This window comes from Strix uralensis, chromosome 3, assembly GCF_047716275.1.
Source record: "Strix uralensis isolate ZFMK-TIS-50842 chromosome 3, bStrUra1, whole genome shotgun sequence".
NCBI classification, from domain to species: Eukaryota; Metazoa; Chordata; class Aves; order Strigiformes; family Strigidae; genus Strix; species Strix uralensis.
In genome coordinates, this window is record NC_133974.1 from 71089365 (window position 1) to 71233543 (window position 144179).

General features: G+C 40.8%; 2 protein-coding genes across 3 annotated transcripts; one reads left to right on the top strand and one right to left on the bottom strand.

Moving 5' to 3' along the window:
* Positions 1 to 7275: 7275 nt before the first annotated feature.
* Positions 7276 to 72250, top strand: IPCEF1 (interaction protein for cytohesin exchange factors 1). 2 transcript variants are annotated; one of them, XM_074862803.1, is made up of 11 exons: positions 7276 to 7415; positions 23086 to 23136; positions 29143 to 29179; positions 29853 to 30022; positions 37874 to 37947; positions 39594 to 39665; positions 42637 to 42698; positions 46483 to 46571; positions 51948 to 52314; positions 62728 to 62918; positions 66427 to 72250. In XM_074862803.1, exons 2-11 carry the CDS (start codon positions 23113 to 23115, stop codon positions 66625 to 66627), a joined length of 1287 nt encoding a protein of 428 aa, XP_074718904.1. In that variant the 5' UTR covers positions 7276 to 7415; positions 23086 to 23112; the 3' UTR covers positions 66628 to 72250. The 2 variants fall into 2 exon arrangements, with proteins under 2 accessions (XP_074718904.1, XP_074718905.1); XM_074862804.1 differs by lacking the exons at positions 7276 to 7415; positions 23086 to 23136; positions 29143 to 29179 and adding an exon at positions 29265 to 29373.
* Positions 72251 to 87487: 15237 nt separating this feature from the next.
* On the bottom strand, positions 87488 to 112544 carry OPRM1 (opioid receptor mu 1). The gene is made up of 4 exons (XM_074862806.1): positions 112210 to 112544; positions 97566 to 97918; positions 96122 to 96642; positions 87488 to 89901 (listed from the first exon to the last, which is right to left on the bottom strand). The coding sequence occupies exons 1-4, from the start codon at positions 112542 to 112544 to the stop codon at positions 89863 to 89865; spliced, it is 1248 nt and encodes a 415-aa protein (XP_074718907.1). The 3' UTR covers positions 87488 to 89862.
* Positions 112545 to 144179: the final 31635 nt, after the last annotated feature.

Here is a 144179-nt window from a genome sequence, read left to right on the forward strand (position 1 = left end):
TGGGTTTAACACCGAGCTATCTTCCTTAAGATGTTCAGAGATTTCCAGACTTAAGTCTTTACCAAGGTGAAGTGTTCTGTTGAGGCACATGTGAACCTAGAAGAAAAATGACTTGGTAAAAATGGAACAGCGAGTCCCAATTACATTTCTTGAAGCCTAGTGCTTAGGATCCTATTCAAAATAGAGAGATTTTAACCACTAGACCACAATGAGTCAAATGTTTACTAAGATGTATCAGAAAATGCTTATGTTCCCTTCTCTTACCTTGTTATGACTGACTGTTGATGATGAAAAATGCAAATAAGCTCGGGGAGTGGAGGAAGGGTAAAAATCATGGCTGGGCAGAAAGAGTGACTGGAGAGTACCCTTCACCCTCTTCATCCTGGTAGGTTCATTGCTGTGCTGGGAACGAATGCTGTGGGGGAGGAAGAGGGAGAGAGAGGAAGTAGCAGTCACAGAGGCTTTGCAACCTCAGCAGAAAATACTGCTGAGAAGCAACAAACACACAGCTAAGGTTGGTGTTCTTCCTGGTGATTGTGTCAGTGTGGCTGCATGACCTGGTTTGGTCCTCAGAGGTGTGAAAGCTCAGCAGTCAGATTCCCTCAGCCCAAGGATGTGCGAAGGGACGGAATCTCATTTGGAGAAATTAATTGAATCCAGATGAATGCAGATCATGTGTATATACCTAATGATAGTACCATTTGAAAACCCATTATTTGATAAATAGCTGTGCAAACAAAAAGACCATAGTATGTCAGCCTTTTCTTACCAATGGTTCAAAACCTGACCTTTTGCAAGTTAAAGATTTTTGAAGGCTCTGCATTTTAGATGGCTGTATCATGACAGCATTTGAATTTAAATGCAGCTCATGTGACCCTAAAGTATGATTGAATTCAATGCACATTCGGTGACTTACATACAAAGTGAATAAAGTTTATTGATGAATTGTTAAATTTGATGACACAAGTCAATGGCTGCGTTGGCTTTTTATCTATTTATCTTACAGCTGGAATGGGACATCCCTCTTTTGGGTTCTTTACAAGTAATTAGATGGCTTAGCCTTAGGAAGCTTAGAGCATAGCTCTAGAGTTACTTGAAAAAATAAATTTGAGATATAGGAAAATAATGGTTTTTTTCAGAAGACTTTCAAACCCTTTAAAATATTTTCATTTTCAAGACATGTACTAGTTTTTTCCTTTTTAATTTTTGCTGTTGTGAAATGATCCTGTTTGGAATTTAAACGGTTGAGTGAGAATGCAAAAGATGTGTGTGTATATATTGTTGGTTTATTTTTCCTATTTAATTTTTTTCTTCTTAGGAAAAGCATTACATCCAGTAAACTCCCCTCTTTTCTTAAATACTTTTAAAAACATGAAATAGTTGAATAAAAGTCTTACTCCTTTTTCTGTCTGTGAAAAACCATGCTTTAAAACTTGAAGTTCGGATGACTTGGCAGGACAGCTGAAAAGTATGAATGAAGGAGAAGGATGTGTTGGCTTAGTGAGAAAAGAAAACTTCTGAAGGAGTGTATTTTTGAAGGTGTATAGTCTCAGTTCATTACCATATGCCTAACAGTGATATTTTGTAGTTGGATTTTAACATAGATTTTTACAAACGTGCACAAGTATAAAGGTCCTCCTAAATTTGTATTTGTACTCATATGTATCCTGCTTTTTGAAAATATAGCATCTTCTACTTCTGGTAAGACTTTTTAATATCTTCACTACAGGTTTGTGGATGATCTGCTAGTCAGAGGTAGGTTTGGATCTAACAGGGAACGACAGGCTTATTGCACCACCCAGGCTGGAGGGAAGCTCAGGAAGTCTTGGTCAAACCTCCTGCTCACAGCAGGCCCAGCTGTGAGCTCGGCCCAGCTCGCTCAGGGCTTTACCCTGAGTCTTGAAAGGATGGAGACTGCACAACCTCTCTGGGTGACTGGTCCCACTGTCCTCATGGGGAAAGAGGTTTTCTCTATAACCAGACTGAAGCTTTCCTGTTTCAACTTCTGCCTGTTGTGTTTCATCTTTCTGCTGTACTCCACAGGGAAGAGCTCATCTTTATCGTCTTGCTGACCCCCTCATACAGGGTGGAGGGCTGCTGTTAGATGGTCCCTGAAGCTGTCCTCCAAGCAGGAAATGTCCCTATTCCTCAGCTTCTCCTCGCAGGATGAGTGCTCCAGCTCCAACCATCTTGGTGTCCCCTACTGAGTTTGTTCCAGTTTGTCACCATCTTTTCTATATTGGGGGCATCCCAAACTGGATACAATATTTAGATGTGGTTCAAACCAAGCAAAGGGGGATAATTATGTTCCTCAATCTCCTGGCTATGCTCCCATCAATATAGCCCAGGATGCTGCTGACTGCTGGCCTTCTTGCAAGCCCACCACACTCCCAGGGTATCTGGAAGATCCAGTTTCTGTCACAGGGTTAGTGATGAAATTGTCCACATGAATATTTACAATGGGAAGCTGTTGCAGGCTCTCTGGCAGGTCAATGCATTTTGAACATATACAGCCACAACAAGCAGCAGTAGTGTTAACACGACTGGAACTGCTGAAGGCTTTTTATCAGAGATGAAAGGAAAGCAGTGGCATAAGGTTGCGCAAGAAATGACTTTGAAGCTAAGAGTGGGATTTAGGATTCTGTACATATGTTAAACTCCTTGATTAGTATAGTGCTGCAATAAAACCAGTGTCTAATGTTTAACTTTGGCAACCATTTGTTTTCAAGACATTTAAGCAATTTTCTGGTCGCATTAAAGATGTTCTGTTTTTCTTTTCTGATAATGCTGTCATTATAAAGATAGCTAATATACTTCCCTCTTGTGAAACAGTTAATTCAGAGAACTCCAAACACTTTAGGGGTATTAATTAGCAAATTTTCATAACATTCCTCCAATGTAAGTAATTACTATGTACTTCCTTTAAAAGTGTGGAGGTAAAGCTGTGGAAGTGGTTGGTTCAAAGTCAAGTGGTAAGTCAGTGCCAAAGTCAGGGCTGGAGCCTCCAAGTGCTTGTACTCTGCTCAAAGGCTGCCAGTCCCATGTTGTCCATCAGTATTTTATTCTCAGTGTCTCACAGTGGGATTTAGCCAAGTGGTAGAAGTAAATATACAGCCAATTTCCTCTCCCTTGATTTTACAAATAATGAGCCCACAAAGTTGACTTGATCTAAGGGAGAGAGAAATGCAAAACTGAAGCGATGTGTATAAAATCCCACCATTCTCTCAACACTGGAATGTTCAAGGGCTGATTAGTGCTCTCAGTTTCAAATTCACTTCATTATGTGAAAAAAAAATTAAAATAGAAACCTCACAGAGGAAGCTGGAACATCTTTACTACTTAGAAGGAAAACTTTATGGTAGTGGGAGTTGGTAGCTTTCAATCATAAATGTTAAGTGCCAGCAGCAACTGGTTTGCATGTAACAGATGGGTATGGCAAATATGAATCATATTGGTTGATAGAGACTCATCTCATCCCACTTGTGGTCTCTGCAGCCTGTGGCAGAAGTCATGCAACCAACAGGGTTTGTTGATAAGTGATAAGTAATCTGCTTTCTGTGGCTTTCCCATACCTTTTGGTATGTTCATCAGTTACTTAGTTGGCTGAATAGGCAAAGGAAGGCTCAGATGATACCTTACTTTCCTGTCAGGTAAGAAACAAACACTTGCAGAGAATTTTTGAATAAAAAAGACACAGTGTGTAATGGGATTTCATTGCAAATAAGCTGCGAACTACGTCACTTTTTTTCTGATTCCTGTGACAAATGCTGGTTGGCTCAAGGAGAGAATACAGATTCTATGTCTTGAATTTTTAACCAGGCAGATGTGTTTTCCCCTATGCAATGCCCAGATCCAATGGATTTGAAATCTGCTGTAGGAACACAATGGAAAAGTAGTTTAACCTGCCTGCTTTCACCAAGCCTTACTTCTGTCTGTGAGCTGCTCTCATGTTCCTGTACATATTATTTTGGTTATTCTACTTCCACAATCCTTTGCTTCCTCACAGGGAGCTTGACAGATAAACAGGAATAAGGAATTCCTAAATTTTTGTGGTTTCCCCCCACCAAGTTTTCTTGTGTCCTTGTAGTCACATTGGCAAGCTGACAAGGACTTGGAAATTCCTTCAGAAATCTCTCACCTGCTCCAGCCTCCCAACTGCCCTGAATGGAAGTCTAGTGATTCCCACAGCTTGTAACTGCACAATTTTATGCATCGTTTTTTAACTCTCTGCATCACTCATCCTACTGAAATTTTTATTCTTGTGATGTGCAGCATCTACCTCAAAAGTTAGTGAAGGTCTTTTACTCTTTGCCACTGCTGTGGCCGTAAGAAACTAGTGAAACTGAGAGAATAATTTTCTTATGCTGGAAATTACCTCATTTACTGCTCTATGCACACAGTGAGTCACTGTTTGCCTGCTTCAAAGACTGATATTTTTAATTCTGCACCAAATTCCATGCTCAGGTCACTGCAGCAGTGAGTTCCAAATACTGCGCTCAAACCCACTTCCTTCTGTCCATTTTGTTTATCACCTTTAATTGTTTTTTCCTTCCTTTTTTGTTTTATATGACCAAGAAAGATTTGTATTTTCCCTATACACATCATAATTTAATATATTTATGTTGAATCCCTTATTAGTTACGCCACACTACAAAGCATTGTTTGTATTAAAATCCATCTTCCTACAAAAGCTTTTTTTTCTTGGCTCTTGCTCATTCTTTTCACTCTTTCCTATTTAGTCTTACAGAATTTTTTCTATTGTTTGTTGGTGATGTTTATTTTACATAATATTCTACACGAAACTGCCACTGATTTAAACAAAAGCGCTCTTAAATCTGTTATAATATTCACCATTCCCTTCCTCAGTTGTCTGAACATTTTGTTCGCTTTTGACCACAGCTCAACATTAAGCAGAAGATGCCTTTAACATGTCGTACACCTCCTTTTAAGTTTGTTTGTAGCAACAGAGCTATTAAGTTAATCAGCTGAGTATTTTCACTTCAAATGTTATTAATGGAAATTTAACAATAAAGGTGCATATACTTACCTTTGTCTTACTGTGTACCTTCAAATGATACATTGGAGAGAAGTCTTTACAGACATCACCTTAGCTATGGGTTGGAAGAGTGGAAAATGACACTTGATGGTAAAGGGGGAAAAAAAAAGAGAAAGCAACACAAAATAGTTAATTAGTATATTCTGAAGGATATACAACTGCTTCCAAATGCAGATGCAAAGTACCATGCGCATGCAATGCGAATACCAGTCATTGAAGTGTGATGCATTGAGTTACATAGTCAATAGCTAAAAAGTAAATTAAAAGTGGAAAAGTTAATAAATAAGGAAAAAGGAAAAAAAAAATTAAAAAATGTGTGCAGCCATAATGGAAACTTTCCTTAGATTTATCTCTTTGAGGGTGATGTCTGTCTTTGGAAATGATTGAGGATGTGACAGTTCTCTCCTGCTTACAGTGGTAAGCTCTAAGGTGGATGGACTATGAATGCATGGTACAGTCACATCCCCTTCCAACAAGAGATTCATCTTAGTAGCAAAATATCCTCTTCTGGGTGTGCTGAGGTACATAAAACAAAACATGCTGCTCAGTGTAAGAAAGGCTTTCAAGTTACTCCCTGTAGACTGACATGAGTCATCTGGTTTTTATGTTCTTATGCTTCTGCCAAGACTACTATAAAGCCCTATAATTATAACAACTGGCATTCATGGAATCAGCAAGGCCCAAATTAAATTTCTTCTGGGTGTCCTACAGGTGGCACTGTAATTTCAGTGTCATGAATAATAAAGCATTCAGATCTCTGGATGTCTCCTTTACCAGCCTTTGGAATCTGGAATTTCCCTGCCACAGCGGAGAGAGGTCTGAGGAAACACAGGAGAATCCTTAGGCAGGAGCATCCCTCTGTCCTGCTTTGAAGAAACTGGTCTGTAATATTCCAGTGAGTCAAAAAGGAAAAATTCATTTCAAAGCATGTAATGATCTATCTTATTTTTAGCAATGCTTATCACTTTGAAGAAGGATAAGATTTAACAGAGTGCATATGCTCTGTCTTTTCTAGACTAATGTGATATATGAAGTAAAGAGTAGCGTAGAGAGAGCAATGAAAATTAGTTAGATGTTTGTGCTATAGATGTTTATTCATTCTTGAAGTCCACATACTTGTGGCTGAAACTGTTGACTACGCCAGCTAGAAAAGTACCCAATACTACAACGTCCTGATTTTTATTTTTCTTTGTTCCCCAAGCCTAGTAAAAGTGTAACTTACAGAGCATAATATCATAGAATGGTTTGGATTGGAAGGGACCTCAAAGATCATCCAGTTCCAACCCCCCTGCCATGGGCAGGGACACCTTCCACTAGACCAGGTTGCTCAAAGCCCCGTCCAACCTGGCCTGGAACACTTCCAGGGAGGGGGCATTCACAGCTTCTCTGGGCAACCTGTTCCAGTGCCTCACCACATCACAGTAAAGAATTTCTTCCTTATATCTACTCTAAATCTACCCTCTTTCAGTTTAAAACTGTTACCCGTTGTCCTACCGCTACCCTCTCTGATAAAGAGTCCCTCCCCATCTTTCCTGTAGGCCCTCTTTTAGCATCTGTCTCATATTTTTAATAGGGCTATTAATTTTGGCTTGCCATTGCATCAGCTAGTCAAAAAGGGAAAAATGGGAAATAAAGATTGTTGATTTGAATCTATTAGACCCATGTGCTCTTCCACAGATCTTACTGTCAGCTCCATCCCTGCTTGGATGGTACTTCCTGGAACACACCTTGCAGGTGACCCAGAAAAACCAAACCGGTAGCGCTTCATGCCCCGTCTTTCCTTTTGTCCCGAGGGCTTCCTGGCCTCTGCGTGGCTGGGCTCAGACTGCGCTGAGCTCTCCTGCACCTCAGGGTGCAGGGTTGGACCCTGGAGGGCCCCTGGGAAGCTGAGGCTGAAGGGGGTCTCTGGAGAATGGGTTAGCAACAGAGGCTGTGCTGAGGCTTGGATAGTGCCATTTGTTACAGGGCATCCATAATATGCTTTCTCCTGTCTCCCACAATACACTCTGACCCTCTTCTCAGAAATATTTGATAACACAGTTTTTAAACCAATTTCCGTTTGTGAAACAAAAAATTTAAAAGACTTGTTATCTGGGAATATTTCTAATTTTTTAGTCCAGCCCCTTCCCCATTTCAACCTAGCTTGATTCTAGTATTAATAGATCTGGCAGGCATGGCTTTTAGCACTTGCTTTGATGCCTGGCTTGTGGTTTGCATAGTCATGACTTGTAAAAGAGACACCAGTTTCCTCTTGGGCAATGTCATCATTGCAACCAATTTCTGTAAGAATTTCCTCTCTGCTTTGCGAGGTGTGGGAGTTGACACGACAAGTGTGTCTGTTCATCAGAATTCCTTGCTGGTAAGGTTGTGGCTTCTTTCTTTCCTCTTAAATGACAAATGTTATTTGTTTCTGTCTAAGGACATCTACCTTTTTTTTTTTTTTTTAAATATGGTTTTAGCTGATGAGAAACAATGATTAATTGGTACAATAAAGGAAGTTCACACTGGCAAGTAATTGCCCTTTTTTTAAGGGCTGTGTAAGAGATCTTATGCTTCTCTTTCCCCACCCCCACCCCCTTTTGGTTAAAAAATGCAAATGCATTGCTTAAAAATAATGAAATCATTAGAAATAATGGAGTTTGTGGAGTGAGGACAAGTGACAGCGTGTATATGTGAATGATTCCTATTTTGGACAAGTTTAATTTAGTTATGTTTTAAGATCCATCAAAAGCCAGGGTGACAGTCTACTCATGACTTTCATGTAAATTGGATATTTGTGAAGACAAGTGTATAATATGGAAATGGAAACAATTCCTTTATTGATTTCAGTTTCCTAGAGAAACATGTGCAAATCTAGTATTGTGTAAAGAGTATTTACGGTGTAAGATGGAAGTAGACTCTGATGTGCTGTGGTGACAGCACTGAGCAGATTGACTTCTGGTTTTAATGTGAAAATAATTTTAGAATACATTAATTTTAATGTTTTTCTCATAGAGATGAAATTGTGTGAGTAAAGGCACAGAAAAGTACTGTGTGAATGGGCTTACCCATACCATGAGAAAAAAAGACAGCTGGAATTAAAATCTCTTGTCCTTTGCACTGAAACAGAAAACCCAAAACCCTGACTGCATCTCAAGTTTTCCTCAACAAAATGTGCCTCTGGTGGAAGCTGAGGTTAACAGCTTGTTTAATCATTCACTTACCTACTTGCTTCCAACAAGTCCTTTTTGGGGTGTAGGGTAGTAACTTTCTTTACTGGGCTCAATTGTATTAATTGGATTTCTTGGAAGGTTTTTTATCCCTGCTTGGGAACTGCAGTTCAGTTCAGCAGGATTTTCCCATCTGCAGTTACACCAACATTTAATGGTTTGTGACAGTGCACAAAGGAAAGAGAAATTGTTTGGTAACTTCTCATGAAATGGCTTTTCTGTACCTTCCCCTGTGGTGAAATTTTTACTTTCTAGAGGTAAAAAGTGCCTCCCTGGGAAGGAAAGACTGGCACCATGCCCCTCTCTTGGCGTTGACTCTGATGACACAGCTGCACACGATTTGATCAGGTGGAAGTCCTGTGGCATGGCAGAGGCTGTGTGCTGCGGGTCAGGGATGCTGAACCTCTCTGCTTTCAAATGCTGCATCACTTTGACTTTGCCCAGAGTGCTGCCTCACCACCGTCCCTGAGAGAGCAATCTGTTTGCAGACCGTGCTCGAACACCTGCTTTCCATTGGAAAGTCATACTGGTTTCATAGGTGGGAAAGGTGAAAGAACACATTAAGATGCATATGTCTACAAAAGTATGTTTCATGAGAGCATCTGTACCACAGTCAGGAAGAAACAGGGTGATAGAAAGCTCCGTTTCACTCTCTAAATGGCAAGGGCCCTTAATGCCAAGCTGCTAATGTTCATGTGAACTTTTCGTGCAAGCTGCTTGCTACTGTCCCCATGCGTACTGGGAGACCTGATTTCTTGTGGGGCTGTCCAGTGGGCAGAAAGCAGCATTTATTTCTCACTTTTTTGAGTGTGTTTCCCTGGGTGGGTGCAGCAGCTGGGTGCTACACACTCAGCACAGCATGCTCTCCACCGGTGTCTGTGCAGTCTCTACAAGGTGACTGGGGAAGGCATCGAGCCAACATGGGCTGAAAAGCTTCCACAGTTGTTAAGATGCTCTCTGTTTTGTCCTTGTTAATTCCAGATGTTCCCCCTTGCCCACCAAATTCATCCCTTCCACATTCCCGCGTGATCTAGCTAAACTAATAGCGACTTCATTGTGGGTGAATAGGATGAGGACTAGTTTGAATAAAGACTCATCAGAAGGACACTGTACAGACAACAATATTGTGCACTTGCTTGATTAAATGGTACAGATGTGCAGCCTGCTGCTAATCAACGTGTCATGTGGAGATCCTAGCAGATTCTCAGTTGGTGTTGGATCCTGAGGTAGGAGCAGGAACCCAGAGAGAGGGCTGTGTTGCTAAATGACATGTTGAATATCACTATTTTGTGTGCAGAACTGTCTCCAAAGGATCACTCAACCATCTGCTAACACACCTAGTAGTATTTGTGGGCCAATGTAGTTAGTACTGTTTATGGGCCTGGAGAAAGGGTCCCACCTGATGCATCACTTATTGCTGATGAAATTGTGCTGAGTGTGGTTACACAATCACTAAATGGGGAGATGAGTACTGAAGTAATGTTGCATGTGAAACTATACCTGTTACCCACTTCTGCATCTCAGTTTCCCTCTCAGTTGAAGCAGAGACACATTTCTGTCTCTTAAGGATTTTTCTGAAAAGCAATACATGCAGTTAAAGGCATAGCTCATCAAAGTGTCTATGTGTGTGTACTGTGTTTATGCCTTAGTGACATATATTTCTAAAAATATTTCCCTTCTGCAGCCTTCTCTACCCTCTAATTGTTCACTTCTCTTTCCTATCATCAAGTTACAGGCTGGCTTCCCTCCAGTGTCTGCTTCTTTTGCTTTTGCTATGGGGCATGTCTGGCATAGGTTCCATGAATAGACTGAATTCTTCTGCCACGATGAGTGTGTCTGTCCTCCTCAAGCTCTATCTCCTGCCTCTGGCTGAGCTGAGTCACACTTTCTCTGTGCATACACTTTCAGTTGTCCCCATGTTCTTGCCTCTTTCCTCTCCAAACAGGTCTTGCCGATTGCTTCCAAGGCCAAGGGGCGGGAATCAACATAATAACATGGCCTTACCTCACCTACTACTACTTTAACTGCTTTTTCTGCAGATATGGCTTCCTCATCTGGGTAGAGCTCATCTTCCTTTGACTTCCTTACTTGTTTTTCCCCATAACCTCCTCTAGCTGTTCTCCCTTTTGTCAACTAGTATGTTTTTATTTCTTCTATTAAATACAGTCAACCAACAAAACATTCTGTTCTCTGCCATCATTTTATCCTGGAACTTCCCTTTGATTTTATCTGAAAAATCTCTTCTTAAAACCTACCATCTGTGATTCTATCTGCCAGTGGTTCTCAAGCTGTTTTCACCTACAAACTTCCTTTCAGAAGGCCCTGGTACACCCCAAAATACTGTCTATGGTCTGCTGAAAGATTTTATCATCTGATCCATTTTCCCTCTGAATCTTATACCTGGATAATTTTATTCACAAACATCAGTATGGCTTCTCCTATGAAGGGCAGATCTACTCCTATAACACAGAGGTTTGGGGTTTGGGTTTTTTTTGATCAAATGTAGAGTTTGGCCTGTCTCTCTGATATGTTATGGCTCAGTCTTTAGTTGGATCCAGCACAATCAACTTCTGTCTTTCCTAAATCATCTTTCCTCATTACTGACAATGACATTATGGTCTAAGTGCTGCCTTCAATTCTCTGTGCCCTCATTTCCAAGCCATGTTTAAATTTTGCACATACTTTCAAATGTCTTGACTCTTCATATAGCAAAATAAACTGTCATCCAAATTGTCATTATCTCATGTCATATTTGCTGAAGTCTCCTATTCTCTGGCCTTGACAAAAGTAATTTCACCACCTTGTATCAATTCAGAAACTCAGAATCAATTCAGAAAAAGGATGATTTTCTCACTCTGCTGCTTTGTTGAATCTCCCAGCCTATTTATTTACACTTCTGGGCAGCATCAAACATATTGAGCTTTAACTCTCATTTTGAACTCCCTGGGATCCCTCCCTCCCTGGGATCCCTCTCTTAGTTTTGCAAACATTTGAAAACATTATATCTCGTTATTTTTCAAAGCCACTTGCTACTGCACTAACACAAACCTTGACAATGTCTGTCTTCAGGCACGCTGAGACCCAACATATGATCCTGATGACTGTTGTCTCACTATTATCTTGGACTCCCTCTAATTCCTGTCTACATCTTCCTGTTGTATCCTGTCTTAAACTGGAAGCTGCCAGGAGCAGAGTTACCTTCTCTTTTCTTCTATTTTCCTACAGTACCTGCCACGTGGTCCATCATAATGGCAATAAGCATACTGTGATCTTTATTGCTAATACTTCAGAAAAGTTTCTTGAACAATATTTTGGGTGTTAATGCTGTAAATCATTTTACATAGTTCTCTGCTTTGTTACATTATGTAGCTGCCTCGTTATCCTTGTTCCTTCTTGCAGCTTCTGGGTACAAGTACCATCAAAATACTGTACCAGCTCAGTCATATTAATTATGCTTATTTTCTCTTAATCTAAACCAAATGCAACTGCTAGGTAATTACAGAATCATCTAGGTTGGAAAAGACCTTGAAGATCATCTAGTCCAACCATTAACCTAACACTGACAGTTCCCAACTACACCATATCCCTCAGTGCTATGTCAACCCGACTCTTAAACGCCTCCAGGGATGGGGACTCCACCACTGCCCTGGGCAGCCCATTCCAATGCCTAACAACCCTTACATCCAGTCTAAACCTTCCCTGTCGCAACTTGAGGCCATTACCTCTTGTCCTATCGCTTGTTACTTGGTTAGAGACACATCCCCAGCTCTCTGCAACCTCCTTTCAGACAGCTGTAGAGGGCGATGAGGTCTCCTCTCAGCCTCCTCTTCTCCAGACTAAACAACCCCAGTTCCCTCAGCCGCTCCTCGTACGACATGTGCTCCAGACCCTTCACCAGCCTTGTTGCCCTTCTTTGGATACGCTTGAGTAATTCAATGTCCTTTTTGTAGTGAGGGGCCCAAAACTGAACACAGTAATCGAAGTGCGGCCTCACCAGTGCCAAGTACAGGGGTAAGATCCCTTCCCTGTCCCTGCTGGCCACGCTATTTCTGATGGAAGCCAGGATACCATTGGCCTTCTTGGCCACCTGGGCACACTGCTGGCTCATGTTCAGCTGGCAGTTCAGTTTAGCTTAAATCTCTTCTGTAGTTAATATGTCTCAGCTGACACATAGCAACTTGCTTATGTGTCTGAACTTTCTGTAGCTCCCTAATACAGACTTTAAATGATTTGTGTGGATCTCACAAAGTGCAAGGAGAATGGAGATGATGTCAAATAGTCAAATTTTCTCAGAAAGCAACAGTGTGAAGATGTTTGTAGTAAGTAGGAAGTAGCACTTCTCAAGTTTGCTGTTGAACATCTCTTCAGTTAAGAGCAAAACAGGGAATTGGGAGAGGAGGGAAGGGAGGTGGAATGGAGAAACAGAAGTTATTAATTTTTTATTTTATTTATTTTTTTTTTTTACTAGCAATTTAGTGCACTGGAGAGGTTCTTCTCAGATGTGATTTTTGTCTTGTGTCTCTATCTGGAGTCTTGTGGGTTGCACCCAAGTGCACTACCAGCGCACTTAAAGCACTTTTCCTCCTGCTGAAATGAAGATTGAAGCTGTACTCTAAAGTGCTGTGTAGTACATGCCATTGCAGGGGTAAGCAAGATCCTCCAGCAGTTTTCTGTCTTCTGGATGATTTGTCTGTGGCCAGCATAAACTGTATTTCCAGTAAAGATGTGTTGTGGAGATATGATCCTAGAAACACAGTGAATCACAGAACTTTAACCCCTGTCTTTGGTTCCTGCAACCACAGAAGAGACATCTTGGTCTTGTATTGGTTAATTGCTGAGTCCGTAGGGCTTTCTCCAGTTCCTCCGCTTTGATGATTTCTGAGGAGATGTACTTTCAGGTGGTGGTTGCGTTCCAGCCTGTTTGTCTCCTGATGGAAACCTTTGGACATCTTTAGAGACAGCTACTCAGCATGCTTAACTATTTTGCCTCTACTTTTGGGCCATAATATTGCATTATACTATATCACATGATGTTATATTTGGGTCCTATATTGCTGCCTCTGGATATACAAGGACATTGGGTGCTCAGTTAAAGTTTGTATTATTTCTCCACTGCTGCTTCCTCTTCTTTCACTTCTGCTGAAGTGATAGAGCAGGAACATATTGGTTGCACATGCAGCACATTATGAAATGTGCTGAAAACTTGACTGATGTCCAGTTTGAAGAGCTGTTCAAACTTCTGACCTGACCTACAAAACCCTGTGGAGTTTCAGCACTGGCTACCTTGAATTCAACATTTCAGCATTCTTTTATCCTAATATTTGTGGTCAGCTCACTTTCTCATGCTAAGAATTGGGGCTTAAAGTCTGGAGTGGCAGATGTTTAAAAAAAGCATCAACAAACCATTTTGAGAGTGGGTCCTCTGAAGTAGTTTGATTTTCTTGTTTTGGAGTAGTTTGGATTTTTTCTTTCTCATTGATCTCAACAAATTACAGATTGATGGTCAAAAGTCTGTCCACCTCATGAGAAGTGGATTTCTTGTGCCAACCTTCTCATGAATTTGGGTGCATTTTATATTATTGCTCAAATGTAAGTAAGTTATAAAATTGAAATTTAAGGACTGTAATAGAATTTGAAAAATATATATTTGAAAATCAGGACATAATGAACTTTAGACATGATATTGTGGCTAGATTCCACTTAATGTTTTTGTCATCCTATGTTAGGCTATAGGTTTCAGCAAAAGGAAAGATTAATGAAAAAAAGGAAATAATATTGTGAAAAAATACAACAAAAATTATTTTTGTCTAAATAGTCATTTAGTTGTTGGACTGCTTATCTAATTTGTGGTTTTAGATAAAAAACATTTCTCAGAGCTCTGTGTGCTCACTGAGGTGTTTCTGGTCATGCCTGTGTGTCTAGAAAGCACCATCACCCATCATGAGGTAATAATTCAGTTGTGTTCTGCCAGTGATGTGCCTAGAGGAGTTGTAGCCAAATTTTCCAATGACCTTTCAATCTTTCCAAACATTTCCATGACTTTAACAAGATGGGAATATTACAACCTTGTTGTGCTTGACAGTGCTTGTAAAATAGATGTGCTCATTTATAATATCTGGTCAGAAGGCAGGAGAAGCTATCCAGCTGCCAACAGAAAAAGGATGTGTTGTGGCATGCACTTGAGTAAAGCCTGAGACATCAGCTAGGAAGACAAATACGCCATTCCTTCCCATGTCAGAAAGTGTGTGTTGAAAGTTGTCATGAAGTCAGTTGATTTAAACTGAGGTAATATAGATTATGGGTGTTTCAAATCCTTGTTAGCCTCAGATTTATACCTTATAGATATAGCTAGCCTATAGATTTATACCTTAACTGGTAGAAATCATAGCTCTGCTGCAGTGGGAATTACCAAGCATGGGGTTGTTTTTCTCCGAGCATTTACTTCTTGTTAATTATTTGTACTACCATGGACTTTTTGTTGCCAAAATTGCACGTGCCATGAGAGGGAAAACTGAAGCAACAAATTAGAATAAATTATTTAAAGATGATCATAAAAGTAAGAGTAACTATTGAGGCTGCAAATACTGTGAGCTATACATTGCCATTAAATAGCTGATAATACTAAATTTATTTTGTCTTCATTAATATTTTTTCTCACTGGGAAGTCTAAAACTTATTATGTCTATTTGCTTTTCTTATGTAAAACTTGAAAGATATTAACAATTAAGTTAAAAAATGGAGATACTCTATATTGGAATATACTCATCTAAATATAAAACGACATAAACAGCTGGAGACTGGTTTAGAAGAAAAACAGAGGAGAGAGAGTGTCTCTTTAGAATAAAAAAGTGAGAGACAGAGACAAACTTAACTTTGTATGAAGTGCTGTAAGAGTCATGATATGGCGGAATTTAAGGGAAAATGTTTGGTGAAATACAGATTATGGTATCAAAAAAGTCCAGATCTTCTGAGAAAACCTGAAAATCGTTCCTGTCAAAGAACAAGCTCAGTTTTAAGTTTTATGTAAACAGTTTCACCATATTACCTTCTCCTTTAGAAAAATGCTCACTGATTTCCTTTCAGATTTTACTATGGTGAGGACAACCACACAGAAAAAGAGTAAGGAAAAGTGCTCATTTCTAAGATTCAAGAAACAAGCATCCAATGTAGTCAGATCTGCATTTGCAGGAGTAGCAAATAGTCACATTTAATGATTTATTTTTGAGTGCAGATGTTCTGGCAGAGGCTATAGTGTTTAAGAAGCAAGAATCATAGTAAACCCTGAATACCTAGAGGGGCTGATGACTGCAGAAAAGTATTGCAGCAATCTTTTGCAACCAGTAATAGTTTTTTTTCCAAGTTTTATTTCAGCTCTCAGGGCCAACCAGCTTGTTATGCTACCCATCTCAGGCAAGACACCCTTTTCACACTGGTGGGAGGCTATGTTCTAGCAGGTATTTCTTACTACTCTCTTTTTGTGTGGTGAAGTAGGCTTTCTTCTCTTGTTCATTGCAAACATAAGCCAAAGTAAAGATGTCTGGTAGCAATTTGAACAGATAATGAGAATTAATGTGATTAAAAGAAAAGCAAATCTACTGCTGAAATAGTCTAGAAGCAGGGAAGCCACTGATGATTAAACTGGATTCCCAGGGCAAAGTGTTTCTAAGAGCACCTTCACATCATATCTCCGAGCATTTATCCTAGAGGTGATTTTTTTGCCTCTCACCAGACTATATCTAACTCAGATGTACTGAGACCATCACTGGGCTTCCAGTTGCCTGCCCAGCTTGCTGGCCTGCCTGTCCTGGACCTTGGAGAAACTCTATGTTATATATTAGCATGTGGAGCTGGATGTTGAATTGAGGAGTAGGTGTTGGTTAAACTTCTCTGTAGAAGCTCTGATGTTAGCAGTCTGGTTTTCTCCATTCTCTTGTTCTTAGGGAAATGCCTTTCACCTGTGGGGAAAAGAAGACCACATGCAAATCTCTATGGCTGACCAGACTACACTGTAGTGCAGGATCAGTTTCACCTTCCTCTGGTGCAACCTGCCAGGGCAGTTTGCTGTCCCTATACCTTGCCTCACTGAGATTGCTCTACTGCAGAGTGACATTTGAGTATAGTGCATGTATTTTGTATACGGTGAAGGTTGAAAGGAAGATAAGCACTTCAATGCTCCTGATCTTTTCATGAAGAATCAAACAGGACTTTCAAGACTTCTGTTTCTTGTGGACTTTGTGAAAGTGGAGTGGAAGTCTCTGATGGAAGAAACAGCAAGTCCCCCAGCTATTTCTTCCTTACTTCGTCCTCATAATCATCAGCATAACAATTTTGTTTTACTTTTTAAAACCTGTTCTCTTGACTTTTCTCTGAAGTGTGAACGCTGGCCTTTTGTATAGTGCTGTCGATATAATGAACACTGCCTGAGTGGAAGAAAGGAGGAGAGGATTTGCATCTAAGCTTCAGAGAGTGCAAACAGTAGCAATTTTTTGTGGCCTTTTGTTCTGAAATGCAAGAGCCAAAAGTGTGCTCCTGTTATTGATGTATTATTTATGATGATGTAATGATGATGTATTATGATGATATGATGATGATGTATTGATTATTGATGTATTGATGTATTACAGTGCAGTTGTAATGGGACTGAATTTCCTTGTGACATCTCTTGTCAGGGTGGCAGCTCAGGAAATATTGGTCAGGTAACTGTTGTTCTGGACATAGGGAAAACTGCATCCACAGTGCTCTGGAGAGTGTCTGTAAACATAGAAAGGACCGGTCAGCTTCTGCTCTAGCCTTGGCTTCACTGCCTTAAATTGAATTATTGCTGCCCAGGAGATGCCTCTAGCAACGTGTGGGTGGGGACTGAGCCTCTCCGTGCAGCCTGGCAGCACTGTGGGGAGACAATTCCCTGCCTCGGGGACTCCTGCCTCTGAGGTGGGTTTTCATGCTGATGGCTGCTGGAAGGGAAATGTAAAAATTTTCCAAAAGGAAAATGCCACTGTGTTGTGCTAGGCGAAGGGCCCCAAAGTCAGTTTGTTCTTGAAATGGCATGGAGCAGAGCTGGAAGATAGGGTGTACTAAGCAGTCTCACCATGTCAGCAATATATAGCAGGATTTTTTTTTATTAGTCTTATTTTCCCTATTAGAAAATCTCGTTCATTTTGATGGCAATACCTTTTCTCTTTCTTTTTCATTCTGAACCCTGTCCTTCAAATTTGCAAAATGTTTTGCAGTGGCTTATTGCTGTGACTAATTTTTTCAATTTTTACCTTCCATTGGATGCACAAAACTTTCTGCTTTTCCTTACAGCAAATGTTTGTCAGAACAGCCTTCCAGTGAGGATGTCTCATCTTCCTGTCACTGCTATGATCTACATTTATGATTAGGGCAGCAGTTCTGTGCCTCTGTGCTGGGGAAAAACATCCCTGTCGTTCTCTCTTTAGGTGCTGGACCTTGGGGTGTTCCCTCAAAACTGTTTGCTGAATGGCTGATCTGAAAAAATAGAGGAGGGAACGATGCTCCCTCTCCCTTCATCTATATCTTTTTGCAAGGGACTTGCTTCAAGAGAAAACCCTTAGATTGTCGTCTCAGGAGGGGCTATAGGCTTTGGGTTTTTCTTCCAGCCTCCCCTCTCTGTTTCATCTTTTGGGATAACAAAGAACCATGCATCTTTGGAAGAGAGCAGAACACCAGGGAAGTGCTTCTTTAGCCCTGGAGTGTTTCCTTATCCCCTAACTGCACTAACTCTTCATCCATTTTTGCAGCCAACTTAACTTTGCCAGTTTTTATTGCCCGCCACAGCAAAAGAGCCAGCTAGGAGGCAGTAGTAATTGCAGTATTGCACTTAATGTTTCTGCAAACCCTTCCTTGGCCTTCAAACATAACAGCACTAGGAATCAGCTCAAGACTATAGGGAGTCTGCATGCAAACTCACACTTGGGGCAGACACACTTCACTAAGCATGTCATTTTGATTTCTTATTTTTGTCTGTGAGGCCACAGAGGCAGCTGGAACATCTCTCTACTTGTTGAACCTCTTCTTTCTTTACAGCCCCTCTCCCCCCAAAGGCAGTGAGTGTGGGCTCCTGCAACTGCTTGCTCAGAGCTGTCAATGCCTGTAACCTGCCGCTCTTGGGCTTCCCAGCTGGACTGACAGGGCCTGGCTGTGATCCAAGCAGGGCGATGTCTCCAGACCTTTTCTGTCTCTGAGACAGGAGCAGTGAACTTTGTGTTTCCTGGCCCTCTCCCAAATGGAGTCAAAGTTGTCTTTTTGAATTGCTTGCAGGTGAGGGGATTGAGAAATTTCAAATACATTTGAAAATAAGGTTATAACTACTGGTATTATAATGTGACAAATGCAGTTTCTTGCTGCTAAGCCTGTAATTTAAATAAAAATTACAAGAAACAAATTTATCCATTGTGGTCAAAGCTGAAGGTATGCTTTAACTGACTTGTTGTTACCAATGTTAATGGTGAATCTGTAGTTTCATTTGCAGTTGGAAACATGAAGTCATGGGGACCAAGGTGGGTAGGACACCACTTAACCGGGGTGGGACAGCCCACCAACTTTTGTGAAAAATGCCTTAATACTTCTTTGTCATTGCCCCGTGGCAAAGCACCAGCTTAATATCCAACGTTCCTGGTGAGCCAGTAAATGAGAGAAAATCTGAAGATGAAGAAACTCCTTGTACAAATAAGATAGCCAGTTTAGATAGCTAATTAACCAGTTAAGTAACCAACTAGATCTGATTAATTAGTAGCTAATGGTAAGGTTCTGACATATTAAATTGATCTCTAGTAACCCAAAGGACAATTATGAGTTTACAATCACTCTGATTATTTTTCCCCTGCATTGTTGCAAGAACCCCAGTTAGAGGTAATGTGGTAGTTTAGGACTATTATGTAAGGCTGTCTCCTTGACACAGGACAGTGCTCCAAGCACTGCTATAATTTGGGGCAATGATATTCCTAATTCTTGTTAAGTGAGATATGTGATTAAATAATCATTGATTTTTTTTTTTAAGGGAAATTTTTGTAGCACTATCATTAGTTTCATATCGCCTGTCAATTCACTGTCCACTGAAGTGCAGATTGTTGCAGGCAGCCAAATAAGCAGAAAGCAAGTAGAGAGGTTAAAGCTGGTGACCAGTGTGAGAAATGTAAACAGAAGGCAAAAAGTTTATTTTCCAGGTTGTCCTAGAGCCCTGACTAGGTGCTTGGTAAAGCAGAATTCTTTTCTTTTTCTGAGTAGTCTGTGTCAATGCCATCTGAACAGGAACTGAGCTATGCATATTTTGGGTGCCTCTACAACACAAATAGTTCTAGTCATGTTACAAATCTCAAATATTTTTGCTCAGAAGCAGGAAGGCATATGCCCACTCTGGATGTCATCTGAGGCATGCCTGGAAGGCATGTCTGGCAGGCATATACCAATATCATTGCAGATCAGCATTCTCACTGTAGCTTGTAACTGGTAAGAGACAGTGTCAGACCTTGTGAATTTTGACTTCCACAAGAGGAATATTACTAATGAATTAAGATTGCTTTTTGCAATTAGAATCATTGGAACCTTAGTGGTTTCTTTTCCTTTTTCCACCTTTAATATTGCCTTTGATCTTTAACAGAGATATTTCTATTTCTTTCAGAAGAGATGATGTAGTCAAATGGAAATGATTGCAAGATATTTCTGATAAGTCACTTGCTGTGTTTCCACATTTGTTGCATCAGCTATTACTCATGTACCTACTTGTTTATTACTCTTCTTGAAAGAGCAGGAGTGAAATGGGACTAATAAAGCTATGTAAACTGATATTTATAGTTCAGTTGTTGAATCAAAATAAAAAACCCTCAGAAACTTGAATTAGAAATCTTTTAGCTGAAAACCACTTTTGACATATTATATTCAATTCAGACTGAAATGAAATTAGTTGTTTTGGGCACCTCTAAGAAAAGTCAAAGAAATGTAGGTAACGTTTACAAACTGATAATGTAAATCCATCCCCTTTTGCTTTTACCTAGTAGGTCTAGTACGTTTTATCCTCCAGGAAGTGAGGCATTCAAGTCTGTTTTCTCCTTTATAAAGCCATTTGAAGTGGGAGAGGCTTCACTGTCCCTTGTTTTATTTTCTCTCTTTGGTTTGTTCCACTTTGCAGTTTTAGTGAATTGAACGTTCATTGCAGCAGACTGCAATCCTGGTACGTTTTCAATGTGGGTGTCTTAATCTGTAGGCTGGAGGGTTTTCCTCTCCTTCTGTTCCTAGGTATTACCTCATTGCAAATGGAGAGACTTAGGAAGAGGGCTGGAATCCCTCACTTTGGTGCTTAGGGTACACCTTTGGGAGTGACACCCCGCTTCAAATTCAATGTCCACCTAAATCAGGACAAGGATACACACATGGGTGTCTCTAGTCTGTAATATAGCACCCTGAGTGCTATGAAATGAGGTGGTCTGGGCCAAGGCTTCTCCTGCTGCAGCTGTTCCAGTTAGGAATCAGGACACTTTCCTGGTGGTATGAACTCAAACGTTGTCCCCTACTAACCTCTTGCTGGCTTGCCAAGTTCCCAAGTTCAGGTGTAGCTTTTGTGGGCTGGGAAGCTCTTCTGCCGGAAAAAAATGCCAGTCCTGGGCTGCCCTGGTGTGACCACCTACCGTCACACACGAGGGGCAAAGCTTAGCAGGGGATTCTAACTGGAGCCTGTGGGAGGGCAATACTGGGGGTTGGAGGGCTACGGGTCCCAGAGACAGACCCTGCAGATTTATGCTGGACCATCCAGTAAGGTGGGTATAGACTAGCTCTGCTTGAGTGGCCATATTTATCCAGCTCCTTCTCCTGGTTCACCTGTCTGTTTAGAAACGATAGATGGTTTTCCCACAGTGCACCTGCAGAAAATTGAAAGGAAACACTTATTTTACTGTAGTGCAGAGATAAACAGGTTATGCCCTTCTGAAATGTTGGGTTTGCAACAGTTGAGTACACTTGAGCGGACATAAAAATCCTAATGCTATTTCACAGTGTAACTAATCTCACTCAGGTTGGGTTTACTTAGGAGAAATAAACTCAGGTTATGTTGTAGGAGAGTTCTTTCTGCAGTGAACATGCAATTTTTAAAAAATATCTTTACACATGGAATAATAAATTATACTCTTAACTAGAATGAGACAGAAGTCAATGCTGCTTTTGAAAATTGGATGCTGGCTCAAAGATTCTTATCCAGTTTCTGGAAACTAAACAAAAGTCTGAGTTAAAGTCACTGAGAAGGTTCTGCTGAAATCCATTTCAACTCCTTTGGCACAAAGCACACAGGCGGAAATGTTTCCTTGCCAGTTAACTAACATTCTCCTCTTGCTCCTGGTACCATGGCTGATTCAAATCTGTGCAGTTCATATAATTACACCCCACCCTCCCCAAACCCAAAGCACGCATGAAATGAAGAAATGACAGGAAAAAGGCCACATGTCACACTAATGACTGTAATTTGGTCTGTTATTCTCTTGTTTTCTGGCTCAGTATTTAAGGCTCAATGTTAATTTGGTTGTATAACTAAAGGTGTTTCCTCTGCTTGTTTATACTAGCTATGATTTCCAAACATCCTTGAAATTATTTGCCATAACATCTCTCCTCATCATGATATTACTTCAATTTGAGCCACTTATAGAAAATGCTTCTTTCTATTTTTGAACAGAAACAGTTGGGAGCCAGAAAAGTATGTATTTGTTTGACTTTCTATTTTTGGTTTGAAATTGCTGGAAGCCAGTAGGTGGGTTTTTATTTTCTGTTTTAAGATTTTATTTTCAAATTAAAACAAATATTATGTATGAGAAATGGCACATATCTTAAATTACTGGTTCTAGTAACAGGAAAAAGTTCTTGTTAGAAATTATTCTGAAGTGTTGCTCTATTTCTGGAAATCCTTTCTTGCTCACTTCAGCAGAGTCTTGTATCGTCTCCCATTTCACTCAATGATTTTTTTCATAGGCAGAGGGGTGAGTTTTGTAGGAACTTTGCTGACACTAAAAAGTTGGTATGTTCTCCTTCATCTTGTATACTGCACTGATTATTTTGTCATGTGTCCATTCTACCAGACTAAGGAAAATCACGCAAAGAGTTGACTATTGGTTGTGTATACCAAATGAAATCACCTGAATTGACACCTAAATGGGTAACTACTTTGTGTATCTTTCTTTGGAAAATAAACCCTAGTGTCTACTGTTGGACTGCACAGATTTTGTTCTCCAGAATGGAAAATTGCAATTCATTATAAAATGGATAGTCCAATATGAGATCTCATCCTGTTCAAGAGAGCCAGCAGATTACCTAATTAGAATTCCCAGGAAACATAGGAATTACTCAGCAAAGCGGAAATCAAAATCTTATAGACTTCTTTCAAAGTAAAAAACAAAATGAACAAAAAAACCCAATCTCAAACCACCCCCGGTTTTACTTATTTATTCACTAAACATTTCCTAAAAAAAGCAAACACCACCCCCCCCCCCAACCCCAAAACCAAACCCAACCAAACAATAAGCAACCCTCTGACTATATCCACGTGCTTTATTCTGTTTATTTCATTGAAACGCTTGGACAGCTTTCAGTTAGTGTTCCTTATTACTGGTTGTCTTCTAAATCAGTAAAATCAGTTCACATAACATAGCATTATCTTTGGAAAAGTTTTGGGTTTTTTTTTTTGAGGGGATGCGTGGAGTGGGGAGGGTAAAGTTGGCAGGTCAAAGCATATTAACACATTTTTTTACTCTACTGCCAAGACTCATGTTATATGAAAATATAATACAGAACTTAAGTAACAAAAACTTTCTCTTTTTACAGCTTTCCCGCTAAGCTTTGAAACCATTCATGGAAGCTGATGGCAATGCTCTTGTAAGTATAATTGAAGTTATGCCAGAGTTACTGATCAGCTGAAAAGGTGGTGTGTTGGGGTTCTCTCCTTGTAATCATAGAAGACTGTGGACAACATCAATACCCAAACAAAATCTTGCTTACAGGCCAGGTCAAGTGGTGAGACTGCCACAGGCCTGCCCTAGTTTTGCTCTAAGGATGAAATGATTCTATTGTATGGGCCTAATGCCAGGTGTGCCCTCACTTCCAAGTCCTATCCCTCAATAGATGAAAAAGCAGTAACTTAGGCTACATGAGCTTAGCAAAGGATTTTGTTAGCCACACATCTCTCTAACCCTTGAGAAGCCTAAGGAAAGTACAGCTCTGTAGAAGATGAACTGTCAGTCACAGTTTCCTTTGGTACCTTTTCAGACTCATCCATTGTGAGTTGAACTTCATGAGACATGAAGTCTGGTCTTCAGTATTATCCCAATGCCCCTGCTTTTTCTTGTAGAACAGTTTTTTTCTTTCCCCTAAAACAGCCTCATACACCTATTTCACCCCATTTTTTTCTCCTGGGGAGTTTGCAGGCTGCAAGCCCCTCAGTATCTGGGCAGAAACATCCTTTGGTGTGATCCTTGACTGTTCCTAGCAGCTCCCCAGGGGGATGCTGCCTACCCGAGTTTGGTTCACATAGATGATTTCTCAAAACCACCTATTTGGAAGGGAAGTTGGAAACATGTAGCCCCCATGCTATATATCTGCAAATCCTTGCTGTCAGGTAAGAACAAGGTAAGGGGAGCCACAAGAGTGTGGGCTGAGGAAGCTCTAGCAGCTTTTAATGATTGTGATCAGCTGCCCCTGACCCAGGGTGCCTGGAGCCTCTGATTAGGGAGGGTCAAGCACCCTTTTAACTGGTGCTCAGGAGGAACCTGTCTAAGAGCCAGGCCCAGAGGGTAGCCAACAGACCCAGCAGTTTGTGGAGCAGGATGTTAAGAAGGAGCAAAGTAAGGGGGTTACAGTTGAAATTGTGCTGCTGTAACAGTCTTAGATGTGGGGGTAACGGCAGTTTTGCCAATAGATGTGGGAGCAGCTGTCCCTTCTAGGGCAGATGATTCCACACAGACTCAGTTTCAGGTGGCAGACAGAGCCCTCAGAGTCCCAGAATGCAGGAAGTGCCTGGGACCTCTCTCTGAGGCCAGGAGAGATGACCCTCTGCCCTTTAGGAGGTGCCCCATCTTGGAGAAGCTGTGCTAGCAAGTGGAGAAGACATGGGAGGAAGTGAGCAGGCTGCACAGCATCAGAGAAAATGAAAGGGAGATAGGTAAGGTCTTCTCTGACACACAACAGCTTTAAAAACCTCAGTCCCCACCTGCAGTGGAGAAGCAGGCAGTGTCTACCACCACTATCAAAGTAAGCAAAACCTCTGGAGAAGGGGAAGGATGGAAGCTGATGACCTCTAGTACCAAGAGGAAGGCTCCTGCTCCACCTAAGAACTTGCATCTGCGATATAGGTTGACTGCCCTCAAAGTAAAGAGGAGCCAGATATACCTACTAGCAAAGGACCTGGTTCATCTAACCATAAACCATACAAGGCTACCAGGAGCAAATAGTGAGTAAACACAAGGGGTGACTCCCTGCTGTGGGGGTCAGAGTCATCCATCTGTAGGCCTGACCAACCATCTAGAGAGGTTTGCTGCCTGGCAGGGGCCAGGATCCAGGATGTTGTGGAGGGACTGACAAAACTTGTCCAGCCATCTGACTTCTACCCCCTACTGTTATTCCATGTGAGCACAAATGATATTGACAGGGGAAACCAGTATTTGCTGGGGGCCACCCAGATGGAAAGCAGCTTTGCAGGAAAGGACTTGGGATTCTTGGTGGACATCAAGTTGAACATGAGCTAGCAACATGCCCTTGCTGCAGAGAAGGCAAATGGTATCCTTGGAAGCATTAGACACAGTATTGCCAGCAGGTCAAGGCAGGTGATCTTTCCCCTTTATTCAGCGCTGGTGATGAGACACGTGGAGCGCTGTGTCCAGTTCTGGGCTCCCCAGTACAAGAGAGACATGGACATAATGAAGAGAGTCCAGTGAAGGGCCACAAGGATGATTAAGGAACTGGAACATCTAATATATGAGGAAAGGGTGAGTGATCTGGGACTGTTTAGCTTGGAGAACAGTCTCAGGGGGATCTTATTAATGCATGTAAATACCTGAAGAGAGGGTGCAAAGAAGACAGAGCCAGGTTCTCTTCAGTGGTGTCCAGTGACAGGACCAGAGGCAGTGCACAGAAACTGAAACACAGGAGGTTCCCTCTGAACATCGGGGAACATTTTTTTACTGTGAGGGTGACTGAGCACTGGCACAGGTTGCCCGGAGAGGCTGTGGAGTCTCCATCCCTGGAGATATTCAAAAGCTGTCTGGACATGGTAGGTGTCTTTGCTTGCATTGGGGGGTTGAACTATATAACCTCCAAAAGTCCCTTCCAAGCTCAACTATACTGTCAGTCTGTGAAAAAAATAGGATCTCTAAACTGACAGAAGTCTCTTACTGAAGTTATCACTTCTCTCATATGTTTTTGCTCATTGGTGGAGTCTGCCTGGCACAGCAGTCATTGTGAACAATGCTCAGTTGTACAGCTCCCTTTGCAATTGGCTCATGGGGGTATTTGCCAAGTGGAGGAGTAATGGATAGCAAACTTGAAGCCTACATTGTCCTGCAGGATCACTATCTCATCCTGTTCAGGTCTCAGTAAACTGATGAGTAAACCAAAACCTACCTAAAAAGATTAAAATCTATCCTCTATTGCCAGCCTTGCGCAAAAATGATGACCCTCCTAAAGTTGCAAATAACTGTAATGTTTTGCATTAATTTCAGAGCTTTCTGAGGTTTATTGCTCTTGGATTTTCCCTGGTAACAAGAGATAGAAATAGGTCTGATTTTTTTGGTTTATTTTTCAGTTGATCGTGTGATAATGAAATAAATCATTTGCCATCAGGAAATTGAGATTTATAGAGAAACATCCACCATTATCAGAAGCATAGTAAAATCAGGATATTTGATTCAGTTTCAGATAGTTTCAGTGACTATGTCTGGTAGTTACAGTACCTTGACATCTGAAACGGCTGTTATGCCACTGGTTGGTACCATTGGCTTTACTGGTAATAACTCTGTCTTCCACTGTTTTCTCTTTGTTTTGCACTAGTGTTAATGTCACCGTTAGAGGTGAAACTTGAAAGTATCTCTTAATCAGTTTTCACTCAGGTTCACTGAAATGAAAGATTGTGGACTCTAAGCCAGTTTTCGAAGGAGGAAACTTTAATTTACTTCTTGAGGAAAGGTTTGCCACTGGAGACTTGCTAGTGTGTTGTATTCTCACGGAAAACTGAATCCAAATCCTGTTGGTGAAGCATTTTATGACTTCTGTGATAGATTTGTTTAAATATAGGTTTTCTATTGGTTTAAGATGGAAACAGTTTTACTGAAAACTGTTTGCTTATTTCATAAAATATTTGACTTCAAACACTGGTGCTTTGGAGAAAGAGGTTGTTTTTGCTTCTCTACATCAGCAAAATTTGGGAAGGCAGTTTTGTGAATAACACCGGATTTCATTGTTACAGTCTAGGATTAGAAGTTTCTCTTGCACAGAGCAAACCAGATATTTTTAATAAGATGATGCTGGGCTTCTGAACAGCACTAAAAACTACTTAAATTGTTGAATTCCAGGTTTAAGATTAATTTATTGAAAATTTAATTCAGCTTTCAGGAATACTGGGAATGAAAACCAGAAATGTATCTTAATTCACAAAATCTCACTCACCAATGATCTTATTAAGGATTTATCATTGATTTTATCCAGGCAAACTAAATGCAGTGCTGGCTGGGTAAACTGCCCTTCCTTCCCCCATTAATTTCCCAACTCCTCCCACAAAATATGAAGAGATGGGGATTCATCACCCCTGTCAAATTGCAGCAAGATACTATCATTACTGTGGAATAATAAATGCACATTTGTAAATTCTTTTTGTTACCCCGAGCTCTCACTAGGTAATCAGTTTTTTCATCAGTCTGTATACAAAACAGGCTCTTACAGATGATTTACATAATATGGATATTAACCCTTTCTTGACAGATAAGCCATAGACCATATTATTTTGCTTTAGATCATCAATAAGGTTAGTGGAAAGATCTACTTCTTCCTCGGTTGTTTAGAGAGCCACATCCTGTCTCAGTAGTGCTGCTCTTGTTGTACTACTTTATGTTGGTTAAAGATGAAATGACCCCACTGTAGTGTCATGGCAAAGATGTGACATTGCCCCACTACATAGTTTTTGTGGAAGGACAGCTGATTCATATTTGTTTTTCTTAATATCACTTTGGGTAACTCTAAAGGAAAGTAATTAGTGTGACTCTGTGACCCATTGATTCACTGAGGCCATATATTATTTCCACGTGTCCTAAATAGGGCATTACTTCCTTTGCAATCAAGACACAAAAGGTGGCCCATATAGGATGGCGAAATAGCGAAGCCTCCAATAGAGCTGATGTGTTTTCTCATTGCTTTTCTTTGTCTGTTGTCATGGAGAATAGGCTGAGAGAAGGCAGTGGTAGAATTAAAAAAAAAAAAAAAAAAAAAAAAAAAAGGAAAAAAGGAAAAGGGAAAAAGAATATGTGATGATTAAGCAGGAGTCTGGGATTATTCATTCCTGGTAAGGCCTCCCACAAGTGTATTTCTCAGGTCATCTCAAAGAGGCATCAGATAAGCGATATGCAGTTCTACACACTGTGATACATGCTGCAAAGATCACTGGTTAAAGAAAGTTCTAGCTTTCGTAAATACTGGTGGCAGTGGTCTCTTCTATCTATTTCCAGATGGTGCAGCTTTACTCGCCTTTAATTCGCCTATGAGAAAAGTCATCAAATCCTTCAAGAATAAGATGAAGTGGGGTTTTGTTTTCCTGAAAAGCTGGCTGGCTAGGCAGAGGGGCTGCATTAGGGATGTTCATAGCGTAGCTCTGCAGCGGATCAGGTAGCTACCAGCTTTGCATAGCAACGTTGTGGCCAGCATATTAAATCATATGTCACCTTATCCAGCATTTGTCATCTGGAGGCTTCAAAACCTTCCTAAAAAATAGAAAAAGGTGAATGCTTTTGTTCCCATGCTAGAGATGGAAAGGTTGAGGCGAAGAGAAGTCAGGTGCTTTGTTCACAATTGCGTGACCAAACAGCCTGTCTGGGGAGAATTTACTTCAAAAGCCAGACTTTACATTTCTAATGATCTCTTTTTTAGCCTGTGGTCTTCTGTTTTAGTTTCGTTTTCTATGTGTTTATGTGGGATCAAATATACAGACTGCAAATGAGTAAATATACTTCAATTGTGTTATTTTTGCGGTGACTAAAACTGTCATATATGGCATGGCAAACTTCTGGCATTTTTATGTTTTATGGTTTGGATAATCTGCCTGGTTTGTATGGTTATTATTTTTTTGTTAAAAAAAATATTATAAAACTCTTATACAGAGGGAAATATATTCTCGGCACTAAATAAAAAAAGAGGAAGGCAAAATCAATTATTTTTCTTTTTCAGAATTTCTTAGAATGAGCTAAAGGACAATCAGACACGTGGCATGTATTTTTCATCTCCCCACATTTGTAAATCCCCCTCGTGGAGTCTAATGAAGCATTAAAATGTTGGAGTTATAACTTATATTTTTTAACTTCTGAACACAGAATACAATTCAGGCAAACACGTAGCAAAGTAGAAGCTGCCTGTGGGTGTGAAACAGGAAGCACTAGTAGACACACACATGTATAATATAGTTACGTTTGCTCTTGCTCAACTAGATATACATCAGTTTTAATTAACACGTTTTATGCTTCAGCTACTAACGTCCCTTCAGCACTGAGTGGGTTATGCGTTTCCATCCTGCATATACCACCAGCATCACCACCACGTCCTTCTCTAACTTCCCCCTCCCCTTTCTACACAAATGTTGCAACACAATCTGAAATTTCCTCTTTTCTTTCCTTCCTGCATTTCTTACAGGTTCCCTTGCGTCAGAAGACAAAAAAGAAAAGTCAAGGTAATGAGAGATTGTTTTTTCTTTTCTCTTCTGGGTTCCTCTTTTGTTATTTTCTTAGTATGTCTTATTCTTGGGAGGGTGAGGATTTTACACTGCTACTCAGCTGGTGGAAGGCTGCTTTTTAACTCCACTGATTCTTGCACTGATTCTGAGAAAAATGACAACGGGCTGCTCCTTTGGACTAAATCCTTGTGGTATGTTAATTGAATCGAAGCTGGAAATCGGTGAGGCGGAATCAGCTGCCTGCACATACACACACACACACACTAGCGGTTTTCATGTACTTGGCATAATAGTTTTCTCTAGCTGACTTAAATAGATGTATTCTTTTCAGTGCATTTGTGTCAAGGGAGATATATGCATGCTTCTCTTAAAAGGATCAAAGGATATATTTTTAATTTACAAAAACTTCTATATGGTTATCTTAGCAATAATCAGTGTCTACATTATCTATAGCTTACTATTTTGTTTCTGCACATCAGAATGCCTTTCAAATGAATGTGTGTTACTGCCACAGCCATTATAAAACTGAATGACTTCTAAGTATATTTTAAAATATGCTTGGATGACTTGCTGAGATTGCTAAGTAAGGTTAATATCTTTAATTGGCAGGAACATCTTTCTTGGTAATGCACTTTTAAACAAGCAGAACACTGTATTTTTAATGGCACAGGGTTCTTTATAATGAGCCGACGGAGGATATCGTGTAAAGAGCTGGGGCAAGCCGATTGTCAAGGATGGCTCTACAAAAAGAAGGAAAAAGGAGCTTTCATTGGCAACAAATGGAAAAAGTTCTGGTGTGTGCTGAAGGAGTCATCGCTGTATTGGTACAGCAGTCAGCTGGTGAGTACAGTGTCCAAACAGCATCTGCTGGGACTGAGAGAAGGGGAGCTGGGGTCACAATTTAAATGCACCCTGGAGACCTACAAATGACTGGGTTTATTTCTCAGCCCTGACATTTCTGGTAATCTGGGAAATGTCTATATGAATGTGAAACATGCAGCAAACTATGTGTTTTCTAGTTTAGTAAGTGCTTGTAAAATGTTAACTTGCTGTCTGTTCTGCTCTTTAAAGAGCTGCTCTTTGCAGGCACTGGTGGCATTTGAATTTGGGAAAGGTTTTCCTGGGATGGGCAGTTTGCAGACACTCGCTATCAAGACGCAAAACAGGAACACTTTTTCACTTCTAATTCGTTTAATTTTCAGAAGTCTCTCCTGCTTCTTTCTTCATCCTCTTCCTCACTGAGATTAAGCTGTTTATTTGTTTGCTTTTTGGGCTTTTTTAAATTTTTGTTTTTTATTATTATTTTTTTTTTCTCAGTTTGCACTGGTAGGGTTGCAGGTATGAGAACTGCCAGTTGGTGATGTTTTTGCTCCTGGTCTTGCTGATGTCTCATCCAGAGCACTGTAATTAAAGGTTCTCACGTTCTGCTGATTATTAACTTCCTGCTCTGATGAGTCAATGCTAGCAGTCAAATCTGCAAGAGAACACAGTGTTTTGAATTCAAGGTCCAGCTTTCTGTTCAGAGGATGAGCTCTCAGAACAACTAATATAGATAGTGTTTCTCTTCCAGCCAGTCAAGCCCAAGTAGCCTACTCCACTTACAGTGTGAGTGGGAAACAGAGACAAAGAACAGCAGGCCTTGAATTTCTGTGATCGGCTGAAGAACTAGGAATTAAAAACTGAACAAGTAGTGGTGGGGGAAGACATGGTGAGAAATCCAGAGTAATCCTTTTAATGAAAGGTTATGGCTGAGTGCAAAGCAGCAGTGAGTCCTAGGGAACAGCCAGCTTTACTCTAGGCTGTTTGCTACAGCTGGGCTTGATTGGACAAAGAGGGAGTCTTGTCCATCATCGGAAGATTCAGACATAATTACTACCTTCACTTTGCTCTCTTGCACTGCTGCCTCTAAGAAAACTCCTATCATGTTCAAGTGCTGGAGCGACAGAGCCCAGAACTGGGGTGTGCAGAGGATTAGGGGATGCTAGCAACAACATAGGTTGAAACTCAGCAGCTTTAGTGTCAAATTGTGAACAGGCATCAAGTTTCCTAAATGCAAACAAACTGCTCTGGAAATCAGCATGTCCCACACCTGGGAAAAGATGAGAGATTAAAGGAACTCTTATTAATTCTTAGAACACTTTAAGAAATCAAATGCAACCTAGGTTGTTTCCACTTGTTTATTTCCATTGCAGTAATCCCCATTAAAAATATTGCTAACTATTTCAAGGTACAAATAAAATAGTTGAAACCATAAAAAAACCCCTAATCCCAAACAAAAACTTTACTCATATGAAGAGTATTTCATATTCTCCCTTCAGTTGCAGGTTTTTTAACAGAATAAAAACTTTGGCATTTAAATATGGTATTAACTATTCTTTTTTTTCGGGGAAAAGTGAAAACAACTCTGCTGGTCTTGGGTAGTTGTTTTTTGTGGTGTTGTGGTAGTCTGATTTAGCTTCCTTTCAAGACCAAGTCAAATACATGCATGAGAGAAAAAGAAAAGAGAAAGAAATAGGATATGTAGAAAAAAAAAAGATAAAAGGCTTTGTTTTCCCAGTGCTTACAATATCTCTGCGGGAAAGACATGGCCTGACAGATGTAGTCATCAGTGGCATAAATACCCTGCAAACCCTTATTAACATTAGCTGTTCTAAATCACTGATTGCAGTTGTACTTCTGGCAAAGCAGTGTTAAGAAAGGTGAGCTAGATGGCTGATGTGCCTTTTAGACATGGGAAGTATCAGAAAGGAATTATTCTGAGGAGTAAGTAAAAATAACAGTGACATGTTCACTTGTTTACTTGATATTTCTTTTTACTATCTGGCCTGGCTTTAATACTGCCTGCACTTCCACTGCCTTCAGTGGAGTTAATCCTTGGTCCCAACGGGGCATCCAAGATGACAATTTTAAGTTCACAGCTGTGTGAGGCTTCCCATGATGAGCCCTCTTATAGAGGCTGAAGCACAAGGTGGTGGTGGAGGAGCAGGGCTGAGGCCAAAGGAACTGGGGCATGCTTGCTGGCTGCCTGTAGCTCTGTCTGACCAGTTTCGTTCTCGTGAGAAACAAGTGTGTTTTGTTCATGGCTGTGTGGAAACTGCAGTCAACCAGACGACTGGCAACTGTAGCATAGCAACAGGGTGCTGGACCTAACCTTTCTTTCTAATGGAGATGGAGAAAATAGGGAGTGGGTGGAATTTGTACAGGAACGTGCATTGTCCCAGATTTGGGTAGGTAATCTCAGCTGACATCGTGTTCTCAGTGAAGTCTGTCTTCAGGCACCTCCGAAGCTCTGGATGTTTCTGTTGCTCTGATTTCATTTACTTTCAAGCCACTCTGGTTCTGGGTCTTTCACATGAGGCAGGTTGGGGGAGGCGATATAGGACCCTTCTGGTGACATTTGCAGACAGTAGTTCCTTCAATTTAACATAAAATATGATGTGAAAGCTACAGCTCAAAAGAGAAAAAAATAAAAAAATGCTGGGAAGGGTCAGCAAGGGCAGATCCAGACACCCCAAGTCAAGCTTCTCCTTCACTGAAAGCAAACCAGAGCACACAGTCAAATCCAAATTAGCTTTCAACCGGTTAGCTGAGGTACTGGGAGTGGTGAAATTAGGGCCCCAGTAGTCTCAGCAGGCTTGGGTAGGCTGCCCTCAAACCTTTTCCCATGTATGCTTGCTCTTTTTATAAAACATGGATATCACATGAGACACGTAAACATTTGTTTGCAGCATGGACGCGACCCAGTCTGGGGAGGGGAAGCTGTTTGGACTAGGAAGAAACACAGAAGGGTTGGTTTTGCAAAGGAAACACAGAAAATGGATCTGAGCAGTCAGATCTGAGCATTCACCAGACTCCTTGGACAACTGCTCTTTGTTAACCTTTGGTTCCCTCTTTCAAGTACTGCTCTCTGTAGGGAGCTGCCTTGAAGATAACTGTTTAAAGAGGACAGTGTATGGTGCTGCCTGCTCCTTTAGCAGTTTTAGTTCTCATACTGAAACCCTGGAGGGAATCAGTACTCCTGTGTAGGAAAATCATCACGTGTAATCCCAGGCTCCTGGCTCCTTGCGCTTGTTGCGACTGTGTTGGATAGTGTTGGCTGGAAAGTGACAGAGGACTAAACGCCTCTGTCTTGTGGGCCTTTAGGATAGCTCATCTGGTTTTCCAAGTAGAGTTGAAGCAAGATGTGTTAACGATGGTTGTCATGGGGATTCAGCTGAAAAGAAATATAAATATAAAATCAAAGGGTTGCAGGCTGTGATCTACTGTCACTATTTATCTTTGGGGTTTTTTCCCCATTGACTGCATTTAAATTGTTCCTCACTCCAACAGCTTTGCCAGAGCTGTATAATTGCCGTCTTTTAAAATGGAAACCTTTCACCTTTGAGTTATAGTAGCTGCTTACATGAATGATAAAAAGCCACTGATGTCGGCTGATTATGCTGAAGGCTTTGGGGACCTCTGGTCTGATATCTTACACAAATTATTCACAGTTCTGTAGGTTGCCTCGCTGGTATACTTGGCAGAGAGAAAAAAGACTAAAAATGCTTGAGGACCGAACTGCTCCTCCAGCATCCACAGGGTCTTCTGGGGGCAGCGCTGAAACACTGTGGTGAAGCCATGAGGAGTATCCTGAATTGCAGATTGGAGCTGTTCCACAATAACTAGATATTTTGACTTTACAGCACTATTTTAAAAAAAAAAGTCCTTCTGCCCCACTATGTTCATTTTAAATACTGAAAAAGATCTATTAAATGATTTACTAAATCTCCTAAAGACACAACATTTAGAGAATGTATTGAGGCAAAGTAAAAAGGACCTTAACCTCTTTCATTGTATTCATGCATTACGTTTCCTAAATATGTTTGAATTTTTTTTGAGTGAAAAGCATTTTCTGTGAAAAAGTGGTTACTTTTTGTCCCAAGCATTTGCAGAGACTGTTGTTACTTTTGAAAATTATTTTCCTACAATTTCGCATTGCAAAATGTGTAAAGTTATATGTTAGGTTAACCTGCATAAAAAGCACAAAAGATAACAGCTTATTCTTTTAAATGTCCTGATTAAATAGGAAACAGGTCAAGGTTCTTTTAATCAGAGTCTTTTAGGGCTATTTTACAGCATTGCAATAAAATCTGAAGGAAGTTTAAGTGAAATGTGTGAGTTAAATAATAGCATGATTGAAGTCACATTAAAGATAACATTTAAGAGAAAAGAAAACACTTAGGACTTCTATACACTTTTAATGTTTTAAAATGACATTTTTATTCCAAGAATGACTGAAAAGATGACTTCCACATGTGTTGTTCCTAGAGTTTATTTGGAATTCTATTTGCTGACTGTAATAACGCTCATAAGGTTTTACTGTTATGATTTGGTTTCTTTTTTTTTCCTTTTTTTCTGATAATTATGGAACTACGTACCCATCAATCCCTTATTTTCTGTTATACAGATGACACATCTGAGATGTGTACCAATAGTGCATTAAAATAATCACACCATTATCCTCCTTACTTTCACTCATACATAAAATGAAACATTAAACTTTTTTCTTATAAATGAACAAATGTGAAATCACTGACAGAATGAATATAGAACCTGAATGCATTGAACATAATTTTTACCAACTGGAACTTACCAAATACTGCATAAGAAATCTGGAAATTTCTCTGCTGTAAAACTAGTAAATGTAAATTACTTAAAGAACTATTGTCATTAGCAGTATAGAGAGTACTCCTCTAATTTAGACACTGATTGAATATGTCAGTGGTACAAGCCCAAGTTCCATCTCTGTATGGATGGGAGCACCCCAGGTGAGTGTTCCCACACTGGCTTACAGAGTCCTGATAATTCACTAGTACAATACAAAATCCAAATGCTCAAATATCTGTATACATTGACAGTAGAGACAGTGACTTATCTAATGGCATTGTATGGACTTAATCTCCTCATGAGTGCTTGTGCAGCACCCTAAGCAATTTATAGGATGCAGTCTAGACCAATGGCTACTGCACCAATAGATAAAACTGGTGGAGCTGTGATTGTAACATGTAAGCTCAACCTGCCCCAGACCCTAGTCACCCACTCACTCACCTGATGGCTTATCTAGCTCAAGGATTGGATTTATCGGTGTATGTGTGAGAAGGTACCTGGGTATATCCTTTCACACAGCGTCTTTTGGATCTCTTTTTTTAAAAATTGAGTTTCTTGATTCATACTGCAGAGAAATAACTGGCATTGTATATGTTTCTCATCCAGAAATGTGTGTAATGATGGCTTTGATGCCTCATGAACTGCTTTTCTGAAGCTGGTTTCTGGCATTCTTAGACTGGTCTTGGCAATCAAACAGGAATTTCAGTGTTCTTGCTGCACGTCGTCTAATAAGTGACTACTCTTTCTGGTACAGAAATACAGGATAGTAAATTCTGTATCTTTAGTACAATGCAGCCCATGAATAGAGCTCCTCCTTTATTCGACCCTACTCATTTGTTCATCCTTATATATTTGGTGCACTATGGATTTGAGATGAAAATACTTGCACAAGGTCTAAATGAATGAAATATACATTTAAAATAAACCTTTAAAAAATCTTGTAACATCTTTTTCTTGTTATCTTATGCCAATAAGTTTAGTCTCACTGAATTTCAACCTGTGGAAGGGAAACAAAAGCTCCCCAAGCTAGACTTTAAACAAGTTTGACCGATACAAATATGATCAGTGAAAGTTAAAAACCCACAACACCAAATAGGCACTTTTTGGTACAAATTAAGCCACGTTGCAAAATAAATTTATTTTTCAGCCCAGATGCTGATGAACATTATTGTTTCTTCTGTACTGAAAGAAAATAACAAAAAATACCCCTTCCACTGCTGTGGGTTTTGGGGGTTTTTTGTTTGTTTCTTTTTGTCCTGGAGCAGGCAAAACCATTTACTGGTGAAGATGCAAAATATAAACCTCTACTATGAATAACTGCAGGAATGGTGGTTATGCCATGATTTATTGTTTCCCAAAGATCAGATATGCAGAGATACGGGGAAGCCACCCACTGAAATATCCATTCTGTATCCATATTTCTGTTCTCAGAGATTCATGCTTCCAGGGATTAAAGCATTAAAACTCAAAGGCTTGTCTCAATGAACATCTTTGTATAGTCTTTTCATATTCATGAATAATGTGACTTGAGATGCTGTCAGTCATCTTCATTTATCCTCTGTCTCTGTAATTGTTGTGTATATTTTACCTGCTTTAACTCCGTACTTTTTCAGAATTTTAATATGCCCAGGGATAAGAGCTGGGAGCAGCAAAAAAAGTGATCCAGGAATGAACACTTTCTGTATTTTGGAAAGTACAGTTTTTCCTGATGTTACATGCTACAGACTTTTGTCTACATTATTGCTCCTCTTAGGAGGAGTCCTAGTCTTATTGTGGCTGATTGGGTGAATGTAGATAGATGTAGTGATAGGTGTTTCAGCTGCAGCCATCAGAAAGAACAGGGATTTGAGGCTAACTGGTAAATTCAGTTTTGCTGGAGCCACTCTGTGACACAGAGTGCAGCTGACCCAAAACAGAGATGCCAATGGTCAGTAAACCCTCTCCTGTCCAGAAAGGAGTGACTACATCTAAACAGTGCACTTTAAATGTCTGCCTGGCATTTGCTACCTCCTGAACCATGCCCGCAAATTTCTGGGGGGAGTGATAGCTGGGTGGCCGAAGCTATTGAGGGCTGGTTCACAGTGTTTAACAACAGAGCTCAGCTGTGTGGGACCATCCCCTTGCACCATTTCACCTCCTGGCATGGGAGCAGCTGGTCTCGCCTCTGCCTTGCTCATGTACATAGGTGACCCTGCAAAATGATCCATGTTACAATTACCCAGGGGACAGTCCTCCATCTCTACCTTGGATCATTTTGGGTCACTTTTCAATTCCCATCGCTATATTAATGTATTTTTCAAATATGCATATATCAAGCATGTTGCTGTTATGCATCTGTGTAACATGCATGCTGTATAATGGAATAAATGCTCCTTTGAGATTGTATGTAACATCCAGACAGATGTAACAGATGATATAACCCTTATTCATCCTCTCTTATGTTATCTGTCTCTTTTGAGAGGCTTCTGTTTTTAGAGCTGAGAATCAGTAGTTTCATTTTTTGTGGTCTATGCACAATGTGTGGCTGGTCAATTTGTTCAGAGAAGTTGTATGATCACTGATGGCTGCAGAGGGACTGGTTCCTCCACCTTCCTGCTGTTTTTAGTCCTGGTTTGATCCAAAGGTAAATTTTGCCCTTGACAGTTTCAGACTCCGGACTATACTTATGAAATCCTGAAATGCTTTGAGATAAGAAGGAGGAAGAATGTTGTAGGAGTTAGGGAACCTTCCTCTTTCAGGTGCTTTGATATTTGGAAGTGTATAACAAATCCTATGCTCACACTCTGCCACTTGCACAGACAGGAGTGATGGCTTTCTAGCATCCAGGACTTGCACAAGTAGTAGCTGGTATAGGAATATTTCTTGTTTCCAAATATCATCCGAAACATTGGGTGTTAATCTGTCCCCATGGTGATGAGAATATATTTTCACACTATAAAAAGCTGTCAAAAACAAGCACTTGCATGTTAAACATCTTTGAACATTGGAGTCTGGTAGTTTACCAACTGGTTGATGTGGTGATTTTTCTTTTTTTTTTTATTGTAGGCTGAAAAAGCAGAAGGATTTATCAGACTTCCAGACTTCAGTGTGGACCGAGCAATTGAATGCAAAAAAAAGCAGTAAGTTTATCTCTTGCCTCTAGTTTTGCGTGATTTTTACAATGTTGCAAGGAATTCAGTCTCAGTAGAGCCTGACAATGAAACTGTGGGGAGCTCTTCTGTGTTGTGTAAATAATGAGATATTAATTGAGCTATTGAAAGAAAACCATATTGCAAAAATATTTTTGAAATTTCTCTGCCAGATGTGCTCTGCTAAAGCTACAAATAAAAAAGTAAATCAGTATGCCAAATGATTTTTTTTCCCTTTGTTCACTGATTATAAGTTGTAGTCTATCTTAGCTACCTTCTCTTAGGTGGGGAGGTCAGTAATGGTGCAGGTAATGCTGCTTCACTCCGAGTCGGGACTATTCTTTAGGCCACTGTATTGCAACTGATCTTCAGCTGTACTTGAAGCCTCTGATTGTGCAGGGAATAAAAACTTTGTTTAGCCGGGTATACATTTCAAAATATTCTCTCCAAACTCTATACGCAGCACTGGCTTCCAACTGCTTCTGAGTACACTTCAAAGGTTTGGAGGGGTGTTGCTGCTGTTCAAAATTATAAAGCTCAGCATGGTTTTTTTCTGTCCCTTAAGAGAAAGCCTTCGTTCTTCTGTTGGGATCTCACGCTGACATTGGCTGTAGGTGTTCTTGAGACTAACTGTGGGCTTGACTCCTCCAAACAAAGGGAACAGCTCTTTTGAATATGGGGAGTTCCATTTTGTTTTCTCAGAGGAAAGGTTGAGTCACATAGTACAGGACCACAAGAAAATGTTGCCCTTCTCAGCTGTTGGCTGCCAGTGACTGGGAGGAAAACACTTGCTCATCACTTATTTGGGATGGGGTAAGTTAGGAGAACTGAGAGAAGTGATGGGGGCTGCTGGGACCCAGTCAAACAGTGTGTGTGCTTCCATGGGACAGAGTCACCTAACGAGGAACAAAAGAGGGAAGCCACACAGTCTCAGGATCTGAGACTATGTTTTAGGAAAAAAAAGACTCTGGAAAGTGGTAGATATTCAACTAAAGCATAGTCTGGGGCTGAGACCAACAGATTAACTATTGGGGGTAGTCAGGGGCCTACCTCCATTTTGTTTGTTTCAAACCTGCCACCTAGTTGCCTCTTTGGTGCCTCCTAAAACTTGTCTTGGAAAAGAGTGAAGAGTCAGTCCCTATTCACCTACTGTGTGCTGCTTGTGATTTTATTGTATCATATCATACCTCCTTTCCCTCAACCATCATTTTTCCATGCTGTGGGTCTTAGCCTGATTAATCAGTCATGGAATCTGTTCCATACCTTGGGTCACCTGCGGTGCTTTCTCTGAACATTTTACAGGCTTACTATGCTTTTCTGAGCTGGGGGAAGTAAAGCTGCACACAGTATTCAAGATGTGGGCACACAACTGAATTATGTAATGACATAATGAAGGTCTTTGTTTTATTCTTCCTTCCTTCCTTTTTAGTTCCTGTAGTTTATACCCTCTGAATAATGTGTGGCCTAGCAAATGAGCTAAAAATAACAGGAGTTTTAAGGAAAGGCTATATGGATGGATAAACTGATCTGGATTAATATAGTGGAGGAAATAAATATTTTTAAATAGTTCATCCAGCTATTTTTTTCTTATGTAAACTTGTTTTCTTCATATTTCTTTTATTTTTCTTTTCTTAAAGTGCTATTAAGATCAGCCACCCACAGATCAAGACATTTTATTTCGCAGCAGAAAATGTTCTGGAAATGAACACGTAAGTAGAAGCGACTGGCCATGTTTCATCCTGTCTCACGCCTGAGAACACCATTTGAAAGTTCATTCTCTCACTGTCAAGTGGTTGTTGACAAAGTTATCTGGGGGATTACTGAATCTGTTTTGTTTTCTGGTGATTGTACAGAAGGAAAATACTGCTATTTGTTCACTAATGACAGTTGAAATCAGAATCACATTATTAGCCTGATTCTGATACTAATCTTCCTGACATTTGCTGGTATAAATCCCTTTCTGTTAGAGAGGTGCAAAGATTTGATAGCATGCTCATCACCTTGGGAGAAGTGAGGGAAGAAAAGAAAGAGAGGGAAAAGCTTAATATAGTTTAGTCCCAGAAGTGATCTAGGTCTAGAATATAATAATGTCTGCTTTCATAGTAGCATGTCATTTAACAAGGAAGGTTAAAGGGATAGAAGGGGCTGTTTCTTTAATGTAAGTAAGTGTTTACATCACCACCAAACTATGTTGCAGTTAAACGATCCTCACAACAGACCAGAAATTTTATGTGCACAAATGTCCGTAAGAACAACAATTCATTCATGTGGTTTTTAATTCAAGAATTAAAAATTGATATGAATACTGTCATTTTAGAAACCACTGAGCTATCAGAAACAGGTATTATTTTCTATTGATCTAGTTTTTGCTGATTGAGATACATGTCATATCTTCTTTGTCTTTTTTTTTACTTCAGATTGCAGTCTGTTTACAATGCTATTGCATTAAATGGCCAAATACTGGATACAAAGTACAATTTAATTGGGAAGAGAGCTTCTATGGTAGTCAGGTCAGGATTTTAATCATGGCTCTGCTGGTGATCCTTGTGAGATTCTTCATAGGGCACTGACTGTTCTTTCCTTCTATAAACAGAAGACCTCATACATATTTACCACAACAGAAAAGGATAGAGGTTGAGAGAATGTGTGTGACCTTACAAAAGGGCTGCAGACACAGAAATGTACGATACTACAGTAGTGTATGTACATAGATACATATTCATAAATCTGTACTCTATAGATGCATACAAGTAAGCATAGATGGAAAGAACATTTTGCCCTTTGCAACTTGGAGCAGCACAGAGCATACTGATGGGGCGATAACCCTTCATTTTTGTATTGTTGCATTTCCTATTGGAGCTCCTGATGGGAGAGAGAAGTTCTTAAGGCAGATGGGCTGAGGATGACTGAGAATGAGGGACTGCTGGACAGGAATATTTCTGTTGAGAGAGAAGAGAGGGAAGGATGGAGGGAGAAAGGAAAGGAAAAATAGATCTAATGGAGGACATTAGTGAGTGCTAACAGCCAGTTTGGAGCCCAGCTGGAAATTCTCAGTGTCTTAATGACACTTTTGAAATGTTTAGTCTCATGTGAGCTAATGATTGAAATCTATGCAGGTGTCCCAGCTTTTATGCCCCCAGAATGGTTTTCTTCAAACTCCACTTCTCAAGTAAATTTCATCTTGGCTTAAATTTAGGTAGCCTAGCATTAGAGCAGCTTGTACTGTACTGCACTAATACCAATTCCTCACTGTTGTAACTGATGATGTTTTCCTTGGCAAAGTATAAAATACATGTATTTAATGCATAACGTACACGCATACTCATGCGTATGTCAAAATAGACTAAAAGACATCTGTCCTCTTGGCTCCAGTCCCACAAATACATATGCGTGTAAGTGGTTCCACTGAACTCACTGGGGCATTCGCCTGTGTCGAGTTACTGGTGTGCATAAATGCTTGATGGATCATGACCTTTTGTAACTCTTCATGCATATATATATATCTATTAAATCAACGGTGGATTTATTAATACAGTAATCTGCTTCATTAATTTAGCATGTATTTGCTATTGTCATGCACACATGCAAAGTAAATGTGTGCTGGCTAGCTGTGTGCATTTACCTGACCAGTTGCACATGGTTACTAGAGATCTGTCTGACCTTGTGGTTAAATGAATTCCTAGGTATTTTAACAAACCTTTGCTTTTGTTAAGTTTTTCTTTTTTTTTAATCATTCTGTTATCATTAGCTGTTAGAAGAAAGTCAATAATTCACTCTTAGAGAAATGACATTTTGTCTTCTTGAATTATGTGGCTCTGTTCATACTGCAGTCTAAAAATCCAGTTACTTTGACACTGATCTTACTAACAAATTTCCCACTGCTTCAGAAGAATCAAGATCAGAGACAATGTTGTTTCAGAGTTATGAATCTTAATTCTGGCCCTTCATATATTCCTTATTTCAGCCTTGAGTTTTAATCTGAAAGGCTTGAGCTTTTTAAGTGGCTAGTTTCTTAAAACCTGGATAGATCTGAATGGTCTACAGGCAAACAAAATATACAAAAAGTTTATCTAGGGATTGTTTCTAGCATTAGAAAAATGCAGCCACCTAGGAAGAGAAATGAAAAAAACCCAACTGCAAATAGTTTAAAGCAACACAGGAAGTGAGACTTACTAAAACCAAAAGTCATAGGGAGTTGAAGAAAGCAGTATATAATGGTCAGAAAGTCTGGTTTTAAATGGCTTAGATACTTAGACTGTGCTGCGATAGCTTTGGCCAGCACAGCTGACACTATCTTCCATGGCTCCTATGCCTTTTACTCCATCTCTGGTGAAAGATGGCACCTCAACAGCAAGGCTAAGCCACTGGCATTGTGTTATAGCACGCATACTTTTCCTTTAGCTTCCACGAATGCAACTCCTTGGTCATCAGTAGTGCTTTTTTCAGGATCAGGGAAAGAAGATGTCCCAGGCAACTAGTTCTGCTCACCACAGGGAATATTAGTATTCAGGTAACTGGTGCCTTTCTAGGAGATGATCTAAGAAATAGAAACTTTCACGTTTATTCTTCAGGTTAATGAAAATAGATGCGATGATGTAGAACACATCTGAAAGGGCCAAAACTCTGTCTGAACAACATGCAAGTATCCCTAATTCTATATTCCCTCTGTTTCAAACACAGGTGGCTAAGTAAGCTGGGGATGGCTGTAGACCCTCAGGCACCCAACGGGAAGAATGAGGAAGGTATGTTCCTAATGGTGCTTTCAGTGTGTAACTACATCATGTTCCTCACAGTTTTTGCTTGGCCAAATTTTTGTCAGCTCTTTTCTTTCTTTTAAATTGTCAACTGGGGTCTGTCTACCAGCTGAGCTCAGAGAAACCACACTGACACAGCACAGAGTAATCAGAGGAAAAGAAACAATGGTGAGAAACAGTGCCACTGAGAGACAGTTGGTGATCTTGAGTGGTGTGTAACTACTTTCTGGCAGTTTGATGGCTTGCTAAGCCTACCAAGTGTGAAGAGAAACAACTATGCTACTCTGGGTTTTGAGCTGGTAAGGTATATTACAGGAGTTGTGCTGTGACCCAGGAACTGGCTAGTTTGGGAACATTTTGTGCAATGTAGACCTGTCCCTAGTGTCTCCTTAATTCCTGGGGGTTTCAACAACAGCAACTTTGGCAGGGGCAGTAGTGATGTACTGAAGCCTACAATTTCCTTCAGAGCTCAACCCAAGAGTTCATTGTGGAATGAGTAATTTTAAAAGTTCCCTAGCAATTTATTTATTTATTGTCTTAATTTGCATATTGACCTAATAGAATTTTATAACGGAGAATACCTGCACTCGAATCACAAATCTGGGCAGAGGACAAAGCAAGTCACCTGTCCGAGTGCTTGGAAAAGCTGCTGGTGAGGACACACGTGCTGGGAGCTGGTTTAGAATGAGAAGTGCTGTCGGTAGTATTATGTTAGCAAACCAGAGATGGACTCTGGCCTGAGGAACATATATCATCTTCTGGGTTTTTGACCCTTCATTTTAGAGTATTGGTATCCAGTGCCTTTTTTAGAACTGCTCAGGTTGAGAAGGAGCTGTCATTATGAATAAGAAACTGATATTTGTGGTAGTATGAACACTTACATGATGCAGCCTATTTTGTCTAAGCACTGAAAGGCTCCTCTCTACATCCCTTCTGCTGTTTTCCAGAATAAGGTTGTGGTTTATATCCAGGCTTTGGACATGTAATTCTATTATTGATTAGTCTGATCTGGCTCTGTTTATACTCTGACTTCATTTATACCCTGCCACTAAAAGCAGCTTTGGGGCTGGTAAACATAGATACCACTGATTTCTGGAGATTCAGCAGGTCCCATCAATTTGTTTTCAGTTCATGGTTCCTCTTTACTTCTTGTAAGGAAACTTGTTAATTTCCATACCCCCAAATTCCTCCAAAATGCCTGTGTCCTCTTTGAACCCAATTTTGTATCAAAATCTGGGAACTGTCAGTGCTAGGTCAACGGTTGGACTAGATGATCTTCAAGGTCCTTTCCAACCTAGATGATTCTGTGATTCTGTGAAAACAGTCTGAGATAATTCAGATAAAGTGCTATATGGAGTATTAGGCTGTGTAGCAAGAACTGCATGGTAATTGTACTTGGGGAGGAAGTGTCCAAACATGTTGTACACAAAGGAGGACTTTGATGGAAGATGAGGATGGCCAAAATTCTACACATGAAAGCAAATTATTTTTTTAAAGCCTCAGAAAAAGTAGTATTTGTTGTGTTGGCCAAGTCAAGAATTATAGAACAACTCAAAATGAGTCAGCACACCAATCTTAATTAAAAAAAAAAAAAAAAGGTACAAAATAATCCACTCAATAACCTCTGCAGCAGGTTTTCTAATTACCCTGCAGTAAACATAACATAGCCAAGATTTCTTCAGCTGTTGAAGTTGGTGGCCCATTTTCCGCTTCAGAAAAAGGCACTCTGATTTAGGTGTCAAACACCTCCTTGTCTTTCCACACATGTTTTGTCAGAGGTGCTTCAGCAGCTGCCCTGAGTGTGGGTTCAGCACCCCACCAATGCGCCTGGGTGGATGAGCCCTTGCAGAAGCATTGCTACATTTCAGAAAAATGCTGTCATTACCCACAGTCACTTATGTTCCTGCTGACCTGGTTCTCCCCTCTGTATCACACACCATAACTCTTCAGGAGGGTCTTGGCTCTTGTTATGACAGTTCTTGTGTATTCATGTACTTTCTATGCATTTTAACACCCCCTCCAACCCCATTTGCCTATTTAGAGTATCAGAAACAGCTGTTGATTCTTTTTTGGTTCTTCTGTGTACCTAAAAGGGGAGCTGTAGAAACAATAAGCTTTTTACTAAGAGTTATTCAAGAAGGCATTAATAGAGCCTTAGAATTTGATATAAGCCTTATTGCAGCCAGTCGCAGTCTTTTACGCTAAGATGTACCAGCACATATTTCCAGTAAACAGAATAGCAGCTATGCTATTAAAAATCCTATAATTCTGCAGAGTATGGGGAGAAAAAGTAATGAATCTCTTTAAGTTTTACTTTGTTAACATCTTAGGAACCTCTCTCTTGTGTATAAATTTTTTTTCTCTTAAAATTTTGTTCCCCTCACTGTGGTTACTAAAATCCCCCAAATGACATGCACAAGAAGAAAGTGTGTGGGTATTAATTTAATTAAAAGATGAGATAATCACAGGTGATTTCCCAGAGACAGTGCTAACATACTGCTTTCTAGTGGTGTGAACCCATGAAGTCCAGCTCTTGCAAAGTACGCCCAGAACATAAACAACCCTTCCCTAGTTGGGAAGAGAGCGGGATGGTTGTTTCCACTGGAGAGACCCAGCTGCTCTTGGACAGCACAAGCTGCTGCGTGCAGCCGGTGGAGGGAGAGGCAGTGCAGAGTGCCAGCTCCTGTGGAGGCCACAGGGACAGCCTCTGCTCTTGTGACACTTGACACTTACTCATGTCGTTCTCATTAAGCTCTGATTATGTCTTTGCAACCTCTCATGTCCTCAGCTCAGTCAGGTGGGGTGAGCACTGTTGTACTTGACACGTGGCACAGGGCAGGATGCACGCGTTTGCTCCTATAAGGGTTGGATGTGAAAGGCTGATGCGTGCTGGGAGATTTAGCAGAAGGAAGTGATCTTGCCCGGTGGTACAGCCAGGCCCTGGGAATAGGAACCAGCAACTTACTGCCTCCCTTTGTCTCATTTTATCAATGACTATCACTTCATTTAATCCACTTTTAAAAAAACACCTGAGAAAATGGTTTCACTTGCTACACAGGTATTTGAAAGAAATAAGAAGGTGACTGCCTCTCTGACACATGTCAAGAGATACTGAGGCTCTATCAGCTTGTTTTTTATTTAAAAAAAAAAAAAAAAAAAAAAAGAGTGGGCTGTATAGTCCTAGAGTACTGTGTTTACTTTTAGTACTAGCTCGGGACATGTACTGTCATTCTTCATGGCATGTCTATGTGAGATACCATGTGGTGACAGAAGGCTCTCATGAGGCTGCTCTGTGGTTTCTAAAGCACCATGCAAGCAACCTGTGTTCTCCAAAATTGCAACCAAAACACTAATGCCTGTTGCTAGCTCCACGAAAACGTATTGGTTACAGAGATTAAGGGACAGCATCTATTACTTGCAACAGGTCTCCCTAATTTAATACTGGAAATGATGCAGCCTTTTGAAGGCTGCAAAGGGAGGAAAAAACCCCACCCCAAACCTATTTGTGAAGTTATCTAGAGCAGTGCCACCTAGTGTTTCCTGTCGTAGCAAATTGACAATTTTTTTTACTTAAAGAAAAAATGTTGCCATGAAATAGTGCAACATTACCACAAGTGGGTTAATTTTCACTGTAGGAGATACTGACCTCTTACAGCATGGTCCTCAGTCCAGAACATCCTACTCGGTGATCTTTTGTTACCACAGCACTGCAAGGAATAAATGAGTGTCCATCTAACACTTTGGTTTTTTTCATTTTTCATGTCTGCCTCAGAATGCTACAGTGAAAGTGAACACGACGATCCAGAAATAACAGACACACCACCTCCCCCCTACACAGTCCAGCCACCACCTCCTCCTTCGGTAAGTGTTACAGTAATTAGCTTGTTTCTTGTTGCTAGCCAGTTGGAACAAAACTTTCTTGAGGTGGTGGACCTTTGAGGAATAACCTAAAACAGTGGCTGGAAATGTTCACACTGTATTCCTGTGAAATGAGGATGCACTGATGGTCCCTGCCCTGTGGCAGAGCATGCAGTGATTGCAGCCTGCACCGCCGGGAACCTCACACTGCAAAAGAACAGCTCTTTCAAATGGAGGCATATTGATCTTGCTGGAGAAAGGAAGGTGTCACTCTACCTTATACACATGCTGTGTCTTTTCTTTACAAGGTTTTTAACACACTGCCGTAACCTAATTTTTCATACTACTCTTTTTCTTTAATCAGACCCAAATCTTCTTTCTTTTTGTGATCCTGGTAGCATCATCCAACAGATTTGTATTTGAGTGAGTTGTTCTTAAGACTGCTGAATTTGAAGCTGCTTTTGTGGCTGTGAAGAGAAGTGAGGGGAAAGAGGCCTCTTCTTACGGTGATAAAATGGGTTCTTTACTTCTGAAAAATAGACTATAAAAAAAAGAGGCATCCTCCCAAAATCTATGCCATTTTTCTCTCTTGCTGTAGAGTATTTGCCCAGAATATTTCTTCTTGCATCGCTTCATTTCATAAATTATAATAAGCACTATGCACCCCCACGTGTCTAATCAAATTGACTTGCCTAATTATTAGCCACTTATCACCCTATTAATCTTGTTTCTATATTGTTGCTTTTCCCAGTGATCTCATCTCCCCTAACATGTGCTTTAAGATACGAGGTTTACTTAATTCTGTGTTTAGAAATGAGTAATCTGGTTTGGGGTGGTAATGCAGGTGAAATCAGGAATCCTCAGTTCAAGCCTTTCCCTTCCCCAGCTGAAAGTTGACACTGAGGGGTACACAGTAACATGCTTAGTACTAAATCATTGCATCTCATGGAAGGGAAGTGTCTGCTGCTTCACTGGTGTGGTACAAGTTCCTGTATGGCGTGCTGAAATGACATCCAGTAGCTGGGGCTGGTACAGAGACAGTGAAGCAGGAACAAATTTGAAATATACAGATGAGCTGTAGAAGCTTGTGCAGTCACAGGCAATAATAAAAGGAGATGTCATGCCCAGGGTTGCCTGTCTGGCTATCTTTAATTAACTTGCATAAAGCTGGGAGCGTATGTCACACTGTCACCCACTTGCCCCCTTCTGTTTCAGTCAGATAAGTTAGTCTTCACTTCCTCTTCTGAAACAGTTGTGTAACGTTAGTCATGGCAAACCAGTCTGCCTGGCACTCAGGAGGTGCGTGGTGTTCGCTGCTGTGTAAAACGTGATTCTTTATTGCCTGTATTAACTGCAAGTTAAATGTGGCTGAGTGGCTATAAATATCAGAGAAAATAAGAACCTTGGCAGTACGTCTCCAAGAGTTATTCTGGGCTGAGGGCCGATAATGAAGCGTCTTGAATTTTATACCTCAGTGGCTTGCCTTTAAGAAGCTGTAGATGTCTTTTCCATCTGCTCACCTCTGAGTGAATGCCTGCATTTTTCCAGATGATGAGGTATAAACAGGTGCTGGATTTTAGTTTTCTGTTTTTCTGGCTTCCTGCTGCTTGTCAAATTGTTGCTGCAGAGGCGATGTCCAGTTGTCTCCTTCCCATATGATCTTCTTGAGTGCTGGCCTCCACGTGTGAGCAGGGGACACGTGGGAGGTAGGCAATGCTGCAGGTGCCAAGAGGTCCTGCTTCCTTGGCCTTTCCCTTAAAGGTTATCTTCTCTTCAGCCTTTAACTCTCTGATTTCCCTTCTCCTCATCCCCAGCTTAAAGTCCTTTCTCCAATGGATAAAGTTTAGTATCTCCTGAGCAAAGTTGTCATCTTTTCACCCCAGAAGTGGCCACTGGAATAAGTTCCAGCTGCCATGGGCTGCCCTATGCTCAGCTTGCTTACGTGATGGGTAGGAACAGTTAGGTACCAATGCAGCTGTGTTTAACTGCAAGTCAGGGTCGTCTTTTAAATACCCAATTTAATGCTCCTTTCTCTTCCGGACAAGTACTGGAGCAAGAAAACCACTGGAAGGATTGGGAAAGCACAGTTTCTAGTGGAAAGTCAATTCTAGGAGTGGAGCTCTTGATTGTCTCAGGGAAGGGTGATTAAACATTGCTTACTGCCTGTTTATTTGCTGCGGAGTTTTTGAACCAAGCTGTGAGGTCCCAAACATGTGATGGATTTAGGTTGATACTCTGTGGGTACACCACTTTTGGAAGGCCTGCTTGAATCTTCTCAGATTACTACTGGGAGAGATACTCATCCTGGAAACCCAGCCCAGCATCAGGAATGCCACAGACATTGACTGGGGTTCATTTCTTTTTATTATTTTTATATTTTTTAGAAGTTGCACTTCTTCCTCCTGAGTGCTAAAGGGATTTTGCAAAATATGAATTAGGAGCTATGGACATTCTGGAAAATCAAACCGATGCTGTCTTAAGAAGAAAGTCCTCCAAACCTCTTGAGACCAACTCCAGACTGAAAACTATTAGTCTGGAAACTAATAACCACCCAGGTGCAGGCTCTGTTACATGTTAGAGTAGCAAACATTTTACTGTACTTCTAGCACAAAGTTTTAATTTGCTGTTCTGTTCTCTGTTGACCCAAACCATTTTGAAACTTGAAAAAAGTAGTAGTCATGAGCTTTCTATGTTTTTCCATGCTTTTGGGTACTGTGGAAGAAAACAGCAAGTGAGGAACAAGTAAATTTTAACATCTGTAGGACAAAAGTTAAAATGACTGTCTACATTAATTTCTTCACATGTGAATGGATTTACAGTTCAAAAACCATCAGCTATGTTGAGACAATAAATCACAGCAGTCTCAAAAGAGCAGCTGAAGTGTTTTGTGGTGATAATTTTTCTCTAAAAAATGCCTAGAGACTCATTGATCTGCAGTGGAATCCTTATGATGGCTCAAGCATCTGCTTTAGAAATGTCCCTAAAATGGAGATTTATTATTATGTGGATCATTGCAAAACTTCCAAAGGAACCACTCGAGTAAGTTAGGTAAACATTTGTCATGCCAAAGAAAAAAATCCCACAACACATATGTAGAGAAAAAGAAACACATTCTGGCAGTCATCTTGATTCTCACCCACATTTTTTTTATTTAACACACAATGAAAATGAAAACAAAAATATATTCCACTCAGTGAGGCACAGTTTTCATTTCAATGGCACTTTCTTTTGCATGGACAAATGCCAAAAAAATAGAGGTGACATCTAACATCTTCCTTTTCTATCTTTGAACAATTGAAATTAGACCATCCACACTATGGGAGGAAGAGCTTTTACTGTTTGGTTGTTCTGTTTGACTGTACAAATGCTTCAACAATTTGTCTTTTCATTAGGAGCTCTTAGATTAAATGCTTCAGGTCACCTGTGATCCCAAGGGCGTTTTTATCACTCATACATGTAGTTTATGACAGCATCACCTTGTCCTTTGCTTTAGGATGCTTTTGTGAAAGTTTCCTTTTTAAAAACAAAAATGCACTTGAAACACAATTTTGTATTTCTTGTAATAGGAATATAAATTAAGTCTGGTCTCACAGTGTTTGGGACAGTCTTGGAGGAATGGCAATACAAAGAAGTGATACAAAGAAGTGGTGACTCACAATCTGATATTGGTGGTCCTCATCTTCTGAATTGGTTAGTAGCTACATGATACAGCTAGATTAGAAGCACAGGAAGGCAAATCTACTTTGCTTTTTTTAACATGAAAAGGAAATAGTAACACTGAATTGCAGAAGTTTATATATCATAATCCAAAAAAATTTTCATCCTTGGTTTGGTTTATATGAATACATTTTATTTCTAGTTTACCAGGTTAGAAATAAGTAGTACAAGCTAGTCCCTTTATTGTGTTTGCAGCTTGCCCAGGTTTCCCTAGCAACACCTTCTCAGTAATTTTCAATACTCCCAGTCTAGTTATCATCTGTTTTAATCCTTACACAGATTTATTCTACATATGTATTGAGAACATAAACTTGCCAGAACTCTGGCCCATCAAGTCAGAATTCTGGCCAATGCCAGAATCAGATGATTTGCAGAAGGAGTAAATTTTGGCAGTAGCAGATACAAGAAATCTGGCTTTCATATCATGACAATCTCATCACGATTTCTGATAGTTTCTGCTAAGAGCTTCACCATAAGTCTTTGTCTCCCCTTGTCTTCCATTACTTTATTACTGTCAATTAATCCTCTTCTGGGTATTTGTATGTATATTTGTGTGTTTGTGTATGTATTACTTGTGTATTTGACTTTCTTGGCTCATCTTTTCAGTGATGTTTGGTGGCTAAGAAGTAGACTAGTGTTAGTTCTTCTTGTGTGAGTTGCTTTTGGTGACCAGATAATAGTACAACTCAATCAGTGTAAATGCCTACTGTAGACAAAGACCTGGGCATCTATTTGTTTGTCTGGGAAGATAAATACTTTTCAAAACTTTGTTCTTTCTCTCAACTTTTCTTTACATGAAATTGTGCATCTATCATACCCTCTCTCATTCAACTCCTAGCTCCTAACGATGACTGTAAGATGTTTCCAAGACCTCTCTGGTTGTATGCACTCTTGTTGAGTCAGGGTGACAAGTACAGTATGGAGGACCTTAAGATGTCTTAATGATTTCTGATGTGTTTCTAAGTGAAGTTTGGACCCTTTTCCAGATTTATGTGCTGAAGGATAAATCTTAGCAGGTGAATGAGCAGCACAAATCTTGTACCCTTCCCCTTTTCCTGCCCTCTGTCCCATGAGTTTTTCTTTCTATTGTTAACTTGCCATCATATTACCTGTCAGCCTTCCTGTCTTGGTGAATAATTAGTCCCTTGAATGGACCAGGTAAAATGGTTCTGTGTGATGAGAAGGTCAAGACACATCAGTGCTTGGGCCCATTTCTGTCTATCCATGGTTATGGCATTGAATGCTTCAAGGCAACTTCATGTTCAATGGCTACTTCAGTTTTTCTTCTGCACTCTTGATAAGACCAAGAAAGTGAAGATAAACTAAAGAGTGAATGTGAGTGTGAGACCTAGCATGGAAGTCTACATTCAATGCAATATTTTTCCTTGGCCTATTGTTTTTAGGCATTGCCCAGTTTTTATCTGTTTTACCTCTGGCTTCCTTGTGGCTTAGTTTCTGAAGTTACTGCTCTGTAGGAGATTGGCTACCATACCTCAGGCTTGTTTGGATGGATAATTAATCAGATTACATCAATTTTCAGTCAGTTAGCATTTCAACTGCATATCTATAACATGCAGAACCTAGGAACAGGAATAATGTGGAAATAATTTTTCTTCTACCCCCCCCCCCCCCTTTTTTTTTTTTTCTTTTTCTGGAATGCAGGATCAGCAGAAGTCTTCTTTCACCTCGACTCTGTCAAGTGAAGCATCTTGTTCTCTCTCCTCTCCTGAAAGCACATTCAGCTCCCAAGAGTCATCATCTTCCTTAATGTCCAAAGTGGTTTATTCCGAGAGGCAGTCCTGCCGTGACCTAGTTAACAGCTCTGCCACAGAAGAGGGTGATCAGCCTTTAACTTTCTGCGTACAGATTCACTCTGATGAACCGCCAGAAGTAGACTGTGGAGAAGCAGCAGAAAGCCAGGAGGTCCAGCTTTCCAGACCCAGTGGTGTATCCCAAAACTTTTTTTTAAGTCCGGATACACATTGTCTAGCTGTGCCAGATGCAACAGGACAGAGATCACTAACCAGAGGTGAGCTAATGAGAGAGGAGATTTTTGTCTGCAGAGCCATACAATGTAGGAGTTCAGGGGTTTTCCCCAGTTTCCTTTCCTCTTCCTTCCTTTATGCTCTTCACTGAAGTTTTCCAGTGGCACATAATTTATAACAAACATTTGGTTTATTGCACATTAAATATATAACCTAGTATCTAATTGGTAAGTACCTTTACAGTTTTTCTCAGTTTTTACCTATATGTTTAAGAATATAGCCTTTGTATAAAATCCTAACATAGGCATATTTTTATTAGCTTGCTTTATGTCAGTACAGCTGTCTTTTACTAGTTAGGAATGAATCAAAATTTTAAGAAAGTGTGTCACAGAACTCACACCCTAAGCAAAATGGCATATGTAGGAAGTGGTGAACATGGGGTTAGGCCGATCCAATTTTAAAAATAAAAGTTGCATTTACTTCCAGTACATATTTCCTATTTGTTTCATTGAGCTTCATTGTAATCAAGGGGGAACAACTGCAATCCTGAATCAAAGTCCTTCAAGACCCTTTAAGCAAATGGGTATCTGCACAGGTATCCTCCTTCTGTAATGTGCTGCTAAATTAAAAAGGTGGTATAGTTCTAGAATTTGGTCATCGTTACTGTTAATAACTCTCCTGCCATAGTGAGGCAATATGTCTTGCCTTTTGAGCAAAGCTGCTTCTTTCTGCATTGAAAGCAGTTGAAGCACAAGAGGAGTTTCTGGCATACAATATGCTGAAATGAGAAGATCCTCAGTGTGCTGCCTAGAGAGGTAATACATAAGGAAACAACGATATTCTTGTGCATCAGCTCTACCCGTGATTCTAAATCCTTGTAAAGATTTGAAGTGAGTACTTTGTTGCTGAAAGAGCAGTGTTGTCACAGTACAATGCAAAACAAAGGTGCATCCAAAAGCTTAGGCTGAAGGTAGTGCAAAGGTGGAAAGAAACAGCACTGGACTCATTGGGAAATTAGGTTACTTCTCTGTAGGTGAACTTGGCACTGATTGAAAAATGATAGTATAAGGCACATTAGTTACATTGTCAGTCTCCCAGTTGTTTTACAAATATCAACAGTTAGCACGCCTTTAGTTTGTCATATGTTTTTCTGATTTTACAAAAAAAAAAAAAGGAAATTGAGCGAAGTACAGTTTTTAGCAAAAGTGAAAATTAATTCAGTGTGTTTTGCACTCAGCTTCATTATCAATCTTCTAGGCTGCTCTGCTAGAGACTTCTGTAGCAATGAAGATCAGTAAGAATTAAAAGCAAAACCAAGCATATGTACTATTTCTATGTAGCAGAAAAGAGTGGATATTTTGGGAAAGTTACTGTGGAATCTAATTCCCATAAACTCTGGCTTTGCAAACAGTGAAAAGGCTGGGACTGACAGAAATGGGGTCCCTAATGAAAATTTCACAAAGACTTAGTAAATTAGTCTTCTGTAATTTCACCTTCTGGGTTAAACTTGACTAACTAATGCCTTTGGGAAACATTACTAGGTACATTCAGGTTGATTGATAGAGTATAGGTCATATATGGCATGGTGGCTTATAGATCCTGCTGAACAAGATTCAGTGGTTGCTCTTCAGAAATCTAAACTTTTGCTTGGAATATGTTACTCCGGTATTGTCACCAATCCTGCAGTAATGCATAAGTTAATGCTTTCCATTGTAATGGTAAGGGGGACAAGTACTTTTACAGATAGTCATAGAATTAGCATGACACATTCATAATCATTTAAAGCATAATTTGATAGGCTGATAGGCTAAATAATAGTAACCAATTAAAATGGGATTAAAATGTAAATTGAGATACATCTTGGTATATTTCTGCCATTTGCAAGGTGGTTTAATTTTCTCAAAAATATTCCTGGGGAAATGAATTCTTCTGTTGCTTACTGCTTAGATGATGACCAACCCTGATCGCAGAACACTTCCATCCTAACCACACTGGTGATCTCTGATGGAATTCCAGAAATAGATAATTCCAATGAGACAGTCACTATGGAAACTATATAACCTCACTAGATACTGTCTGCATCATAACCAGTTGCTGAACAAGTAAGACTTACACCATACACATATTTTTTCTTTCCTTTATCAGTCTGCATAATATGGGGAGGGGATGGAGAGTGTTGGTGTGTGGGGCCTTCCCTTGCAATGGCCACTGAAAAAAATAAATGAAATAATTTGCGAGGAGATTAGTGAAGCCACTTTAATTTGAGAATGAGGTGGAAAATAAAGACTAACGTAAAATAGCAATTCAGTTCCAAATGAAAGTTATGAAAAAGGATGCAATTCTGGTTCTGTGGCTTATCCCCCAAGAATTTCCCCCTCCAGCTAGTTGATAAGGATGTGCACAAATACTGTGAGATGAATTCAAATTATGGGGTAAAAGCTAGCTGCAAAACTTCATGATTTACAATAACTAGTAAGAATACCTCTGTTATCTGATGCCAAACAAGAATGCATACCTCAGTGCAGTCCTTATTATTTGTTTTACAATGCTTCAGAATAGTGCATTTCTGACAGCTCATCATGTTTCAGAGTAATGAGACTGTGTCTAGGACGATACGGGTCCATCTTGCATCGGCATCTGTCCTGAAAGTGCGTGTCCCGTGTACATAAAGCCAGCCCTGCTGTTGTCAGAACAGCTATGTGGTCTTTTGAACCCACTCCCCACAGAGCCTTCATGTGTGTCCATGCTCTCTCCTTCTACTTGTGAGGATAGAAAAAAACCTGTCACACACTCTGCTTTGTGGACACATTCTGCGTAGTGAAACCCCATGAGGAATTTTTGGTTGTAGCTGATAGCGGTGTAGAGCTGAGGTGAATGTTTTCAAGAATTGAAGAGCACTTTTGTTGGCAAAAGTCAGAAATGGAGGCCAATGTGAGAAAAGTTAGTACCTAGAAGGAAGAAAGAGTAGCTGTGGCTTTATGAGAAGAGTTTATCATGAAAATACAAAAGTATTGGAGAAACGTCAGTGATGAGTTAAACAATGAAATAAAAGTTTCTCAGAGATAAATGGATGAATCTCTGTAAGAGAAACTACAGATTCAACTAAATGATCATGGATTATTTTCTCAATTAAAATTATTTCATTAAATCTGCTAAGCAGTTGTGTTTTGTGCAAGGAGCTGTACCATACGATATTTTTAATGACACCACTCTTAGTGGTGTTATGACCATTCTCAGGCTTAATTTTCAGCACTTGATTACTGGGGAGAGGTTACATACCAGAGAGTAATACAAAGGTACAAAAAAAGAGTTTAACAGTTTTCTCTTTTGAAAGATCAGCATTATGTTTCCATTTACTTTGTGGGATTATTTAATATTTCCGTGTTGTAGCTTGCTATATGCACAGTGACAAAGGATTCAAAGCTGCCCGTGACACAAAGAAACCAAAAGGTAAACAAGAAACACTTGAGAATACAAACATCTATCTGACTACGTGCTCTGCATCCAGAAGCTGGCCTTGCCCTGTCCGGGACAGCTAGACACGCCCTACAGTCAAACTCTATCCTTTGTATTTCTCTGGCAACCACTGGAACAAAAAGTATCTGACTATGACCCACCACCATCATCATCAAAAACTATGATAAAAAAAGGAAGCTGTAGAAACTGAGAGATTAATATAAGAGAACAAGAATGTGTGTTTGTATTTATTTGGAGATCATTTACTATAGCAATAACATCCTTCTTCCTTGCATTTTTCTGAGGGTTTTATGATAATGTGAAGTTAATACATCTTGGCAAGGAATTCTTATGCTATGACTTCTGGTTTATTTATTTTACCTTAGCTCACAGTAACTGGTAGAAGATCTGGTGTGTGCTGATATTTTGAAAAAAACAGAAAGCTTTTCAAATGCCAGTTCAATTTTATTTGGGTTAGTTTTGTGGGAATGAGTTGGTTAAATAGGAGCTGGATGCATTCAATTCCTTCTTTTCTCAGAACTGACATCCTCTTCCCCTCTGGAGTCTGCCTGTGCCAGTAATAGCCAGAACAGATCCTCTGGTGTGCTCTGGCCCCTTTGTTCCTTCTGCAAAAGTTACAGAAAACGGTTAGATCGTGGCTGAGACTAGCCAAGAAGTGTGCCTATGGTGAGAACAACTGTGTAGAGAAAAAACTGTGTGTGATTATATTGTTTCTCATCAAAAAGGCTTTATAAATCACAGCGAAAACTATGGTGTTACAGTTTTCTGAAACCTCTGAAAAAGAGATACCTATTTGTGGTGTTTGTAGTTCAGTTGGTTTGTTAAAATGCCATCCTTCACTGTTGAGTCCAGTATACTGTTATAGTCAAGAGCATCTAACTGTTGGTGGTAACATATTTTTCCTGTTATTTTCTCCCACTGTCTCCTACCTTTAGTTCTGCATTTGTCAGTGAGGAGTTTGCCTAAGCTATGCCTACCTAATTGAAATATTTCCTGTCTTTTCTGTTCTGTAGTTATGTGGAAAATGTGATTTCCTCAAGGTGTCATCATATTCCCATTGAAAAGTCTACTACCACAATGGAGAAGGGATGGGGAGGAGGGGGATGAGTAGGTAGGTAAGGGCAAAAGCAGATTATGCTTTTTTTCCTCTGCTCTCTCCAGCCTGGGCATATATGTTGTCCCATTGGTATCAAAAGTTTTGGCAGAATCAGAAATGGAAGTGCTGGCACAGCTACAAGAAGTTCATAAGAGTAGCAAAGATGGGAGGAAGAAGCAGATTTTTTTTTCCTGGGATTAATACACAGTTGGAGAGCTGTGACGTCTCAGAGAAGGGGAGAACAAGTATTTACCTTTCATCTTAGATTTAGCAAGATACATTCTGTTGGTGGTGGTTTTCAATGCAAAATGCTTTTTCTGCCAAACATTGGCAATTTCTATATCTTTACTGCTGGGAAACAATCAGCATGATTTTTCACAGCTGCTTTTTGAAAAGTTCTGGATAATTTCACTTTTGTAGGCTTAAAGAGCATTAAAGTTGAGATTTCAGGGAGGCTCCTGTAGGGCTGCTGCAAGGTGGGGAGTCTCAATACCTTAATGTCTCCCACCTGTGGCAAGTTGGCTGACAGGAAAGTGGAAGCTGAAAATTGAGGAGGTGAAGAGCTGGCGTGTTGAACCTTTGGCAGCTTGCTCTTGTCTGTGATATGTCCTGTTAGTTAGAGGGAAATTCCAGATAAGTGGCACTGAGCCACAAAATTGTGTTTTACTTCTCCTGAAACAGAATTTGTCAGAAGTTCTGACTTGCCTGAAATATTACTTTATTTTCCTCACCCCAACCTAGAGGTATCTTTCTCTTGAATATTAAAATATCTCAGGGCAGAACTTCCCTTTCCCTTAGTTCAACATTGGTTCTTTTCCACTTTCCCCACTGTGGAGTCTGACAAAGTCGAAAGAGCTATACAATGCTACAGAATTTTTCCAGAAGTGCTATGAAGCTTTAGCAGGCTGCAAGGCTTGTGAGTGAAGGGCATGGTGCAGGATCCCAGGAAGACTGATCCTTCCAGTGACATCACTCAACAGAATTGCTTGTAGTTACTACTGTCAAGGGAAGGGAAAAGAGCACAATGCACGTGTTCCCCTCTGTGCACGTACACGCTCATAAATGCACATAATATGTAATATCCTTGCACTGTTGCTGTTTGTCCTTACCACTAATCGTTCAGTAGGTTCTGAGAGAAAAATGTATGTATTTTATCTTTAAAATAGGATGAGGTAAAGAAGTGCTGTAGTAGCATTTCAGTTTCGTAACTTGCATGCCTGAGACAGAAAGTGCTTAGCTTGAAGGGTACTGGTGGAAGAGATAACTTGCAATATTATGTTTTGAAGTGGTTTTGACTGTGCCTGATGTTAGCTGTGTGACCCGACTGGAAGGACTCACTCCCAACGGCTCGTGGGGCCTAACCTGTCCGTGTTAAGAATTTTTTTCAGCGAAATATATCCATCATTATAAACCTTCAGAGGCTAACAAAGCTCAGAGTAGGGATGGTACATTTATCTTTGGGAGGCTGATACAGACAATCTTTTCATTTTTATGTCAGGGCCTGAGCTTATATACTATATGCTTTCTCCATAAATTTTTACTTTGTGATGGAAAGCAAATATTTCGTAACAATTCTGTAGTATGGTCTAGACAGCCCGGGTTTCATAGGAGGAATCCAAATCACTGAAGCCTGATAATACAGAACTGCTGAATGCCTGTGCTTCTGTTGGAGACTTGCTCATCTGCAGGTCAGTGCTCTGACTCCGGATGCAAGGGAATTAAGCAATACCAAGTTCTGGGAAAATGTGCTGTGAATGTTTGAATCTAGAGAAAAAGTCCAGTCTGTGCTTAAGCCTTGAGTCATGTTGCTTTATCTCTATTATTCAACCTTAATTTTCTCTCAGGTGTTTTGTGGGAAAAACAAGCAAGCAAACTTCAGGTAGTGCTTTCTTTGTTTACTTTTGTGGCATTAAGAGGCTTGTGAAATAACATAATGCACCGTTGTGTGAGTGAAGAAAAATCTATTTTCTTATCACAGATCATTTTATTGGGCTTGTTAATTGATTGCTAGACTTAATGCCTCTTCCCTTCCTCCATTACCTCTCCCCCTTTCAGATTTACAGCATCAAGCTAGTATGTTGAGTGGCAGCTTCAAGCCTGCAAAACATGGGCTTTTGTTTTCTGAGCTTGGCTCAGGGGAACTCAGGACATTGAAGGTAAAAGTCCAGATAGGTATCAGTCTGGCCTCAATTTATAGACATTTATTGGCAGACATACTCTTTGTCAACAGCAACAGTATCTGATTCTATACAAAAGCACAGTATTAAGATATTGTTTTGTTATTTTTTAACTGTTGTAGAAGTTCACTGTTCATTAGTGTAAACAAAGATGGAGGCAAGTACTGTATATAACTCATACCTGGCTCTACACAGCCTTGTTTTCCAACTGTTTCCTGAAATTCCATTTAGATAGTGCACTGTCACTCCCCTTATCTACCCGATCTGAAGAATCTGGCATGCTCCTTTCCCTCTGGAATTAGCTGACCCTGATCAATCCTTTGGGGGTGGGAGTGGTAAAAGAATAAGAAATAAGAGAGGAGTTTAAGGTTGCAAACTTGAAAGAATACGGGAGCTGAATGCACACTGCTGGTCAAGTGTATCATCTGGGAGCCTTTTGCTGGACTTTTCTGACTTTGGCTCCATCTTTTCCTGTGCTGAGTATTACTGTCCTCCTTACATTCACCCACAAGTGCATGGAAGATACTAGAGTACTTAGCATGGAAGAGTGTTCAGTGAGGGTGTTTTCTCATGCTTGTTGTTTTGTGACCTTTTTAGGACACTGAAGAGCATCATGAGTTAGCTTGAAAAAATATCTGGAGCAGGCACCTTATGTCCCCCATGGCTTGACTATTTTTTAAAGTTGCTGGACAGGATCAATGCAATTTTTTTTCTTCTTATATACTCTTTCTTGGATATCTGATGAAGGTCAACTTATCGCTCAAAGCGATACTGTGCACAGTCCTGATGGATGATTTGGTCCCGACAGATTGGAAACTGGCCAATGTGACGCCCATCTATAAGAAGGGTCGGAAGGATGATCCGGGAAATTACAGGCCTGTCAGCTTGACTTCGATACCCGGGAAGCTGATGGAGCAGCTCATCCAGAGTACCATCTTACAACACATGCGGGACAACCAGGGGATCAGGCCCAGTCAGCATGGGTTTATGAAAGGCAGGTCCTGCTTGACAAACCTGATCTCCTTCTACGACAAAGTAACCTCCTTATTGGATGAGGGAAAGGCTGTGGATGTAGTTTACCTTGATTTTAGTAAGGCCTTTGACACCGTTTCCCACAACATTCTTCTGGTGAAACTGGCTGCTCGAGGCTTAGATGATCACACACTTTGCTGGGTAAGAAACTGGCTGGATGGCCGGGCCCAGAGAGTTGTGGTGAACGGAGTTAAATCCGGTTGGAGGCTGGTCACGAGTGGTGTCCTCCAGGGCTCGGTTTTGGGGCCACTCCTGTTCAACATCTTTATTGATGACCTAGACGAGGGGATCGAATGCACCCTCAGTAAGTTTGCAGACGACACCAAGCTGGGTGGGAGTGTTGATCTGCTTGAGGGTAGGGAGGCTCTGCAGAGAGATCTGGACAGGCTGGAGCGATGGGCCCAGGCCAACTGTATGAAGTTCAATAAGGCCAAATGCCGGGTGCTGCACTTGGGTCACAACAACCCCCAGCAGCGCTACAGGCTTGGGGAGGAGTGGCTGGAGAGCTGCCAGTCAGAGAGGGACCTGGGGGTGTTGATTGACGGCCAGCTGAACATGAGCCAGCAGTGTGCCCAGGTGGCCAAGAAGGCCAGTGGCATCCTGGCTTGCATCAGAAATAGCGTGGCCAGCAGAGACAGGGAAGTGATCTTACCCCTGTACTCGGCACTGGTGAGGCCGCACCTCGATTACTGTGCTCAGTTTTGGGCCCCTCACTACAAAAAGGACACTGAATTACTCGAGCGTGTCCAGAGAAGGGCAACGAAGCTGGTGAAGGGTCTGGAGCACAGGTCATACGAGGAGCGGCTGAGGAACTGGGGTTGTTTAGTCTGGAGAAGAGGAGGCTGAGGGGAGACCTCATCGCCCTCTACAACTACCTGAAAGGAGGTTGCAGAGAGCTGGGGATGAGTCTCTTTAACCAAGTAACAAGTGATAGGACAAGAGGGCATGGCCTCAAATTGCACCAGGGAAGGTTTAGACTAGATGTCAGGAAGTATTTCTTTACAGAACGGGTTATTAGGCAGTGGAATGGATTGCCCAGGGAGGTGGTGGAATCCCCATCCCTGGAGGTGTTTAAGAGTAGGGTCGATATAGCGCTGGGTGATATGGTGTAGATGGGAACTGGCAGTGCTAGGTTAATGGTTGGACTAGATGATCTTCAAGGTCCTTTCCAACCTAGTTGATTCTGTGATTCTGTGATTCTGTCTACAGTAGAGCTGACCCAGTCCTGTGCAGGAGCTGGCTAATGAAACAACCAGCTGCTTCATCCCAAGAAAGGAGGCAGGAAGCTAGTTATGATTACAAGCCTCATGGCATAAGCCGACATTTTTCAGGAAATACTACTGCCGTGTATTATGCCTTACACTTCCATTTTTTTCTATTTCCCACAGCTTGTTAAATATACAACAGTTCTCCTTTTCCTCCCCCAGCAGTGTACTAATGTTGGAAGCTATATTTAGTTCTTGTCAAGTTACAGCAGGCTTCTTATAATCACAAAGTAGTGAAAAAAAGGCCAGCAACACAGTGAAGGCAAATATTTGTAGCATATCATAAACCTTTCTTGTAACCTATATATTTAGAAAGAACAGCATTGTAGGAGGATGTTGTACTTTTTAAAACATGTAAAAGATAAGGAGCAGCCTCATAAGTGTGCTGACATGTTTTGGCTGCAGCATGAGTGAGCAAAAGAACTTCCTCCTTTTGTTCAGAAAATGTTTGTGGACTGAAGATGATTTAGAAAAGTCAATGTTTAACTTTTCATTAAAAGAAAAAAGTGCCCATCCAGTTCGACAGGCACATGGAGTACAGCATTTGAGAAGAACTACCACTGCTGTCCCCAGTGAAATAAACACAGATGTTATCCCAGTGGATCTTGAGGGACTCATTAACACCCTGAAAGCAGCAGTAGCTTTAAGATTTTCCTTTAGCAAACACTGAAGTAGAAAAGCTTGTAGTGTAGACTGAGGGACAAAAAGCGAGTTGCACAGTCTGTTGCTGAAAATGGCCTTCTGCCAAAATGCCCCTATATATGCCTGATACAGTTTTTGTTTTATTCTGAAAAATGTCTTTGCTTCAATTTTTATCTTGTTTTATGCTATTTCATTCTTAGATGTTTACTAGCTTTTCCTTTCATGTCATGTCATGGAAGATGGTGCTGCAGCTTGGGAGCCATCAGAATAATTAAGGTGGAGATAATCAAGGCTTTATTGTGAGGCACCACAAGCAAATTCTGTGCTGCAGTCTGTGAACTGGTACATCAAATAGAATTTGACCTGTGAGTTGCCAGGTAGAACTGTATTTCACTGTGTGCGGCATGCAGGGAAGGGTGAATGGCTGTAGGTGCTATCAAAGTTGTTTTCATTCAAATGTAGCATTACTGACAGTTGTTCAATGTCTGTGATATATTCGGAGCATTAAAGCAGCACTCTATCTGTGGAAATACATGCTTGTATCAGTTTGGATCATGACCTGATTCTTACTACCAAACTCAAATGTTTTTATGTCTTTCTCATGTGCACTATTACCCTATAAATTACCCTAAAAATTGCCCTTGGTTTTAACTCTAATACCATTACTTTTTGACTTGGCTAAGAACGTTCCTGATGGTTGAAATTAACGTTTCTGCTATCTGCTGCCACATTCATGTTCTCATACCCAATTTATTCTTTTCTTTGCAGATCAGGAAAAATGTGATGATGATGAGATGGAGCGACTTTACAAGTCATTAGAACAAGCAAGCCTGTCTCCCATTGGTGATCGTCGGCTGTCAACGAAGAAGGAGCTTAGAAAGTCATTTATCAAACGCAGCAAAAACCCCTCCATTAATGAGAAACTCCACAAAATTCGAATGCTGAACAGCACGTTAAAGGTGAGGTCACAGAGCTAGCCAAGGGAAAGCCTGAGAGAAAGAAACAACTTGACTGGAAAAAAGAAGTAAGCCTAGACTTCATCCACACTGTAATTACATATTTACTTAAAGCCCCAGAGAATTTGGTTAAGTTTTTGAAATTGTTTTCTGCTTCATTCTGAATACTCATCTGTGTTTTGTTGTTCAATTTGAACTGTAAGCAGAGGCAATAGTTCAGAAGGGACTCTTCTTGCAGAAGTTCCAGCCCATTTGGAAAATTTAATAAAGAAAGCTTCTCTTAGCTGGAAAACTTGCAAACTCAGCTGAATGCACTAAACAGAGTAGCCTTAAAAAAGGAAAAGCAGGCAAAATAAGTTGATGATAAAGGACATGAAAATGACCCTGAGCCAAAAAAAGTTTTCCTTATGTGATTATTGGAGAATGTACAGGATATGCCAAAGCTATTGTAAAGACCTCCTGTAACTAAAATATTTTTAATAACAAAAGCATCCTGCTTTTATGTTGGAAATGTATCATGAACTGGAGGGGTGGAGGGGTTCAGAGGACATTCTGTGAAAGGGCCAGTAAATCTGTCTGGAATATGAGGATTTATGAGGCTGTTTACTCACCAGCATCAGGTGTCATGGGATTTCAAAGCCTGCTTCTGACTGGTACTGAGGGAAACAGAAGCTTAACCATAGCATTTAAACTGTAAGGATAAGAAAGAATAAATGTAAACCTGGGGCTTCATTTGTTTCTTTTTGTATGCATTAGAAGCAGGAATTAAGTATTTTGTTTCAAGTGCGTGTATTTGGCTTCAGGCATTGTGAGCTGGAGAAATGCATGTAAAAACTTCTCCTACCAGCACAGTCATTGATTTGATTATTAGTTGCAATGGGAGGCTTGGCTTTGACACCTGGGCCTGTGTTAAAATTCCTGAAGATACAGTTGAGAAGACAAGTGGGAATATAGGCATTCTCCGTGGCTCCATATGGGACCTGGTGGAGTCTCTCCTCAGTATCAAAGAGTTTTCAGTGATGTGGTACTGACTACAGCAGTATTCATCTGCATCAGCGATAAAGTAAGCCCACCACTAACAAGAAAGTTAGTTTAAAACGTATGCCTATTTCACGGGACAGGAAGCTAAATATAGAAACATACTGCAAAGTTTTCCATGATAGGAGCCTCCCTGATAAATCTAAGAACCAGTTAGTACAAAATAGGGTTGTATCTTGTGGACAATCAATTTCATTAGTACGGAGCTGATGGAAGCCTTACTGCCAGACATGAGCAAGGAGGACAGCTTTGCATTGATTTAGTATGGGTGTATTGTATAAATTGTGATTAACAGTGTTTATAACTGTAGGCTTGTCTAACACTTGTATTTAATATGGAAAAATCATTTTTGGAGTGTTCATAATGTATAAAATGTGTTGATCTCTTTTTGCTTTCTTCAATCTAAGAAATTGGAGTATTGACAAGACAAATACAGCACAGACATTTTCTCACAGACACAAACAGAGCTCTATACACAGCAGTGTTTAAGTTAGCCTGTCTGAAAGGCAAATGCCTGCAGTGGGAAAGTGCTATATTCTTTGCATCAGTGGGATTATGTGCTTTTAAAGTCAATTTTCTTAACGTATAACATGAGACATGAGATAATTGGAAATGGTCTATTGAAAATTTAAAAATCAGGAAAGTCTTGCATCTGATCCATATTTACTCTGTTTTAATTAAACCCTTATAAGTTTGAGAAGTTATTTGAGCAAGATTCAGTGCAATTTTAATTTTAGACTTTTGACTCCACATCTTTAAAATGGATTAATGTTGTTGCCACAATATATCATTAACAAAACATGCTTTGGATAGTTTGGAAGAGAAGAAAGCTGTGCGCAAATGCATCATAGGCTTAATGGATGTGGGAAATAAATTTAGTGGTACAGGAAAAATTCCATGGCATGGCTTTTTGCCACCAAGGTCTTCCACTGCAAAACTTTTCTATCCCTTCTACGTCCCTATCTGCTCTTCTTCTCTTAAGCTAACTGCGCATATCTCTGCATCGAAGTCAGAAGCCTTCTTCCAAGGACTGATGCTAGCTAGGTCTTGAAGGTAGGACCTGTGTAAGCCAACAGTTGAACAAGCTTTTGTGTTTAAAAAGCAGCTCAGGCATCACAGGGATTAGAGTAGTTAATAGTTCATTATAGTAGTAGTGGGATATGGATGTGTAAGCAGTCAATTGCTGCTATCAGGAAGTGTTGTGAATGTGTGGGAGTATTTTCAAGGTGTTTTCAAGGCAGCCGCTAGCACAGAGTGTCCTCAGGCATGATGAAACTGGTGGCAGCAGGAGAAGATGCTTAGAACTATTCCATTGCTTTTACACACAGACTGGAGGGGAAATGGAGCCAGGCAAAAGCAGTAAAGTTTTGTTAGCGCAGCATGGTGCCTCCATTAAGACATTGTAGATGCTAACTAGGGCTTCTCTATCCTGTGGTCCACTGCATGGATAGGCAATAAGGGCTGGAAAAGCAAAGTGGTTCGTTGTGTCAGAAAATGTGAGGACATCAATGAACATAAATATCTGAAAGGAGGGTGTAAAGAAGACAGAGCCAGGCTGTTCTCAGTGATGCCAAGTGGCAGAACCAGAAGCAGTGGACAGAAACTGAAACACGGGAGGTTCCCTCTGAACATCAAGAAACACTTTTTTACTGTGAGGGCTGACTGAGCACTGGCACAGGTTGCCCAGAGAGGCTGTGGAGTCTCCATCCTTGGAGATATTCAAAAGCTGTCTGGATAAGGTCCTAGACAGCTGTCTCTAGGTGGCTCTGCTTGAGGAAGGGGATTGGATCAGATGACTTCCAAAGGTTGCTTTCAACCTCAAGCATTCTATGATTCCTGTGACTTAAAGGGTCTCAGCATCCCTATATCTGTGGCTGTTCATACCTTACAATTGAACAAGAGTGCCTGCAACATACGGTCTGAGCTACTCTCATCTAAAAGTAGAGACCAGATTTGGTGGTAGTAGCTGGCAGTAGATGTATTAGCAGTCACATGTACTCTAGCCACTCTACTGCCAGTGTACAGATTATATCCAAAATGATTTTCTGTCTAGCTTCTAGAGAAGAGACCTTTATAATGTGGCCCAGGAATAAGTATTTTTTGAGAAAGTTGGAACTGGTGTGAATTACAGAAATAAATGCTGTTGTGTCTAGTTTCATGCACATACTAACTTGTTGTGAGACAGCATAATAATGTCTAATTTTCACATGAATCCTCTCTCATCAAGTTTTGCTAAGAAACCTACGAAATATAAAATCTATATGAAATCATAACCTTGCCTTCAACTGGGATGAATTTCTGCTGTGGACTTAACTTTGATGATCTCCTTTCTAAAAATGGAAACATGTTGCCAGGAGGATGGATAATTGGCCATCTCCTTGTGACATGGTTCTCTAATGTTCCCAGAGTGTTTTTGTTATGGACAATGAGCTTGACAGTTTCTGTGGGAAATAACCACTTGTTCTCTTCCTAGTGTAAGGAACATGACCTGGCTACAATTAACCAGTTGCTAGAGGACCCAAAACTGACGGCAATGAAGTACAGAGAGTGGAGAAACACAAACATCATGTTGGTCCAAGACATTTATCAGCAGCAGGGCGTCCAGGACATGTCCACAGAGAATAGCGAGGAGCAAGAGATGACTCCACAGCCTATCACTGAAAGTGCTATCTGAGGCCATGGTTCAGTGGATCATGGCAAGATTTTTCCCCATGGGTCTTCACATACAGGCACTTTAAACTGCTGCATTTTGAGGATTGCTTTTGTTCAAGTGTTCTTCAAAAGGAAAACAACCCCTTCTCCAAAGTTTTAATTCCTCTTGCAAAACTCATTTCATGTCAAAATGGCGAATCCCACAAATTAAAAAAACATGCCTGAACCTGGGCTGCATACCTAAGAAGATTATTTTATGAAGCAGTGAAGAAATGTTTTTCCATCTCTGGAGAAGTAAATTAAATATGTCTAGCTCTTGGAAGTCACAGAACTGTATAATATGTACTGTATAAATGTGAGATCATTGAAGTTGTTTTAACCATGTAACTTACCGTTAAAGGAAGCTAAAACAATGTTGACAGGATGTAGTCTACCTTTTTACCCTGTAAGGTAACCTGCTGTATGCATTTTCATCTCTACATTCATTCACTTTCACCATTCTACCAGTTTAAACTGAGACAAATAGTAATTATGCATGAGTTTATACTACAGACAGCTGTCAGGCACCTGGTTTGTGCTCTGCCTGATGCTATTTGAGTTTCAAATTTATTTATGGACCAGACCAAGGTACTGTCTTTCTACATGAAGAGAAGGTATCTTAATGTTTGTTAACATGTAATTTTCTGTGAGGCAGCTAATGCTTCAACAAGTATCAGCTTTTCTTATTGATTTGGTAGAATTCCTTGGAAGATTATTTTCTTTCTTATTTTTGACAGCTCTGAATATATAAGGTACAAGTTCATCCCAGATTCCTACTTAGGAAGGTGATCAAGTTCACAAGGCAGAAGCTAAATAATTAAATTCCTGATGTGGACCTGAGTGTAAAACATAGCTGCAAATATTTTTGTAAATATATGTAATTTTACGGCTTATATGAATGTGACTACTGTATATATGTTTTATTTATATATTTATATATGCTGAATTTCCTAATGTAGATAGGCACATATGGACCAGACCTGCCCCAATGAGAATGCTTACAGGTTGACTTGAAATGCCTCTTTGTTTTTTGTTCCATTATGAATCACAATAATAGCTCTGCAACTGAGACTACACTGGAATATCTGCTGTAACTTTTTCTTCTGTCATTCTAGCTTTGAGTTTTAGATGAAGAAAGTCTTCAGGGCAGGAAAATAAGTTTTCTAGAAAGTTTCAAGATTTCCCTTTGGGCAAATAAAAATAAGTATGTTAGGGGTTTTGCTGGAGGATCATAACTTCTTGCCTTCGTTGTCCTCAGTACAAGGTTTGGTTTTTTTGCCTTCCCATCTTTTGCATACGTACAAGTATGAGGAACCCTGCAAAGTGCTGAATTTTGAAAAGAAAGAATTAGCCCACCATTCTCAAATTAATGCCACTTCAGGAACTGTGGCAATCTGTCCTTCTGTTGGCTATTTCATAACGATATTCTTTGTCATTAGTTTTCAACACAGTTTATCTTTTAAAGGAAAATACAATTTACAGATGCACCTGTCTTTATACATTATGTGTTTTATCATAGCTTGACTGAGAAAACAAAAGTTAATAGTGTAGTGGGAACATGTGAAATCTTTTCCACCTGTGTAGTGATAAGTTTGTTGATACTGCATTTTTAACATTCAGCAGCTTTCCTTTTAAAATTGAGACATGGAATTATGTCCCAATGCATCCAAAAATGTCAATTAAGGCTGTGTTGAGTGTGAGAACTGAGGAGCAGATGGTAAGCTATAAGAAAGGGGAAATAGAAGGAAGAATGTAGGCCCCTTTGATATAAGCTTTAATGGGAGAGGGTCAGGGGAAATGGTGGCTGGTTGAATGCTATACTTGGGGATAGTGTTACTGCCTCAGGTATAAAAGGGTTTAGGAGTGTGAGGGTAAGGACTGATATTGGGTCAGGACTTTATAATTGGGGCTAGTCTGCTGGTGCTAAATAACTGATAAATAATGGAGGTCAAATTGCATGTACATTTTTCTCTCCCAAGTGCAAGTTTCTCATAAAACAGTGTGTAAACACCAAACACCATTTTTCTTCAAAAGCATCTTAGATCTTAAAAAAGCACATGCTTAAGTGGTCTGTTGAACTGGGCCAGATGAGTCAGTGCCTTGCAGTTCTCAGCAAAATTCTAGTCAACTCCATTTGCTGAAGTAGATTTGCACTATACAAAGGAAAGCACTGTGTGGCCTGCACATGCTCTGTTGGCTCTTTTCACACTGTGCTTGTATAAGCATATACAAAACAGGTTTCCCAAATATAGACAAATGTCCTTGGACTGCTCAAACTCTACTATTGGTTTTGATAGATTACATAGCCTCAAATAGCTTTTAAATTACATTCAGATGGTCAGTAGATACTTACTGTTGAACAACTGAGGTTTTGGAAACCTGCTGAGGATGGTCTGTATCACCCTCTTAGAAAAGAACAGAAAATTCTTGAACGGTGTTCTTTAATGCAGTCATTATTTTAACAAATTTCTGTGTGTTCAAGAAAACAAATGTATGGGTTTTATGCAAGTGCAGCGCTGGGGGTCTATCTCCATTCTCTTCAGCTATTATTTAGACAAATGGAAAACATGAGAAATGTGAAGCGAAAATTGTAGTAAAATAGGATTAATTTTCCAATATTGCTAATTAATGTGACAGTTTTCACTTGGTGGTGGATTCATCACAATGGGCTGCACAGCCACAATCTGAGACAGAAGTGTGCACAAGCAGACAGCTACAGCTAGTGAACACAGCGGGGAGCCACCTCGGCCGGAGAAACTTGGACAGCTCTCTGCTCCATTCAGTGATACTTGGGGTAAACAGTATCTTGTCGGTCTGAATTTGGAAGGCCTGCACTATTGACTCATAGCACAGGAAAACTGTGCATCTCTAGTGAGCGTCCAAAAGTCTTTAGCTATCTGCCTCATGGGACTTTTTCATGAGAAAATGTGTGTGCATGGATGTGTGCATGTGCGCAATTATTCCTTTGTCCGTAAAGCGTTTTGGTATTGGTGCAGCCAGTCCAGCTTTGCAGATTTTGGAGTAACTAATAACAATATCTAATTTCAGCTGTTTCTGCAGCCTGTTTCTGGTGGCTTTTCTGGAAATCGAATCCCTCTGTTTTGGTGGTGTAGATCTCATGAGTTACCAGAATGAGGTGTGGTCACATTTCCTTTCCTAAGATGGGAGAGGTTTCATGTGGGGACTGTGAATTGTTTCTGCATCTAGTTCTGATTATTTACTCAATACTGGGTTTCACCTGAAGCACGAATAAACAGGAATAAATAATGTGCTACAACTTTTTTTTTTTTTTTTTCCCCAAATAATTTTATTTTTGGAGGAAACCTTCATATTGAGAGAAAAGGCAGTTTTGGGACAGCCAAGGAGGGAGGGGAAGAAAAGAGGTGGTATTTGATTTAAAACTATGTAGAATTTCAGAATTTAAAATCATTTCTAACTAGGAAAAATTATGGGCATGCTGCATCTATTGTTTGAGCCTGTAAGCTTACATGTGTATTACAGTTATAATATAAAAAAATTGTATGTTTTAACTCTTAAAGTAGCAAGGAGTCCATGTATGCATACTTCTATGTGAGGAACTCTATGTTCTGTGACTGAAGTTTGGGGTTTGGGCTTTTTTTGTTGTTTTACTTGTTTGGTGGTACAAAAGTGACCAATTGCAATGAGATTCGGGGTTTACTTAATTTATGAGACGTGTCTTTCTGTTAACAGGAAGCCAAAGTGGTTTTCTTGTAGTAGCAGAGCCAAAGTGGTATTTCCTGTTTTGTGTGTGGCATTTCAAAGCAGCAGACTTTTTAAGATGTCAGTCAGCCTTTCCTTGACAGCTTGAAGATTCATCCCAGTTTGGTCTGCTTCAAGCTGCCATATTCTTGCATTTTTAAGGACTGGCTTCATTATTAACTGAAACAAAAATTGAAGTTAAAAAAGGAAAAGGAAAAACAGAACAGAAAATCTCTGAGCTAAGATGAGGCTGAAATTCTTGTCTCTGTGCATAAAGGTAATGGGAGATAAGCTTCCCAAAAGCTAGGCATTTCAACACTGAAAAAAGATTGTCAGATGTTGAGGACAGTACTACATTCCTTGATATTTGCTATGGGAGAAGTTTCAAGACCTGTCTGCTCTGGAAAAGTGAATATTTTTCTAATTTATTTCCTCCTGGTAAAAATCCAAAGGGGGTGGTTTATAAGTTGTCAGAAAGTTCAGAATCAAATATGCATATAATTCATTGGTAGTTCATCAACCTTGATGTATTCCTTGAAATGATTGACTTTAGATGACACAGCCTTTAATGCAGAAAATCCATTTCTTTGGGAAATCACTGTACCTACCACAGTGTCTGAGGCTTATGTACCCCACCTGGCCCACATGAGGTCCATTCTGAAGACGTAGGTGTATGGTATTTCTATAGGGTAAATAGCTTAAGTCATCATACCATAACTTAGGAACCATGTGAACTCTAACACTCCCTGTGTCCTAGATGCCATAGGACCTACCCAAATTATTCTGACTCTTGAAGTTGCTTATGGCAGTTTTACCTTCTCCCACCTAAAGATAAAGAAAAGAGGGTATGAAAACATGTCTCCCACTCTCATGTGAAGAAAAACTAGCACTAGTCTAGCAAAGATTCAGGTAAGTCACTTTGTTTATGAACGTTTAGCAAAATTCACCTGGTGAAATGCCATATGTGCATGCTAATAGCAGTGCTCTTGTGCAAAACTTTCAGTGCTGAGGACTGGCCAAAACAAGGAGTGGGGGTGTCTATTCCACTACCCTCTGAGCAGACAGGGAAAGCCATGGACAGAGGAGTATTTGCAAGGATATTTGTTAGGCAGGGACAGGGCCTCCAGCACCATGAATGTATATGGAATCTCAATTTGGTATTTTATCTTCTAAGTCTATATTTTTTTTCACTGGTTTCAAACTCAAAGCACAATGTTTTCACCCAGCGCTGCCTTTTTACTGTTTGTTGCCCACACATGTGACTTGATTTTAATGGAATGATACACACATCTTGCAGAATGAGAGCCTTATGTTTGCACTTGTCAATTAAACACTGAAATGAGAGAATATTTTGCTCAGCCTTTTTTTTTTTTACTTTTCACTGTGGATTTTTCAGTTTACTACTATATAATGAAATAAGGATTTTCTGGTTGTTTAAACAAGCAGTTTCCTCTTGGGACTAATATTACTATTAAGTTGAATAATCTGGAACCAGGAAGAGACAATGAATGGTTTGACTGAGGAATGCCTTGCACTAGCTGGTAATGTAATTTTTGAAACTGCTCTTAAATTAGTTAATTCTCTTTAATTGGTTGCTGTAGCCACACTTAACGAAGGATGGTCTCTTTTTTTTTTTTTTTTTTTTTTTTAGCTCACAGAGCAGCCTGTTTCAATTAAAAGAGGACTGGGATCTTTGTCAAAAGAGTTTCAGTTTAGATGGACAGACCAGCCCGATAGAAGCACAGTGAAAGCGTGTTTCCTAAGAAATGAGCTTGTCTAAGGGCTCAGCTGCCCTGGAGGAAGAAAGTTACCGTCCCCCTCTCTTCCCTCAATCTCCTACACTGCTTGCCTCGGGCTAATCCACTCATCATTTGGCATCTGTCAGTTCAGCCAAGTCAGTCAACAAGGAACAGACATAGCAAGCCAGAGAGACGTCTACTGCGATGGTGAATAAAATTGGTTTACGGAAAGGTTCTGTGCCTGCCAGAGTCATCACAAGGGAGGCAGCTGGATTGTGTAGGCAGAAGCAGAAGAGCTGCATAAGTGGGAGGGAAGAGGGGGACCTCTTCCTTTTAGGAGCAGAGGATTAGTTTGACTCAGCTTCCCCCAAAGATATAGCTTCACTTTCACCAAGTGATTATTTCCCTTTTTTCCCTCTGGTTCCTTCATGGTTGTGAAGACAACCTGAGGGAACAGTTTTCATGCGGGGTTTACTGTGATCTTAGCCTCTGCTCTTGCTTTCCGTGCCTCATGCACAGCCAAATGTTTTGTTTCTGGGCCTGAAAGCCAAACTTTACAAAAAACAATGTTATGTTTCCTTCGGCTCCTTCCTGGCATTCCTGCTGCAGGGGTGGTGGTGCAGACATGAGAGAGGCAGTGGATGGGGCTGGAGCACCATACATGCACGCATTTACACTAGCTATGAAACCGCACCTCATTGGTTTCGACCACCTCTTGTTTTCCTCTGGATTTTGATTTATGCCCTCCTGTGGTAGTACAAAACTTGACCGGTTCCAAAGTTTTATAAGAATAGAAATGAATTGCTCATCATGATTTGGACATTTGTCTTTTGTCTGCTTAAAAAAACAGCTGGGCTTCACCAGGCTTCCAGACAGTCCCTGTGAGCCTGGGGTCAGTATTTTCCCTGGCAATACAGAGGGCAAAGGTGCCATTCCTGGCATCTGTTTCATCTCTTCATGTTTTGGAAAGGCCCAGTCATACTTTTTCTCATATTATCATATTATGGGCTGTTTCTTACTTCTGGAAGAAAGTACTTAATGTCAGGAGGAAAGTTCCTTTATTATCTTCCTGTGCTCAAGAAATGACCTAGTTGTCACTAGGGGATGTTCAGATTTGTCTGATGGAAGCCTGACAGAATCCCATCCATACATGGGATACCATGCATGGTGACAAACTGCTCTGTTATTTTGATGGGGAAATGTGTATCTTTCATCTTTCCACTTCTGGGCAGAGCCGTGTCAATCTGGGGCAGACACACAAGTTCTCCTCATATTGCTGGTGGGAAAACACAGCTTCTTGAAAACGGGTCTCGGTGTTTTTCTGATGGAGAAAACTGATCCCTTAGCATAGCCTGCTGGCTGTTAGAGAGACAGCAAGCAAGGGAGAAAATTACAGGTTTATATGTAAGAGGGGAAGTAAAAGTGTTACTGCTGTAGGCGTGATGATCTCAGTCTACATCTGGGCAAGTTTTACAGTGAGGTGACAGCATTTGCTGCAGGTGAAAAAATGGAGATGCTGTCTGGCACACTGGCCCTCTCCAGACCTGAAACAGAAGCAGTAAACTGAAACCAAGTACAGTCTGAGGATAAAGATGCTTTGTGAGGAAAAGCAAGTTAATGCCTGAGGGGCCAAGGCAGGCGCTAGGAAAGGAGAGGTGGTAAACCTCAGGGCAGAAAGGGATGATTATTGCCTGTGGGAAAATGAGGGGCATGAGATCAGTGGAAACCCACAACCTGCCATAAAACTGGTGTCTTGGAGGGAATGATTTTTAGTATTTGGTTATTTAACATCCATGAAACTCAGCAAGTAACTTGTTAAAGCTGTTTTGCAGACCACCCTAAAAGATGAGGGTTGAGAGGTCAGAGGTTGTTTCATGGAAAATGCTCTCATGCTGGTGTTAAGGACCATGACATGTTCCTGTCCCTCATGAAATGTGCGCAAGTGTGGTAAAACCCAAAAGCCACCATCATGGTGTGGCACAGGCAGACAGTTGAAAATTAAGAGACATCTCCCATGTCCTCAGTCCCTGCAATGGCAGCCATGTCCTGGTAATCTATAAGCCTATCTGTGCTCTTGCGGTCCTGTTGCTAAGTAGAAGGTATATTTCTAAGGTGCATTTTCTAAATCTTATTTTTATTACAGACAGTAAATTCAGTGCACCTTGGCTAGCACTTAAGTTCATAAATTACAGCAGTGATGAAGATGACCCGGGTGGTGATGTCCTTTCCTGTATAAATTGAAAAATTCATTCTACAAATGTCAGGAGGAGTCCCAAATAAGATTTCATACTGCTGTAGAACACACACATCACTTTTCCAGCTTGATGTGATATTTCATCATGAGCATCATTTGTTTTCTGTGAAATAATTTAATCTGCTCATCTTGTTGATGACAAGTTGAGGCAATTTGGGTGGCTGCATCTTATGTGCTGCCTCTGAACTGTGTTTTCTAACACACAAGAAAGGATGAATTATGGTGCTGATACCTGTTGGAAGAAGCAGATGAAAGTATCAGGACTGAGGCAGCAAACAAAGCTTAGCACTTTGGATACAGTAACACAAATTATGTATATGTCTTGAAAAGAGGATGTGGGAACCTCACTCATTAAACAAAGGAAGGAAAACAGTCCCATGAGGAATCAGAGGAATGATGAAGGCAGAGTTTGTGTGACAACACTGTTCATACAAAAATCTGAGTGTGAAGTAACCCCTGGGAACAAAGTCCAGATGCAGGATGGTGTTGGCTGGTTTAGGAGCATGGCTGCTTTGAGTGATCGCAGGGCAACGTGCTTGGGCCATACCCCAGGCAGGCCCGTGTGCTGGGTCAGAGGAATGAGAGAGACGACATGGCCAGGCCTTTCCTCCAGATGTTATAACCCATGCTAGCTGTTCTCTGACGTGATGCTGATTTGTGGATCTGAGCCCAGCTTAGATCACCTGGTCTGCATTTTTATTTCTGCCTGAGAATATATGTGGTAGGGTAAAGGATGGCAATGACTGAAGTGCCTGGTTTATTGGCCTTGTCCTGTGAAGGCCCTTGGACTGCAGTTGTGTCTAAGGCTGGCCAGGGTTTCTTGTTCATATTTCAGTGTTGGTCCAATTGCTCTTGCTGATAAAGGTTAGTCTAAAGTTAAGATAAGCTTTTGTGCCAGAGAAAGTGTGGGTTAATATTGGGTGTAGGAGAGGTCATAGAGGTGAGTGCTGCATCATGCACCTATCTTTGCTTTATTTCTAGCTGTGGCCCTGGTGTGTGCCAAGGGGATGTTCATGATTGAATTTAGGCTTAGACTGTGTCAGGGTTCAGGACAGAAGTAATTTAAGATCTCTATTACTAGGTCCTTCATGAGCAAATTGAATTGATTTAAGATAGGAGATCCAGGGGTAGACAGAAACTTGTCTCTAGGATTGCATTCAGTTTAGCATAGTGACAGCTGAAGGTACACATTACTTTCTTGGTAGCAGAAAAAACTCAGATGATATTTTAGGGTTAGCAAAAGCTGTTCCCTTTTCTTTTAATTTTGATTTGGAGATGGGTGGCGTTCTCAGATTAGGGTGACAACTAAGGTTTGGGCTATGGTTAAGCCATATGCTGACTTTTGCTTCTTAGTTTCTGCCCACCCTAGACCTGTTCTATCTGTGCCCTAATTGTCACTTTTGTCTGTAATAACCTTAAATGTAACTTGGTGTCTCTTTCTAGACCCAGCACTGCTGCAGGCTCATCACTCCTTGATTACACGAGTGTTAGCCCTAAGTAGACAGAGATTGAATACTGCTTCAAAGACCATAAATATTCCCCTAAACTTTTATCTCAATTCTAGAAGGTAGTTTTGTGCCTCAGCAAAGATGGAAGTAGAGGGCAGAAATCCTGGATCAGCTCTGACAGAGGAAGTTACAGCTTGACTGTGTAAGAAAAAGGGTTGCATAATTGTTCTTTTTAATGTACATGGGGACTGGCAAAAAGAACACAGATACTGGCTCAAGTGAAGCCAAACTTGCACAGCCTTGGAGAGTGGTGTCTGGCTTGTGTGTCTTCAGGTGATCTCAGCTGCTTCCTGCTAAATAAAGGGACTTAGACTGCTTTCTGAGGACAAAACTTCACCTGTAGATGTGGATATACTGAAAACGGCTGTATTTGATACATTTACATTGTGAGAATGAATTTTAGAGTTTCTGGTGGATTTTTTTCTTAAATGCACTGAGTTAGAAAGTGGGACTGTGTCGGGTCTGCTGCAGGCAGAGAGACAGAGAAACCCAGCAGATGCTCAAGGAAGCTGGAGCACATGGAGCCACTGGTAAGTAGGTCACAGGTGGAATTGCCATGAAAAGGCTACCTTTGGACTTCCACCTTTCTGATAGGATCTATCCTGTAGAAGAATTTGGCTGTGGAAAATAAGAAAAAAAATCTGAGATATTTGGATATTTTAGAACCACAAAAGGAGAAAACAGAGCAGACCTTTTGCTATTTATGTTCCACAGCCATTCCATGCTCTGAGTTTGGCCCTCCTGTCCTGTTCCCTAAGTTATGCTGGGTGTTTCTTTGTGCAGCAAAGGTAACACTGCGTGAAAAGAAGTGATGTATGACATGGCACTGGGTGGTCAGGCAAGTTAGAAGTAACAGTGTAACATAATGTGTTGATCTCACCACAGAAGAATGAGTCTGGTATATTCTGAATAATAATAAATTTCCTGTCTGTAATTTTTTTGTGCAGAGAAAATGCATATGGATGGTAAAGATAATTTAAGGTGTGCAATGTTCGATGTAGATTTGAAGGACCAAAGTTCAATTTCCAGTCACAGATAACACATGCGATTTTGATTAAATTACTCCTACCCTGTCACTTAGTCCCCTGTTTGTAACTTGGTGATGAGAAGTGTCTGCTGCAGAGGGCTGTAAAACCAGCAGTGTTACTCCACTGATGATGTAGAGTTGCCAGTACAGGCTGTGACAATCAACAGTAACGTGGTTTTTCAGGTCTTGAGGACTGTGGATTGCTGCTGGCAATATAGAATCATAGAATAGTTTGGGTTGGAAGGGACTTTTAAAGGTCATCCAGTTCCATCCCCCTGCCATGGCCAGGGACATCTTCAACTAGATGAGGTTGCTCAGAGCCCCGTCTAGCCTGACCTTGAATGTTTCCAGGATGGGTGTGGTGGTTTGACCTTGGCTAAATGCCAGGTACCCACCAAGTCGCTCTATCACTTCCCCCCCTTTCCCCTTTTTTTCTCAATAGGGCAAAGAAGGGAAAGAAAATAAGATAGGAAAACAAAACAACCCTTGTGGGTAAAACAACAGCAGTTTTAATATAAGCAAAGCAAAGCAAAGGTCCGCGCGCGGAAGCAAAAAAAAGAAAACAGATTTATTCTCTACTTCCCATTAACAGGCGATGTCGGGCCTTCTCAGGAAGCAGGGCTCCGATACGCGTAGTGGTTGCCTCGGAGGACCAAGGGTGACCCCACCCCCTTCCTCCTTTCTCCCAGCTTTATACTGAGCATGACGTCATATGGTATGGAATATCCCTTTGGTCAGTTCGGGTCAGCTGTCCTGGTTGTGTCCCCTCCCAAGATCTTGCCCACCCCGTCCCACTGTGGGGGGGGAAAATGTCAGAAAGAGCCTTGGTGCTGTGTAAGCACTACTCAGCAGTAGCCACAACACCAGTGTGCTATAACACCCTGCCAGCTCCCAGCATAAAACACAGCACCATGAGGGCTGCTACAGGGGAAAACCAATTCTGGCTCAGCCAGACCCGATACAATGGGGCATCTACCACCTCTCTGGGCAACTTGTTCCAGTGTCTCACCACCCTCATCGTAAAAAATTTCTTCCTTCTATCTAGTCTAAATCTACCCTCTTTTAGTTTAAACCCATTACCCATTGTCCTATCGCAACAGGCCCTGTTAAAAAGTTTGTCCCCGTCTTTCTTATAGGCCCCCTTTAAGTACTGAAAGGCTGCAATAAGATCTCCCTGGAGCCTTCTCTTCTCCAGAGTGAACAACCCCAACTGTCTCAGCCTTTCTTCATAGGAGAGTTGTTTCATCCCTCTGATCGGTTTTGTGGCCCTCCTCTGGACCCGCTGCAACAGGATGGTGTCTTTCCTGTGCCAAGGGCTCCAAAGCTAGAAACACTACTCCAGGTGGGGTCTCATGAGAGAGGAGTAAAGGCGCAGAATCACCTTACTTGACATGCTGGCCGCACTTCTCTTGATGCAGCCCAGGATACAGTTGGGCTTCTGGGCTGCAAGCGCACATTGCTGGGTCATGTCCGGCTTTTCATCCACCAGTACCCCCAAGTCCTTCTCTGCAGGGCTGCTCTCAATCCCTTCATCCCCCAGCCTGTATTGATACCAGGGGTTACCCTGACCTATGTGTAGGACCTTGCATTTGGCTTTGTTGAACCTCATGAGGTTCACATGGGCCCACTTCTCGAGCTTGTCCAGGTCCCTCTGGATGGCATCCCATCCCTCAGGCATCAACCACACCACTCAGCTTGGTGTTGTCTGCAAACTTGCTTACGGTGCACTTGCTCCCACTGTCTATGTCATTGATGAAGATATTAAACAGTACTAGTCTCAGTATGAACCCCCGACCGACATCACTTGTCACCAATCTCCACCTGGACTTTGAACTGTTGACCACTATCCTCTCGATGTGAACATCCAACCAATTCCTCATCCACTGAACAGTCCACCCATCAAATCCATATCTCTCCAATTTAGAGACAAGGATGTTGTGGGGGACCGTGTCAAAGGCCTTACAGAAGTCCGGATAGATGACACCTGTAGCTCTTCCCTTGTCCACTGATGAAGTCATTCCATCATAGAAGGTCACTAGATTGGTCAGGCAGGACTTTCCCCTGGTGAAGCCATGCTGGCTGTCTCAAATCACCTCCCTGTCCTCCATGTGCCTTAGCATAGCTTCTAAGAGGATCTGTTTCATGATCTTTCCAGGCACAGAGATGAGGCTGACAGGTCAGCAGTTCCAAGGGTCCTCCTTTCTACCCTTTTTAAAAATGAGTGCAACTGTTTCCCTTTTTCCAGTCACCAGGGACTTCACCTGACAGCCATGGCTTTTCAAATATCATGGAGAGTGGCTTGGCAACTATATCAGACAATTCCCTATACGCTTTCAGGAGGCTCTGGATAAGAGAAGAGGAAAGTTGAAGAGAGTTCCTGCTTAAGTGCCCCTCTGACTGCAAGTGCTGCATCCTGGAGTTGACATTGTCCACTGCAGACTTAGACCCCATGAGCCCAATTCTCTTTGCATGGCTTTGTCTCTCCTGAAGTCAGAATACGGTTGTGTGCAGTTGCAGATGCCTTTGCAGAAGAAATACACAGTTGAGCTGGCTTTGAGCTGGCTTGTGCCAGTTCACTTGGCTAATGAAGGGAGGAGTGGGCTCATCTGGCACCCTGAGGAGTGTGGCTCAATGGTTGAACTCCCTGTCTTTTTGGCTTTATTGTTATTCAAGTCAAGGCAGCATGAGGAGGCTTACCTGTGCTACAGTCACCTGACTCTCATCTTGAATAATGGGAAGTTACTTTAGAAATCCACATCAGGTTCTTTCATGTCTCCAAATGAACAGAAAAAGATAGGGTGCTGATGGCAGATTGTGTCATGGGCAAAACAGTCTTGACTAATTCTTGGCAATTAACACAAAATTCTCATCAGGATTCAGGTACTGAGGAAAAACTCTGGAAAACAACTAAAATGTGCCAGCTGCAGTGGTCAAAATACTACTTTGGTGGCCTCAGGTGGGTCCCTGCCCCAGTGTGGGTTGCCTGCAGCCAGTGGCCCCTTAGGGTTGTCTCTGTCTTTCTTGTTACTTATTATTTACTGTTTTTTTTGACCAAAAAAGGTTTCAGTATAGGGTCAGTGTTTTGGTAAATCCACATGAAAAATGATTAGCTATGATTTTCCAAAGACCATTCAATAATTTTTGCAGTGACTTAGTTCTGAGTTACTTGATTTTCTCAGAACAATGATTTTGAAGATTATGTTGGGTTCTCTTGAAAGCCTTTTCCTACACAGAACCTGAAAGGTCTCCTTTCAATTTTTGCTTTGTATCAAACTTTTATCTGCATCATATAGGATCAAATTTATTACTCTGTGGCAGAACTGATAACTGATTGGAAAATACATCATATAGGGATTGTAAATATTGAAATATCCAAACCAGGTCATAAGATCAACACTTTACTTTCAACTGGTATTCAGTTTCTAATTTGACCATCTGCTGTTTCTCTCTGACCTTGTCAAAATTGTCTCCTGATCAGTGCTTCCATTTATTACATTTTAGGAAATAGAGTGAAGGCAAAACTTCTGGTACTTTCATATATTTCAGCTGAATTTTTACCAGGCACAGGATCGTATTCTTCTCCTTCTTTCTCCCCTGAGATTTCTAACAACTAGTATTTTCTTTTGAATTTTGGGAAGAAGCAATATATTTGTGAATAAGGTGCAATTAAGTTCAGGATAATCCAAATTCTCTCTCATTGCTTAACAAGCCTGTGAATGTACATATTCAACCTCTTTTACTGAATGTTTGCTTAGTTTAGTCAATAGTGCAGAGATGATACAGGCTGTTCAAATTTAATTACTTTTTTGCATTCCTTCATTGGAATATTTCCTTGTATCTGATGTTCCAGAGAATCAGAAGACAAAAGAACAGGGAACTGGAGGGCTCAAGGCATGCACCATTCATATATAAATGATGCATTACTTGGGTGTTTCTGCACATCTGTTAACCGTCACAGCCTCTTTCTGTAAATATCTATTTTATTTTTCTCTTGTAATGTTGTTAGTTTGAAGCATCAGAAGAAAACATTCTTCCCAGTTCCCTGCATTTTGAGTCAGAGGGATAAATACAACCTGGCAGATCCAAATGTGTTAGGGGTCTGATGATGAGGGCAATCAAACCCTCTTGCTCTGAAAAATATACAAATCAAGATTGCTTCCATGTATCATAATGCAATTAGATAAAAGCAGAGAATAGTGGCATCTTAACAATGGCTAACACAAAAGTTATTATACAATATTTAAGAGATTTTTTTTTTTTTTTTCAAGAGAGGATCAGACCAAATCTAAGCATCAGCTTATGGTGGGTCAGAATTTCATACACTGACATTAATTCTTGGTAATGGCGAAGATGAGTATCATCACTAGATGAACTTTGAACGGGCCTTCTACTGGTGTTGCTAATAACTATAACCTCCATCTGTGCTGATGGCCTCTGGCTTAATGCAGTGCATTACAGAGCAACACAAGACTAATTTGTTTTTTTAAAGTATTTGATAGAGCATTTACTTTGCCTTTTTATATTGCCATCATTAACTTTGTTATTTGGAATTCAAATATGGGATAATTGTAGGAAAGCTTTTCTTCTCTCCTAAGAAAGCTATGCATTAGAGCTGGCAGAGAAACTCCATGTTAATTGTATTAAAATAGGAAAAGTAGCAGCAGAATTACATATTCACAGTCAGACCACATGTGCTCCTGTCTATTGGTTGCGCTGAAGTGGAGTCATAGAATCATTTAGGTTGGAAAAGACCTAAGATAATTGAGTCGACCCATAAACCTAACACTGCCAAGTCCACCACTAAACCATGTCCTCAGGAGCCACATCTACACCTCCAGGGATGGTGACGTCACCACTTCCCTGGGTGGCCTGTTCCGATGTTTGACAACCCTTTTGGTGAAGAAATCTTTCCTAATACCCAATCTAAACCTCCCCTGGTGCAACTTGAGGCTGCTTCCTCTCGTCCTACCGCTTGTTACTTGGGAAAAGAGACTGACATCCACCTCACTGCAACGTCCTTTCAGGTAGTTGTAGAGAGTGATAAGGTCTCCTTCAGCCTCCTTTCCTACAGGCTAAACAATCCCAGTTCCCTCAGCTGCTTCTCATAAGACTTGTGCTCTAGACCCTTCACCAGCTAAAAGTTCTAAATTTGAATGTGGTTATATAACAGAATTTTTAAAAAAAACATTCATTTATTTTATCACTATTTAATTTTCTCAAGTTAGTTTTTAGGAGATTGAAGAGTTTGCTTCAGTTTCATGTTCAAACTTATGTTTGTTCATTATTATTTTGGCTTTTGATGATTGAGCGTGGTGAGGGAGACTCATTTGAAACTTGTAAGTCTTAATGCAGACAGATACAAAGTCATGGATCTGGGAACAAAAAAATTGCTGAAACAAAGTAACTGTGACATATTTGTGGATGAAAGTAAACAATTACATGAGTAGGAGCTCCTGGTAAAGTGAATAAATCCCTTGGAGATGCTGATAAAGTGAATAAATCCCTTGGTGACTATAACCCCTGGATGAACATGCCCCCACCACCCAATATGTATTTTTCAGGAAGGACAGTGGCTAGTATATGAATGCACTTCTGAAATGTCATGCATGTGTCTGAAACTTTGGGTACTGTTCTCATTTCCACATCAACACGGACACTGGTATTATTAGCAGGCTAGCTGGCAGTAAGTGAAACACAATGAATGGAATTTGGAAACCATGCCTTATAGGAAGAAAATTAAGAAATGTGAAGTGTTTCATCTAATGTATTCAGAGAAGCGGAAAGATTTTGCAATGGTCTGTTTTTCCCTAATGAGGCTGAACCTCATCCTGGTTCAGATGAGGTTCCCAGTGATAAATGCTCTGAACTGCCCTGGAGGAGCCTGCCTCTCTGCCTTGAATTTACTCAAGGGAAAGTTGGGAGAATAAATTCACTAGATCAGTTTTTCCTCTAAGAAGCATCTTATACAAGCCCAATATCCAAGAAAGAGGCTTCTAATAGCAGGGAGTCCTTAAACTCTCAGAAAAGGCATTGCAATAGGTAGGAAGTGAAACAATGGCCAATTCAGGTAGCTCTCTTGTGTAAAATATATGTAGCAGAATCATGGTTTGGACAGAAGTGTCATGAGGATATAATGGGATTTCTGTCCTTTATACTCATTGTATCAAGAATATTTTCCTCCCCACTTTTTTTTTTTTAAAAAAAAGTTACATCATGCTGTGGGATCATTTGGAATTGATAAAAAACTAGTAGAATGGTTTTGTAGAATGTCTGAACAGAAGGTTATAGCATTTGATTTTGGTCTTCAAATCTCTAGATTGGTGAATTTGCCTTGTAACAGATGAGCAAAGCACCATCTGAAGAAATCCTCAGAGTATTTTGATTTAAAAGCAGTAATACAGGTCACTAGTAGCAGTAAATTTTAGGTAACCATGGCAAAACTTCAGCAAATCTCTTACAGGCCCTGAACAAACATACATCAACAATAAAATACAATTTGGAAGTAAATGAGAAAAAGAGAACAGACAGAATGATATAAGTAAATTTATTATGCAGGAAAATGCAGTGAAATCAGGATTACCTATACTGGAGTAAAACCCATGACAAGTTTTAAATATCATGTAGGTGGTTATCTCCACAGGCTGTTTTACTAATGTTTCTGCTTCCCACTCCCCTACACCTTTCCTTTTAGCATTACTGTCTCTGCTTTGCAGTTGCTATACTACCTCCTGTCTGGTGTAAGTTCAGTAGACCTACTGCTGCTTCTTCCCCAACACAGCAGCAATCTTTTCATTGTGTAATGCTTTTCTTTCCGGTCCTATTTCTTTCTAGAAATGAATGTTCCTTTTAAATGCATAGTTTCTATTAATGTATTTGATGCCTGTTGCTGGGCTTTTTGAAGAGATATCAGTAAGAGTGTAAAGAGAAGCATCACTTTTTTCCTCTAAGTTTATGATGAAAAGAACAGTGAAATAAAATGTTATCTAAAAAGTGTTATGAAGCAAAAAATACTGTGAGTGTTCAATAAATTTACAGGCTTTAACACATTTTTCTTCAAGCGCAAGGTATTTTGTTTTGTTGCAACCTGTATCAGCACATTAATCTGTGAATCTGTGGGTATGTGCAAATTTATGTGTAGTCCAGAAAAGGCTGTTGAATTAGAAGTATTTGGAGTAATACACAATAAATATCTGTCATCTTTAGTCATACTACTTTTTATATTCCTCACTAATGTAGCACGTAGGAATTCATCCTAATATTACAAATCACTCAAAAATTGTCACTGAATTGTCCAACAAAGAAAAAATATCTTCTGTTTCTTCATCTAATGCCAAAGGTGAATTTGGTGCAGTGGAATTAATTTGATGGTACATTAAAAACTGAATACAGGTTTGTGTATAGTTATTGTGCTGATCCTTACTGTAAATTTTAACAGAGAGAGTAGGAGTTACAAAGATCCTCATCCAAAGAAAACACCATGTCCTGCCCTTAACCTGATGAGTCATTTTACTGTGGGACTTTGGGAGGCTGCAGATGGCTCTACATCAAAGAGGTCAGCTGTGTCTTGCTGGGGTGCTGTGTGGTATCTGTGGATCATAAACAGAATTTATCACTCTTTCCTATCCATGTGGTAGATAGTACATCAGGGAAGATGTAAACTCACATAGTGGGGTTTCATCTTTTCCAAAGCAACAAAATCATTGAGAGATCAAAGGCTGGAGAAACTGAATTGTCAGTGTTGCCCAAAGTGGCATCATTGTTCAGGCCGTGCTCCACGGTTCAGGCCCACAGGGCTGATCTGTTGCGGCTGCCTGCCACATACAAATGTGTCTTTAGGAACTGCACCTACTGTGGTTTCTCTCATGTAACCTCCCCATCCTTTCTTGACACCAACACATGGTTTACTATGTCTGGATACTCACTTTCTGGCCAGGTGGTGTCTATGAAACAAATGGAACTTGGGGATTGATGTGGGTTTGCATCAGCTTTTTTTCTCTCTGCGGGGTCCTCTTGCCTTGTGTCATTAGGCTAGTTCCTGATGTCAGCTGATGTGCTCCTTGAGGACAATGGTTCTTCTCCAGGGGCTTACGCAGGCTGGGAATGGCTGTGAGCAGTGTGTTCAGCAGCTGCTGGCTTGCTTCATCTCACTTCTATTCACAGAGAAATGTGGGTGCAGAATGGACATAAAGCAAGGCCACTAATATAGAGTATTTATTTTCTTTCTTCTATATCAAAACTTTCACTGAGGCCCTATGTGTTGTACTATGCAGTCACAGAATCATGGAAATAGTGTTTTGAAGAGACTTCTGGATATAGTAAGTTACTTCTCCCGTACTTCTGATATTTCTCCAAATGATGCAGTGTCTGACTCTTGACAGCAATCATAGATCAGTTAACTTTTTTGCTATAGATTTAGATTCTTTGACTACTCCTGTTATATGTTGGTAATGTGAAAAATTATTCAGACCTAGAGTAAACATAGCATGGCAAACTGGAAGGCTGCCAAGGGTCCAATAAATAACTAGGAAATAAAAGACAGCGGAAAATGAAAAGATGCGTCAATCCTCTGCATGAGAGTTCATTACAGAGGAACTTAGGAGAGTTTCTGTGTTGCATACTCCATACAGGAGAAGCCTGAAGAGGCATCTCAGAATGAAGTGTCAGCTGAAGTGGCTTAGAATAAATCAGGTTTTCCAATAGGATCAAATAGTGAGGGCCAGATGTTATTCACTCAAGGGTTGTAAAAGAGCTCAGGTATGAAACTGCTGAGTTATATATAACTATATATATATATAACTATATATATATAAAACTATATATAACTACTATGTTATATTATGCACTTTACACGTGACTTTAGAACTAAAATACATGGCAGTTGGGAACTTCATATTTTTTTAAAAAAAGAAGAACTTCAGAAAAGAGGAACCACACACAGGTAATTCTGATTTTTCAGTAAACCAGGTAGGCGGAAGAGCACAATGTATAGACAGGTGGCAAGACAGAATGAAGAACAACTGATCCAGCATTTCAGAGGTCATTGAAGGAGCTAATGAGCATGTGGAAAAAAGTGATCCAGCTGAGATACTGTGCATCTGTTCAAAAAAACCTGTTGGGACACCATACCTCACCAAAGGCTTTTAAAGAAATCGAAGTGCAATGATATAAAGGAAAAAAAAGTCCTTCATTAATTAATAACTGAATGAAAGGCAAGAAACAAACAGTAGGAATAAATAGTATGTGGAGAGGAGGTTTCCAGTGATGTCCCAGAAAGTTGCTGTTGCATTTTGTCATATGTAAGAGGGGCATGCATTGAAGTAATGTTTATAAAAACACACAGTCAGTCATTTAAAATAGTGAAAGCTAGGCCAGTTGTGACAAAGAGCTCATGGTATTGGGTGACTGGGGGCTCAAAGGATGGGTGGCATGCAAAGTTGATATATACAAAATAATGTGTGGAAAAAAAAATCCCAACCACATACATAAAACAGTGGATAGTAAATTAGTTGTTACTGATCAGGCAAAAGATCTAAAGAGTTTGTGGGTAAACCCCTGAAAACATCCATGCAGTGCTCAAGAGTGTTCAAAATGGCAATGAGCATGCTAGGGAAGAAACAACTGAGGAGTTATACAATAAAATCTGTAAAATCATGACTGACATGAGGAAGAGAATAAAAATAGTCATGATTATTCCTTACTGAATAGGTCATATTCATAACGTCTTGCTCTAATGTCATACTGAATGGCCATTACTCACTTTTTGTCCCCCTCAAATATAAGAAACAGTTATGCCCAAATAGAATATCTAGGGGAACTTTTAAAATCAACAAAACAAGAACATTTCAGCACAACTCAACCATGGGACTCCTTGCTAGAGGATGTTTTAAGTAACAGCCTCTATCAGTTTATAGATTGAGGAATTTGTCCAGTCACTCCATAACGAAAAATTCACCAAAGTCTTTTGAAAATTATGACTACCTCTACAACAATACAGAAAATGTGCCCAGTAACATTGTCAGGACACAGAGACCAACTGGGACAAAACAGCTTACATTTAAGCTAGTAAATTCTTTTAGCCTCCAAAATTTGATAGGCACACGCAGGTCAGCAGGGAGCCAGGCGGTAGCGTCAGGCTCTACTCTGCCTCCTGGTTTGGCAGTACAGCTGAGCTTGTTTCAGTGCCTGGGCATGTGCCCAGGCTGTTTAATCAGGAAAGAGCCTGGGAAGCGTCTGCCTGCCAGAAGCTGGAAAGTTTCCTTCTGCTCTCCCTGTCTTTCTGTTGCTGGAGACAGGCTCCCGCACTGGCCGGCTTCTGGAGCTGAGCCCCCACAGCAAGCTGTCAGCACAGGAGGGACATGTGCGGTTTGGATCAAAACTGAATTCTGCCCATATGCTTTTTAATTTTTTTTTTATAAATAATGGAACTATTTGGATTTCCCCTTTTCTAAAATAAAGTATACAACATATTCTTTAAAGCAGTCAGGTAATTAATCTAAGAACCTTCAAGCCAGTTGTGTGTCATTTTTTAAAGCTAAGCTATTAATATAGGACATAAAATGTTAATCAATGTGTATTTGAATACAGTATGTTGCAAATATAGAAGAAACACAAACATTTTTATTAAAGGTTTACAATGCAGATACAGAAGTTGTGTAATAATATGCTACTTACTGCAAAGCACTACCAGTGAACAAACAAGCCTTCTGGAAAAAGCCAAGACATTTTACTTATTTTTGCTAATGCTTTGCTAATAAAATTTGCTTCCTCATATCCTTAGACCATCAAGGCTACAACAGCATTACTACTGCTAAAAATATTTACAGTCAGGTTGCTCAATTAATTATTGGACTGTAAAAACCCAAAATATCTTTAAAAATATTAGGCTGTCTGTTGGCAAGTCATAGCGAGCATTCCATTCTAAGTACAGAAGAAATAATGGTTTCAATTTATTACGTAAATTCTGTGAAAGCTGATGAACATTTGACTAGTCATGAAACTATGATTTTAAGTTTAGTTGAACATATTTCTGATCTATCAGTTAAGACCCTTCAAATAGTTATCCAGTGTATTTCAGTTTTGTGAGGTGGTTGTCTGTGAGCATGGCAGGCTACTCAGAACTTGTCAGATAGTAATGAAGTGGTATGACGTTAGTCTGTTTGCATTTCTGGTGTATTCTATGTTCTTGTTATCTAAATAATACTGCTGTGTAGTGCAAAACAATATGTCAAATTCTTCTGAGTGCCTATCATGCTGTTTACAGATTAGATACAAAACCTCTTAGAATGGTGACAACTCTGGTTTAAACTTTAATCATCACGTCAGGGGGCTAATGCTAAACTAATACAAAATTAAGCTTTAAATCCCTATGACAGCATAGTGGAATTTTCAATAGAAAGGAGGAAAAAAATTAAGGCACTTCTACTATATCTAGTTTCATATTCTGCTTATATATAGGGCTACAGATTCAGCTGCAAGTGATGAAACTCAAATATTACTTTAATTTACAACTTGTAAGGATTTGGCCGTCAATTTTTATTACACAGTCCATTGCAGAAACAAACAATTTCACATTAAAAGCGTATTGTTACATAGATTTTAACAATGAAAATAAGAAATACATTTTGGCTGCAGAAATAAAAAAGACAAAAAAACCCTGCTCCATAGAGCTGTATTTTAGAATACACTTAAATTCATCAAAGAACATTTTCCCCTGGTTAACTACTGATGATTTATTTACAAAGCAAGTAACAAACAATGGCTAGAAAATACCATTGCACCACAAATTATCTACATGGATATTTCTATTTTTCATACTAGAAAACAGCTAAGGTGGCATTTACTTCAGTACAATGTTTCTGTCATAAATCTTAATGTGTTTCAGCTAATACAAAATGGAGATGCAGACTATTACATTAGTTAGAAAAGCAAAGATATTATGGGTTTGGTTAAGAAAAAATAGATGTCTAACAAAATGTAACTCTTTTTTTGTTATTATTAAGAAAGGTCTAATGCATTAACTGCTCCAAGCACCTCATACAGGGACTGTCGATGACTTACAAATTCAAAATGTTGCTGACAGGGCAGCTGAAATTTGAGAAACTACTTGAAAGAGAAGTCATCAGCCTGTGCTAGCTCTGACAGGCTTATAGCTAGATTTCTATCCACATACGAATTTATGTTAATAGCATCTATGCTGTTTTGGGGATCATTTGACAATCAGTACAACATGGAATACTTCCATTTATTCACCTCTTTTAGATGAAGTGGTGGGTCACTGTTTTGATTCTAAAGTCTATTTTTTATGTGAGAAACAGGAGCAGAAGGTGAAGCTTGGAGTTTTGTTTAAGCGAACCCTGAAAGAAATATTTTCCCTTTGAAATTGTGGAACATGCAATCCTTGTAAGAGAAGACCTCTTGAACTGCAAATGTGTTGTTCTAGATGACCTTGTGAGACTTCAGCACACAAATAACCTGCACAGAAAACACGTCTACAAATAAATTTTAAGAGTAAACCCAGCATCCAAGAGTATTACAACTTCATTTCCCATGATTTCCCATCATTAAAAGCTCACCTTCATTTTTCAAATGATAGTTGTCTAGCTTTTGAATTTTTGTTTCCAACCTGTTTAACACTGTAACTTGTCAAGATCATGTCAGATCGCTACAGGTACAGTAGCTTTGTTTTAGCCTAATGTATATATTCCTGGTAAACATGACTGTTTTGAACACTGGAGCTTGGCAAGCCCCTGTATCTCTTGGCTCTGCTTGCTGTTAAGTTTCATGCTTCTGTGTTATGCGCAATGTAGAAGTGCTGCAGAAGCAATTTTTGACAGAGTGGAAAAGCAGGCACTTTCCTCTGTGGTATTTTTTTGAGGGAAGGTGTATCCTACACACTCCCACAGCATACTGCCCAGACAGACTGTGGCACTGGCGTGCAATTGCTTTGAGAGCTATGCAGCAGGAGACACTGTCACGGCAGTGGAGTAGTTTCAGCTTCTTGAAGTTCCAACTGAAAGAAATTGCAAATACAATGAACAATTACTTGATTTCTTACCACCCACAAGTTTGTGTGTGTGTTGGTATGTGTGTTTTGTTTTTTTTTTTTTTAAAGGAATTTACTTCTCATTTGCAGCTACTGTCCTGCTGTATAAAGCTAAACAGGTAGCCCAGAGAGTAAGGCAAGACTGTCTTTGCCATGAAGCAGTGAAGGCAGAGGAAATGATCACAGAAAAGTTTCACGTCTGACCTTCAAAGACAAACATTAGTAGATCTGAAATTTGAATTAGAATATATTTCATACCAAGTCAGTTGTTCTCTTTCTAGAGGGGAACTCTCTACAAATTTCATGAGTATGGAAGGATTTTTCTCTCTTCCTGTATTCTTTTTGTAGCAATTGCAGGTGAGTTAGTATTTTAGATGATACATTCTGTGCTCACATCAGTACATTGGCTAACTTGGATTTGCAGTTGAAGTCTAGTTTAAATTCTGAGTGAGATGGCCTTACATCAGCAAACAAACCCAAGAACCTCTCAGCCCTGTATGTCCACAGTATCCGTGTTAAGTCCTATTTGCACACAGGCACAACAGCACTACACATTTTCATCAAGAAAATCTGCTTGTGGCACCGCACGTCCTGAAAGTCTGCAACCCTTTTTACTGTCCAGCAAATGTTGTCCTGCAGCTCTAGAACCTGTTGAGAACAGGGTGGGAGACACTGCAAATAAAGGGTTTACGGTATGGAAAGTAGAGTCACAGTTGAAGCCTGATTGAGACAAGAGAGGGAACATGCTCCTGTAAACGTAATGGGACATGGGCAAGGATTTTGGGGCAGGGAGAAGGAAAGTGCGTTTTCTAACTGGATTGCTTTCCAAGCATGTATGGCCGAGTGGAGGCTCTTAGGACTTCTGATTTGGAGATAAATTTTTTCAAGGGCACAACATAACTCAAATGCTTGTTCAATTTAACGTGCTATATTTAGGGATTTTCTTTATTCTGTATTGGGAATATTTCTCCTCAGTTCCTTTTGGCTAGAAACTGACCTGATCCTAAATGTGAGTGTGTCTGTCATTTGGAGAAGTCTAGATCCAGAAATGAATTTCACTTCTCTTTATGGATTAAATAGAAGCATTTCTTTTGTATTTGTTTACCAATGAACTTTTTCTAATTTATTAAGGAAAAAATTGAAATGTTTTGTTCCCCTTTTATTCTAATTCACAGTTTAAGGATGACACAAACACAGGCAACCTTAGAAGCCATTTAACTAGTTCCAGTCCTCATAGTATAGCTTATTCTTGTTTCCGTTCATGAAATAGTCTGATAAACACATTCTGTTTTCTCTGCTACATAGAAGATTCACAAAAGGCCCATGTCAGTGCAAATGAGCTATAAAAGAAAGACCAGTTTTAAGGATCTACTGAATTTAGAGAAGCTTTTTATAGATATCATCTTTCCAGAAATGGGCTTTATAAGTAAACAATACTTTGTAATTATTATTGAAATACAGTGTTATTTACAAAGGAGATATGTCCATTTTCTAAAATTACACAGAAAAGCCATTCTCTATTAATACAGGTAGATGTAGATGTGAATCTTCCAAGGTCTGGAGTTACAGAATCTACCCAGATTTTGTCATGTTTCTGCACAGGACTCACCAGCATTCTTCATATTTGTTTGCAATCTGTAATATAGCTCTGAGAAAATTAAAATGCAAGAAAGTACTTTCTTCGTTTATTTAATCTAAGTGAACCTAGCTTTCAATTTTCCCTTGTTTCAACTTAAAATAGTTTTTCTTTAATTCAATATCCTTTTTATTTCTACATGTGGCTGTCAATCCAAGCAATAAGGGCAAAGCTTTCAGGGCTGAGCACAAATACCAGAGCTTCTGGTTACTGGACATATCTGAGGCCTCACTTTCAGCATATGAGGATTTGCAGCTTCCATTACAGCATTAGACATTAGCGGTTAAGGAGAAAGCATCAGAAGCTAAAAATACAAACAATAGTTGCACAGGATGACTAAATAGTCCTGAAAATGTGCCTATACATAATTTGCTTAGTTGCTTGGATACATTCAGGTGAGGCTGCTATAAAACTTAAATGGGTCACAAATGAACCAATTCACTGAAACAAATTAAATTTATCAGATTTCTATAATGATTAATAATCCATTTTCCTAAGTATTTAGGATTTTTTTATTATTAATGGATAGATATTAACAAAAATAAAAGGTATTTGGAAAGCACAGTTTTCAGGAAAAAAGAATTATCAATGACTTTTAAATTTTAAAAAATATCCAAACCTTTTTTAATCTCAGAGATAAATTAATGTAGAGAGTCTCTGTGCATCTGAAGTACAAGCTATTTCAAAATACTTGTCCACGTCTTTGTTATAAATCAGGTTAACGTAAACGACATCAAAAAGCCTCAGCCATTTGCAAAAGCTAGTATTTGGTCCTTTATTACCATTCCCTACCAATATTGGGTCATACAGACAAAGTTCAAAGTAAGCAATTTTGCTTTGCAAGCAATTTTTCCAGGATTCTATCACTCCTACTCTCACTTTAACTCTTCATGGAAATGCACTTATAAGATTGCATATGCTTCCCTGAAAATTAAACTGAGTCAAGCCTTTAAGCTCACTTCAGAACAAATGTAAACTATGCTTCTTAACACAGGAGTTAGTTGGTTGTAGCACAGGATGCATCCCTCACAGACATGAAACATCTCAGTCTGACAACTCTTCCAGTTTTTGTGTGCCTGATTAGCCACTGCCTTTTCTCCCTCATGTTGCTCCACTGAGCAAGTACAATTTCTATAAATGCTCACAACATCAGTGTTAGGTATCAGATGCTACTCTGTACCTTTGAAAGAAGCTGCATTTCTGCAGTTTTGAACTTGTGCTGCTCTTCCACTTTTTGTAAATGCTGATAATAATCAAACTCTTAATCTAGATCTCTGTGGTAATGCCAAAGTCATAGAGTAAGCAAAAGCCCAGTATCTTAACTTAGAATAATATGAATATTTATGATGTTTCCTGTTATTGCTCTTGCACTGATAGAAAACAGTTGTTCCACCAGTGAATGCTTATTTTTAAGTGCTTTAAGCATGTGAGGCCTTAAACTGTTGAGCGATTGAGTGCTTGCAGTTCTCATTAATTTTAGCAGGAGTAAAGAATTCTCACTTGGCAAGAAAGCAACTTGTAGAACATCTGTTTCTTCAAAAATGACATGAAGTGTGCCGAGTACTATACAGACTTGCAATTAGAATTTATACCAAATGCTCTCCAAGGCCTTGTCTATACAAAAGCGAGCTTGTCAGTATACCTAGATCAATACAGATGTACTAGCTAGACTTTTTTGTACAGAAAGCACTTACCTGTGAAAAGAATGCCTTGTCAATAGAATTTACAAAAGCTCACTGTTTGAGCAAACAGTGGTTTGTTTGTTGTTTTTTTCTTAATTTTTTTCTTTCTTTTTTCTTTTCTGAGAGCAAAAGCTGCATTCACCCTAGGGCTGTTTCTGTTTAAAAAATAGTAATAGGAATAAAATTGGATGCGCCACTTGTAAGTACTGTCCCAGAGAACCTTTTTAGTGTAGATTTAGTGTAGAACCTTGTCATTCTGATAGTTGCAGACAACAAAAATGTTGTCTCTTACAGAAATGTTTTCTGGAGAAAAAAAAATAATGAAGTTTAATATTCAGGTTTGAACATGGCTTGGCATGAATGTATTCTATAGATGTTGTGGGAGTGAGAAAGACTGCTCGACCTGTACTCCAGGGAACGCAGCAGTGAGAAGGCTCAGGTCAGCATCCAGTGAGCACATCTGGCAGAAATGAACCAGTGGCAGCAGCTGCCAAAGCAAGGACTGCAGGGATGGTGGTGAGGGAAGTGAAATTGGGCCCATTTATGGCCACTGCAAATTCTTTCAAATACCAAACCGTGCAGAGAGACCCATCCATCCATCCATCCATCCATCCATCCATCCATCCATGAGGACATGAGCTTCCAAGTGTTGTCTTCTTCTCCCCAGACCTGGGGAAAACTGATGGCTAGTTGCTAGGAAGAGCTACCGAAGCAGTTAAAGCTGGGTAGTCAAACAATTTCTTACAGTTCTGCACACACCTTTTTTGTTCCATGCCTATTGGCTCACTCTTTCAGTTTCCTTCCTTGCTGCCTCACTCCGACCTCATTCCTGATGTTCCCCTTTCTCCTCTGCACTCTTCCTCTCACCTCCCTCTCCCTTCAGCATCTTCCCCTTCACTCCTCTTGACATGTGCTTTATCTCATTTAACTAATTTCATCACTATTCCCTGAATGGAAAAAAACCCCAACCAACAAAGAACCCAACTATGAGACTAGCTTTCTCCTTATTGCCACTATAAAGCTCACTTCACTTGCTTGGTACATCCCTGCCTCAGCTGGCTCTCTCCCTTGTTGGTGTAGGTTGAAAGATCTTTGTGGGAAGGATCACATTCTATTCTGTGTTTGCTCAGTGCCCAGGGAAATACACTGTATTTCACTCAACCTCTGGGCAGTACTACATTAATCTTTGCTAAGGGTAGAAGTTTAGAAGGCTACAGTTCTCCTAAAAATAATACAAAGATACATAACTAAATGTAGAAAATGTGTGCATACACACTGCTTTGTAAAAAGTTGAAATTGTAGTAAATATAGATACAATCCTGTTGTCAGACACATGCACAAAATTGACTCCACTGAGGGTTACAAATGCATTACTAACAGCTGAATCTAATAGTTTTTTGCTACACCTAGTAAATACTACATGTATATACATACATACATATATGTATGTGTCTATGCCAAGTTTGGCAGTTCTGCTCCACCACGAAAGTGTGTGTATGACTGAGCAGGTGCAAACTGATTTCACAGGCCACAGTTTGGCATGTATGAATCAGATACTGGTGAACACCACGGCTAACTGCAGATGCTTAATAAAGCATCTACTCCCTCCTCTTTTCTGATGGGATTACTATTTTGTCTGTTTGGAGATGGTAATGTTCTGATTTGGGCTTCCTGGCAGCAGCCAAGTGGCAGGTATGCAACTGCTTTCACAAGAAGCCATTGACTTTTGCACCTTGAGGAGGCAGCCAGCTTGTGGCTCAAGTGGCAGCAGTGAGAAACTGGTGCAGAAGCAACCTAAGTATATTGCTGAAAGGTGACATGACAAGGAATGAACTAGGCTTGTGCCTTTAGTTCTTCTTTTTAATGAATTACAGAGATGACTCAAACTTTTTCTAGTGCTTGTTACTTGCACTTGAGTTACTTTCATGAATGTTAAGATTTGCTTTCCTGTTTTGCTTTATGTTCACTGAGGGTTGGGGATTGGAAATTCTCAGGATTAATCACAGGAACATGGATGTTGATCACATAACAGAAGAGCTTTGCAAAAGCTAAGCAAAAATAGCCTGAAAAAAAAAATCTCTCCTGGTATCTGCTGTGCCATAAAATCCAAACTTCTCAAAGGCTTTTTCTACATGAAAAAGGTATATTCTCAGTATACCTTAAATGGCAAAATGGCAGAATACTCCTTAACGTATGTGTATATATTTATACATATATCTAGCTATCTCTATCTATCTATCTATCTATCTATCTATCTATCTATCTATCTATCTATCTATATCTCAAAACCCACATTCGCCAACACAGATAATTACCTGATACAAGAAATGCATGGAGAAAAGCCTTTGTCTACTTCTTGCATGTCTTCCAGGACAAACAAGGCCAGGTAGGCCTTCTTCGTACATGAATCAAAAGTGTATGAGCAGTTTCTTCTCTTTTTAATTCACTGTTGCAATGGGAGAGGAAGAGAGATCTATATTCTGTCCCACTCCCGTCTCCGACAGCAGACAAGGAGTATGGCTAGAGGAATCTGATTAATCTCCAACCAGTTATAAAGCAGTCACCTATTGTAAACATTCTGCAAATGAAACACTGTTTTGTGTGCATTGCATATGCATGCACGCTGGACTCAGTCATGCAAGGTACCTTTGAAAGCCCTCAGCTTCTGAGCATCAACTAGAAGAGAGAACAACTAGAACCATGCAGGACTGGGGTCTCTGTGTATGCATACAACAGTTTCAAATATAACCCTGAAGGTGTTTAGACCTTCAAATACCTACAAATCAATATAAACTGTTACTTCAGAATACATGTCATCTCCAAGCAGGAGGCCTGGATCCAGAGATGACATCTCCACTGCTAGTCATACCTGATGGTTAGTCCTGTCCACAGTGTTGGCAGTGGAAGCATGGTCACGAGTGTTTTGTCGGACTCGGGTGGAGTTTTGCTGCTCAATGGTTGAGGAAGTGGGGATGCAGAACTCTCTGAAACACCTTTTGAAATTCTCATCTAGAAATGCGTAAAGGACTGGATTAAGGCAGCTATTTGTGTACCCTAGAGCAATACAGAAGTGCCAGGAGACAGTCTGGAAAGTAGTTTCTGGGATGTTGACCAGGGCTTTAATGATAACATAAATATGGATGGGAGTCCAGCAGACAATAAACACCGCCACCACTACAAGAACCATCCTCGTGATTCTCCTCAGGTTCCTGTCCTTCTCTTTGGAGCCAGATAACATGCGAACACTCTTCAGGCGTAAAATCATCAGCCCATAGCACACAGTAATGATCAGGACTGGCATGATGAAGGCAAAGATGAACACACAGATTTTCAGGAGGTTCTCCCAGTACCACGCAGGGTGTGAGAACGTAAGTGTGCAGTCAATAGAGCCTGGAGAAAAAGGAGAACAGCAGAGAAGAAAAGTGGGTCAGTTTTTCATTTGCTTTTCTTTAAACCTTTTTTGTTAAATATCATAGGCAAATATATGAAGGTTTACTAAGTAAACAGGTAAAATGAAGCAATCTGTGACCTATCATTGGCACAGACATTGGCAGGACACAGTGCTACAAACATCTATGAAGTGTATATTGGAAAAACAAAACCTAAGTAACATGTTCTCTTTTGCATTTTATTGCTTGGAATTGCACGTATGTTGGACAAGAGTTGAATTGTCATAAATGCTTAAACTCTGACTCATTTTCACCTTCAGTATAAAACCTGGTGAAAAGAAAGGTGGTTTAACCACCGTATCTGCTGAGAGTTTGGGCATTTCAGGGCAATGGGGAAGAGAATGACATGACACTTGGTAACTGTGCACAATGGAGGGTTGGGATTTATGTCGAGATGCCATCACTTCATGGAAGGGCTTTGAGCACCAGTGATCCAGAACATGTTCTCTGCTCTATACCATGTCCTGCCAGACTAGGTGCAACATACCTATGACCACCAACTTCAGTGGGAATATCCTGGGTAAATCACAGGCTTCTGTGCTGTAGGACAGTGCATAACCACCCCACACAGAAGGCAGGCAGGCAGGCACAGATGCTTTCCCAAAGACTCCAGTAACTGTGTGGGGCAGTGAGACTCGCACAGACCCACAGGAGCCAGAGCTGCCTGTTGTAAAAGACAGATCATGTGCAGTGCTGTGTCCGGTCAGCTACAGCCAGATGCAAAATTATTGAAGGGGTCTATTTGCACTAACACCTACTTTACACAGGTTGGAGGTCAGAAGTTAATTAAATGACTCTACAGTAAAACAATGCAGAAAGTTTAAACATTGAAATACTCAATTTAGGAATGAAAACCTGACTTACCATGCCTGTATTTAGTAGTTGCCATGAACATAACTGGAAGGCCAATGGCAGAAGAAAGAATCCAGTTGCAGACATTGACAATTTTGGCATTTCTGGGGGTACGGAAATCAAGGGCCTTAACTGGGTGGCAAACAGCTACGTAGCGATCCACACTCATGGTGCAGAGTGTAAAGATACTGGTGAACATATTGTAGTAGTCTATGGATATAACAATCTTACAAAGGATGGTACCAAATGGCCATGTTCCCATCAAGTAATTCACACTCTGGAATGGCAGAGTACTTGTTGCTAGCGCATCTGCCAATGCAAGATTGAAAATATAGATATTGGTGGCAGTCTTCATTTTCGTGTACCTAGAAAAAAAATCAGCAAAGCATGTGAATGACCACAACTGATGATGTTAAAAAAAATTGAGTCCAGTGCACCATCTGTAAGAAACTTCTGTGAAATGATGTGCTAGATACTGTCAAAGATCATCTTTTCTGCTTTTAATCAAATGAATTTGCTATGGTTTATCTACAACAGTGTTTGCAGTTCAGTGAGGCATTAGCTAAAGGGTGTAAGAAAGAAAAGATTAATGTAACTTGTGCAGAGAGAAAGGATACATGTAGAAAAAAACCAATATTATAGATGCTAAAGAACTGAGAAGCTGGAAAAAAAAGGTACATATCAGACACTGTGCTAAATGGATAGATTTTCTGTATCTGCTGGTGTCATGTTGAGTATCAGAATCACGGTCTGTAAAAATAGAGAACTCATTTGTGGGTTGTGGAGTGATAATGTCATAATTCCTTAGGGAATAAGTACATAAAAGATTAGTATAATTATCAAATTCACTGTGTCTAAAAATTCAGGCTTTTAGACTTTCTCATTTATGTATAAAATTCTAAAATAATTTGTAATGATGGTTACCACATTGCTTTACTAATCTCACTGTCCAGTGTAAGTCGGACAGATGTTCTTTCAATCAAATGAGAAGATGGATGTTATTAACCATTTGCATTGAATGTATCAATAGAACCACCACCCTGGCTGGATCCTGCAGCTCTGTTGCTTGAGGTAGGAATGCTGGCTCTGCTCCACAGTACCTATTTCAGCAGAAGGGTCTTCAACCTCCATTGCACCCCCTTCTTCCTAAGTCTGTGCTGCTAACAACCCAAAAACCACTTCCTGAATTTTGAATACGCCACACTTCAATCACAGTTGAGCAGGGGGAGATTTTTATGTTTTAATTTATATTTGCATTGCTAAAGGTAGAGTCCAAATTCCTCCTTAGTGTCATCAAACTTTTGAAGAGCCCTTCACTGTTTCAAGTCCCTTGTGTCAGCTGAGCAGCACTTGAGATCCACTTTTTATGAGGATGCTATACTTTTAGAGTGGTACAATGAATGTTTCACTCTAAGTAATGTTCCTGGCCATGATGTCCTGCTATCCTGATTGCTGCTGAGGTTGTTGGGCACTGTGGCTGCCTGTTTTTTGGGGGGGTCTGATGGCTTGCTCTTTTGATAAAACTTCCTTCTGTTTCTGCAAAGTAACAAGTACAGTGTTTGATCAAACATTTACAATTTATAGAGTAATTTGCAAAAGAAATAGACCATTTGAAAAGATCTCTCAGGCAACCTGCCAGGGAAGACAAAGTATAAAAACCAGTATTTCATGGTCTTCCATGCCTCTCTCTGCTGGGAATGATTTAGAAAAAATGTACAGGATTTCCCTGTACATCCCACAGTGTGGGAGAGGTGCACAATAAGCTGCAGCTCTAAAAACAGTTTGGAGGGAGGAGAAAATATTTTCTGGGCAATTTGCTGGAGAATCTTGCAGAGGACAATGAAAAATAGCAACAATTTTACATTTTTTTTGTTTTATATTTTTATATTGACTTTACCATTACCCAGAATGAAAATGTTGTACCAAGCCCTCTTTTTGCCATGTCCTGTGTTGTTTATCAGAAATTAATGTCTTCTCCACAGGTCTGACAACAGACCCAGGACTAGCTAAGGTTGTGTTCAGAGAGCTAACCCGGAGGTTTCATTGCATTCTGTGTAGACATATCCAGCTTGCTCCAGTCTTATCCACTCAGGCAGCAACAGCAGCGGAGGAGCAGTGGCTCTCGATCCCGTGTAGACAAGGCAAGGCGATGAGGATCCTGCGCCCTCACCCAGGCTGCTGATCCCTACTCAGCCCTGAGGGAATTGCCCTATCTTTATGGCTGGACAAGAAAGCACACGTAGGTACACTGCTCAGTGCTGCTGCCATCACACATGATTCCAGCATAGTTCTGTCTGGAGAGCACGCCATCAGATGATAATGGGTTTTTTATCGGTAATGAAAGCCATTCTTGTGATTTAAAGGAAATGTTTGATGCAGAATAAAAAAAAATACATCAACTAATATATAAGTGACTTAGATTTGCATGCCAGAGGATGGGCAGGGAAAAGCTCTGAATAAATGGAATCAAGTTTGTTCACTGGGACTGGCATGGGCCTTATGGCACTTAAATGCTACACATTTTCCAGTTTTGCTATCTTGCTTTCATTGTCAGTTTAAGCTTAAAAGTTCTTGGACTTAATTAATTTAATGGGCTCTATAGGCTATTAATGAAGGATTTTGCTTGGTGTACTCTATAATCTTTACATTTCTATCAAGCTGTTCTTACAAAGAAAGGAAGCAGAGCTTTTGTGGTGAAAGTATTTACCTCCGCAATTACCTAATCAGCAAAAGCCTATTGAAATTCACAATATTCTTTTCAGTGAATTCTATGGGATTTGGGTGTTTCTCTGTATTGAGTACTTCAAGATTTTATAAAAGACTTACTTCTGCAAGGTACATTTTGTTAAACATGTATTTTTCCAAATAAGTAGATTATCCATGTCCCCAGGATTATTTTTTTGGTAAGAACAAATAAATACTGAAGCAATTGATTAAAAGTAATTTTAACAGCATGAAAAACAACAGTCCCACAAAATGGAGTTTTTCAAAGCCTTGATCTTAGCTGTTATTATACCCTTTGCTAAGTCTCAGTCTACCTATTTGAACAAGCAGCACAAACATTTCCATCATACAGACACAGATGTGCATGTGATGAGATTTCTATACTTCAGAGGGACTAGATTTTATATGTAATTAAAGTCACAGGATATCTGTATGACTTATAATACCAAAAGTACTGTGTCTATAAATGCAGTCTTTTAACAGATACTGTTTTCACACTTTCATTTAAGGCCACTAGAGAATCTAAAAATGAAGAGATGTGTAAAGGAAGAGTCTTAAATGCAAACCCATGAAAATCTGAATGCTGGTATTTAGATTACATTGAAATTTCAGCATCTAAAACACCAAGTATATTACATTTTGCATGACAACTAGCAAGGTAGGAAGTGAAGACAGAAGTTGGCTTTGGGTAACTTTACTTTTATTTTTAAAACTACAATGAAAGACTAATAGAGCAACATGATGATTCCATTTTTTGGTGAATATTTAGCTTGACACTGCTCTTGATACATATCCAAATTAATGATGCTCATTATAATACTGACACCCACTAGTATGCTCTTTCTATCTCCTCAGTGCAGGTTTTGTATCATAAAATGTCTATGTTTATGAAGTGTTTTTTTGTTGGTAGTAGTAGATGATAGATGAGATTTGCAACAGTAAGAATATACTTTATGCCTGTCTGATTCTGTAGGGAAACCTCAGCCCTGCTTTTATCTTCAATCCAGCAAAACTTTAAAATACACTTGAAGTTTGAAGACCTGAGCTGTAGAGGTCCACTCAACTGGGATTTGCTTGGAATACAAAAAAGCAACATAGAAAAGCATGAGAATCCTACTCAGATAGTCACTAAGCTCCTAGCATTCAAGGACAAACAGAAAGCCATGAAATGACCTCTTCAGCTGGCAGCCCATGGGCCACCTGTAGTTTGCAAACCAATTAGAAGTTCACCAGACTCCACTGCACAAAGTGTAACAGCATCTTGAGCAGGAGCCACGAGCACCTTCCTTTCCAGCTTGCACTCATGTCTCTCTCTTTCTGCAAGACATGTGCCACAGCTCTGTTTCTGGCCTGCCCACTCCAATGGTTTAGTCTCTACCTTATCACCTCCAAAAATTTTTGAAGAGTCTTTTCTTTTAAGCCTCCGTGGCTCAAAAGTAAAGAACAAATAATATGAAGACCATATATTTTCTTAAAAAAATAATTAAATTTTTAGTTTGCATCACACTTTACCCAAGCCTAACAGACACAGCTGGTATACTGCCACCTGAGTCTTGACCCCACCACTTCTTGGACAAACCATTTACATCCATGTGGATTGTTGAAATATACCCTCCTCCAGATCCTTCAGCCCTTCTGTACCAGATCAGTTTTATAGCATCCCTCTACCACTAGGCTGGTGCAAAGAAGCCAGAGAGGGGGTCCACATTTAGCCCAATGAATATAGTAATACATGCCATTACAAATTAATTTGAAAACTGCTCCTATCTGAATAACAGAGAAAAGCAGAAACAGCCTTTTGCACTTAGGAAATGGGCTGACGATGATAGATTGGTAATAACTACTTTCAGCAACACAAAGGCATGCAAGCTTTTGTCCACAGAATGGTAATCTGGAGACAGACTGCCTCAACTGATTTAAGTTCAATGCAAAATATATGAAAAACTGGCTTAATTACAGGAGATTCATTGCAGAGAGCAGTTGTTCATGAAAATGGTTTGGCTGCTGAAAGAAACAACAGCCAGCAATTAGGTCTTGCATACAGACAACCTGACATAACTCTTGTGGATGCTGGAGGAGATTAGGTTAGTGTTTCAAATTCATGTTCTTCTTGCATAAATGACTTGTTAAACAACTGAAGACTCATTATGTGCATACATTAGATTAGTTGAGGTCTCCTTGGGTGGGAAGATTAAAACATGTGAAGTATGCCTAGTTGAATCAATTTAAATCAGCTTTTATTTCCGTGGTTGTTCTGGTACATCTTGTATATGCAACTCAAAAACAGTAGGAAAGAGGGATTTTTTTGTATGCTTTCCTGAGATAGCAGGTACTTTCAGTTTTCACTGAGCCCTTATGGCTTTGACAAAGGCCATGTCATATTCAGGATGCTCTGGAAAAACCCTCAAAAATTTCCCCTGTCTGCCAATCCAACTACTATGTTTGACACTGAAATGAAATCTCTCAGCTAAGCCATATTCTGGAAAGTACCTTTGAGCTAAAGGGTCTCAAATGATGGACTTAACTGATGACCATCCTATCGTTTTGTCCTTTTTCTTTCTTTGCATGGTAGTGGATCTCTATAGAGTGAAAGACCTGTACTGTATCTCAGCCACAGTTGTGACATGTGCTGTGGCAGACTGTTACCCATTAAAGTTTTGAAGTCATATATATTCTGGATGAGCCTAACCTACCTGTTTGGGAGCATATGATTTACTCAGCTTGAAGATTTAGTCTTTGATTTTTCTGTTCATGAGTACTTTAGAATGCTTATGGCTTAAGCCATTAAATTCAAGTTCTGGGTACAAGCACCATAAATTTGTGTACAACCCTTACATGTTAGGTGGTCAGGCCACCCAGATTGGAGGTGTCATACTGTGGTTAACAATCTACTTGTCCTTTTGATGTATGTTCCTGTGAAGAGATCATATACAAGGAAGTAATTAAAAAATAATAAGCCCTCAGGGAAAACAAACAAGAAATCGAAAAAAAAAACCAACCCTCCAGCAGGTACAACATCATAGAAGAAAATGTTCACACTTGGTTACAATGAAATTGTGCAACTTGTACCACATTCACTTACTTCCTGCACTGATCATGAGTTTGGAAAAAAGCTGAACTGGGGAAGGGAGGAAGATTTCACTGCCTTTAAGAAAGACAGAGGCAGTGGTTGATTCTTCCTGTTAAAGCCTTGCATCATGACTCCCAACAGGGTGCTACCCAGTCACTGCTCTGACCGATGACAGTGACTTAATTAGAGAGATGAAAAAACATACGAATATCACGCATCACTTCAGGTGTCAAAGCATGACACAGTAAAGGAGTGTCCTGGATCTAAAATCACAAGGTGTAGTTATTTGACACAGTTGGTCGGCAACACTGCAAGGCCTTCATGTACATTATTCTGGAGCAGCCTTCCTCTCCCTTCCTCACACATTGTCAAGGGGATGTCCATTTTCTGAAGGAGTTTGAATGTATGTGCTGAATGTGGATCTGAACATAGGGCCAGTAACTTCTGGACTGTAGTTCCTTCAGCTGCTACCTCTTTTCTCCTTAATACTTTGTTTTCTCCCTGCCAAGTTCATTTTTCACTTTATTCTCCATTGCACAAATGAAATTAAGCCAGAATTTCACCAAAGTTTACTTCCCTCAAGTTATCTTGCTAGCAACTTTGACTTCCCAGCTTGTCCTTTCCTTGCACTGGTGCAGTGTCAAGGCATGTGCAGATCCACTAGTATTTGCTTACAGGACCCAGGCAGGAGAGGTAAGCAGAGCTTACCATTTCCCGTGGAGGAGCACCAGCTCAGGGCTGTTTCTCCTGTACTCAGAACCAACTAGTGACTTCTCTGAGACCCCAGCTTTGGGAGAAGGAGAGCTAAACAAAAGCCTTTCAGGCAGAGTCTACTTTCTTCAGACTCTGGCGCTGGTCTTTTGGGGAATGATGTGGCATCATGAGAGTTAGGAGGGCATCTGACTCATCCTGTTTCCAATTAATTACAATACTGTGTTGGGTTTTAGGCCAACTTGTTGCTTTCTTTATGGCTCTTTCTGCTTTTTTGCTACTGAAAGGCATCATATAGAGGTCCTCCTTCTGCTATTTAGTTTGAATCAGTGAGTATAGTCCTTCCCCAGAGAAAACAAAACAAGCTTCTTTCTTTGGGAAAAACAGCTATTTTGGGGAGGAAGGTTGGTCCTTTCCCTTGATGCCTGACTGAGAGGATCAACGAGCAAGGAGATTACTTTGGACAGAACACACGAACTCCAGAGTAGTCATAACAGGTAACTATTTATTATTTCTCTCTTATTATTTTCATGCATTCTTTAATTACATGTATATGCAAAATATCCTGGCAGAAATCTGTACAAAATAAGGCTGATGTGATGCATTCTTTCTTTTTTCCAAAAAGGGGAGGGGAAACAGCCAAGAACAGGTTTTTATAGATAAATTCCTATCAACTTGCCACGCAAACATTTAAGATTTTGCAATGTCTTATAAGTCCTATTACCCTCATTTATTTTTATTTTTCCAGACATCATAAAAAAGCTACTTAATGATAAAAAACAAATGACATTAATACGTATCCTCTAATGCCCAAACAGTCATCTGCTGGTATACTTCCTTCCCTTCCAGCCTAGTTAAATCGGGGAAAAATTATCTGCCAATGATTTCAGGACTTAATCTGGTCTGTTTGTTAAATCACCTTTAGCTGAGTCTCTGTTTGCCTGGTGCCGAGGCACATATGGGTCTCCAGTAAAGGTTGCTGCTTTCGTAGTTACTGTGTAACACAGCTCTCTGATATAAATCAGTGGTGCTAAAAAGGCTAACTCCAATGTATTGCTGTTACTCAGCAGTGGGTGCTTACTGCCGAAGTTTTTCCTTTGCTAGGAAGATGAAGAAAGGAAAGCTGTCGGTGTCTTCAACTTGACTTTCTTCCCTCTGCCTTCAGGGAAGTGTGATTGAGAGCAAACCCACCGACTGCATCTAGAACCGAAGATACATTTTTCTAGAGGGGGCAAGTTAACAGGTATTTTCTCTGGTTTCCAGGTGCTTTTCCCTCCTCCTGATTTGTAGACTGATCACCTCTGGTGAGGACTGAATATCAAACACCCCTGCTCAGCAGGGAAGCTGGCAGGGAAGCCTTTTGAAGACAGTTTTACAGCTAGTAGATGTGAGATCCTCAAAGGTGTGATGGGAAACAGCACTGGTAAATCCACCCTGGTCAAAGGGTATCAGGGAGGTAGCATGGGGCTCGAGGCAAGGCCTCAGCCTGTACAGATCAAAGTAATGCTAAGTATACAAGGTATGGTCTCTTGCATTACAAGAGACTGGGTTCTAGAGAAGCTGTCGAGTGTGATCTGTAAAGGAGCGACAGACGTGAGACAAAAGGGACTGGAGAGGGAATAAATGCAGAGGAACACTTGCCTGTGATGGGGGAAAAGGGGGAAGCAGGCAATGGTGGAGGCAGGCGTGACAGAAAGGAACACAATTATGTGTTTTGACAAGACTGGATCATGGATTTAGTCTCCATGTAACAAGGACGAGATTGTGTCTGAAACTGGGGCTCTGAGAGAGGTACTGACACCATCCCCTTATAAGAAGGATTTGGGTAACTGGCTTCTTGGATGATTTTCCTTTAGAGGCAGCACATTGCAGGGCTGGAGGTTAGCACTGTGCAAGGGGAAAACAGGAAAGATACCCTAACTGCTGCTGCCTGTTCCCTCTTAAGAAAAAGACCTCTCTCAGCTGGGATCGCTCCATACAACACAATGAGGAGATGCTCCATTTTACACAAACATTTTTCTTTTGAAGTTTTATTCTTGATCTGAGATACAAGATCTTATAGCTGATAATTGAACACTTCTCAGTAAGAAAGTGGAAAAAACATGCTATTTCATGTCCTTCACAGTTATTTGATTAGCTATGGTCTCTCATCCCTACCCTTTTTTCGTCATGTAAATTCAAAGGAAATATAAATAAAATTCAGAAGTGTTTAACACTAAATAGGTGAATGAGAATGTTTCTTAACACAGCTGGTCTACGCTGTGGAATTCCTTGCTAGTGAACAGCATTAAAAGCTAACTCCAAAGAGAGCAGGGGCTTTGAAAGATAATGATAGCATCCCCACTTACAATACCATAAACCCAAACTTCATGGTATAAACCAAAGAAGGCACAGATGCTTATAAAAAGAACTTTCTTTGAGATCAGCTTAACCACAGCAATTCAGAAAACAGTTGCTTTCAAGTTTTTTAAAAATATAGTTATAATGAGTAGATTTGTATTTTGAAGATAATCAACACGGACTGGAAACTTCTTTTTACTTGAAATCATAATGAAAATAAATAATTTTTTGAAATGTCCACTAATCAGGATCTCTACAACATCCATCTTAGAACACCTAAACTTAAAAATAACCAACTTAGAATCTTTAAAAATGTGTCAGAATTCTGAAACCTTACTTTAGCAAATATTTGTTTCAAAGCAGCTTTGTTTAGAAGTGGTAATATCTGTGACCTTTTACTTCCAACCTTATTTTTGATTCTGATTTTTTTGGGACTGCTGCATATTAGAAATGTCCACAAAAAGCTACTGAATAAATGCTGATGCAAACTGCAGCTCAGAAAGTCCCTCTTCAGTCTAACAGACTGTTAGAAGGATTCTCACACAGTGATGCCCCTAGTTCTTCCACTTTTTGACAACACCAGCTGCTGGCTATGGTTGGAAAAGAGGTTAGTAAGCTAGACTATAATTCTGAGATATTTGGGCTTACATCACATTATGTTTGAGATTTTTTGTAAATAAGTCACCTTTTGATCTAGAAAAATTATAAAAGCTTATCAACCGTGTTCAGCAAAAGCTATGCCTGATGATTTGAAAAAATACTGTAAATTAGAACAAAATAAAGCAGTACTTCAGCATTATGTAAGCTCATTAGCTCATTTGTCATTAGCTTGCCAATAATTATATAATATAAATAATTGTGTTTACAATATTTTCTAATTTTCCTGAAGCCATGAAAAGTTGGTATAATTTGACTTATTTTTATAAGGAAAAAAAAATCAGGAAGTGTTTAACATTATTTTTCTGAGAGCCATTACAAAATGATAATCCAGAAAAAATACAGTGGGATAAAAGCAGGTTTTTCAAGAGAAACTGAGTGAGAGGGGATGTTTTCTGAGGGGGGGGTCTGCCCTCCTGGGGCAGGCATGCTGTCCTGCAGGTGAGACCTCACTGGGACTGGGGTCAGGCACAGGGTCTGGAGTTGAGTCGGGGGCTGCAGAGCTCTCACTCATCCCACAGTCTCCTCTGCTCCCTCAGGGAGACTGGGGTTATCCCCAGGTTGCAGACTAAGGTATTTTCAGCCAAAGTTTGACCATGTTGGTATCGATATTAAAAAAAACAGAGAATATAAATGTATACATTCTGTTTTATCTGTCTGCCTCCCTAGATCTTGAGGGAGGGAGGGGAGCTGCTTGCTAGTCAAACATTTACCCATTGGCAGAGGTTGGTAAACTATCATAAACGGTGTGCAAACAGGGACACCTGCCTTTCTGTAATGTAGGATGCTGAGGGTCGCCCCCTCACTATGCTGCTCTTTTAATTCAGCTTCTGTGCTGTTCCTGCCCAACCTAACACCCTCAGTTCTGTCCCTAGATCTTCTCTGACTTGTGCTGGTGAGCAGTATCAATTCATGATTGACATGACTGGTTAAGGCTGCTGTGGCTTTAGTTAACAGCTCTTAGCAATGGGTTGGAACCTTTTCAGACAGTGGAACAGGCAGGACACGTTCACACACACAATGCTATCCAAATGCTGGGAAGTTCATGCAGCTGCAGACAGGAAAGAAAAGAACGAATTTTATGCATTTCTTGGTTTCTAAGTTCCCTGATCTATGCTTCTACAAGAGCTGCTGTAGGCCTTCTTTCACACTGCATGCATAACTCCATGTCACCTTCCAAAGAAGAACTAATTTTCCTAAAAAACTTGCCTTGCTTCAGCTACTTTCAAGCTTGTGATCATTTTCAGGTTATTTCTCTAAATAGACTCTCTCCACTTCGTATGTTATGACCTCTTTCCAAACCCCTCACTTTTCCCTTTCTGTGCACATGTGTGACAATATTTATTCCTCTGGTGAAATCAATTCTTTCTACAATTGAAATTTCACCTGAAATTCTGTTCTACTTAGTAAAACAGTTTTCCTTAAGTGTGAGTCAAGCTGAAGTAACCAGAACTTTCAGTACTTTCAGTCTTTCCAGATTAGATGATGTTTCAGTCACAGCTCCTTTTTTCAAAACACTATTACAAGGCTGTTTTGAGAACTGTAGAAAGAAATTTCTTGTTTCAGAGAGGACTTCTTTCCCTTTTTTATATGTTATTTTTTTTAAAGCAGAGTCATCATTTACTCTAATGAAATGACATTTCTTCCTGTGAAGGCTCACGGAGAATCTGAGGCACCTTTGTTTATGATATGTGACAAAATTAATAGCAAAGCAATTAAGGAATCACTCTTGACTTGAGTGACTTCAGCGGCTGTTGGTGGAATTACAGACACTTGGCATGATGGAGGAGTGGGGCCTCCAAGAGCCATTCCTCTCTTTCAGACCAGCGATGCTAAAGATTTTAATCTATGATCTATTACAGCTTTCTAGCATATTGCCTTAATCACAGGGCATATTCTTCCCACTCTAATGTGTGACTAATATCCCACTGACTTGACAAGAAAGCTGGAAAAGCCTATAGATTACTGTGCAAATTAATTCAATACCACATGGTACTAATTGCACGCTGTCTTGTACTCTGCAGTGGCTAGAAGTAGTGTTGACACAGCCATAACAACACTGTGTTCATATTAGTAATTTATGCTTATACAAGGCACATGAGGAAAACAGGTAATAAAAATTATCTACAGATTTTTCAGATTACAGGAAATTCATGTCTGGGAGTAAAACCTATTACTGCTGTCACTCAGAAGGCATTTTTTTGTACTTGACAAAAGGAAATAGCTCAGTGTTAGTAACATGGGGTTCGGCCTCACACACTACAGATGTAACACGTAAATGTTAATTCAAGGATGAAAGTATTCAGCTGAACAGGAACCATTTGGGAGAATGCGGAGGGTTGTTGAGAATGCATTAACTATAAAGTAACATGTATATAAACTGGAAATTCATGGATGTGCTTTGCTTGAAGAGCCTGATTTTTGTATCGATAATGACAACACATTTCTAACTCCCTGTTGGACATCCGCTTTCTGACCCATTTGCCCCACCTGAGATAACAGGGTGGCATCGTGGGCTGATAGGGACAGTTTCACATCAGGCAAGCACTTGCACATCTCTGGCTCCAAACCCATGAATCTGCATGCAGAAAGCTGTAAGAATAATAATGTTTATAAGAATAATATCATAATTATTAAAAAAATATTTCTAAAGAAGTCAAGCATGAGATATTAGCATGCAGCACACTGAATATGAAGTCACTGTTGCTTTCACTTGGGCTGGACTCCGAAAGGTGAGTAGGGAGAGAGTTTCAAATATCTAAGCACCTACCTCCCAACTCCTAGTATTTTGGAGGCACTAGGTACCAATATCACTTTAAAATTTTATTTCTAGTAGTCTCAATTCTTCTCAAAATTAATACGAACTTCAATGTTTTGTTCTTCCTGAGCAGGTGTGATGTGAAAGGTAGATAAAGAAGGGGAGCTTTATATGATGCCAAATTTAATCCAGTGAAGGGTTTGCCTCCCACCTATAGCTGGATCCAAGGATACACGAATGTGAGCACATACACTCACCATGTCGTATTATATGATTGAGAATACTGTCACGTTAGTATGCTTGCAACAGGAAATAAAAAGTTCCCTATTGCTGTCCAGATACACTAAACCTGTAGAGAAGCACAGAAAGGAAATGCATTTTTGTGTTGCTTAAACCACAGATCCTATTCAACTATTAACATGTAAACTTTTTTTCATCCCAAATTGGTAAACAGCTGCATGATATTAATTGGGAAGGAACTCTGTGGTACCAAAAGCTGTTCTTGCACGAGAGACCTGGGTTCGGTCCTGTCTTTGCCACAGAATTCCTAGATGGTTTTGGAGATGCCATTTAATTTGTGTTTTTCTCTGTAAAGCGAAAATATATTTTTGCTTTCTTCTATGGCTTCTGGCTTTTGCTTTAAAGCTGTACTCTCAGGGAAAGATGCTCTCTTTAGCTAGAAATCTAAATGCAAGTGCCTCATTCAATTTGGCTTTGTGGTGCAAGTGTAATTCAATTAATTAATGTAAGAAATATTATGGGCTATGCTCGCTATAAGTATACATAATTCCAGGGACAACCTGTGGCATATTTCTCTGCTGACAGCAACCATGGCTCTGTTACGCTGTGCATCTGCTTTTTCTCCCAGAGGAATGCATTCAACGCTGCTCAGCCGGTCGCAGCCCTGCCCTGGTCCGGAGCCCTCCCGCGGCTGCACCTTCAGGCAGACAGCCCGAGCCCCGGACTGACCACAACCACGGGGCAGAGGAGAATCTCCCCAGCTCCGCGCACTTCAAACGCAGCCTCTGAAATATAACTAAAAGCACTCGGTTTCTGAACTGCTGTGGCTTGAACCACTGATGCGTATTACTTGTGTTCCCACCAGCTCTGTGAGCTGCCCAGGCTTTGCAGTGCCACCCCCGAGCACGTCGCAGGAACCGGCCTCGGCCGCGCCGCAGCAGCCTCCCCCTGACCTCCCCCCCCTCACCCCGGGCTTCCACAGCGGGCGCTGCCGGCCCTGCGCCGGCCCCCGAGCCATCCGCCTGCCCCGGGCCTGCCAGCGCTGCCGGGCGCCCACCCCTGCTCCCGCCCGCCACCCGCGCCGGCTCCGTGGGATTCCCGGTGTTCGGGGGAAAAGGGACGCCTTCCAGACCGGGGAAACCGGCGGGGAGGGAGCGCGCCCCAGGGGCACCCCCCGCAGCAGCGCCCGCTGGGTTTGGAAACGACAAGCAGCCACCGAGGAAGAGGAGCCCGGTCCGCCCCGTCCCGCCGCCCCGGCCCCGCCGCGCCCGGGAGGTGGCAGTGTTCCTCCACCGACCGGGCGGGCAGAGGAGCCCGGTTCCTCTCGCTCTCACCCGCGCTCCGCCGGTTTACGGCCATGGGGTTTTCTCGTGCGTGGAGGACACACTCGTGCGCGGCCCGTAAAAGCCCCGGTGACCTCGCGGGCGAGGAAGCTGCGACGTGCTGCAGGACAGCCGGGACGGGATTGCGGACCGCGGCCGCGATCCTGGAGTGTTTATACACGTGTAGACGCATGTGTATATATATACATATATAAATGTATATGAATATAAACGTATGGATCAAGTCTTGAGGCAGAGGATCTATAAACCCGCGCAGACAGCAGCTTTAGCCGCGATGCCATTTACATCTTGCTTGTGCGTTTGGGAGAGGTGGGGAGAAAGTGGCGTGGCTGTGTGCCGGGTGTCCCTGTGCGACCGCACACGCTCACTGGCAGTGGCTAAAGCCCCTTTACACCCTCCCTCCTCGGCGGACAGGTGCGGGATTCAGGCCTCGCCGACCACTGCTGCTCGCAGAGGTGCGGCAGCACGGAGCGTCCGTGGAGCATCCCCGGACCCGCAGCGGTTTCGGACCAGCCCCGGCCAGTCCTCATGGCCCCACCGCAAGTTTGTCTCCCCCGACCACCCGCGTTCCGGCGCTTTCTCAAAAGCCGCCTTCCCTTCCCCTCCCTTCCCTTTTGTCCCCCGGGGGTTGGAGCTCCTCCGCGCCCCCCAGTGCGGCCCTTTGCGCGCTGTCCGCCGGGGCAGGACCGCAGCGTTGCCGTCCCGACGCCGTCCCGCAGCCCCGCAGCCCGGCTCCCCGCGGCGGGGCGTCCGCCCCGACGGCAGCGGCCGCGGGCCGCGGGGCAGGGCAGGGCGGGGCGGGGCGGCACTCACCTCACGATGACATACATGACCAAGAAGTTGCCGAAGAGCCCCACGACGCAGACCACGGAGTAGAGGGCCATGATGGCGATGGCCGTCACCACGGAGGGGCCGCCGCCCGCGGGCGCGCAGGGCCCGCCGCCGCCCGCACTGCCGTTGGCGCCGCCGCAGGGCTCGGAGCGGTTCCAGCCCGCCGCCGCCGAGGCGTTGCCCCAGGCGCCCGGCGGCGCGGCCGCGCAGGGCGGCGCGGGGGGGCGGCAGGCGGAGGCATTGGCGGCGAAGGGCACCTCCAGGGCGCCGGCGAGGAGCGGCGCGGAGCCGTTGCCCAGCAGGTAGGCGACGGCCATGGCGCGCAGCGGGGTCAGCGCGGCCGGCGGCTCGCCGCGCCCGGGGGATGCCCGGCGCGGTGCTGGCGCGGTGCGCGGTGCTGGGGAGGCGGCGGCGGCGCCCGCCCGCCCCGACGGCGCGCCCGGCCGCTGGCTGCGGACACATGTGTGCAGCGGGCGGGGCGGGCAGGGGAGGAGGGGCCAGCGGCGGCGGCGGAGGGAGGCGGGGGGAGGCGGGGCTTTCCGCCTCTGCTCCCCCCGGGCCGGCGGGGCGCGGGCACCCCCGGCGCGGCCGCCTCCCGCGGTGCGCGCAGCCCCCGCCGGGGCGCACCTGGTGCAGAGCGGGGCCTGCCCGCCCCGTCGCGGCGCTGGGAGGCCGGGGGCAGCGGCGGGAACCCGGCAGGTTTCCCCCTCCCTGCGGGTGGCACTTGAAAGACGAGCGCTGAAAACGTTCGCTTCCCCAGCGCCGCGAGCGTCGGTGGCAAACACCAGGGGGAAAGCGCCGGGAGAGGCTGATTTAGCGAGCTGAGGAGTGGGGCAGCGGGGAGATCAGTGCGCGACTGATTAACGTAATGAGTCAGGGATCTTGACGAAAGGGTGTCCTTTGTGATTATGGAGATAGCTGAGCCTTGTAATAAAGTGTGGTGAACCGTACGGCACCACGGTGGGGTGACTGTGAACAGAACTGTGCTTTGGACACGACTCGGATCTCACGGATCCTCGGGATTTTCAGAGGACTCACCGTTCCAGAGCTCCAAGGATGCTCTCCCCTAGACACTGGTGTGATTGTTACCGGATGCGATAACACAGATAAGGAAGACATCAAAACCGTTCTCTGGACTGCATGTGCATTGTGTCGGGTGCTTGACTCGCACACTGCCTACTTGCATCAGCACATTTCTGTGATCAGTGTGTTCCAGATGAGCCCAGAGATGCACCTCCAGGACTGCCTGCTGGCTGGCTGATCATTAATTACTAGGACTTAGCTCTTGTACTGCCTCATCAATGAAATCAGAGGGGATCCTTGGTAAGGCAGAAAAAATACCTCCTGGTGAGCAGGAAGGAGACAGAGTGGCAGTGATTGCTCCTGCTGCCTCATCATGGCCGCACGCTTGGTGTAGCTGCTCACCGTGTACAGGGCACCTCCCGCTCCTTCAGGAGTGGTGATGGCAGAAGCGGAGAAGCAGCAAGTTGCACCCTGATGGAAAGATGCAAAACTCCAGGCAGGCATTTTAGTCTGAGCAGTTCCCGTGTTTCCCCACCACGGGCAATGGGGGCCAGTGCCAATCAAGGCAGGTAACAGTAGCAGAGTTAGACCACACGCTCTTCTAAACTATCTCTGATCAGTAGCAGTGGGGAGGAAGGAGAGGAAATGGGTTGTCACTGGACTTCGAGAGGGACATAGATCTGGGTAATTGGTATTCCTTTTTTCAAGTTATGTGCTGCCAAGTCTTACCAGGCACATAGTGGAATGGAGGAAGAAGATCAAGTAAGCTGTTAATGGACACTTTCGGTAGATAGTATGTATTATTTCATGACCAGAGATTTTCAGCATCCTTTATTGACAGGAGAGAGCCATTTAGCATCATATTCAGAAAAAGACCTTTAGAATAGAAGTTATATTCTCACTGGAAAAAATTGTGGACAAGGGGAAATGAAAGCAAGAACTCAGGGATTTCACATGGTCAAAATCACTGCCTCTTTATCCCCTTCTGAAGTACAGCATGTTTAGTCATCCACGGAGCGGGAGGAACAAGGCTTTAAAACTGGGCTGTTCTCAAAGACTTTCATCACTGGGTATGTGCATAGTGCGCAGGAGCCTCTCTCTGTGCTTGCCCTTTGTTCCACCAAAACCATCAGAAGAGTTTAATGTAAGCCTGAACACAATTAGTATTTAGCCCTTTGAATACACCTGGGCCTGGCTGTGGCAGGGATGGGGAAGATCGGGAACAAAAATCAAGGCTGCTAGGAGATCCACTCTGTATCATGTGTCATAGCCAGGTTTGTATCATTCTCGCTGTCAGAAGGGCCTTTGGTGTATTAAAAATGAGTGTCTTAAGCCTTAAAAATAGATGCCCAGGTAAATCCAGTGTTATATACAAGTCTTTTATTATTAAAGGCAGAAGAATTATTATGCCTCATTAAATCAACCTTTTGGCAGGTGCAGATGAAAACTTGGGCTGCAGAGAGGACTGGCAAAAAGCCCTGGGAGTTGAGCCTGTTTAAGACGGGCCTCATTAAGCAAAATTTCAAGGTAGGGGAACGATAGTTAAATGTACCTCTTTGCAAAGTTATTACAAATGTTATTTCTCAAAGACATAGGTGATATGAAATAAATCTTTACAATAATGCTTTCAGATGGTGAAGGACATTTTAAGTATAATAATGCATGAGACCCTTTCTTCAAATAATTTTGGGTAATAAAGGACTGTGTAGTCAAGATTCTGCTGAAAAGGTATTTGTGAAGTTGCAGACTGGTAATTCCTTCTTGCGGGTAGTAGTGTAGTGCATGTGGAAAATGGAAATACGTAGCTTTGAGTCACGTACATTTTAAATGGATGTCTTAACATCAGGTTGGGAACAGAATCACAACCTCCATCTCAAATCAAATTTTTGCTTGTCTCTTTTCTGCCAAAGCACTAGCAATAGGAAAGTTTCCGGGGCTGTAACTAGAAATGGATGGACTGAAGACTTGAGAAAGACTCACGACTTGCAGAGAATTTTAGAATGAAAATAGTTTGTCAAAGACTTTGTTAGGAATACTTGTCAGTGAGGTCACTCCGATGCAGTTATATATGTATGTATGTATGTATGTATCTCTCAATAGCAAACACAGAGTTTCATGTAGCACATTCACTTCCACAGTCTCCTCATGAGTCCTAAACTAAACAGAAAAACCATGTACCTTGCTTACAGTCTAGTTAAGAAACATTGCTGAGAGATGAGTTGTGGCTTGGCACTTTGTAAAGATGGTCTGTATACTAATAGCATGGTGGTGTGACGTGTTTCTTCTAGGAACAGAGCAAGAAGGGGTCTGGAAGCAGACTGCTGGTGGAAGTATTCCCTTTCCTCGCAGTGTGTTACCTAAGAGCCTGTGCTGCATCTATGTATCCCAAGCAGAGTGAGGAGCGGGAGAAGTTACGCAAGACAGGGGAAGGAAAGAAGTATCTTAGTAACCCCAGAGGCATTTGCATCATAGCTTCCAACCAGTTCTGAAGTCCTCCAGAGACACATCCTCCTTTCTCCCCTCAAGGACATGCTCAAGGTGATATAGCAATAGTGTTTTGGTAGCAGCATTGTGAAGTCTTGTTTTAAATCGCATAGACGATACTAGCAGGCTGTATGACCTGGTCTCAGTTTTGGATGGGATTTGGGAAGAGTCCAAGTCACCATGCAATGTAAGGAGTATGTGGCATGGAAAATGCTATTTAAGAATTTACAGGCAGGTCTGTTAATTAACATTAATATTTCAGTGGCCAGAAGGGCCGATTGTGGTCACATTAGCTGATATTTTATCTAATGTAGCTTAGATAATTTCTCTGTCTTGTTTTTTATTTAAGTCATTTGACCAAAATCATACTAATTGAGATCAGCACATCTCCATCTCTGGAGTTTCAGTGCAATATTTTATCCAAAACTTATCTTTCTTCCCTGAAGTAAATAAAACATCCATTGTTGAATGTATAGGGATTTTAAGTAAGATTTTTATATAATGATGCTACATAACCCTGGAATTTAATTTAGGCTACAGAATTCAGATGGTGAAAAATACATATAATCTAAAATAATAGATTTCAACACTTTTTTCATATAACTTCAGGATTTAGCGTTGGCCTACGTTCTTTTGAAAATTCTGCTCCTAATCTTCATAGACAATGAAAATAGTTGTGTGGGTTTTGGCAGCAGAAGCCCAAGAGCTTGCCAGCCGAAGGAATGATTACGGTAAATGGTGGTAGCTAATGAGAAGACATGCAGAGGCCAGGGTACGGAACAGTTGGTAGGAGAGAAGTAGTAATGAAGGAAAGATCCAGGATGTGAGAAGCTTGGGTAGGACTGGTGTGCCTTGGTGAAGGGGAGATGGACAGGGGCTAATGGAGTCAAGGACAAAACCAACTCAGTTTAGGTGTCTGGTACAAGCCAGTGTCAGAGAGGTTAGATGCGAGGTAGATCACTGGTCTGACATAGCAGGGCTTTTACTTTGCCCTCACAGGTGTTTAGCTGTGAGGGAACCAGGTGCTGACTTGGGGAAATGAGACTTGTTCTGACTTCTGGCATAAAATCTGTATGCACATCATTTAAAGTGGTATGACTACTCTGGGCTCTATAGTAGCCGTCTGAGGACAAATTTTTGGAAGTAAGTGCTAACAGCCTGAATGGCTTGGAGGGCTGCCGTGAATTCTGGGCTGCTAGGAGTATGTGATGGGCTTGCTAGAGTTTGGGTCTCTGAAATTAACTGAATACTTTAACAAATTTGAGACTAACATTTTTGCCTTGTTCTCTAGCATACAGATATTAATAATGTATTAATAACTCTTGTAGGAGGCTGTTCTCCAATCAGTTATCTTCGTGGAAAGTAGAAGTTTCTGTCCGCAGCTTTTTCCTTCTTCACATTGAGGAAGCAGTCTCAGTGATTTGCCTTTGTATTAGTGACCCAGGTCACCTGTGTCTCCTTGCTATGTTGTGACAGGGACTCTGCAGGTAAGGGTAGTCTGTCTTCGGGGTAGCAAATGCTAAATCCATTAGTTGAAAATAAGTACTTTAGGTTCCAGGATCTCTGAGTTCTTCAGCACTTGTGAAAAATAAAATGTATCTTCAAAGTTTAATAAAGGTAGTTATGAGTGATAGCTTTTGTATTTGTCTAACAAGTCTGAAGGGCATCATGGTTTGGGGATATAGACTGGGACTTTCTAATCCAGCAAGGCTACTAGGCAGATTCATTAGTGTTTGTAAGGACTATATTAACAGAACTATCCTTGAAGAAGCTAATAATTTTGCATTTGCTGAGCTACATATTGAATAAGAAGAATGAAAGGTGTTCTGAAAAACTACCACTGAATGACCTAACAGTCTAGAGGAAGTTAGTATGTGATATAATTAAACTCTATAGTGAGTGGAACACTTAAGTTCATACAATCTTGCATTTTCTAACTCTTGAATATTTTGACTCTACAAGTTTAATTCATGGTCATTGGTTAGGCTTTCCAAATCCAGTAGCTCAACAAAGGGGAGGCAGCTGCAGCTCTGTGTCCTCAGGTCCAACCAGGAGCAAGGCTGAGCTTGTATTCCCAATAGTCATGCATGCAAATGCCCGTATAGAATGCACAGATGAACATATACACACAGCTGGCCACACAGACCAGCACAGACACATACTCTGCACTCACAGAAGCACAAACGGCACCAACAGCCTCAGCCTGTTGCCCTCTCTGGCTGTTCAGGATGAAGGTCTGCTAGTGGGAATACATATACATATACACCATGTGGCTCTCTTCAGTGATCAGCTGGGATCAGACACTCAGTCTGCCCAGCAGCGGCTCCCTGCAGCCCAGCTGTTGGCACCTGGACATACAAGCCCCGAGGGTGCAGCACCACTCCAGCTGCTGATATGTACCCTCTTACAGACACCAGCGTGCACACAGGGACACACACTAAGGCCCCCTAGGAACTGCCCTTAGGCTCTCAGTCTACCCAGTAGCTGTCCTGGATCCCGCCCTTTCCCTGCCTGTGATTCCTCCCTTAAGCATCTCATGATATGTTTTGTGCAATCTGAAAATGCTCCTCCCCTGTGTCTCATACTGTGTCCTGTATCCCCAGGCGGTGACACCCCTCAGTCTGTGAGGTGCTCCAGGAAGCTGCTCCCCTAGACCCATGGTGATGGGTGTCATGCCTGACCCACGGGGCTGAGGATCCCCTGGGACAGTCTAGGGAGGCATCTCATTTCTCTGATGGCATTACTGGTGTTCCCCCACCTGCCCTTGTGCTCCGGTGATCCTTCCTGTGTGGGGAGATGGGTCTTTTATAGGCTGATGGCTCCTGTGGTGGCCCCTGGAGTAGCCAGGGCAGAGCATTATCTAGGTTCCTCCACCTGCTGCTGCTGTTTCTCTGTGCTCCTTGCATGTGTGCAGACACATATCACATAACTTGAGTCATCTTTGTCAATCTCCCTACTAAATAGTGATTTCTCTGATATGCCAGAAAGACAGTGTTAGACATATGCAAAGGGCATATGGAGAAACAGTGTCCACAAAGAGACTGACTCTGCCCAGTTGCAAATGGTAATGTAGGGAAAAATGTTTCTGTGGCAATACAACTGGCTTTTGTTGAAGGGAGGAGATTCAAATAGGCAATTTAAAAAAATTATATACTTTTAGGAAACCCTCAGAATGCACTAGTAAAGTACTTGTTATGGGCCTCACAGGTTCCACAAGGCATTCCGAAATAAACAGAAGACTCTGAGAAGCCATCATAAATTGCCCTGTAACAAATATCACATCTAAATCTCAGTTTAATGCCATTTTGGTAGCACTGAAAATAGAGCATTGCGTGAGCACTAAACAATTGCCAGCTGTTACTTATTTAATCAAATTAAATAATAAAATGTTGCAGAATAAAGAGATTAATTTGATTCTTGCAGTGGAAGAACACTGAAATCACTAGAGTGGGCATGGTGATGCCTAGCTTTTTTATTTCTCCATGTGATTTTATTTTGAGAAATAAATTCATTTCAGAATTAAAAGGGGAGGGAAAATATTGATTATGTTTTTGAGAATTTTCCAATGTGTGTTTTGGTTAATTTTAGAAATAATTAAAAGCTACAGAATTTAAAATCCAACAAGCTCTACTTATTTTCAAATGAGGAAATAATCTCAATTTGCTCCTGTGTGAAGTGTGAGTTTATGATTCTTTCCATAAACTCAGCTCTAGGATCTTGCTGCCTGACATGTTTATCAAACTCATTGCCTCTACCTGCTTACATTTCTGAAACCTTTTCCTGGGCATCCTTTACGGATCTTTTTTAGGACTGCATTATTTATTCCATCCTTCAAACTCATGTCCTAGTCCCTTTCAAACCCTGTTTCTCATTTCTTCTGTAGCACTTATGAGAAGTGATAAGAAAAAGGTACATTTGATCTACCATGAGGAAATCTTCTGTCCAGTATAACTATAATATATTGGCAGTTTTATTCCTAATTATTCTTACATATCTAAAATGTCAAAGATAATGCATGCCTTGGACAACAGTAGTTGTCCAAACAGAGTTTGATCTCCACATTGTGTGTTTATAGGGTCATTATCACACATCATGAACCTCGTTGCACCAGTGGTTCAGGCATGAATGTATCATCAGTCATAGTGTGCATGTTCACCTGGTTCTTTGTGTCTTCATCAATTCTATTCTTCAACTGACTTACAAGGGAGAAGATGGGGGTCTATTGCAAAGAAAAAAGCTAACCTGACTCTACTTGTGCAGATGCTCAGGATGCTGCCAGTGTCCTAGATCACAGATATCACAGAATGGCTGCTATGAGGAGGCCCCTCTGGAGATCATCTAGTCCAACAGCCCACTCACAGCAAGGTCATCTACAGCTGGTTGCTCAGGGCTGTCCTATCAGGTTTTGAATAACTCCAAGGATGGAGACTCCACAGCCTCTCCAGGCAACCTCTTACAGTGTTCAACCACACACAGAGTAATAAAGTTTTCTCTTATGTTTAAATGGAATTTCCTGTATTTCAGTTTGTGCCCATTGCTGGCTCCATTCTCTTTACACTGCCCTGTCAGGTACTTGTACACATTGGTAAGATCCTCCTGAGCCTTGTCTTCTCCAGGCTGAACAGTCCCAGCTCTCTCAGCCATTCCTCATATGTCAGATACTCCAGTCCCTTAATGATCCTTGTGGCCCTTTGCTTGATTATCTCCACCATGTCTATGTCTCTCTTGTGCTGGGGAAGACAGAACTGAACCCAGATGTGCCTCACCCATGCTGAGCAGAGGGGAAGGATCACCTCCCTCAACCCACCGGCAGTGCTTTTCCTAATGCAGTCCAGGAGGTTTCTTTGCTGTGATGGAACCTCCCTTGATCACCACGATCTTTCAAAGAGAATCAAGAATGACCTCACAGGGACACCAGCGAGCTCACTCAGCACTCCTGGGTGAGTCCCTTGAGGGCCCATGGACTTGTGTATGTCCAGTTTGTTTAAATGTTCCCTAACTTGATCCTCCTCCACCAAGGGTAAGTCTTTCTATTTTCAGACTTTCTGAAGGGGCTTGGTCATAGGATTGTTGAAGGGCACTTTGTCCTGGTTTTGGCTGGCCAAAATTTGAGCTAATTTTTTCTTCTTAGTAGCTAGAATACTGCTGTGTTTTGAGTTCAGTATGGTATTTGGTATGAGAAGAATGTTGATAATATACTGATGTTTTTAGTTGTTGCTAAGAAATCAAGGACTTTTCAACTTCCTATGTCCTGCTAGCATACAGGTACACAAGAAACTGGAAGGGTGCATAGACAGAGCAACGGACCCAAACTGGCCAGTGGAATGTTCCGTATCACACAGTGTCGTGCTCACTATATAGAGGAGGGTTGACCGGGAAGCTCGCTCTTGCTTCCGGGATTGCGGTTTCTGGATTCTCACTTCTCTGGCAACACTGGCTGGGAACGGGATGGACATTTGTCAGTGGGCAGTGAGCAATCACATTGTGCATTACTTGTTTGTATTTTCTATTATTACTATTATCTTTTATTATTTTTATTTTATTTCAATTACTAAATTGTTTCTATCTCAACCTACAAGTTTACCCCTCCAATTCCCTCCCCCATTCCCTGGAGTGGGGGAGGGTAAGTGAGCAGCTGCATGGTGTTTGCTGCTGGCTGATTTAAACCACAACACAGTTTTTTCTGTAAAAACTGAGGTGAAGAAAGAATTGAATATCTTGGTCTTTTCCTTGTCCTGTCACCTGGTCTTCTGTCCAATTAAGACATTATTCTGCCCACTAATCCTGACCCATAAGCTCTCACCTGGCTCCTCATCTATTCCTAGGCATTCCTGCTGCTCTGTCCCCTCCTTGCTGCCCCAGCCTGTCTTTCCTGAAGAGCCTGTAGCCATCCATTGCAGGTCTCCAGTCATGTGAGCTGTACCACCTTTTTCTTGTGATCCCAATGAGATTATAACCCTGCAACAGCATGCAGACCTCTAATTCCTTCTGTGTCCTCACCATGCCATGTGTGTTAGTGTACAGGCACTTCAGAGAGGCATCCAGTCATGTGGATTTTCCAGAAGAGGTGTTAAGGGCTTCCCCCACCATGCTGTCATGTAGGCATTTGCTTGTTTGTGCACATACCCTTGGGGTGGGCCCCCTTCTGCCCTGTTTTGTTAATTATCCCACTCACTTTAGTTGTTGCCCCAGTCCAACACTTCATCACTCGACTGTTGGTCATCCACTCCCTTCCCACCATTCCTAGTTCAAAGCTGTTCTCACAGGTTGGCCAGCCTGGGGGCCTTTGCCCCACTGCAGGTGGATCCCCTCTCTTCCTAGCAGTTCTTGATCCTCAAAGTGGGTCCCATCATTGTGTCATCCCAAGAGCCATGCAGTCATTCATGTCTGGTATGCTCCATGTCTCCCCTGGCTGCTGTGGTGCAGGGAACAAAACTGTACAGAGCTAATAAAAATATAATATGAGTTGCACCTTCATGCCTTTCTAAAATTTCACAGCTTAGAGAAGGAAAAATAGGATGCCAAGTCTGAATCGTCTTTACTAATGGTAATCTCAATATTGGGATATGAATCTCAATTTTTTGAGGTTTAGATAGAGCACACATGGCAGCTAGCTTTCAAGGCAAAATTATGATCTTCAGCCCTCAGGAAAGCCAAATGTAAGCTTCGAAGTTTGGAAAACTGAAAATGTTTGGATCCTGGCTAATGGAAAGATGGAGAGAGAGGAGGAGACAGGATTTGACTTAAACATCTGGTTAACTTACCCCTAGGACAGGTCCCCTGTACCGTTAAGCATTTTTATCTTTGTTGACATTGTATTTAGTCAAATTCTCAGCCTTGTCTTTTGGCATGCAACAGTGAATTTGTTCTTTTTATCAAAAGCGTGGGGGAGGAGAAGTCCAAAAAGTATAAGTAGTAAGAAGCAGTGACTACAGTCAGTTATTTATATATATTTTCATAGAGAATTTTCAATGTCTCGCTGCTCAGAATGGGCCTGACTTGGGAAATTACTCCTCCCTGTGCTGGCCAAGATTAAGATATCTGTTATTCCAATCTTAAGGTTTATTCAACTTAAGAACAAGTATATGCTGAGTTACTTTAAAAAGCCCCCTAGTGAAAACAGCTTAACCACATGAGCTGAAAGCATTGTGTAAAATTAAATTTGCAAGTTCCCTCCAGTTATCAAAGGTATTTTTTGTTTTTGATGGGAGAAACTGTTGCCCCCTTAGAGCAATATTTTGCTACATTTCACTAAGAGAACTTAAAATCTACTGACTGGCAAGGCTTTGGCAAATTTTCTTTCCCTTTCTGATAGTGACATCCTGGTGTTACATGTATTGCAAAAGTCATGCTGCACGAAAAAAGATTGCTGCTTCTTTGTGTTATGATGTTCCTACTTTATTGCCTTTTTGCTGCTGTTTGCTCACACGGGGTGAATACACTGAGACAAGATGAAAGTGCTGGAAAAAGTGTGCAGCTGAAGCTGACATGACAGAACAGTGTCAGCGACTTGCCTGAATCAGAGAGATTGTACGCTTTTCCTTCTGTACATTTTTCCTTCCTTCATTTGCAGCTGAGATACACTTTAAGGGTTAGTTAAATTTAAATATTAGGTGTTCAACATCCTAATGGATCATCCTGGTAATGTCTCCCATAAAGGGATACACTGTTTTTCATGAGCATTCAATGGGAGTTTAATTCTCTGTATTCTTCTGGAAGGACCTCTAAATGAGGTCTTTAGAGAGCTTCATTAACATTAGTGAGTTCACTCTTTCTTGTCTTCAGGCCCTTTAGATACTCCCTTAGCCTCAATACAGTTTACTTAGAAGTTGCAATTTGCCTTAAATGAACTCAAATATCATCCTGTCATGGACAAAAATACCAAATATCAAGAGGATTTTGGTTGTCAGGATAACAGCATAGTACAGGCTCTGAGCTTCAAAATTATGAACCTGTCAGTTTTTCCTTAATTGTGGGGAAATCTGAGATCCATAAACACCTAGATTTTCACCTTCAGAGTTGCTGAGGAACTTCTTGCCTATGCTTAGATGAAATTCAGCCTCCACAAAAGGAGAATTAGGATTTTTTTTTTGTAAGGGTATGTGTTTTGGGGAGATTTCCTGGGCTTTGGGGAGATTTCTGGTCCTGCTGCAAAGATTAAAGATTGTTAATGTATTTTATATTAAGTGATAAATGGAATATGTTTCTTTTTAGGGGGAAGAGAAGGTCGAATAAATCCTAAAGACAGTATTTCAGATTTAAATCTTAATCAAGGAGTTATAATTTGTTTTTCTTAACATCACTGGGAAAGTTAAGAACATGTTTTCCAGAGTTTTGTGGGGAGATATTACTTGTGCTTTTCAGATAATTATTGATTTTTAAACTCTGCAATGATACTTTGCACTCAGTTTCTAACATAAGAAGCCAATGGTAATCCCAAATGATCTTTATATCTTTGTTCACACACAGTGTGTTTTATTTTTATATCAACAGATATTTGCTTGCTGTTAATGTAAAACATGAAAATAAACTTCCTAGAAGAAGCTTCTGCCATTCAGAAAATCTAAAGGAATAATAGTGTTTCAGAGTGTTCCACTGGGGAACTGTGTATACTGTATGAAGTCAGTGGAAGATTTCAAAGGCTGGTAAAAAATTATATTAGATAGGCTGTAAATCGCTATGAAGAGAAGCAGAGAAAAGATGAATTTCTTGGCTCAGTTTATGGACCTTAAATCCTAGAAAAAGATTTTCTAAGAAAAGTGATGTTTCTTAACAAAGAGTAAATGTTATATTTTAGGAATTTTTTTGCTATTTTTTTTTTTTCAGGCCAAGTTAAATAAAGTTTATTAAATGGAGATAAAGAGGGAAAACTGTTGATGTGCCCTTCAAATACCCTGCTTGCTCCCTTGTGAAAGCATAAGCCAGAGCTGAGACACCACTGGAATGAAACAAAATAAAAATTCAGCACATCTCCTCACAGCCTTTATCTCGCTATTCTTTCGCATGCAGAGGAAGCACACTTTACCACTGTGTCTACAGTAATCTGTGGGGGATAATTTTAGAGGCTCATATAAGTCATGAAAGCAGTGTCCTCACAACAGTTCTTGCAAAAGGTACCAGTAACAAACCCGACTGGGAGCTTTTCTTTTCAAACCTTTCCACAGTAACTGATATTGTAAGATGAATTAATATCTCTTTTTGTCTTCCCAGTAAGTATCAATTAGCGTAAAAGAAGGCCCTCTGTTTCCAGCTCATGACAGTAATTGTTGTTTCCTGCTTGATTTGTCTGTTATGGCAATTAATACTCAAAATACTTCTTTAAACATTGGCGTGCACTCTTGCTGCAGGCAGTGTGCTTTGCTTCTTTCAGTACTGATCTGGAAGGCTGCTTATTTTCTGTAACCGAGCACTGCATTTTAAAGCTTGCACTTAACAAGTGTAGACCAGAAGGCAGAAGCAGGGCTGAAGACTAAGCAAAGATATAAACAACTGAAAAGGAATAGACATGCTGGAAAAGCTTGAATTCCATAAAGAGTCTGATTTCAGACTCTGGCTTCTCGTACACACCAAGGGCAGTCCTAGAAACCCCTGCAAATAGTGAGGGAGGCTGAACCTTGTTTTGGGTCACTAGGTGGTGGGAACAATTGTCTTGAGATGCAACACAGCTCAGCTTGAGTTCATAAAGGTCAAGTCATCAGTTTTTGACCAAAAGGTTTAGATACGTGACCACTGAATCAGAAACTCTTTCCAAAATATAAAGGTGCACACTTCTGTTTGGCTGCCATTTATCACTAGAGGCTCATTATTTTATACTTACAGCGTTCACTGGAATAGGAACTGGTACTGAGGTTCACCTCAGGAAGGAAAGCTCCTTAACTGCTGAAGCAGGAATTATCATTGTACTTTTGCTCTGGCTAAGTAAATGGTTAATTATCCACAGAAAAATGGAGCAGCTTAAAGAGCTTTCACTTCCTGTTTTCTCCCAGTTTCCCCTGAACTATCTTCTACTGTTTAAACACTCTGCTAAAAAATGTGCTTAAGTCCTTTTGATCTCATGACAGATGTGTGCTCAGGGCTTCCAGCTCCTGTGCAGGTGTTCTTGTCCTTGAGGTGAGGGTTAGGATGTATGAGGGAAAAAGCATCACAGCAGCAGCAGTGATTTATGAAGTGTCATGGACTGGGTGTCATAGACATGGGCTCCCAGCAGTGGAAGAAGAAGTTACGGCTGTGATTTCAAACTGGAGGGGGACATCTCCTGGAAATGTAGGGTGAGGGAACTTAAGTCCCAAGGACAACTGCTGATTTTGTTGCTCAAATTCCCTTTAACGTTTGCAAATGCCTGCTGTAAAGAAACCCTTGCATCTGAACTCGACCCACTCAATTCTCTGTAGATGACTGTTGCCTGATAATAACATTGTCTAAATAGAGTACCTTAAGCAGAATGCTGATGTAGTCTCCTGAGCTTCAGTTTAGATTTATGACAGAAAACACAGCACTTCTCTTTCTGAACTTGCTTACTTGCATTTGTCCTTGTTGTAGCTTTGACAAATGTTCAAGATTTCATCTTACAACTATTGGGTCTCTACATAATGCACCAAAGAAGGGTACTTAGACTTCTCCACTTTTCTTGCCTCAGAAAGCTGAACTATCTTGGGATGATCCTTCTTTCACCTGTGGCTTGCCAGTTCACGGGCTGAGGAAAGAGGTGAACTGTTGAAGCCTTGTTTCCACACTAATCCATTTTGAATGATGAATCCAGTGAAAGGAGACATTTCAGGAGGACAAAGAGATTTCCTGGCTGATTTTTGTTGGAGAGATATACCTGCTCAGCTTACTTCTTTGATGCAAGTACAAGAGACAACTTACAAACAGGTAGTAATCTTTCTTGGTGTCATATGGCATAGGATTTCAGTGGAACATGAAGATGTATTATTGCATTCAGAGTGCCATAAAGTAGTTGTGTTGTGAATGTGTGCAAGCATGCGTAGACTCTGCTCAGTGAATTGTTAAGCCTCTTTATCAAATGCACAACAGAGTCAGCAAACTACACAACTTGTCTGAGTCATAGTTTTCACATTTGTATAGGAGGGCTAAAAGTACTACTTATAACAGGCTGAAAGGTTGTAAGTATGTCCTGTAGTTTTTTATGTATTTTTAAGCAACATAAAAACTAAAATTTGAAAGAAATACTTGTTTCTGATTTGTCTGGTTTATGTTCTGTCTTCCCTCCTTTTCTATTTTCTGTTTATTTATAAGTATACTGCAGTTACTAAAAAGAGAGCATAGGAGATGACTCATTTCCAAATAACCACAATAGTAGAAAGAAATCAACTTCAAGTGAAGCTTTCACACTTATCTGTATAATAAGCACTTGTAATTTCTCATCAGTTAGTGATTCCAAAAGCTAATTTGCAGTAGGAGATGACATATAGGAAGATGACCTTTAATTTGTCACTAAGATTCTGGATGCTATCAGCCATTGGCAATAGGAAGGTATCCTGTTGGGGTAGACTGACATTTGAAGTGAAAATAAAAATAGGGTTTTTTTCCCTGCTTTGGACTGTAGAAATGATTGTTTATGGAAAGTTCCATAATTCCAAGTAATTTAGAGTATCTTTTCTCTCTGATTTCTCCCTTCTATGAAATATCTGTAGTATATTAAGTTGAGATCTCCTGTAACCTCTGAAGTGTGAATTTGATGTTGTCTTTGACTGGGAGAATTAATAGAGTGAAGAAGCATCTGCATTTTTGCTTGAGTAAATGGGAGCACATATGGGGAATGCAATGGAAAGTTGCATGATGGATGACTAAAAATATGGATGTCATAGTTGCATAATTTTTTTATTTTTAAATGCTTTTATGTATTTGAAGTGCTTGAAATGATAGTAGTAGCTGTGTTAGCTTTATTCTTGCCTGTTTTGGGTATGCTACTCTTAGCATCACATTCAAATATCTAGACATTTCCTTTTGTGGGTGCCATTATCTTTATGTACCATAAATCATTTAAACAGAAAGCAAATTATGAGACTAATTTGGCTTTGATGTTACTGAAGTAAGTAAGGTATAATTCTGCTGAAATCAGTCAAGCTGCACAGGACAAGAGGAACTTCAGGAAAGACTTCTTGTCAGTTATTGTTACCTGGGGAAACAGATTCTGTCTGGTATATTGATTTACTTAGACTGCAAGTTCTTGGAGGGGAAAGATCTTCCTTTTGCTGTAACCGACTGTGTAGAGCACCAAGGCAAAGAGTTGTGGCAAGTGAAGTCACTAGAGCCTTGCTCCCATGAAATGGGGCTGCCAAGGAAACAGCAACAGGAAGACCTTCACCTACCCAGTGGTGTCTGGGGCCATGCCACTTTAAACTGCAGCCATGTCAGGGCTCACAAGTTTGGGAAGCTGTACAGTAGCCATAGTTGATGGTATGGCTACCACGAAGTGCTAGCAAATGCTGCAGGAGGTGGAGGAGAGAAGCAACGGATGGCACTTTTTGGCAGAATTGTTACAGCAGCAGTACTTCAGAAGGACTTTGGGGGCACTTGTATTGCTAAAGGATCAGCTCTCCTAATAGGAGAGAAAAATGAATTCCTGACTTATGTGTTCATTAATGTTTCAGTGGATCTGAGGCTTTAGCCTTCTAGAATAAACTGCTACTGAATTCCCTTTGTTTTATTTCAAAGTAATATGCTTTCATTTCTCACATCCTGTTGAAGTGTTTATATACTGTCAGATAATTTCTTGGTTCTCTCTTGGAAGCTAGTACATTTTACTGAGAAGCTGAAGCATCCATTGTATCTTTTATGTATCTCAGAAGGGTATTACGAAGTTCAATTAACATTTGAGAAGTGTTCTGCAATCCTCAGATGACATGTATAGTGGAAGCACACAAAATGGTTATTATCCATTGAATGCATAATTTTTCATGAGTACGTATCTTAATCAAGTTACTCTTGGGTAGAAGTGTTATTTTCTTGGGTAGAAGGCCACTTGAATTTGTGCAGTGGTACTCCCTAGCGTTAGGGGCTGTGAGATATTTTTTTTCATTGAAATTGCTCACAATTGAAGGGAGAGTGACAAATCATTGTTCAAGACTTTATTTATATAAAAATCTTAATTCTCAGTCCTGCAGCTTGTAAGAACCTATGAAGTCAGTGTGAAACTAAGCACAAAAGAAAGGAAGTCTAAAAGGCAGGAACCACGATCCTGCCACTGTGAAGATTTCACCTGCCATTCATGACTGTCTTTGCAGTCCTCACACCACTTCTGAGGTCAAGTAGAGTAAGCATAGTGATTAGAACATGAATTTAGAGTTCAGATTATCATTGAAGTTTGCCCTTTGATATGGTAGATTGTGGGAGGATGGATTGCCAAAACCTTGACGTTCCATTAGTCCTGGAATGAATCTTTTGTGCAGAAGAAAGGCTGAAGTCAGTCTGCCCTCTTTGAATGAATAAAGGGTTTTTTTATATACAAGTATGGTGAAGCTGGTTTCAGAGCATCCCATGATTCATGCTTTCCAACAGTCCACTTGATCAGTCAGGTGGCCTTTCTGATGGAGCTCTTGAAACGCAAGCACCCATTGTACCATCAAATGCTATTTGGGGTTAGAGCATAAGTGCAAAATAAAATGCAAGCAAATGCATACAGTCCTTCAGCTATAATACAGAACAGTTAATTGCAGCTGAGGGTCTGGCTCTAATAAATAACTCAGCAAGCCACTGAGTTTATTTCTTCCCTTCCAGGTCCTGCTAGGAAAGTTTTCCTTTGTGCTTGAGTATCATAAGAGTGCACCAACTTCCAGTATCGCTTTTCTTATGGCACCTGCTATTATTCTAGCCCAGCCATAATGAGATTTCCTTCCTTCCAGGAACTGAAGAAAGAGTCCCAGCTCTGTAGGATGTACAAGAGGGACAGAGAACGAAGTTACAGTGGGAAGAAGTATTAGTTAGTGGCAGAGTGGGAAGTACATTGAATTGTGTGTGAGAGGGATTTCTCTCTCCAGAAGAGACGCTCTCTCTCTTGTCTCTCTGTTGATTGTGTCTGTGCTGGACTATGCTGGACCTCAAAATCCCTAACACAGCCGCCTCTGTTAGCGCCCGTATGTAATTAAAATTAATGTAGACTTCAATTTCATTAATTCCCCTGTGATAACTTGCCCATGAGAACATGTAATGACCTATATTACCCTGGGATAAGCTGAAATATTTTGTGTTGACTAAAACCATGAGTTTTTCAAGCTGAGACAACAGAAGTTTGACTATTTCTTTTATTCCATGGCATTGTAAGACAGGAAGGAACAGCTTTTATGCTCCATTGGCTGTAATTTGAGGTAGGTTTGCAGGAGACAGTGGACTTGTGCCTTTTCAAGACAGCTGGTACTGTATTCTCTTGAATTCATTCTGCATAGTATTTCTTGTAAGTCTGTGGTATAATAAAGTACCAACTTCTTCTTTGTTTGGGATAGATTCTGGTGCTTGTTGCCACAGCCCTGGAAAGGCGGAAAGGGATGCAGGTGAGCTGCAACAACTGAGTGGGGGTGGTTTGGATCTTATCATCTATGTGGATCTGAGAAAGGAGTGGGGGAGAAAAGATCAGTCGACCTTGTTGATGAAAGGAGTTGTTTGGTACTCCTCGATTCTGCTTCCAGACACCAGTGCATGCGCAAAGGGATTGAACCCTGAACTGGGCCTGGGCACATTCCCTGTCTAGTTCCTTACCAGACAGCTCCTTCCTGCTGGATCTGTCAACATGCATTCAGATCCCAGGCCGTGCCCTCACTGCGTTGGGTGCCCAGTGTACCACCTGCCTCTTCTGGCAGGTGCACTTGGGAGGTGCCAGGGCCTATTCCTTGCTTGGTACATATTGCTCTACATTTTCCTCATTATTTTTTTTGTCATTTTCTAGAAGCAACACTAGCAAATAAACACTGTATCTGTTACCAGATATTAGTGGATGATGCCTCTTCTTGCCCTAAATATATTGCTATTTTTAACTATTGATTTGAACTTTTGATGATGGTATAGAAAAATATGAGTAGAGGTAGCTTTATGCAGCATCAGAGACTTTAATTTTTACAAGAGTGAAGGGGTGATTTTGTCCCAATGTGCTATTAGAACAACCTGATAACCTCCTTTTTAAAGGATTTGCTCATTCCATCTAATAGATATTTGTGTGGCAGAGGGGATGAGGCACCATTACCAGACATTTCCAGTTGTCTTAGGAAACAGATTTGTGTCCTGAAGGCTGGAAGCCATTCACTTCCTAAAAAAGAGTTTGCTTGTAATCCCAGAACAGTGTTTAAAGATGCATGGGTATGGGTATTATCAATGTTCACTTTATGAGATGTTCTTTAATATGAAGATGGATCTATATTTCTATTTTGACTATAACTCCTCACTTCTACAAAGCCCACCAAACTTGTGAGGCTTTTTTCTAGCATTAAGAATATAAGAAAGAGGAAAGAATGGAGAGGAAAAGAGAAGAAGGCCTACCTGTAGTGAGATGTATTATGTATACAGCACGTGACTTCCTTTGTATGGTCCACCGGATAGAAAAAAATATCAACTGCTTTGCCTTCCTCTGAAATCTCTCTCTGGAAAGACGCTGTAAAAGAAGTCAGGAGTCTATATTCCAGGTTGAAATTGGGGGCATCAAAAAATAAGTGACCCATACTGATATAACTAATTTATGTCCCAAACAACTCCACAAATGTAGAGCACAAGCTGCCTTCTCAGTCTGGCCATAATGCTACTTTCATTTAGAATACCTTCACCTTATGTCCAGGCAAGGTTTGCATGTAATTTACCAGTCCAGCAGCTAAAGGGCAATTCAGTTTTAAATTGCCTGATAATACAAATTTCAATAATTTAGTTTTACTTGCATCTTTTTCTGTCTCCTTCTGAGATTACTTGTTCCTGTGTAAATTTCTCAAGCCCATGCAGAATCTCTTTCTGAGACACACAAAGTAGAAATTCATTCTCTCAAAGTTTACAGTTTTTAAAATTTACTTTCATTTCAGTTAGATATGAAACCTGACATTTTAAAATTCCCCAAGAAAGATTTCCCATAAAAAATTATTTCACACAGAACAGAGTTCTACTTTCCAAGCATTTTTTTTGTTTGTCTGTTTTTTTTTTTTCTGTCTATGATTTATTTTTATTAGTCTCATCTGCTCTAATTGTAATTTTAAAATGAATAGTTGCAATCAGTATCAGTTTCCACCACAGTCATGGCACTCTGTGGAATGTTTTAACATTCCCAGAACCTCCAGTTCAGATACCAAGATCTTCTGTCTCTTTCTATCACTCCATCTCTATGAGATTCACTGTGTTTGTTTTATGCATGGAATGGTCTTCTAACTTTGCACCGTTGTATTTCTCAGTGTTGGACTCGCTGTTGTTTCTCTCATTATGTTCAAAGGATTGAAATTATATTAATCATCCAAATGAACAAAATCTTCAGGTTTCTGACCTTCTCCAGAGCAGGTCCCAGAGAATTCCTTCTCTGCCTTTTAGACCATTAGTACCTTCTCTGTGTCCCAAGGCAGCTGAATATTTAAGTGTGCATTAACATTTATCTGCCTAAAAGCTTTGTGAAATGTGGGCTACTGATCTTGAATTAGAGGGCTCAGTCCTGACAGGGTCTGTCTCAGTGGCAGATCTAGACAGGGTGAAGTTCAGTTGCTTGGACATAGACATCTATTGCCATTAAAGATATCCTGTATAGTGTTCCCCCATCCTCCTGTTGTGTCTTCAGGAAGTCTTGTGTCATTGCAGCCACGTGGTATCCTTAAATAGTACAAGAATCCTATCCTTACTGTTTATTTAAAATGAATCATATCAGCAGTTTTACTGAATTCAGTGTTAAGCAGATGCTGAAGTTAACATATCACCTACTGACATGTTTCTGCAGAACTCAGACCTTTGAAGTGTGTGTTTACTTGGGCAAGCCAGAATACCATTTATGCTTCTTAAAACCACATACAAGGGTAAGAATATAAAGATGTTAGCCTGAATCCTGACTCTGACAGTGATTAATAACAGGTGCTGTTGGGCACAGGATAGTAGCAGGACAAGCATGTAGCAGTGCTTCCTCAGATTTTCTTCTGGTTTCCACAGGTTTTCACTTGGGGACTTCCCAAGACAGGGTGAATATCTTTGCATTTGCTAAGACATGACTTATTTTTTTTCTCAGAATTCATCCAATCCTCTTTGAGCCTCTGTAACCTCTTACCATCCACAGCATTCAGTAGTGTGTGATTTAAGGATCCATTATGTGAGAAATATGTTCATTTTGAACCAGGTATCTGCTAGTTTCTACTGAGATGTTCCAAAAAGAAGTTGTGGGGAATCACTCTCCAGTCACTGCTGCAATGCCAGCTGCGAATGCTTAGATTTCTTATTCCTCAACCATTTTTTTTCCCTTTTTTTCCCCCTAGGTGGAAGAGTTTTTATTATAAATATGTTAATAATGAGCTATAATCCAGGAGGAACTGTCAATAAGCCTTCCCTGCCTCCCATTTGTAACCTTGTATTTTTTTTCATAGACAACTAAGTATGGTATGTAGTAATGCTATTTTCTACTGTTTGAGATCAGCCTACACCTATCTTTATCCTTACATAGTCATCAGAAATCCACTGTCAGCTGTAAATAACAACAGAATTGAATTGTAGGCATTTTGTACTTAGCCCTGTCTTGTATGAAAGACATTAACACCCATCTGTACTTAATGTAGTATTTCCAAATGTCAGTGTCTCTACCAATGCATCATGACTGCCAATAGGTGATACAATTAAGGATGGAGTTCAATGATTTCCAAAGATATAATACTGTAATGTTAGGTATACAGACATTTTCTACAGCAATTCATATTTCTTCCTGTTTGATATTCTGCTTTTTTTGGCCACTGTTTGCCATCAACTACATATGCATTCTTAAGAGTGACTTGCTGACCTCTGATTGGTTTTCTGATTAATCTCATGGCATGCCATTGTCAAATCTCAATTTAAATAGTTGTCATTGGAATGATGCCAGCGTTTGACATTTTGTTTTGGCTCTGGTTTGCACAAGACTAACAGCATCTTTTGTCAAGTCTGTAGCAGCTGGAAAAAGCTTTTTCCAGGACTGCAGGACAGCACTAGAGGGCATTCTTCTTGTAATGAATGTAACAGGGAAGAATACTTCCCTATTCAGTGATTTGGTACCAGTTATAAATGAACTCAGTGCTGCCCAGTTACACACAGAGGTTCACATTTATAACTCAATTATGTTAAAGATTATGTATTTGCTTGCACAGTTTTGGCCCTAAAAGTGCTCAGACTAACCTGTACAGACTGGAAGAAGCTCACACTTCTCAGACTGACTCCCAGGTCTCAAGCTGGACTGCTGCCATGTGAGGTCTGCAGGATGGAGGAGTTTCCTGAGTGCTGGCATGCAAACACACACCCCGACCATCCAGTTTGCCTCAGCATACTTTCACATACCTCTAGTACTATTTTTGTGAGTAGTTACTGGAGTGGAAATACATTTCTCCTGTTCATAATTTATGCAGTCAGAGAAGTAGTTTTGTTCGTCTGCTAAAATTGCACCTACTTTTTGTTCAGCATTGTCCTTTACGACAAAGCTGAATGAATTTGCTAAGAATGTCCTCATCTGCTGAACCATTAAGAAGACTACTGGGACAAGGCATGCAAAGCCAGAGAGCCTTGGGGTTGTAAAAAATATTTTTGTCAAAGAAAACAAAGTGCAAAAATGGAAAAGCAAGCTCTTCTTTTCTTTAATTAAAAAAAAAAAAGAACACTTCTTTTTTTTCCTTTTCATTTTCTTTGCCCATACCTCACAGCTTGAGGAAAACTGGCTTAGGACTGCTAGTCTTACCTCATTTGGTTTCTCCTCAGGAAGAGAGTGCTGTTTACTGCATGAGCAAAAACCTGGTGATGGATTAATGTTTGGTGTTATTTGAATTGCTCCCATGTTTGGAGGAAAAAAATTAAATCTGTAGGCATGCTTTATGAATGTTAAGAAAGCTGTGACCTTAGTGTATGAATTCCTGATTTGAAATTCATCCAGAGACGTATCCATGTATTCACCTCCTATTTAAATTATATGCTTCAGGTTAATTAAATCAGGGCTGGATCTAAAAATAAACAAAATATGCAGTTTCTTCAGGTAGTTGTGTTCTTTATGCATTTAAACCAATTCTTCTACCAGGCCTAACTGTAGCAGTTACTGTCAGATAATATAGGAAATTATACATGACAACCACTACAGAGAGAATAAGATATAAGTAGCAGTGTAGCATTTATGTGTAACTGTTTCAGGTAGTTCATGTCAGCATAGCTTTAGTTCAGTTGAAAATTAGATGGAAACCTGACATGAGAAAAAGAGGTGAGTTAGGGATTTCTACCAGCAAGAAAGTCAGTAGAACTATCTTGACCACAAAGGATGCACTGGACATATATTTTACCTTATTTTGCTAAATTGGTATCCAGTCACTTTATATACAGTAAGATGATTTTATATTAGTGATTAAGATAATAAAAGAATAGTCCTTCACCAAGGTGGTGCTCCTCTGGCACTGAATTCATATACATGCTGAGTCTCCCACATGCTCCAGAAACCTCCCTGAAACCCTCCTATGATCTTAGGCAAAATTTTGTACCTTAACAAGTTAGCTTTAAATATGACTCTGACTTCTGACTTTTAACAGTTATTTTTTCCTCTCACATTCCTTTTTGCTTTTAATTGATATCCATATGACCACCAATGATATGCATTTTAAATGCTATTCAGTGCATCATCAAGTAGCTAGAAACAACTGTTGTGATGAGATTCCTTTGAAGACTGTAATTACATTAGCCCTTCATTCTCCTAAATCCAATAGCTACAGATTGTTTCTATGTATTATTTTGAATTGACCTCTATCACTCAATCATTTTAGTAGCCTGGATAATCATCATAATTGATATAAATGTTTTTTTTCATTCACTATGGTGAGATCCTTGTTTCAGCCTTCCCTGATCTGTGGGCTTGAGTCAAACACAGGGTGGAAAGGTTAAGGGAGGAGGATTAGTTTAACTCCAAAGGTGCTATTCATATTTGATGCGTTTGTTTTATACTGTAATAGCTGAGCTCTTTTTTAAGTGCAAAACCTATGAGTAGCTTAGTGGTCAATGTGTAAACCTGCTCTTTGAGGCATACCCTGGAGCTGAGGCAATATAATAAGCCATTGCACTGCCTGATGCTTTGGGGACTGCTGTATCACAGGCAAGGCAGGACTGCTCGCTGCCTGGGACAATTCTTTGTCCCTGTGGTGGAGTGTCTTCTTTGGGGACAGATAACCCTTGCCTAGGGAGATCATGGGATCTTCAGCTCTGGAGAGTTTAAAAAAGCTGGAGAGTGGCCCACTCATCATTCATCAACAACTAACCCTGATTAGGGAGGCATAGAACAGATGACATTCCATTTTTAGGGTCATTTTTAGTTTAATGATTTTTTGCTCTATTCAGTCAGTCTGAGTAGTGTTCTCCATAATTTCTAGTTTAATTTTGTTCAAATCCAAAGGTAAAAGTAGTGTGTCTTGACAGCTCTTGACTCAAATTCTTAATTATCACATGGGATGCCTAAAGGTTTTGTTATGTGAAGTCAGAAGTACACAGTTAAGAGAAGAATAGGAAGGAAAAGAAAAAGAAGGCTCAATGGGTAGACTTCTGCTGCTGACAGGCCAGTGTTTTGCTGATTAAGGATACCAATTAAACTCGGACACCAGAGTGAAAAGAGTAGGCGTATTTTACTAGTGATAACCAAATAATGTAACAGAGTAATACAGAAAACATACAATAAGAAAAGGCAGAACAGTGCACCTAAAGCAACAAACAGGAAAATACAGGGTAATGCATCAAATCATTACTACATGAGAGAGAGACTAGTGATTAAGAAAGATACATCACCACTTGCATATGTTACCATCATCCAGATCCACAGACGCTGGGGAGCCCCGGTTACAGCGAGGATTTGGAGAGCTTGTCCCGGCAAGTGGGAAGTCCTACGCGATGCGTCCATCCGTAGGTGAGGCATCCAAAGTCGCTGTGAGTGGGTCCAGCCTTATATACTAGAGATCAGCAAGCCAGAATAGCTGGCACCTTTGTTTTGAGCGGAAAATTTCTGGTTTCATTCTCCTGTTGGATTCCACCAAAAGCCTGTCCAGGGCTCGGGTGGGAGACCAAGGGAGTTTCTAACAAGGCCAAATATGTGGGTTCTCAGCCTTGAACAAGGCTAAACAAGGGAAGTTGGATACATTCTCTCAGCATTTCGTCCACACTACTGATTATATTCTAGGCCGTGTCTTTTACTAGTGAGCTTACATACTTTGTTAATGACTACATACTAAGTTAGCAGCTTCGGCTCAGGGCCTGTTGTTCAGGCTTCAGTATTTCAATGCTTTAGCGCTTTTTACATCAGCATAAGTGGGTTGTTATAACTTAGTACAATACCTACTAGCACAATGGTTATCAGTTATAAAATATACAGGATTCATCTATAGGTCAGCTCTGGCTTGGGCCTGTTGTCCAAGCCTTAGCACTTCAGCCAGTCCTTCCAAAGTTTTCAGTCCAGGGTTTGTTTGAAAACAGGATGGACCTGGTTCTGGTACCAGGGGAAGGAATAGCCACATGGGCAAAAATTTGAGAAGAGTTAAACTGAACATTGTGACACCTGCAGTCTGTTCACTGGTACATGAAAGGCAAACACTGATAGCATGCCTCATGCTTTATGAAATTTTAAACAATGAACTAACAATATATGTCATGTGTCTGAAGTGTTTAAACAAACGTAAGAAGTGAATCAGTAAGTAGGCCCAGTTTTGCATTTCTTCTGTGCAAGTAATTCCCTCTGAGGTCAAATTGCTCTCTGCTGAGTAACTGAACTATATGTAGGTATTGACCACTAATAAATTCTTTGAGGGCTAGTGAGGAATATAATCAACTTTCTATTGACTTAATTTTTTGTAATAATTTGGCAAAATAATTGTAAAGGGAGAATAAGATTCTGAATTTTGGGTAGGTGCAGAGAAAAGTGATGTTTGTGACAAGCAAAAAGTCACAAGTTCAACATTTACAGTTTGATCTAGCATAAATTAAAGAACAAAAGAAGGTAATTTTATGATTAATTTCTGCAAAACATCTGTACGTTCAATTTTCTTTGGTGGTTGTGACATATTGAAAATGGGAAAAGGGAGACTTCCAAACCACTATAGCTATCTGCTGTACATGATTGAGAGAGAATATTTTATGGAGGTATATGCATTATAGAAATGATAGGTTATGGCAAGATCTGTGAAAGGAATGTAGGGATCTGAATTAAGACTTAATGTTGGACCTTGGCACTCATTGCCCAGCCTGTATTCATACCAGGGGTTGCCCCGACCCATGTGCAGGACCTTGCACTTGGCCTTGTTGAACTTCATGAGGTTTGCACGGGCCCACCTCTCAAGCCTGTCCAGGTCCCTCTGGATGGCACATACCTTCCCTCCAGTGTGCCGACCGCACCACACAGCTTGGTGTTGTTGGCAAACTTGTTGAGGGTGCACTCAATCCCACTGTCCATGTCACCAACAAAGATGTTAAACAGTGCCGGTCCCAATACCAACCCCTGAGGAATGCCACTCGTCACTGCTCTCCACTTGGACGTTGAGCTGTTGACCACAACTCTTTGAGTGTGACCACCCAGCCAATTCTTTATCCATGGAGTGGTCCATCTGTCAAATCCGTGTCTCTCCAATTTAGAGACAAGGATGTTGTGTGGAAAAGTGTCAAATGCTTTGCACAAGTTCAGGTAGATGACATCAGTTGGTCTTCCCTTATCCACCAACATTGTAATCCTGCGTAGTAGGCCACCAAATTTGTCAGGCATGATTTGCCCTTAGTGAAGGCATGTTGGCTGTCACCAATCGCATCCTTGTTTTCCATGTGCCCTAGCATATTTTCCAGGAGGATCCACTCCTGACTGACTGGCCTGTAGTTCCCTGGGTCTTCTTTTTTTCTCTTTTTAAAAATAGGGGTTATGTTTCTGCTTTTCCAGTCAGTGGGGACTTCACTTGGACTGCCATGACTTCTCAAATATGATGGATAGTGGCTTAGCCACTTCATCTGCCAGTTCTTTCAGGTCCCACCAATGCATCTCATCAGGTCCCATGGACTTGTACACCTTCAGGTCCTTGAACCTGATCTTCTCCTACAGTGGGAGGTTCTTCTTTCTCCCAGTCCGCGCCTTTGTCTTTTGCAACTTGGGTGGTATGGCTGGAGCACTTGCTGGTGAAGACTGAGGCAAAAATTTCATTGAGTACCTCTGCCTTCTCTATGTCCTGGGTAAACAGGTCTCCTGTTTCCTTGTGAGGAGAGCCCACATTTTCCCTAGTCTTCCTTTTATCACCGACGTACTTACAGAAGCTTTTCTTGTTGTTCTTAATGTCCCTGGTCAGATTTAATTCTATCAGGGCTTTGACCTTCCTAACCTGATCCCTGGCTGCTCAGATAATTTCTCTGTATTCCTCCCAGGCTACCTGTCCTTGCTGCCACCCTCTGTAAGCTTCCTTTTTATGCTTGAGCTTTCCCAGGAGTTCCTTGTTTTTGCCGGACCTCCCCTTTGTTGGGATGCATCGCTCTTGAGTTTGGAGGAGGTGATCCTTGAATATTAACCAGCTTTCTTGGGCCCCTATTCCCTCCAGGGCTTTATTGCATGCTATTCTATCAAGCAGATCCCTGAGAAGGCCAAAGTCTGCTCTCCTGAAGTCCAGGGTAGAAAGCTTGCTGTGCACCCTCCTTGCTGCGCTAAGGATCTTGAACTCCATCATTTCCTGATCACTGCAGCCAAGGCTGCCTTTGAGCTTCACATTCCCCACCAGCCCCTCCTTGTTAGTGAGAACAAGGTCCAGCATAACGCCTCTCCTCATTGTCTCCTCTGTCACTTGAAGAAGGAAGTTATCATCAACACAATCCAGGAACCTCCTGGATTGCTTATGCCCTTCTGTGTTGTTCCTCCAACAGATATCAGGGTAGTTGAAGTCCCCAACGAGGACCAGGGCTTGTGAACATGAGGCTGTTCCTATCTGTCTATAGAGGGCCTCATCCTCTTGGTCTTCCTGGTCAGGTGGCCTGTAGCAGACCCCTACTATAATGTTGCCTGTCTCTGCCCTTCCTTTAATCCTTACCCATAAGCTCTCGGTCAGCTTCTCATTCATCCCCAGGCAGAGCTCCATGCACTCTGGCTGGTCATTGACATAGAGGAAGACACCCCCTCCTTGGTCCCCTGCCTGTCCTTCCTAAAGATCCTGTATCCTTCCATTGCAACACTCCAGTCATAGAAGCCATCCCACCGCATCTCTGTGATGCCAGCTTACACCATACAGTTTTTTATTGAGAGGAACATAATTACTACCCAAGTAAATATAGATAAGCTTATACTTGTGATACATTAAAGTGAATCAGAACTTCAGCCTCTCTGAAATAATACAGTGTTATATACAGTATTGTACTGTAGTCCATGAAAAAAATATTTGCTAACCTTACTCTATATTAACTGTATATTAACTGTAGAAAGTATGTTAATACTGTTGGAACTGATGAAATGCTTTGTCTTAACTTTTTTTGTAAGTTCTAAAAACCTTACAAAAGTCTGTATTTAAGACACTGTGTTGCTGACCATTAAAACCCATAGGCAAATAGACTGATTAAGATCTGTGAAGAATGAGAAATGAATACACAAGGAAGTGGATTTACTCCACAGAATCGTAAGGCTGGAAGGAACCTTGGGAACATACTCAGTTCATCCTCGGTCCTAAGACAGAACTAAATATGCAAAATACAATTCTGACAAATGTTTGTCTATCCTTTTCTAAAATCTCCAGTGATGCAATACCTTGCCTGAGGTCATGTGGAAGGTGCACAACTGAGCAGAGGGTAGCTGTAAGTTTTTCTAATATTCCAGTCTTCAAGCAGATTCACAGTCTTATTTCTCCAAAAGAAGTGTTGTATTTTAAATAGCTGTACAGAATAGCAGAATGCATGAAATTCTCCATAATCAACCAATTTGTACTAGCAGCTATAAATAATAAAAGCAAAGAGAAGACCTAGATATAGAGTAAGATTAATTGCAACCTTCTCTAGTTTCAGAGAAGACAAAATGAATCACTCCCACTGATATACCTTATGGAACTACATTTCAGTTATGGGGAAATGGTGCATGAGAAGTGGAAGGCTACTGAAATTTACTAAAGATACAGAGCTGGGCCCAGCACAAAAAAAAAAAAAAAAGCAGCAGAATGTCATACAGAGGATCGGTTGACACTGGAGGTTCTAGTACTAGAAATAAGGTACAATTTAGTTATGCAAAATACAGTGTCATGAATTTAGGGACTAATAAAATGGTTTTCTATGAGAAGTTTGGAATTCATCAGTTAGAAATTATAGAGGAAGAGAAAGACCCAGCTATACTGCTTGGTCATGGGGTTACTATGAATTGAAAATCTCCATTTTGTTAATAAATGCAACTGCTTTTCTGTAAAGTCTCAGATTAAGTATTAGCAGTACAGATGGGAAACGTTCAGTCTTTTTAAAAGGCACTGTGCTCTAGAATACTGTGTTCAAATCTCCTGTCCCCTGTTCAGGAAAGAACACCTCACAATTCTCTACTGAGAGAGACTGCTAGGGTGAGGAGGAGGCGAAGAGGAGACACTTTATGAGAAGACATTAAAAGAGGTTGGGTCATTTAAAATGGTAAATGCAAGGTGTGGGAGGGTATGATTGCTGTCTGAAAATGCATGGAGGGACAAACTCTGAAGGGAAATAACCAGGTTAAAGGGAATGGCCAGCAAAGCTAGTGGGCATGAATTAACCATTAATGGGCTCAATACTGGGAGGAGGTTTCAGCTCCAAAGAACAAGGCTCTGGAAACATTTTCCAAGAGCATTAAAGGGATTGAAACGCTAACTGGTGTCAAAATTGGAGATCCACTGGTTTGTGAAAGGGATCTGTGGTATAACAGCTGGTGCTAATAGGAGACTGGAATTGACGGCTGGAAAAAGTCTGTATCTGCTCTATATTCTTAGGACGACCTAAGTATTCTCCTAGGAATAATATTTCATTTGATTCTGGAGAATCCAGGCCAAAACTCTAGCTAACTGTAAATTTGTTTGCAGAGTAGGTGCAAGCAAGATGTTGGAGTACAAATCAGCAGGCAGCACACCTGGGCTCAGCCTTAGCTTCTCCTGCCCTTAGACAGGGACATAGGAAGGAAAACAGACACAGCAACACAGAGGAGAAGAGAGACAGGGAGACGATAGAGGCAAAGTCTGGGATAGCTGAACTTCTTGTAGGGGGGTTAAATAAAAGCATGAGTGTGAATCCAACTCCCTCATTCACAATCAGCTCTGTCCCTCTCCCTCACCAGCAGCTGGCCTGGATTTCCAGGGCCCTGGCATGGGCAAAGGATGTATTCAAGCTATGACCATTGGTTGCTGCCCTGTTGCTTTAGGGAACTCCTTACATTGCCTCTGCCAAGCCATCCCTTCCCTCTGGTAAGCAATCGCAGTCAGAGTTGGACAACCATGCCCACCTAGCTGGCCCAGAGAAAACTTGTCGTGATGGCTTGGTGCCATCAGCAAGCCTTCCATGCCTTTTTCTTTTCTCCATGGGCCATATCAAGTCCTGATGGCATATGACCACCTCTCAAGTGCTGCCAAAATAATATTAGATTGAAACTCCTAGAAATTACCACGCCATTTGCTCCCCTTCATCCCTGATAACGTGACTTTCAAATATGAGGAAGAGCTGTATGGCTCTGATAGGGCTGAAATCTGTTCCTTTTAGCAGATGTCGAATCATGGTAGATGCTGGTTCTTGTTCAATTTAAACTGCAATCTGGATTTGTTGATGTGCCTGATCTCCAAATTAGATATTGTCTTACATTTCTCAGAGGTGAAATAAAGATGTTTTCAGAATAAACCTGTCAAAGAAAGTAAGCTTTATTAGCAGTAACAAAAATGAAAAACAAGCTGTCTTGAGTGTATGCAAGACATAAAACTCCATGAATGTTGGCAAAAGGGCAGTTTTTATGCAGTGACAGCCCTAGATCAAGAAATAGAAACAGAGAAGTGATAAATGTACAGAAAACAAATAAATGCACATCAGACTGCTTGGTAGTAAGACAACATTAATTTTATCTGGCATAAACCAACATGACTGAAGAAAGTAAAATATTCAAGAAAGGCTGGTAAATACTGAAAATAATGTAGGATAGTAAGATATTTTGTGTAGATTTACTTTGTATTATTCAAATTTTTTTACAAAGGCCTGTCTCAGTTTGCACTGAATTCCATCACCAAATAAGAGTACTATGAATAGGTTCAAGATCTTTTGATTCACCCTCAAGCAAAGACTTCATTTAAGTAGAGTCCAGGTTGAACACATATCTCAACAGTTTAAGTTGAAATATGTTTAAATATATTTACAGGCTGTTGCAATTAATTAGTCCCAACTAAAAGTAACAACTTAATGTATTATTAGATAGGTGAATCTAAACATTATAAGGCATAAGAACACATGTTTGGGTGACCTAGGAAATGTAACACTCCCTTTCAGAACTTTTCCAAATTCTCACCTGGTCTAAGGGCTGCAATCCTGCTCACTAAATAGTTCAGATATTGTCCCCACTTTTTCTTCATTCTCCTTTGGAAGAAATCTTGACTTTCCTTGTAGTGACATTGTGCAAAGCCTACAAGATTACATTTGGGTAATTTTAATGTTTATTGATCTAAAGGCATTTACACTATAGTAATTTTTAAATCTTATACTGTTTTATCTCCTTGCTCCTTGGTGGTCTTGCTATAAGAGAATATTAAGGCAAGAAATGGTGGTAGGGATCTGGGGGAGATGGTGGGAGAAGATTGGATTTGTACCCCCACCTTATTTTGTGGACACATTGTCCCAGTTTGCAAAGAGAGATTTCAGCACTGCATTCAAGGCGGGAAGGATGAGAACTGTAAGTAGTAATGGAAAGCCAAAGTGTGTTTATACCCTGTGGGGTGCCAACTGAGAGGACTCGTCATATTTGCTCTAAACTAGCTTGTTTGGGTCCAGGAGCACTGCAGCCATGGGAGTAGCACAGGGCAACTACTGTGCTATTGCCCTGTTATTCTTGGCCTGGCAGAACAGCCTTGGGTCCTCCCAACGATCTTCCCAGCAATGTACCCATGCAGGGTTGTGATGTTGGCTCAGAACTCAGAAGGTTTCACATTGTTGGCTTGCAGTGGAGAGATACCTGTTACCCCCTGAAAATCACTTGCACTGGCAGAAAGGAATGCTGAGACATATGCCTGTGTTTTTGCTTTTGAGTTTCATGTGGAGCTGGTGCTTAGGAACTTGATGTAAGCCTTTGGCTTATTCCTTTCAAAAAG

Coding starts and splice junctions, on each gene's coding strand:
- IPCEF1 (XM_074862803.1), top strand. CDS start 23,113: ATGGAAGCTGATGGCAATGCTCTT. Junction 37,948..39,593: donor ATTGAATGCAAAAAAAAGCA/GTAAGTTTATCT, acceptor CTTTTCTTAAAG/TGCTATTAAGATCAGCCACC. Junction 46,572..51,947: donor AGCCACCACCTCCTCCTTCG/GTAAGTGTTACA, acceptor TCTGGAATGCAG/GATCAGCAGAAGTCTTCTTT.
- OPRM1 (XM_074862806.1), bottom strand. CDS start 112,544: ATGGCCGTCGCCTACCTGCTGGGCAACGGCTCCGCGCCGCTCCTCGCC. Junction 97,919..112,209: donor GTCATGTATGTCATCGTGAG/GTGAGTGCCGCC, acceptor TTTTTTTTCTAG/GTACACGAAAATGAAGACTG. Junction 96,643..97,565: donor AACTACTAAATACAGGCATG/GTAAGTCAGGTT, acceptor CTTTTTCTCCAG/GCTCTATTGACTGCACACTT.